At 46.2% G+C, this 144,179-nt stretch overlaps 1 non-coding gene across 1 annotated transcript; it reads right to left on the bottom strand.

The window, feature by feature from the left end:
* Positions 1-67,325: 67,325 nt before the first annotated feature.
* Positions 67,326-67,398, bottom strand: Trnat-agu (transfer RNA threonine (anticodon AGU)). The gene has a single exon. It is a non-coding gene; the product is annotated as a tRNA-Thr (tRNA).
* Positions 67,399-144,179: the final 76,781 nt, after the last annotated feature.

Here is a 144,179-nt window from a genome sequence, read left to right as displayed (position 1 = left end):
CTTTCGCTCCAGTTTGCGAAAGTGTTCGCAACGCAACGCAAACATGCGCACTCTCAAAGCAATAACGGCTCTTTTTCAAAAAATTTCGCTGCTCCATGGGACAGAAAAGTGATCGAGTCGGTGAATGTTACCACACGGCCAATACATTAAGTCTGGTCATGAGATTGAGGATTCTAATTAGAGAAGTGTACAATAGGAGCGACCTAAGTAGTTTAAAATGAGTTGCCCCGAAGCGACAACTCAGAAAACAAAGACGCCATAAAAGTTAGAATTTTGTTTATACGCAAGAAAGCACGCTCAAACACCATGACGGTTGCTTGCATTTTTCTACAAACGAAATAAATCTAATTTACTAAGTATGCACAAGGTAAATCATGCACTCACAAAAGTAAGCTCCAAATACTGCAGATATATTTGAGTATTATGAATAAATTTGCCCAATTGCTTCTACATCAAATACACTTACAATGAGGCAGCCACTGTAATTGAACACGGGAAGGAGCAACAAGCTGCTGTTGTTCGCATATAAAGTACACCTTTTTTGTTTCTTGCCCTATCCTTCATGAGGTAGCCCTGCCGTTCTACTAAAATTACATGAGTATCCATCCGTACATACCAAGTGAGATGGTGAAGGTCACTATAGTTTGGTTACAACTCTTGGCCATATCCTAAGTGAATAAAAATACCAGTTTGTGTTGTTTTATTATGTGACAAAAAGCATTCAAAGGAGTTGTTCAAAGCAAAATAATATTTTTTTGCGGCGATAATACTTAAATTGTGAACAATAATTTGCACGAGTCCTGCAACGTTTAAGTGAAACGAATTGTTATAATATACAGAAAGCAAGGTTTGTGTCTCATCAAAAAAGTTTCTCAAAGAAGAATATCCGGATAAACATTGCTCTGCACCACATTCGTTCGGTTCAAATATTTTCAGGCGACGATGATAGCCTTTGAAATCAATGTTATTAAGATACAAATACAGCATGAATTTTAGTAGAGCAGTTTCTGCTCTAAATATAGTCTGTTAATTTTAGAGATCTGTTAATTTTATACTCCTAAATGGGGGTATAAAATTAACAGCGAGGTATTTGGAGAAATCACGTAGTGGGGTGCTAATTGCCAAACACTGGTAGTTCTATTCAGAGTATATATATGTAACATGTTTAGTTATAAATACAATGTGGTTCTTAAAATACTCGGGCGCCGATGAGAAACAGAACAAAACAATCGTATTTTTTTAAATTTTTTGCCCCAAATTGGTACAAGTAGATTGTCGCAAATGAATTGTCACCCGTTTTTCGTTTATTATGCATGCACTAAAAAGATAAATGACAGATACTTGCCTAAAATTGAAGTGGCAAACACTACTTGAAGGAGAATAAAGGGCATAAAGTAGCAAAGGGGGGAACCTCGTTCCAATTCCGTCACACAAAAAAGTAACAATGCAGTTCTCTAAAAAAAATTTCTCAGCTTTGCAGAACGCCCTCTCACAGCTAATAAAAGAACAGTCGTACTTTATCACAATAGCAGTAGAGTAATCCGAGACAAAACGCTGTTTCCAGGGTATCAGATATAGAGAACAAGTGGAGTATTTTGCTTCGTGCCAGCGATGCGCAGATATTTGTTTTCGCGGGAGCAAAAATGTAGCGTTGGCTCTAAAAGAATTCTTAAGTTCAAAAAATATTACTTGTGTTCACTCATCTTTAAAAATAAGCCGCATACTTTTTTATCTGAATATATTAACTTCAATTTCGTTACGGTATTTGCTGAGTAAGCAAAGAAGCGTATATGTAGTGACCCGTGTATTTTATCTTGCAAATGTTATTGTGTGCATAGCTAAGCCGTTTAGCGAGCATACACCACCTGCCAGCTGTGCGGTAGTGCTATAGAATCGGGGATTAAACGCCTGCAGGCGTCGATTCCGACTGATGGAAAAAACAGTACCCCACTGGAAGCGAAAACGCCCTACTCAGGTGATGACTACAAAAGCTGCGCCGTAATTTTATGATGTTGTACATTGTATCAAAGAAAAAACAAAACCGAATAAAGTTTGAACCTACAGAAATGAGAACCAATGGGGAACATTATTTTTGTGATATGTTATGAAAAATTCCGAAACCATTTCCAGAAGGATTCACTAAAATTCATACAGGGTTTCAAGGAGCACTGTTTACACATTATGATATGTCACTAACAGCGAAACTTCTAGACATTTCTGCATTTCTTTAAGTTCCAAATACGCAGTTGTACAAGGTTCATTCAAGGCTGAATAATTCCTCAAAACTGGCTTGAATTTTGGCTAGCGCAGGTGGTAGATGTTCAACGTAAGGTGCGAGCACCCTTAAGAATCCTTTTGTATCGCAAACGTGTTACAAGAAATCAGGAAATTTTAGCAAAAGCAAGGTGCCTTAAGTCATAGCTGGATATATTGGTGTCGTGCGAATACGAAGAGCTAGACAAAAGTATTTGCGCCACTTGTTCTGCCAGATAATGGCGTAGTCAAGCTGTAAGCACCTAAACCTTGGCTTCTCGCTCAAAAAACAGTGAATGAGCACGCCAAACTAAAAAAAGAACCTGATATATATCCGTAAAAGATGATTCACTATTGCTTTTGAGCCAACCAAGCCCCACAAAGTAATAGACGGCATTGGTTGCATGGTAAGTAAGCAAAGTAAGCATAGGTTGACTGAAACTGTCAGTAGGAAGGTAGGAAAGGTATAACAGTACGTGCTCCATCCCTCATGGAAATAAAATATCCTAGTCAATTTGTTTCAAATGAGCCCTGGGCGTTTATTTTTGATGTCCTGTTGCCTGGTCAGGAAATATCTGACGCTTTCAATAGTATCTTGGTCAATACTAAAGGAACGTATGTGTACAACTTTCTGGAGGCTGTTGTTTATCCATGAAGATGAGTGCATTGAATAAATGCGATACCTTCGGTGCTCTAAAATGTTTGTTGTTGTTGTTATTATTACAAGAATATGCTCGCCTGTGGTCATGAATGCTTTGGCAGAAAACGTGAGTATTAAGAGTGCGGTTGTAGTGGTCTAGGTGGTGGGTAGTCAGATGCATTTCTTTTGCTTGGCAGAGGCGTGCCCAAGCACGAAATTCTGTAAGGAAATGGTGTAACGATCTGTTTAGCTAATGAGTGATCGCATGGGGGATGCTCTTTCGCTAGGTATGTAGTAATGTTTTTGCATATTTAACAATGCGCGATGACGCGGTGTTGCCGGACATTGGGATATACAAGGTTACAATCCTAGCAAATATAATTTACGTTTATGAGTACATTGCCAAACTTACACCTGAGCCCATAATGCAGGTTGTGATATTGGAGGGTATAATTTGTTTTGCCTGCATGCACGGAAATGCTTATAAAGCGCCCTAAAAAGGTATGTCGTGCGAAAAAAAAAATTGAACCACCATGTAAATTGTCCTAACTAATAAGAGAAAAAAGCGCCGCCTGATAAAAAAAGATGACGATGGAAATGATTCATAAATGGCATTACCAACGATGCTTCTACACGTAACCACTGTCATGTTATAGCTTTCTCAGCACATTTAAATGGTACCTGTGATGCATGGTTGTCACGAAAATACAACTGAAATAACTTCCAAGAGAAAAATAAACGCTTCCCGTCGAGCAAGGATCGATCGCTTTATCTCAAAGATTTGCCAGCTCGCGCCACCACAACTTCCGAAGCGTAATGATTTTGCGCCAGCGATCAGTTGCTCATGCAACGATGACATTTTCGTTACAGAAGACCACTTAGTCACTTGAGACATGCCAGAACAGCTAAGGAAATTTACAAATTTAACTAAATAATTGGTATTGCACTTACGAATCAAACAGTATAGGCATTCGCAATTTTGTTGTTGTTTTTCTATTTTTGTAATAAATGCACGCGAACTAGTGGTCTTTATTGCTATTTGCAACTTACAGGTTGAGAAATTTATATACAGCTAACTGGTCTGCAGTAAAACCTTCTTGCATACACGAATTAAACAGTTTAAAAATATTTGTGGAAGTGGCTTGAAAAAATAAAGAGCAGCTTCAACGGGCATGCTCATAAGGCTGAAACATATAATGACGTTTGTTTGCTCTTGACGCTTTTCTTTTGGCGCTTTGTCTCGCTGAAGTTTAGATTTACAGCGTAGCAAGCACATGTCTTTGCTATTTTCACGAATATATTCATTCTTCTGATTTTGGACATTTTCGACATCGAAAAAGCTCGGAAGTTTTATAAATTATGTTAGTCTAATAAGCTCTCGTGAACAACAGCCAGATAGAATTTACAAATTGTAAAGTGTTTAAGTGCCTCCACGGCACAGTTTTTTGGTTCCCTGCTCTTTAACCCATCTTTGACAAACGTAACTTGATTTCTTGTTGTCTCAAATTGCCACAAGTATTCTCAGCAAATAAAGACCTTGCAATTGATGGTTGAACGCCCGTAAAAGTTTACATATCCCCACAAGTTAAATATATTCCCGAATTGCCGTTCACCTAAAAGAATTAAAGACATTGACCTTGCATAAATATAAAGATATTTACTTTGTATAAAGCTTAACACCTTCTTTGCATAAAGACATTGACTTTGCATTCAGGCACCGCAGCTCTGAAATCTGCAATTTATGAATAGTGTTCGTCAAATGGAGCATTTGAGTCTAAGGGGGAATACTTACACTGCTTTCAGAGTTTCCATTTTTTGTTGTTCGACATTTCTTGTTTGAAATATACAAAGTGTTTTTTTCGAAAAACCACCGCAGGTTTTGCTTCCAAGCAGGAATTGATGTATTCGGAAATGGCTCAAATTCTTTCCAATTACCACAGTGTGGGTTTATTTAAAAAGTGGTGCGCATAATATATTGGCTGATATAAAACTCTATGTGCAGAAATCGTTGTGTTGGCTAATGGAAGCATAAAAGACGAAGAATACAGAAGTTTCTCATTCTTGCGCCACCCTTTCTAAAAAGACAGAGTTTCAGATTTGATTATTTTTTGTACATGTGTAATTGGGAACTTCAGTTTTCGACGCAATGTTTTCGGAGAAAATGCTGTTTTTATTTCCAGACCTTTTGTTTTTGTTCTGACTTCAAGACTGGTATATGTACTTTATTTTACGTTTCGTGAATATAACCGCGAACAGTGTGTTGAACTCCGTTATCTTATCACAGATTTGACGGGGTTTTACCAAAAGAAAACGTCTTTACAGCTGCACAGTATTTTAAGCTGTTCCTTTGCATCCCAGATGATAAAAAGGAGCCACACCATTAGGTACATTCATGACAAAAGTGTAGGGTTATTGTTAAAACATTTTATTACGTTCTGTTTTTTTGGCTACACAATTTTGTGTCGTCATTGCCTCCTAATTTCAGCGAGTTTTGATTGATAACACTTTTTTGTATACAGCCATTGCCTAATGGTCCATAAATAAAAATGTGGTATACTTCATTGTCCTCTACACTGAATATATGTCGATAACTTTACCCCTAATGTGGCGTGCGGCGAATCTTTTGAAAAGCGATACTTTTTCTCTTAGCCCACTGGAGCTAGATCTCCTCTGTTGTAGTTTTAACAAAATAGTCTAAGGCAATGCTTCCGAAAGAAATCGGTTACTTTCTGGTATATATTTTTCTCTTTATTGTGTTTTCTTCATTTGGTATGTAACCTTTCTTTTGGGTGTTTTCGAATGAAAACCTTAACGATCCGTGTTTGTTTAAATTAAAAAAATTGTTTTTTGCCACTCACAGGTTTGAACTACACCCATCATGATTGCTTTAAATGCTGTTCAGCGTACAGCGGCTCGTACAGCGGCGACGTTTAAACAACGCCGTGAGGCTAAATCGAGTAAACACGCTACTGTAGCGTCCAGTTTCGCTTCCGTAACGTCTTACGCGTCATAGTGAAGTTTCATTTTTTTATGTTTTGGGGGCTCTAAATTGCATTGCTTGCGTTCTAAAAACATAGGTTGCTAATACACGCAGAGGAAAACCTAATGGCGATTCCTTGGTTTTTGAATGTCAAATTTTCTTCGGTAGAATTCGGTAGAAATTTTTAATAAGGATCGCAGTGTACAAAAAAATCCAGCTCTGTGCTCACAGGACATTCACCAGGGCACATTCAAATGAACAATGTTTGATTGTTTGACTAGAAATTGTCTTAATAAATTAAGAAAGGCGTAAAACTATCGGCTAGGCAAGGTATGTTTGTTTTCTTTTAGGTGATATTTTGCACTAATTAATGGCCTCTTTAAGAATTCAAACAAAAGTTTGGGACTAAAATCGCGTAGTGTTAGGTGTAGCAGAATAAGAATTGTTCTACATTCATGGTGTATGTACATCAATCTAAGTGCGAAAAAAATAATACTGTGTTTCGAAACATAACGGTAGAATTTCAGGTTTCAAAAACAAGACCCGCGCCTGCATTTATTCATGCTTGAATATAGGGGGATCGCCGACAAGAAGTTACGTATAATGAAAAGCAACAAAAGTGCACGGGGCCAGAAGAAAACCGCACTAAAGAAGTTAGCAAGCACTTTATAGTGGCCATGGTAGCGGGGAATTCGTTGCAGTGACTGAAAATTTTTTGCTTTTTCTCTTCAATCAGACCGTGCTTCCGCTTTCAGTTTTTACGTGAACGGTTTCAACTTCAACGTGTGTGGCCCGCATACATCATGGTAAGCCTCTCCGGGAACCGAGCTTGTGTGACTCACTGCACACTGCAGCTAACACCAGCCACCCACGTTCTCTTTGTTTGCAGAGTTTCTCAAAATGGTTAGTTAATAAAGAAAAGATAACCAATATTGAATGAACAACAATCGAAGTTTAAAAAAAACAGCCTTTCGGGGATCCTCTAGCGCACACGCTTAAAGCGAATGTTGGCAGTGATTCCAAAGCCACTTTTATTTTGCGTGGTGCTGAACAGCAGATCACTCAAGTAAAATAGCGAAAAATGCTGTCTACCCGCCGCGGTGGCTCAGTGGCTAAGGCGTTGCGCTGCTGAGTACGAGGTCGCGGGTTCGATTCCCGGCCGCGGCGGCCGCTTTTCTGATGGAGGCGAAAAGCAAAAACGCCCGTGTATACGAGATTTCGGCGCACGTTAAAGATCCCCAGGTGGTCAAAATTATCCGAAGCCCTCCACTACGGCGCGCCTGATCGCCTGCGTTGCGTCGGCGCGTTGAACCTTACAATCAATCAAATCAATCAGTCAGGAAAATGCTGTCTCTTCTTGCTTCATGTTCGCGGTGTTTCTTAGACGTTTTTCCCTCTGTATTGCCACTGGTGGTATTGTGTGTTCGCTGGTTATATCGTTATGAGAGCCCGTCAGAAATACAGGTCCTAAATAAATAGAATACCACGTAATACTTCAATAGAGGGACAGGTGAACTCAGTAAGAAAGGACCAAAAAACTTTGCAGATTTAAAGGAACTTTGGTCAATATAAAATGCAATACTAATTAAAAACGGAAATTGTAAATGTTGCCTGGGAGGCTTCTCCTATAGCCAGAAAACATTGATTTACGTCTGCCTAGTTTTGATGCCACGCTTATCTGGTGCTGAAAAAAAGATTCAAAATATCAATGAACTTAACAGACAGAGAGTTCAGCAGATGAAAATCATAAAAACCTTCAGGAAGATATTGTGGGACTATAAATTAGTGTTCATGTGCTAGAAAGCAGATATAGACATAAAACACTGAATTCTATGCAAGAACTGATGATAGGAAAGCTTGTCAAAAGAACAAAAATGGGCTCAGCTTGCACTCGTTTCGCACTGCTGGAGAAACACAGACCTCTATGGGCCCTCTGCCTTCGCTGGAAACCCTGGTGTTGCGCCTCACATTTCTTTCATGACTAGCAGGTCCGGGTTCTTTGGCCCGCAGTCTTTCACGTCTCACTTGATGAGGACCGATTCAGCACACGCCAGGAGCCATGCCACAAAAGCAAACCCCGCGCAGCCAACCAAAAAGAATTTGCGGTGCGCCAGGTTTGCGATGATACCTAAATAAGACAGAAGCTGGTTTCATAACGGGAGAGACCCAGGTTTGATTCCGAGCTCCAGAAGGCATTCTTTGTTGTCCAATTTGCAGCACGTTATTGTTTTCGTCGCTGTTCACTCCGTATTCCTAGCAACTTTCATTTGAACTTGCGGTTAGGTTGCCCGTTTAATGGGGTGTAGGTCCCAAATTCGGCTCACGCGACCTTCCTAACCATACTTCTTTTTTGAGGCTTTACCCTTTTTTGGTGTGATGGATGGACAAAGCTCGGCCTAAACAGTTCTTCTGTAAAAATTAGCTGGACTCAAATAACGTGCTCTGACACCCACCATGATGATGTCGTCAAGAATGAGTCAATAGACTTGGACGGGCTTACGACGCGTAGCGCAGTCACTGTTTGGCAAAAGTACTTGTTTTTTTCTAGAAATGTAGAAATATTTTAAAGATTGGATAAACATTTACAAGGTAAAAATGGTACCTGCTGCAAGCAGGTTCCTTCCGCCATAAATCTTTCTACCTTAAAACGGAATTATCGCAACTGTAAAACGGACGGCCTTCTGAAATACTCCTTCTGCTAAACGAAGAGGCATAAACTACTGCAGAACAAAAATGATATTAGTTTGTCCAGCTTCAGGACAAAGTCATAAAATCCGGGATGTCGTTATGACCGTTCACACACAAACTGACCCGTAACCACACTGCTACCCCCCATCCAAAAGCCTCCCACTGTGCGCATTGTAACGAAAACAAGGAAAGCCTATAACTAAATAAAATTAACCAAATCAGAATTGTCGACGGGTTGGGGTATGCAGCTCTCAGATTAGGTTTTGTGTGTTGGTTTTATGAGCCATCGAAGAGTAAAAATAGCACACATTATTTTAGAAACAATGCGAGCGAGTTCTCATAATATGTTTTTTTCACGAAACATGGCTTCTCAGAAATATAGCGGAATCTAATACCTTCAAAATACATAATACATTTCACATTCATCGCTGGTATGGTTTGGAAATACAAGGAAGGGGCATTGTTGTGGTCACAAAAATGCTTTGAAACCCTGCGCGCAATATTAATTTTGGTAGAAAACAAAAGCGCTCAAAAAACAGGGACGAAGCAAGACGTAGACAGCACGGCGTAGACAGCAAAGCGCCGTGCTGTCTACGTGTTCCTTCGTCCCTATTTTGCGAGTGCTTTTGTTTTCCACCAAGATGAACATATACCGACTAGCCAAACTTTCCGTTCTCCTTGCGCAATAATAATTCACTTCCTAAGCCTGCATCTTCTTAAAGCACTCTTATCGTCACATTGTTCTGTTCTGGTGTTGTTCGTAACCAGATGCCTCATCTGGGTTTTAAGTAGATGTTAAACGTCAAAAACCTCAATTAACTCGTTTGCCGTTTCTACCACTTTTGTGTGGCGTTTTATACTTCCTGAATTACGTTAATAGAGCAGAGAATACAATAAAACATTTTGCCTACAATTTGCGAGGAATGTTTGACCCTTGAATATTACTTTTTTTTAAATTAGGCCATAACCTTGCTTGAGCCACAACTAAGCCACAAAGGTCCGATTAGCGCTTTTCTTATTATCCTACTCCTTTAAATATTGTTGTATACCGTCTTTTATTGTTCTATGGGCGCCCGCTTAACTGCGTGTTTTTTCCCTTCCCCCGAGAGGCCCCAGAAATTTGTTAAACCAGACATCAATAATTATCACTCGGCCGCCGCGTGACCAGGATACGCCGATGATACAAGCGCAAAAGCGCGAAAAGTTAATCACCACAGAAATGATGACCGCCTTGTAGCCACTAGATTTTCCCCCCATCCGGGAAGTCGTGCACCAATACCAATGTAAATCCGCGGCGATCCTTTCAGAAGAGGAAAAGAAGGAAAAGAGGCGCCGACTGTGGCGGGTGCTACAGGTGTTCGGTTTATCCTCCGGGTTAGAGGAGTTATAACAGAAGCGCCCACGTAACAAAAAAATCAGTGTCATTGCAATGTCGCCATGTTGCCGTGGATTTTGGCCGAGGCTGGATAATGATTGGGATAGCCATGTCTTTAAAGACTCCAACGTGCTGCCGAGTTCTTGAATCACCTGTTCGTCATCGGACGGCCTCGCCTCGCCCAAAGTAACGCGTCGTAAGTAGAACTCGCCTCCGGGCAGTAGTTTATCATTTACCGGGTCGGTGAATGTCAGGTCACTTTTATGTATTGTTTGTATTTATGTTTATGTTTTTATCTGAAGTTTTTTCCTCCACTTTGTAATACTCCTTGTGAACACTCATTGTTTGTATCATTCTATACAGTTTAACTCACGCAATTTGTACTGTTCTTTAGTAGCATCTCGTCAATGTTTGTTTTATACTCTTGTGCCTGGACCATAATTTGCCTGTTCGAATAAAAGGATCTTTTTGGTTTATTTTGCAACTTAGTGCTCTGCCTCTTTCTATCTGCCCTTGTCGAAGGAAGAAGCGCATCAGACGGCCACGTCCTCGTCACTAATGTCCTGCAAAGTACATGGTGTTCCTTGCCAGAGTTGACTGCCGCATCCTTTATATAGAGCCCACTCAGAAAGAAGCGAGGCGTTGACAAAAGACGGAAATTTTACTTCTATACCTCCAGCAGTATGAAGCAAATTTCAAAACGAATTTACACTTTTGGTGTTGACACAGCTGTGTAAGGGCTACTTTTTGGTGAATTCAGGGATGATTTGTTCCGATACATCGTTGGTCTCTCCTGTTTTCTGGAGCTTTACAGTGGGAAAAAGGATTGTCTGTTGCGTGGCGTGCTCAGGGCTGCGCGAGAGACACCTAGTGATTACGCCTCGTTTGAGATAGGTAGAATGTGAGCATGCGGGGCTCGTATCAGCTCGATGGCTGTTTCTGTTCTCGCTGTGCCCGCCGCCTTATCTTCCACACCTTTTTTTACCGTAATAAGCCCTACATGCCTGCCCTGCCAGGCCAGTAAACGGAATCGAAGATTACCCGCGCTAGCGCGCGCTGCTGCCTTAGATTTAGCGCACAGCTGTTTATTGAGTAATTGTTCTGCAAATGCGCTGCATGATTGTTCGTTCTGACAATACGCTGTCAATACACAACTATCCGGCTTGTTCACTTGGTTTTGCACATTACCGCAAACGGGCTAATGCCACAACACAATGATAATGCCACAATAATGCAACAAAACTGTGCAAGCGATCACGGACCGATATCTAGTTGCTCAAGAAGAACGGCAGCGGTGCGTTTTTTGGCGATTGTTGTTCGCTTTTTCGCATACACAAAAACAACTGTGGTCCTAATTCTGTAGGGAGCTGCGAAAATTAAACGGCGTTGAAGTAATTAAACACAGCCAACGCTGTACTAAGGATCGCTAACCTCCACTCTTTTTTTCCGGCATGGCGGCGCAGGCAGCGCTTCTCAAGGCGAAAGAAGGTATGGAAGCCAAAGCGATGGGCACAGCGACAAGGCAAACGTCCATCGCACTGATGCATGGCACGCATGCTCATAAGCGACCAGTCTCAATCCAGGCGTTATCCCTACATGTCTCCCGCGCAACATGTAGCCGCCGCTAGCGCGTTATATACATAGGCTTTGCCGACTGACTGCCCCCTATAAATGGCCATATATCCGCAAAAGACAAAAAGTTACGGAATTTTTTGTCACCAGAAACTTTACCCGGAACTCATCCATCGTTCTTGCAAATGCAACTTGCGTTTTTTGATGGTCTGCCTAATGACCGGTTATCACGCTAATTTTACGGGGTGCATTAACATCAAGCAGGGCGGTATACGAATAGTGACGAGGTAGGACAAGAAAATAATTGTTCAAAAGCATTTTTGTTGAGTGTTTTCCTGCCAAGCACAAACACTTAACACTTTCTTTAAAATTTATTCTTACAGATTCTGCCGTATAAAACTTCTTTGTCAAAGTTTGTACTGCAAAAAGAAACAACGCATAAATTAGGCGACTTCTGCTATGGTACAGTGAACATTTTTTTTCAACGTCACTTGTCTGGCTTGTACGTTTTCTTATATGAACGGTATTACGTGCCGATGATGAACGTTCCCAAAGCTGTAAGCAGCGTATTGCACCCGATAATCGCGATCCTGCATGAAACAGTAGGACGAGCACGGGAGCATTATTGGAGGACCCAGATAGATGCGCTGAGACATACGGAACTCAACCAACCCTGTATAAATGAGTAGCACGGAACACTACTTTTGAAATTATTGTCAGGTAACCTCCCGACCCGAACAAATCGTTAAGGTTTCTTCTGACGGAAACGTATCAATACATACGCGTGTAACAAGGTGGTTCCGGGAAAAGCATATTATTCGCAACTTTTCAGGACACAGGTCTCAATGGCCTAAGATAAAAACACACTCAGAGAAATGGATTGCCTAATAAAAGGGACAGGCTCCTTTTTGCGCGCTCAATTTCTCACAAATTGCAATTGCACTGGGAGCCCACCATTCCCACCAGTTATCTTTACACACCCACTCAAATGAAGATGACAGCTGTAGCTTGCGTATGGCCAAATACACATAACCGTAGTCATGACGCTTTTGAATTTGTTTTATTGGCGTTCTGAAATTCCACGAACACTCTTCGTTACCAAAAAAAATGAAGATGTGTGTCATACTGATGCTTCTCTCCAAGCAGCACCGCCGTTTATCACACTGGGGTGCTATCACGAGAAATTTAGTGTGAACCGCTTGCAAAAAGCTTGTTCCCAATCGTATATTTGGTAAAACTGGTAAAGAACTCGTAAGAAATGCTCAAATACTTAAGGCGCTAGCGAGAAAACGAAGCAGGGGAATAGAAAACGTGGTGTGAAATCTCACCTCTACAGTTTATAGTTCCGATAAACAAATTTCTGCTATTCTTAGTTGTTAAGGCGAACCTTACCTCTTCAAGAGCACTATTTGATAATGCAACCGGAGTATTCATAAGCGCTGCTTCTTGGGGGAAGTTACACGATCGTGTTCCACAGCTGAAAATCACAAATATCCCCTTCGTGAGCATCCTCTTGCTCAACGAAAATTGATGCGGGCTAGTTTGTACGGGACGACAGTGCAGAGTAAAAAAAACACCCTTAAATGGGATTTTGTACTAATGGGTCGAAGTAAAATTACACCTGCTGCCCAAAGGTGGCATACCACCCAGCAAATTTAAGCGAGAATGCCTGAGCGGCGGCCGCAAGTGGTTTCGTGATAGATACAAGAATAATGTCTGGGCACATGAGATATGGATGTCACCATAATTACCTCTTAGCAAGTGAGCAAGGTTTCAATACTTTGCTCACCTCTATACAGAATAATTATCTAGAAGCAGCTTCTGTTGTAACACAGCAACAAAAAGGAACAAATGGTTGTCCTACCCCTATTTTTTCATTGTAAAAACGAATTCAGTAGCCTTTGAATAGGCACAAAAAAGCAATTACACTTTGCGCTTAAGAGAGTAAACGAAATACAGAAAATCCCTTAATATTTCCTACAGACACCGTGTTTATACGAGGTAACGGAAAAAGCACGTAATCTGCCTTTGCCCAGAACTACCTGAATAGGCATAATTGCTTTGAACTTTAGAAGTACCCTGTAAATAACGGCAATTGTCAGTTTTAAAATTGCGCCAATACGATCGGCTTTTCAAACAACAAGTAACAAAAATGTTGGCGCTGACAAAAGCGGAACAATATTGCTGGACTTACTATTTGGTGTGGATCGTGCAAAGATTTAGGGAAAGAATGCTGCTACTGTGAGTAGAAGGAAGTGAGAAAGGAGTTTACTGCTCCAAAAATTATCCCAAGTGATCCTCGACTTCAGCCCTTTCTGTGGTACATAATCGAGGAGCTACAAGTGGTGCCGGAGTTGTGTCATTGTTTAAGACTTAAGTCTCTCGAGGTGTTGCTCACGTTTGGCAAGTGAGTTGTGCATTATATTCGCTTATCGAACCCAGGCACCCCACTATCACACCAGCGCAAGATGGTACCCATTCCGTCCCGCTCAAGCGGAACATACCCGGCTTTTGACAACCATAAACTTCGACTGCTGCACGCAAGAAAGAGAAACCTACGAGAAGCACCGGTGACCACCGGCTCATCGGAATAAGTGTGGACGAAGTGACGTGGTTTTTAATGCTCATGTAAGGCCAATGACAACCGCATAGTAGTAACGTTGCGGAAGCATGGCCCTCTGAGTGTCTACGTCACTACGCGGCCAAGCCGGTAGCGAATTATCGGCAGGCCGAGACTAAAAAGACGAGAGGATGGCGAGCGAAGGCCTAGAAGGTAGGGCGCGGTCGCAAAGTACAAGCAAAAAAGGAGGGCCTCCGAAAACTGCTTCGGGCGTCAGTCGGGGTGGCGTCAGGGTTTCTCCTAAGTTTTTGTTTCATAAATAAGGCTGGTATTTCGCATTCACTTTTTTTTGAAGGGAAAGCGCCTAATTCTGCCTACAAACGCCAGGTTTCCAAACATCACTCCCGAACACGTCGTCACTGCAATGGTGCCTCGCTCGTACAGTCACTATATGATTACGCCTGGTCTCACTGCGTGCGCCATCAATATTTTTCAGACATCCCTGTCGTCGACGTGTCCTGCTCTCACCCACAAGTGGACTAATGCGAAGGGTGAACTACCAGTTGTACTTCGATTGAACAGCAGTTTAATTTGTACAGCAGAAAACAACGGGGACATAAACTAAATGTCTACTCTGAATACAACCCGAATTCCCCATTTATTAAAAATTCTTAAGCAAACGACCTGTACCCAATAAGTGTGTTTGAATGCATTTATTTGTATACCGCTTTTGCATATTCCATGCTTGTTCTCAATAACAAAATAATTGGGAGAAGTGGACAAGGTATTTGCGACAATCCATCGGCTCCCTCAATAGAACCTGTTTGGCGGCGGAGAAACTTCGGCATTTGGACACAAGGTCGCACAGGCACTCCTTTCCTTTAACCTTTCCTGAGGCCTAAACAAGAAAACCACGGAACCAAGTTCAAATAGCGCGCTAGCAGTTTTACCAACACGAAACCAGGTGAGCCCAAAGGACAATATTTCTAAATAAGAGGACAAGACTCCCTGAGAGCGGCTGCATGCAACGACCGAACGGGCTCAGCACTGTCAAAGACGAGGCATAACCACTTTGTCAAGAATAATTTGATACTAGGACACGATTCCAGTTGAACACCTTGATTGCTCGCAAATACGTGTCTGCAGCCTGCTATGAAAAACAGAGGCTTGAGGTTCTGAGTGCCTTGCAGTTCCGAGTAGACGACATTGATGTGTGCCGCACGTGCGGGAAACCACCACGACGGTAATATTACGTCTCTTTCCCTATGGCGACTGGGCCCAATATCTGTGCATCAAGACAATTTATGGTAATGTCCGTCAATGAAGTCAGTCTGGTAGTGGTTGAACGGGGCAGTCCATACTAACCGCCTCCTCCTCACAACTGACAATTTTCATTACCTTCGTGACTACCTGGTAGGTGCAGCAGCACATGTGGTTACCAGATTCCAAACAACACAAAAGTGCTATGACAGTGGCATGCAGGTGCTCAAGGAGAGGTTCGGGTACAGGATCCGCATTTTAGAGCTGAAACGCTAAATTACCGCATGGTGCAGACGTACCGTCTCTTTTGGAAACAAAGAAGCTCAGCAGGCTTTTCAACTACGTCCAGATGAACATGCGGTGCCTCAAAGTTCTGGATGTCAAAGAAGAAGGATCTCGGCAATGTTATACGAAGAATTGTAGGAAGCCTTGCACGAGAAGCTGGTTGCAGTGTTTCATCCACAGTTTAGCATTCCAGAGAACGCCCCATGCAAGGCCTTTTTCAATCCTGAGTACCAAAATAAAAGCAGCATGCCGTCAACTGGATTAACTCTTGCTGTAAACGCAGATCGACCTCAGTGGAAGAGATAAATTAGGTCTCGTTTACTGTTAAGGGATTCAAAATATAATCTGAAATTTCGCATTTTTTATGCCTTGAGGGTGGTTAATCTTTCAGCATTAAAAAATACATGATAATCCTATTCTTCACCGCATGCCACTACCATTTGCCACTTCAACCAAGGAAAGAATCTATATTGTGTGACTGACGAGGCATCTTCATTAGGACGCAGACGGGCAATAGGCACATATAAATTCGGCCAGGTACGTCACAACCCAACGTTGGCCGAACTCACAGGTGTGTGTTTCTGACGTTTTTCTCTATTATTCTCAGAGCCATCAAAACTCCCCAAGGGTGCATTTTCTATCTTTTACCATTGCCAAATTCGATTTGTATAAGTGCAGATATAAACACAATGTGAGAAAGCTATCGATGAGTCCAGACTAATCTCTACTCGCTTAAAACAGCCCCAGGTTTTTGTCTTTCTGACAAATCTCAGAACTTAGTCAGAGCAGCATATTCTAACAACAGCTCATTACCACACAGATGTATTTGTCTCGCTTTCACAAACCCATTTGTAATCGATAGCTGTCCCATTATACTGAAGCCAGAATCGAAGAGGCGCGATTAAATAAAGAGCACAAAAGTACCACGAAACCGTGCCTCTCTTACAGTAACTAAACAGAAAGCTCATTTCTCTCCCGTAAGATATTTTGTATTGCATATTACAAAAGCCGTGCACATTTGCCCCAGAAGTTTCAAGTAATTTGTTCCTAAATGAAAGCACGAATCTCACGCCTCCCAGTTTGATTAATGCAAAAGAAATAAGGATGAGCGAAAGGCAATTGGAGCATTTTCCTAAGGTAACTACGGAGAATACACAGCACGTACGTCTGAAGGCATTAGGTTGGGGTGTGATTACAAAATCCTAATTGAAAATTTTAGGCATAGGTAGCTTTTTTCTTCTAGCTGGAGGGAAATGCAGGCATCAAGACCTAAATTTCTTGGTTAATTTATTACATCATGGTAGAAATTGTGCTACCAGTTATGGCGTATTTTTATTCTCCTCACATATTGTTTTTTGAGAAAAAGAAATGGCTACCGCCGGAAACCTGATGAGGAACCCTTCTTCCGAGTGACTCTGCTCGCGCTTGCGCTTGTGGTGCTTCCGCTTGTCCTTCAGGTACCCGTGGTTAGGGCTTGGTGGTTGCCCGGGTTGCCATGATTGTTGATTATTTTCTAACGGCTAATCGTGCCTTATAATAACTCTGAGGATTTCTAGGAGGCCGCATGTAAAATCAGGTTGTCGCTTCGGTGACTGGACATAAAATATTGTGGCACCTACTAGCGCAGAAGAGTCGCGAAGAAGCATCTTGCGAAGATCAGCTTGTCGCCTAACTAAGAAGACGCAAAATATAAAAGGCAGTGTTAACAGTAAAAGAGAAATCGCTCTCTAGCAAAGCAGCCTTAACACGGCCAAATAAAGGCGTGTGCTGGGACTCTTTTGCTGTCTTTCCTGGAGTGGGTTGTGGAAAGGTGATGATGATGACGGTTGGAGTTATTTGGCGCAAGGCCAGATGGGGCAAAAAGCGCCAAACAAAAGTATCTTAAAAAAATAGTGGGTAATAAAGCCAGAACAACAATAAAATCAATTAACGGCAATGGTGATGGCTTGTGTATAGGGCTAGATTTGATTATGCGTGATAGGAAATGAGGTTTAAAAACTTTACGTCTGATAAATACTCAAACACACGTTTCACGGAAACTATGGCATCGTCACCTATAAACAGCGATGGATGTAGTGGGATATGTTGTCTGTAAAGTTCTCTGAAGTGTTGGTGTCGTGTTGTGTGAAGTGCCTTGCGTGTGATTATTTTGTGCACCACGGATAGGGCCTCTCTGCACCTGCTGCACTGGGGTCTAGAAGATCCCGTCAGCAGATACGAGTGCGTTGCATGTGTGTGCCCCATCTGCAGCCTACCCAAGGCGACTTCCGTGTGTCTGTTGTGTGAGTGAGCTGTGTACCGTGCCTAGTGTGGCTTTATTACATGTAGTTTGTTGTCTGTCTGTCATCTCAGTGGGTTTGCCATGTTCTGCGCAGTGTTGTCCTATGTGTGGCTTGAGGTCTGTGTAGGGTATCGTTGTAATGTCTACAGTGTTCTGAGGGCAGCAGCAGCGGCCCTCTCGTCTGCCAACTCGTTCCCAGCTATCTCTGCGTGTCCTGGGACCCAGCAGAGGAGCAGCTCATGCTTTTGTGCATACACGTACATGATAGTGTTGAATACAAGATTAACTATGTGGTTTTTAGGGGGCTTGTGCGATGACATTGCGCGAACAACACTCAAAGAATCTGTATAGATGATGGAATTGGGAATCTGGTTCTCAAGAATGTGTCTTACAATAAGTAAAATTCGATACGCTTCTGCTGAAAAAATTGTTGCGTGCATGCTCATGGTTTCTGGGTGCACTGAAATTTGGACCATGAGCAGCGCACGACATCATAGTGGAGGTTTTAGAAGCGTCACTGTAAAATTCTGCACGTGGGTATTTAAATTGCAAAGAAAGAAAGTGCTGCAGTATTGCAGCTCACGGTACCCGATTTTTGTCAACTTTCATAAAAGAAAATCGGAGGACACAGGACCAACTTTCCAAGAAGGTAAAATGTCTGAAAAGGATGATCTGTACACATCTAAAAACGAAGCGCTCAGATCCGAGGCTCGCTCTCTCACTCTAAGTGAAAAGGGCAGCGGAACGAATGCGCGATTTACAAAAAGCACAGACGTTGATGTGTCGTTAAAGGCAGGATAAAAAGGATGATTATTCAGCGATAAAAGTTTAAAAGCATAAAGAAATCCATGTACTTCCGTTGGTTCTCAAGGCTTCACGTATTACACTCGGCATTCAGACTCTCGACGGGGCTATTGCGAAAAGCACCGTGCGCAAGCCGTAGCCCCCAGTGTACCACAGGGTCAAGCATTCGCAACGCTGTTTTAGTCGCCGACACATATACCACACTGCCATAGTCTAAACGAGACCCAACCAAAGCTGTATAGAGCCGTAGTAGGAGTTCTTTGTCGAACCATACGATTGGTGGGAGAGAACCTTAAGTACATTCATGGTTTTTAGACATTTATGTTTATGTTCCTTGATGTATGGAATGAATGTGTGTTTCTGGTCAAACACAACACCTAAGAACTTGTGCTCCTTGCTGACAGGACGCGACACGCCATTCAGAGTAATGTCTGGGTCCGGATGGACCCCGCGCTTCCTGGAGAACACAACTCAGGAGCTTTTTGCAGGATTCAATTTAAACCCATTCTTTTGACGTTCGCATATTGACATATTACATAATTTAAAAGATATTTGCACGTCCTCTACATACATAGAATAAGAGATTGTTGGTGGCAGTGCCTTTCCAAGAGAGTTCATCTTTACTATAAAGAGATTGCAACTCAACACGCTACCTTGCGGCACCCCATTTTCTTGGACGTGAACCTTTAAAAGTGCACAACCAACTCTTACTCTGAACGTTCTCTCCGACAAATAACTTACAAGGGTGTTCAACATATTATCTGAAACACCGAATGACCTGAGGTCACTAAGGATCCCACAACGCCAAGCGGTGTCGTAGGCCTTCTCGAGATCGAAAAAGACAGGTAAACAATACTGCTTATGCACGAAGGCATCCTTGATGTATGAGTCAAATGCAACCAGTTCATTGTTTGTCGATCGCCCCACCCTAAAGCCTGCCTGGCAGCTCTCGAGAAGACCATTGTACTCGAGGAAGTACACGAGCCTGCGATTGATCATCTTCTCGAAGAGCTCGCACGGGCAGCTCGTCAGGGCTATTGGACGGTAACATGAGGGGGACGACGGGTCCTTTTCCTCCTTCAAGAAACCCACTACAATGGTCTCCCTCCAAGAGTGTGGAATGTGCCCCGAAAGCCATATTTTATTATATAGATGTAGAAGTGCTTGCAGTGTGTCTGCGTGTAGGTGTTGTATCATTGTGTATGTAATGTTGTCTGGGCATGGAGCTGGGGGTTTACACATGCTCAGAGCAGCCCTCAGCTCATGTAGTGAAAACAGGGAGTTGTAAGAAGTCTGTGATCTGTTTTTGTCGTGTAGGGACTTCTTTTCACAAGAGGCTTTATGTTTCAGGAAAGTGTTAGTGTAGTGTGCTTAACTGGACACGTGTTGGAAGTGTGCGAGTGTGTCAGCCTGGTCTTCCAGTGTGTCCCATGTTTTCTACTGACCAGGGGCAGGCTGTGTGTGTGTTGTCCTTTGAGTTTGCGTGTACGTGTCCATACCTTGCGTCTGTCTGTGTACGAGTTTATAGATGTTATGAATACGCGCCAACTATCTTTTTTTGCCTCACGGCGCACACGTTTTCCGAATGCCTTGGCCCGTTTGAACAAGAGGAAGTTTCCCGACGTGGGGTACCGACGGAGGATACACCCACGCCTTGTTCTGGGCCTCTCGCGCCCGCCTACAGTCCTCATTCCACCACTGCCTCCTCTGGTTGCGCTGGGCACCAGAGGTGTGGGGAATGGACTTTTCGGCGGCGTCAAGGATGTGCGCCGTGAGGAGTTGTGCGGCTTCATCAACGTGTAGGTGTATTATAGTTGTGTTGTGTAGTTTCGATGTCTCTGTAAATGTGTTCCAGTTAGCTCGTGCTTCATTGAACCTATTATGGAAAGATGAACTACTTAGGCCTTTACCTATATATGTAAGTGAGGTGGGGAAGTGGTCACTGATATATGGGTCAGTTCCCACACCCCACTCGAGAAGAGGAAAGGGAACTGTGGAGCCAATAGCCAAGTCAAGACATGAGTATGCGTTGTGTCCTATGTTATGACATGTAGGCTGTTTATTGTTGAAAAGGCATGCTCCAGAGGATGTAAGAAACCTCTCTGTCAGGTGACCCCGGGCATCCGTACGAGAAGAGCCCCAAAGAGAATAGTGAGCATTAGGGTCGCCTGTTAGAATGTATGGTTTGGGCAGCTGGTAAACCAGCGCCTGGATGTCAGAGCTCAAAAGTGTAACCAGAGGAGAAATGTATATGCAGCATACCGTTATCAACCTATTTAATATTATTAAGCGTATTGCTACAGCCTCAAGGATAGTGTTTAAAGTGACAGGGTGGCATGCTAAGAATTTCCGGACGATTATGGCCACGCCGCCATTAGAGTGTGTGCAGCCATCCCTGTCTTTCCTGTATACGAGGTAACTACTCAAGAAATTTGTGTGTTTAGAATTCAAATGTTTTTCCTGAACACACCTTACACTTGGCTGATTGGTATGAAGAGTCTCATACACGTCGTGAAGATTATTCAAAAGGCCTCTGCAGTTCTATTGAACAATATTTTCTCTTCCCATTATGATGTATTAGAGCTACTGTACTGTGAGTATTTATGTAAGGTCTTTCGGGGCTTGGACTCGTGGACGGGGTTTCTTTTCCTCCTCTGGAGGTTTAGATGGAGGGACCAGCTCCTTCGGCTCCAAAGCAGACAGGAAGGGTCCCACATCCACCTCATCATCTGAATTGGAAGGGGTACCCGGCGTACCGGACCCCCCGGACCTGGCACTCTTTGCGGTGCCCTTCGTTGTGGCCGCGACTGCCGAGGGCCTCAGGAGCGCCCCGGTTGGCAGAGGCGGTGAGGTGGAGGTGGGAACTGCTGCGGTTTCCTCCGTCTCCGTCTCCTCCGGGCCCTCGCGTGTGCTTTGGGCAGGTGGAGAGGAGGAAAAAGAGGGTGCAGCATCCCCCGCGGATGTGGATGCCACCACAGCCGCTGCTGCCAGAACAAGCGGCGCAGTGGTGGGTAGAGCTGCCGGAGGGAACCCAGGGGTGGGGGCGCCGGCGGGACCAAGTCCGACTCACGGTACTGGGTTCCCGCCGAAACAAGACGCCACTCCGCCCCCCGGCGAGTTGCGTCGGCGTACCTCCCCAGGTGGAAAGAGGCGAAAATTTTTCGCGCCTCTGGGAAGGTGATGTTTTCGGTCACCTTAACGTTAATGATTTTCTTCACAAGATGAAACTTTTCACAACTGCGAGAGTATGCTGCGTGTGGACCCTGGCAATTCGGGCAGATGAAGTTGGTTGCAGTGCAGTTGTCGGAGAGATGATCGTGCTGGGCGCATTTGGCACATGTTGTTCTGCCACGACAGGATTTGGTACCATGCCCGAACGTCTGGCACTTGAAACAGCACCGCGGGTTCGGGATGTACGGCCGGACAGAACAACGGATGAAACCTGCGTTGACATGCTCGGGCAGTGTGCAGCGGTCGAAAGTCAGAATCAGATGTTTGGTGGCTATTCCTTTGTTGTCTCTCCTAATGAGGATTCGCCTTACTGCTGTCACGCCTTGGTCTTTTAGGCCTTCGAGCAGATCAGTCTCTGTCTCGGTTAGGAGATCTGACTCAGATATCACACCCTGGGAGCTGTTGAGGCTGCGGTGGGGTGTGACTCTCATATCAAGGTCTGCCATGCGGGTTTGGCTGATGAGAGTTGTGGCTTGCTGCTGTGCATTGACCTCAACTAAAACTTCACCGTTTCTTAGTCTTTTAGCATTTTATCTCTTGCCAAGGATGGCTTCAAGAAACTTCGATACAAGGAATACGGATTGTGAAGAAAGAGGCTTGGATTTGTCAACAGATTCAACTATCAAAAAGCGTGGGTAGTTTTCGGGTTTTGTGGAGTTGATGGCAGGAAGAGGTGGAACAGGTTCTTCGGTGGGGACCCTTTTCAGAGTCCGATCAGTTTTGGGGGGTTTGTCGATTTACCATATGGCATAGGGAAAAGCAGGGGACGGGAGTACTTCCTTCGCTCGGGTTACCCTGAAACAGACAGGGAGCCTATCCGCCGGAGCTTGACCTGGGCTCCGACGGCCACCGTTTGAGGTTTCTACCCTTCACCTTAAAAACACATCACCACGGTAGGTCACAGCTTATGTTGGGGTGCTCGGGGTCCGCGGTACCGCCAGTACCGTCACCATGAATACTCAAGGTGCCCCGTGCGGGGGGTTGTGGGAAGGTAAGCGTGCCGCTATGAGTCGTCTACTTCTGTGGCTTCGAAAAATAGGTGGGATAAGGTAACAGCAAAGAGACGCTCCAAACACTACTGTGTAGTGGAAACAACCGGCGACACAAAGTGGGTATGTGACGCAGGGGGAAGATTGAAGTGTGACGGGTACTAATAACAGTCGGGTGTAGTAAGGTCTCCCAACGTAACACTGTGGTATTTGGCATAATGTGTTGCCTACATAACGCGGCGGTTCCCTCTGTCAGGTGCGCTACCATGGATACCTAGAGCTACTATACAGGGCGGCTAAGAAGCCCAAAGAAGCATGACCTTAAGACATTCCCGCCGAATCGTCATCGCGCCTGCACCACGTGTCTTCCCAACGGCCTTCCTCCTACGCGCCCTGCACGCTTCTTGTGCAACCTCCACTCAAACTGTGAAGCGTTTCGCCTAACAGATTTATTTTTAGAATTTTAGAATCACCATTGACTGGAACGTCCTGCGCACTTTCGTTGTTATATCCTCCCCATTTGTTTCCACTTACCTCCCTGACAAATTTACGCGTCCCCGAAATGTGCAATTTTTCTCGTTTTAAGCTCTCTTTTTATTTTAGAGTATTAGTGACTGCAATGAGCCTGCGTAATTCAATCATATAGTCAATTCACTCAGAAAACGTGTATTGTAATGCGGTTCAATATGAATTCAAGATGCGTGTTCACTACGTCAGGAACTGTGGGTGGTTCGAAGAAACGCTATCTAAAAAGCAAGATCGATATTCGTCCCGTCGCATGCAGGCGGGGTCGATAGCCCATCCTGTGCTCCTAAACTGGATGTACCCGGCCCACCACGAAACCTCGTGCCCGTTCTGAAAGGAGAAGAGAGGCACTCTGCGCACATCACAGGGGAGTGCACGAAACTCAAGACCCCCCACTGCGCTTCCCCCCACCCCTATCCGCAACCCCCTTGAGCGACGGGAGACCTTGCTGTCCAGCCCCGACCTGGCCACTCAGTACGGACTGGTGGCCAGGGGTAAGGAGCTGCTGGACACATATGGGTCTGGTGACCTGAGAACCACCCCATCTGGTGCCTGCGCGCACACCTTCTTTAAAGGGCGCACTAAACGTTTATTCTCTCTCTCTCTCCCGCAATCCCCCAACCAGTTAAGACGCTACTTGCAAGCTGTCAAGCTTTCAAGCAGTGTTGGGGATACGTGCCGCAATTTGGGGGTATCTGCTTAGTTTTATCGCTATCTATAGATTTTGATGACTCTGCCATAAAATTTTTCCAGAATCGCTATGACCACAACAGTACTAAATGGGAATAAAGATCTTCCCTCAATCAGACAAATCCATTACCTCAGGTGTGTATTTTGTGAAGTGCATAAGTGTTTCAAAAAAAATCAGTAACGCTATAGCCCGCAGACCGTGGCTTTGTTTGCATTATGTTTTACGAGCACGTGCATGTAGCTCAAACCCATGTCGCATACGAAATATTTCAAAAAATGTGCTCCATCTGGCATAAAAATCTATTCTTTACATTTGCACGTGATGCAGTGGGCCGGTTTCTTGTATAGGGGCCTGGCCACACAATTTGTCAATAATATAGCTGTTCGGGGAACAAAATATTAAAATGGCCATTTTCGCGCAACTGAAATTACGTTTACCCTATCAATTAAAGAGTGATTGAGAAGACAATTTCAGTACATTAGATGGTTTTTGGAGTATATATCGTCTGGTGAGAGGCTCCGTATTTGGTTTGTGTATCGGGCACACCGAAAAAGGAGTATTGTTTCTCGTGCACTGGAGAGGCGAAAAAGGCGCCTGATTTAACGAACCAGAACACAAGTAGAAAACATTAAGTTGCATCGACTTTTCTCCTCAGGAAGTGCGGTGACGTGATTAACCAGATACAACCCAAAGTCATTATCACGTATTACTGATAATGAATCTTTTCGTTCCAAGATGTTTTATTGCGGGTTTTAAACATGAAAATAAAATTTTCAGAATAAATGCCTTGCACAGATTGTGTTTTTTTCTTCGTAGTTATTGTTGTAATGGCCAAAAAAATGTGATATCACCATGATGTCTCACTTTCTCAGATTTGATGACGTCTTAAGTTATCCAATATGCCTTATGTAAACGTTTCAACAGGCGTTTTGCAGATAACATCATATGTTTGCTTTGCTGAGCTTGTTCAAATAAATGCAGAAGATTGCAGAATATATTTACAGAAATATTTGAGTTGCAAACGCTGTTGAATAACCAACCGCTTAAATGTTCTAATGCTAAAAAAACCGGTAATTTATTCGCCACAGATACGCATTGTTTCCAGTTATTTCTAGCCATGAAATTGAAATGGAGGGTATTGTAGGTTCCGTCCCGTTATTGACAAGTGTCCTTCAATTCGTCCCCGATATCCTGCGGAATTACCATGAGCTTCAAGAAGACAAACGAACGTAGCAATATTTTCCTGCTGTATCATTGTAGGTTGTGGGTATGGCAAAGGTTATGGCCTAAGGCGGGATCGGGAGGGAGGGGGCAATTCTCAAGCTTCCTTTGACAGAGATGACCGCCACTTACCTCAGAACCCCAAAGATTACATGAAGTGAACAGTGTTCGCGGGCTGGTTTTAGCAAGGGTAGAACATTTATTTCAATGAAAATTCCACTCTCTCCGTGGATTAAAATGCAGCGCGGGAAAACGTTTTTCTCAGCAAATATGCAACATAGTGGGCATGAATAAATTAGGTTTGTATGTTCTTACTACGGTGGAGAAAAAAGTTAGGCGCATAAACTTTCACCGGAAATGGTGATTACGATTCTGATCTTTTACTTATTATGAAGCACATCTCCAAACCTTGCAACCCGTTTTATTTCATGGTTGTATTCAGATGCCTCCATAATTGGTTTTGGAGTGAACACCACTGTTTTGAAAACCACCATTTTATATTCTTCAAGGTCCGTATGAAACATCTCTCTTTGTATCGTTGGAACTGCCATGCTACGTACAAACTCTGTTCCTGCAAACCTGTAAAATATAAAAAAACAGGGCAATCAAGAGAAAATGTTTTTTAGCAAATGCGTGAGAAAGCTGTGCCACAGAAAAAACACAAATTTGCGTTTCATTACTGCGCTGTTTTTATGTATCAAGAAATTTGGAATGAATATATGGTCCTAATCTTATCGCATGATCGAGGAAGTGTTGTTTCAGAAAGCATCCTGCAGTTCCCCTTTCCCCAGTTCCTTCTTTTGCAATTCAGTGCAACAGATTCAGAAAAAAAAAGTTTCACCAAATGTCAGCTCTACGTAATACGCTGGTTTAAAGAGTGAATACGTGTTTTTCTAATTAAACCATTATTGTTAATTCTGAATTCATATTGAGTAAAATAAATTGTAAGCCTCCGCTATTCATTTCGTGAAATCGCCGCTCCGACTACGACATTTTTATGCAGATACCGTGAAGATTCTGGTCATTCTGGTCTGGTCTGATCCCGCCAAGATTCTGGTCATTATTTATGTTTTACAGAAACTGGATTTAGAGGACGAGTTAGTAAAAAAACTGATTTTGTTAACCCAACTATAAGAGTCAACATCAAATACTGAGACTTGTTCTTTCCGATTCAGCTAGAAAATCAGTAACGTCGGCCAAAATTCGTCATCGCAACTGTTACACTTAGGGAAGGATCAGTAATAAAACTGATACAGCGGATGACCGGGCGGCAAATTTGGGGGGGGAAGCTTTCCAGACAAAAAATCAGTGGAAATACACGAGTTTTTTACAATTATTGCGATATTCAGGTTAAGTGTAAGATTGGGGACAATGATTACTGCAAGCGATCATTTCTCTGCTCTTGTCTCCCGTCTAACCCTATTTGAGGTGAGAATTGGCTGGCGGGTCAGCCATCAGATAGGAAGTAACACGAGTACGTGGGGATCTGACCATCCTCATGCGGGCAAATAATATTGCCCGCGGGCTGCACGTTACCCACCGCTGATTTCGGGTATCCTGCACAAAAGGTGTTTTAGTTTCGTCTTTATCAAATTATACCCTTTTGAGTTGCACAAACGTATAGGGAGGTGTGCCTTCACCCTGCACTCTATTAGTGCAAAGCTCACACTATCTCAACTGGAGAACGTTCACAAATAGGTGAACTATTTTTCGCGCCATTTTTTATCCGAGGGTGGCAATTGCAATATTTGTTATGTTCTCAGAATGGTTTTTATAGGCGTGCCTTTAATCTTAACTGCAGTATATTTTATTGCGTTCGTTGCATTCATTTAAACAGTTTCCATTTACGAGTTGCGCACAATTTAGGAAAGTTACAAAAGACCCTCTACAAAAGACCCTTGTAAGTTCAAACCAACAGCGGGGCTACGTACCTGCATTAGTTTAGCCGCTATAGTGCGCTTGTTGAAATATATATATCTCGAATTTCGATAAACATATACAAAACCTATATTTACTAAAACGCAGGTGCACCCCGGAAATGAGCTAGTGTCGTTTTTTTGCCCATACATCAATCAATCGCAAAGCATATGCAAGGCCCAAGAAGTCAACACACGGGGAAGTTTCCTCAAAACGCACAAAAATCCCGATAATAAAATTTACCCAAGGTACCCACCTGCACAAATCACTTTTCAACTATGAAATCGCGGTACATATGAACAAAGCCGAACAGTAAATATTACCGGTACATTTTGCTAAGGTATTAATTGCAACTGTCCCCTCATCTTATTACAAGAATTGTTGGTGGAGTTACCCGGGAGGAGTTTTCTGCATCACACGGTGATCCGTCAGGTGCAACTTTGACAACATACTTCCCATTTTTCTTTAAGGTTCCTTCCACGTAACAGCGGAATATGCAGTTCCGAAAATCTATAGCATTCTGTAAAGATTGAACATTTACACATATATACGTCTTGTTTTAAAAAAACACTTAAGATAGTTTTACGCTGGTCTCGGAGAATAACTGAATCAACGTTTACCCCTAGTTTCGGCAATTATTTGTTATTGCAGTAGAATATAACCAAACGGTTCTGAAAGGCATACTGTTAAAGTTTTCTAAAATTTTCAGATATTACGCCACATCAGAACAAGTTGTTCAGAATGTTCACAACTCTGTAAACATAGCGCCTTTTTGTTCTATCGACAACAAAACATTATGCTTGATTCAGTTTCACTACGATAAGAAGGGCAGTGGTGGCTTCCTGGAACCCTTGACAGGTTAAAATAGTGGATCACGCTTAGTATAATAAAGACGCGGCAAATATATTAGGAACATAAAAACAATGAATAATTAAACAGTACAAATTATACAAGCCTTAGATTGGGAGACTGAAAAAAAGTTGTGGAAGTTAAGCCGCGGTGATGGTAAAGATGGCCTAATCATGCGTAAAGCACACTTTACAGTTATAAAATTGGTTAATTTATTTATATAGAGGGATTTAAAAGGCACGAGCACTATATTTCAATTTAAATGGTACATTGTAATGTCATCTAACCCTAGTCATTTTGTCAGAAGGTACATGGTCTGGCAATAAATCTCAAAATTGCTGCTATGTGAAAGACCCTAAAGAAATGTGTCTGTAATCGAGCGCAGGATATATTAGAGCCAAAGAAGGGAAGCAAGTTCAGTGGGTAACCACATAGCAATGAAGACAACCTGACATATTATTGCCATGTACCGATCGGTTGCAGAGACGGGAGGAAAGAAAGAATTTCAAGGAGAGAGGAAACATTTGTTGGTAGTGTATTTTCCTCGAAATCCAAACACACGGTTGGTGCTTCACTGGTCTACGAGCCGTTAATTGTCGAGTGAGTATCTAAATGCTTGACGGCTGTTGTACGACGCCCAAGCACCACGTCACTTTGGGCAAGAACTTGCTGAATCCCGTGGCCCAGGTGGTCTCCACTGGTTATCAGTGCGCCCTGAGGTCATTTTCTAACCGACAACTCCATCAAGTTGCATCACATCTACACAACTACAATGTAGAGGTATTAGCTCGGCGGCTGTCCACGTTCCTCTAGCGGCAAAGTGGTCTACAACATCTATGCTGAACTTCCCAACACGCAAAGATTGCGGCAATATCACTAGAATCAGCCACATTGGTACTATCAAATAGAATCAGCCATAGTCGTGTGTTGTGAAATTTGTTTCCGTATTGCCCTATTAATTCTCTTCTACTCATGGTTCGAATAACTGCTCATATACTGAACTCTGGTAATATCAGATACATTATATTTATTTCCGTCTTTTAATTTTTTTTGTAAGAAAGCCGTTTCGCTATTTCGGAGACGTGCAACCTAGGTACACAGTCTTGATGTCCCCCGTGTGGTAGTGTGTAATTGTGAGAGTTGACAACGGATGACCAGGATTGAAAGAGATGAAATTGGTGGTTGCGGGATGAAGGGGAATCAGGTAACGGAAGCGGCTGATCCCAGTTTATAACAAGCCGTAGATGTGTTACGAGGGAAGTACGACTGAAGACAAAGAGCTTTCAGACTCCGCAAGCGACCGTTAGCAGTCCTTTCAAGCGGCATCATGCTCATAAAACCCTCGAAAGCCGGAGCTCACCTTCACCCTCCAGTCAGAAGGTAGTGCTGCTACAAAGAAGCACCTTCAGAACAGCTGTAGCTGAATAGCTGACGCAGCAAAAGTGAAACACATGAAGACATCGTGACCCAACAACAGTCCTCATTCCTTCTCAGCGAGGTGAGACTAACAAGTTAACACTGTGAGAACATCTTTGTTTCTGTCATTGCTCTAACCAGTGTCATTCAATGCTTTCCTGGTAACGAAACGCCAACGTAGCGCTACGGGAGGAGCTTGCAATGTCGAAGAAGACACCACGGGGTAGTGCTGGGAGCACGGAGGGGACCGACGATACTAGGCTCCAACAAAATCCGGTTGCGCTGGGAGGTTGTTTTTGCTGTTTGAAATAGTTAGTCGATGTGACGCCTTTGGTCATATTGTAGAGACTGCTTTTGGCATGCCGCTACGATAGCAAGCTCTTAAACCCAGAGTACATCAATGCTGTAAATATAAATATTGAAGGACATTGAAGGACTCTGGTACAGTGATGAAGTCCGAAACGGCTTTGAGGTGCTGGGGTTAACTATTTTCAGTCTACAGACGATGACATTTGGTGGCAATTTAGGAGACAACAATTGGCGAATGTACACAATGGACACGAAAACACAACTTCCTAAAGGAATTTAGCTAAACCTCTTTAGGTCGCGAGGGTATTCCCACATCTCCACTTGATTGCTCTTCTTCGGTTAACTGATCGTCATCTTAAACTTCTGCAGATCCACCCCATAAAACTACACACTCCAGTTTTATTACATTAAAACCACGCCCTCAGGGTAATGTCCTAAAAGAGTCTTAGGAGTAATTACTAACACACATTAGGCCACAGGCTGACCATTTCAAACAAAGTTTATACGCAAACACCCACTTGACCCACACTCCCACTCTAACTCAATCTCCAAGGTATTCTTTTAAGCACAAGCACAACCCTAATAAAAACGAACCGATTCATAGCAACTCTGAGCGCTGGCCATCGACCCTCGGGCGTCCTCATTAAAGTAGCGTTCCTACGATGCGCGCCGCCATTATTCTCGGCGGCGACAAAATTGCTGCCTTTGTAAACACGGCGTCGGCATTTTAAAATGAGCCATCCGTACCTTGTCACTTGTATTTTTTATTGTGGTGGCACTTAGCAGCGAAGAGAGTCGTGGTGGTATAAAGATTTTTTGCAATAAATTTTTTCAAATCTCTTGCTCTATATCCCGCAATACGGGTTACAATTCACCTTTGCATTTTCCTAACTGGTGCTTTAAAAAGCAGGTACGAAAAACGAATAACGATTTATCTGATCAGCTTTATTTTCGGTATCGCTTGCCCTCGATACCTGAATGCGCCGGTTCTTGTGGACACACACTCAGACAAATGTTACAAAAGGTCGTGTCGTATGGTTTCCGAAACCGCCATTTTTAGAAGCAGAAATCCTAGGCTTTTGTGCTTCTGATACAGTACTATGCGTGTCTACCAAAGAAGATGGCGTGCTTAGTGTAAATAATTTCCCCACCTGAATACAAAATTGTTTAACGGTGGTATTCTCCTTCCCCGAGAAACTTGTAGTTCCCACAAGATCGGAGATAGCGAGAAGTTGCACATCCGGTCACCCTTCACACTTTACATAATAGGGGGAAATGTCATTTTCAGGTTCACTCTTAGGTGCGTTTTTTTGCGCGGAGTGAGTGGCACATAGCAAGGACATGCACCATGACAAAATTATTTAATTCCGCCGTAGCCAGAACAACTGCTGTTTCGTATATTTGTGTTAACCTATGAGACTCTAGCAGGGCCCGCTTGTCTTATTCGATTACAAGTGGTGCTTTTGACCTTTTCTCCTTATGTCTGTAAGTGACACAACGTGAGCTTCCCGCCGTCACTACTATTATTTCAACTTAATCAACCCGTCCACCTGCTCCCACAGCTCACTTCATTTGTCCCACCCACTCAAATTGAAAAAAATTGCAATCTTGACATTTACGCCAATTAGCATTGTTTTCAAGTGTAAAGAAAAAATAACCGAATAATGTCGTCCCAAAATATACCGGCGTTTTGAACGACTCTGATTGGTTAAGATCAGGCATAAGACACTAAGCGTTCTTACCTTAACGTATGTTGCATTGCTGTAGTTGCTAAAGTAGTGCTTGCAAAATCTTGGTCCATCCAAAACTTCCCCAGGCAATTTGACACTTAATTCAGGCAGTGAAAGAGCCCTTGTGAATGTGCTCTGACGTAGGCAATCAGCCTGTGGTGTCCTGCATACAATTCGGTATTCACTTTGTTAACAAACACAAATCATTGTTTGATTTCTTGCTTGGTTTGTGCAGCTATTTCAGTTGTAGTGAACCAAGTAGTTCTATACTTTTTTAGTCTCAAGCGTTCAGATTTAAGCCTCAGGAAGAAAACCAGCCAACTACAGGAAGGACAAGCGCAATATGCTTCTCCAATGATGATAGACTATAGGACATGAGAAGTGGCGAAAATTCAAAAAGAACACCTTAAGAAAAGACCCGAGTTTCACTAGGTTTGGAATCAGATGGTAACTTTTCTTTGCCAGGAAGCCTTCATATCAGCGAAAATGCGTGAATTTATAATATCTTTGAAACCACAGTGAACACTACATATATGTATCAGCTAGTTATTATCTATTCTCTGCAGACAATGTTACATTGCAAGGCAATTGAGAGGAAAGCGCCAATGTAACTTTGCTTCCCTGTATTGCCTACACTCAAAAGTGTTGAAATGCACAACTAAAAATTATGCTTAGCTCACAGTGGTTTTTGCAGACATGGTGAAACTCAACGGTTTTACACATTGTTACCCAAAAGGTCAGTGTAGTTTTTGCAACACTTACTAGCAAAGACAGCTATCCACCCATACACACATCTAACTTGGTACCATTTGCAACAGGAATACGGTAGAGCGGCAAGCCTACAAGTGAACAAGAAAGTAACAGGCGAAGAAATATTTTGTCGTTATTCCAACCAATCCAGTTGATTTTGCAAACCACCTAAAAGGCGAAAAGTGTACAAAGTTATATCAAAACAAACTTTTGTGTTTGTGCCACCACTGGATTTATGTGTCACAGGCTACCTTTCCAAACACAATTGTGAGAGATTGAATAGTTTTTTGGCAAAGTTTACACAGTACTGTTGTACCAGAAACGTCTTTTGCCATCGGTATGAAAAACATACCCAGCCGCTGTGATGCACGCTCACTATGACCTTGCAGCTTTGCTCATTAGATGATATTACGTTGCACTGCAGGTGATTTTTGGCGACCCTTTTTATTGACTCCATCATTCAGACAACTTAATTTGAGGTGACCATTTATTTGTTGCACAGAGAAAATCTCCCCTGAGTTGTTCTATACAAACTCTAAATGTTTTTCTTGCCGCAAGCACTGTTTATCCTGTCTATGCTTTAAATATACGTATTTTGTATTGGCACTAGTTGTTTTAGTTCAGGAAAATGCATTTCAGTTGGTCCTCGTAAAGATGAGTCCGTGCTAACCGACCTACACAATGCGCGGCAGTAGAGTACGCTGGATCTACGCGCGCGTGGAGGCTCCTACGTGGTTGATCTCCATCTCGGTTATCGTTGTTTGGCCTAAAGGCAGCGGAGTATGTCACCGTAGGTGTATGGCGATGGCCGACTGGGTAGATCTTCATAGTTTATGCGTACGTGCGTTACCCATGTTGCGGCGCAATTGCCACGTGCCGTCACCAAACTGTTTCCACGTTCATTCTTTATCTTCCTTGCACATGACTCGAGCAATCCTTGTGCCAGCGTTTAGACTATCACCAACAATGTAAGTTTCAAGTCTGCAACCAAACATGCCTATCTGCAATCATCCTCCTTTTCTCGCTGTTGTTGCTAAGACTCTGTAGAATATATTCGCCCCTCAGGCAACACCCCTACGGAACCTTGCTGTTACTTTGAGGTAAAAATAAACCCATTTCCTAATAAATGTTTCGGAAGTGTATCCTCGACCATTTGAACGCACTCCCCAGCTTGATGTTAGAAGGTGACATTCCCGAATCGCAAAAAAAATGATTCGGGTGTATTGTTGTTTGCTGTTTATTCTTAGAATTTACATCTTTAGGCCCTACAGATTCTGAAAAGTTGGAGTTTGGTGTTTGCGTAAAGTATTTTAAACTATTTGTCATACAAAATTTTCATGGTTTAGTGCAGCAAGTTCCTCAAATTTCTGCAACAATCTTGCAGGAGGAAGAGTTGGAATTTTTGCGGCAACTTTTATTTCCAAGAAGCATGCATTAGTAGCAGACACTAGCGCTGACACTGGACACTAGACACTAGACACTCTCGCTGTCCTCGTTTAAAGCTCTGTTTCACAGTTTAATTATAAACCAACTAGCCCAAACCCCAACTTTATTAAGTAGCAGCCTTACTTGAGAAAAGACGCAACTTGTTCTATGGTGCACAGCGAGAACACCTCTTTTGTTCGAGGAATGGAAGTCATTATATAGCCGTCTCCTTTTGAGCATTTGGTCGCCTTGCCTTCACCGTCATGTATTGCTCCTAAACTAGAGAAGTTTAGAAAACAAGTTGACTTTTGAGAAAACATGAAACTGCAAGATGATAAAAAATGAAGCCTTTTGCAAGCACAACCCATACCATAAAGTCAAAATGCTCAAGCAATTTGCTAGAATAATCAAACACTAGACATAAACTGAGCCTAGCTTTGGTAAATAATAAATTTGGGCGTATAAAAGTACCCGTGGCTTCTTGAGTTGTCCTGAACAGCAAACTGTTGAGAACTTCCACATCGCGTTTAATTATGATCATATAGAATTCTGAGCAGTGCTCTGTGTGTAGGCATTCTGATCACTTAACATGTTATCTCACCGCTTACGAAAATTCCACCGGAACCTAAAGGACGATGATTATCTCTCCTTTCATTATTGGCTCCACGTCTCATATACATGAGTAAATTCCGCCAAAGCTTCCTAAGTCACGTTGGTTATAAAATATCATTTTTAAGAAAAGGCTAAGATAAATAAATTGCATAAATTCCAACTTGGGCAGTGTGTAGTTGATCAGGCAAGGGCCTTTTATTTCTGTAGGAAAAACTTTATTGGGTATTGCTATAAAGTCAAAGCTGAGAATGCTGCACCCATTCTATGCAATAGTATGTGTCTCTTGCGTCCCATATAGCTACAGCAGACGGCCTTGCGAACAGCAGCTTTCGTTTGAGGTTGCTATAGGCGCGCGTAATATGATTAGCGAGAATCACAACTTTCATTCGCTAATACATACAAATAATTCTGCGTATTTTTAGTTTTATATATTTTAAGCCACTTTCTTGGTACGCGATTTAGCCAAAGCGGGCATTTTTATTGTACTGTAGAGAAATTTGACAGCAAATAAAGGTAATGAACGCAATTTTGTATGTGCTTAGACTAAACCCAATTAACCATGTTTTTCTTTCCGTTTCCAGCAGAACTAGAGGTACCCTGACGCACCCGACGCTTAGATCAAGACAGGTGATGCGGGAACACCGTGCCACTGAAGAAAAACAGGAGCTTATCAGCATATTGAACACCAGTTTTCTAGTAGCAGCCCTTATAGTTGTCGAAAGCGGGCTATCGAGTGAAATGTGCGAAAAAGGCCAAGGAAGAAACAGAAAACACAGATATAAATACGGTGTAGCCGACGAAAAAGAAGGCCAGGCTTTCACCTTTAGTCTAAAGTGCAGTCCACAATACAGGGGTGTGGTGTATGTACGTGGGCAGAGATTGTGCAAACCTTCAGAAAGTTTGATTCACTATACTTCCTGATTAGCGCATGCAATCCCAGTATTTCTAAATTACTAAAAACCAGCGAACTGCAGAAAATGATCATTGGGTTTGGTTAGTGCTATCACCGGTTATAAATGAAAAAAATTACAGGCAAACAGATTCACAAATAACTAGAGGCACATATTGTATATTTAACAAAAAACGGCACAGAGGGACGGAACAGACGACAATAAAGTGACAAACACGGAGCCAACTACCAACTAAATAAATGGATCAGCCGTGTTACAAGCACATAGAGACCACGTAAGTGCTTTCTAGTGTCTGGCTGGATACCCTCAATGCCCTCATCGGTAGCAAGTCCAGCAAGGTACTGACTGTAGAGCGTATAGGAGCATATTCTAAACGACTCAGTGACTACGGGAGCATGATGGTAATCTGCTATATTAAAGGCATCTTGCACAAGGTAGAAAAGAATTGAAAACCATTCACGAGTCCGAGATGTATCTTCTCCACGAAAAAGTATGGCAGCCTTTGGAAGAAGGTGACCTCGGAAAAGCGAAGCCGCAATGCTTGTAGCATTAGTCATCAGGCTTTTAATCGAGTGCACTACAGAGACTGTGCACGAGAACCCATTGTCTTGCGGCAGCTAGTGTTTAGCACAAACTATTCGATGTGCCAATGAACGCTTGCTTGGGCATGCGATTGCGATCAAATTCGCCACTGGCAGCAGCCTTGCCGCGTGTGTTGCTTCATGTGTCCGAAGGGTCCTCGTGTGACAGCTTGGTTCAGCAGAGTCATGTGCCTAAGCACTACGGTGAAAAAAGAACACCCGAAATTTATGAGGCATATTATGAGCCCGACAGCGGCCACATGAACTAGTAAATCACCGGTTGAGTTACCACCCTAGGATATAGCACATCTGCGATCATAAATTTCTTTTTCTTGCATTTCTCTTATTTTCTGTGCCCAATAAATTTGTTCAGTTATTCACGAACACTTGTATCCCTTTTTGTAGTCATTTCCTCTATTTCTGTGGCTATTTTCGACATGATTGTGAACAAAGTACCCCGTCTTCACATCCTAGTATGGCATACTATTATGAAACAGCTTAGCGACTTGCACAAAACACTCAATGCTGCTAGTGTTAAAGCACTGCTTACTGAAAGTTATTGTTTTTTGCCGCTAAGAATTTCGCACACTTAAGGTTTATAACGCCGCTAAGATCAATAAGGAAAAAGGATAAAAAATTGGGAATTCAAGAAAGAACGAGTCTTTCATATATATTTTCAAAGCATAAAATTACATTTGAAATACACATGGGCTTGTTTTCGTTTGCAGGATATTTTTGTCACCCGAGTACGCATTACCAGCAGACACCTTTTGCATAAAGCGTCAGCTTACAGATGTGCTATTTCGTGTGCCGCTGTTCTCACTCCTAGAAATGTCCGGGGGTTGTCTTCTCCCAGAGCGACTTTGTTCCCTGTGCAAACGCCTTCTCGGAATGCGATACCTAAGAAAAGTTTGGAAAATAAGCAAAGTAAATATTATAAGAAAAGAAATTTTTATCAATGCCGAATGAAACGGCCTTAGCAATCCTGAAGCAGCGTAAATAGAGAAAATATTGATGGTTCTGTTATGAAGATAAATGCTGCCACATTAATTGTGAATACAAGATAGCATATATATATATATATATATATATATATATATATATATATATATATATATATGTTTGGAAATAAGGGGCTTGTTATGAAATACGGAAAGAAATGCTGGCAGTCAACAACGCCAAAATAGGCATAGGGGAATAGTTAGACAATTTTTTTATTATTATTACGTGAGAAAGAAAGAAAAAAAAAACACACGCCCAGAGTGGGGAGCGAACCCAGGCCTTGCGAGTAGATCTCGAATGCCTTACCAATTCGGCTATCTGGGCGACTGTGTTCTCCATCAATTTCTGGGATATTTTTATTTACTGCAACTCTGTCTGACGCTTGAGGGTGGTAGCCAGCGCCACTCAGACTACACGGGGAGAAAGGGACCTTTTTTTTAACCCCCGGGGCGTGACGCGAACGTCTACAGCCTTTCATAAGCGGGTAACTGGCGGGAAACCCTGTTATGCTACCTTTGCAACAAGGCTGCCAGATCCGACACCCTCGCTAAGCTTTGGCACGATAAACGGGTTCGGAAATGAGGGGATCGTTAGGAAATACAGAAAGAAATGCCGGGAGTCTACAACGCCAACGAAGGCATAGGGGAATGGTTAGACTATTTTTTCGTGTTAGTGACGTTACAATATTTTTTATTACCATCACGTGAGAAAGAAAGAAAAGCACGCACCCAGAGTGGGGACCGAACCCACGCCTTTCGATTAGATCTCGAATGCATTACCAATTCGGTTATCTGGCCGACTGTATTCTCCTTCACTTTCTGGGATATTTGAATTTACTACAACTGTATATAGCGCTTTAGGGTGGTAGCCAGCGCCACTCAGACTACACGGGGAGAAAGGGACCTTCTTTTTAACCCCCCGGGCGTGACGCGAACGTCTACAGCCTTTCATAGGCGGACACCCTCATATGCTACCTTGGCATCAAGGCTGCCATAACCGGGGCCCTCGTTAAGCTTTCGCACGATAAACGGGTTTGGAAATGAGGGGCTTGTTAGGAAATACAGAAAGAAATGCCGCCTGTCTACAACGCCAAAGAAGGCAAAGGGGAATGGTTAGACTATTTTTTACCGTTAGTGACGTTACATTATTTTTATTAATATTACGTGAGAAAGGAAGAAAGAAAAACACGCGCCCATAGTGGGGACCGAACCCACGCTTTTCGATTAGATCTCGAATTCCTTACCAATTCGGATATCTGGGGGACTGTGTTCTCCTTCACATTCTGTGGTATTTATATTTACTACAACTGTATCTGACGCTTGAGGGTGGTATCAAGCGCCACTCAGACTACATAGGGAGAAGGGACCTTCTTTTCAACCCCCGGGGCGTGACGCGAACGTCCACAGCCTGTCATCAGCGGGTAACTGGCGGGAAACCCTCTTATGCTACCTTGGCATCAAGGCTCCCAGAACCGACACTCTCGCTAAGCTTTCGCACGATAAACGGGTTTGGAAATGAGGGGCTCGTTAGGAAATACAAAGAGAAATGCCGGGAGTCTATAACGCCAAAGAAGGCATAGGGGAATGGTTACACTATTGTGTACCGTTAGTGACGTTCAATTATTTTTTAATATATTACGTGAGAAAGAAAGAAAGAAATACACGCGTCCAGGGTGGGGACCGAACCCACGCCTTTCGATCAGATCTCGAATGCCTTACGAATTCGGCCGTATGGGCGACTGTGTTCTGCTTCACTTTCGGGGGTATGTATATTTACTACAACTGTATCTGACGCTTGAGGGTGGTAGCCGGCGCCACTCAGACTACACGGGGATAAGGTAACCTTCTTTTCAACCCACTGGTCGTGACGGGAACGTCTACAGCCTGTCATCAGCGGGTAACTGGCGGGAAACCCTCTTATGCTACCTTGGCATCAAGGCTGCCAAAACCGAGGCCCTCGCTTAGGTTTTGCACAATAAACGGGTTTGCAAATGAGGGGCCCGTTAGGAAATACAGAAAGAAATGCCGGCCGTCTACAACGCCAAAGAAGGCATAGGGGAATGGTTAGACTATTTTTTACCGTTTGTGACGTTAAATTACGTTTCTTAGAGGAATTGGTAAGGCATTCGAGATCTAATCGAAAGGCGTGGGTTCGGTCCCCACTCTGGGTGCGTGTTTTTCTTTCTTTTTTCTTACGTAATAATAATGAAAAAAATGTAACGTCACTAATGGTGAAAAATAGTCTAACCATTCCCTCATGCCTTCTTTGGTGTTGTAGACTGCCGGCATTTCTGTCTGTATTTCCTAACGAGCTGCTCATTTCCAAACCTGTTTAATGTTGAATGCTTAGCGAGGGCCTCGGTTCTGGCAGCCTTGATGTCATGTTAGCAAAAGAGGGTTTCTCTCCAGTTACCCGCTTATGACAGGCTGTAGACGTTCGCATCACGCCCAGGGGGTTGAAAAGAAGGTCCCCTTATCCCCGTGTAGTCTGAGTGGCGCTGGCTACCACCCTGAAGCGTCAGATACAGTTGTAGTAAATATAAATACCCCAGAAAGTGAAGGAGAACACAGTGCCCAGATAGCCGAATTGGTAAGGCATTCGAGATCTAATCAAAACGCGTGGGTTCAGTCGCCACTCTGGGCGCGTGTATTTTTTCTTTCTTTCTCACGGAATAATAATAAAAAATAATGTAACATCACTAACAGTAAAAGATAGTCTAACCATTCCCCTATGCCTTCTTTGGCATTGTAGACTACCGGCATTACTTCCCGTATATATAAATATATATATATATATATATATATATATATATATATATATATATATATATATTGTATGTATATTTATATATATATATACACACAAACATAGGTCAGCAGTCTACAACGCCAAAGGAGGCATAGGGGTGTGGTTAGGCTCTTTTCTTTTTCACTACGGTTAATGCAGTAAACATTTTTTAATATACAGAAGAAAGAAAGAAAGAAAAACACGCGCCCAGAGTGGGGACCGAACCCACCCCTTTCGATTACATGTCGAATGCCTTACCAATTCGGCTATCTGGGCGACTGTGTTCTCCTTCACTTTCTGGGCTATTTTTTATATTTACTAGTAGTGTATCTGACGCTTGAGGGTGGTGGCCATCGCCACTCTTACTACACTGGGAGAAGGGGACCTTCTTTTCAACCCCCGGGGCGTGACTAGAACGTCTACAGCCTGTCATGAGCGGGTAACTGGCGGGAAGCCCTCTTATGCTACCTAGGCATAAAGGCTGCCAGAACCGAGACCCTCGCTAGGCTTTCGCAGAATAATATAGTAAGGAAATGAGGGGCTCGTTGAAAAAATACAGAAACATAGGTCAGCAGTCTACAACGCCAAAGGAGGCATAGAGGTGTGGTTAGGCTCTTTTCTTTGTTCACTAAAGTTAATGAAGTAAAGATTTTTAATATACAGAAGAAAGAAAGAAAGAAAAACATGCGCCCAGAGTGGGCACCGAGCCCACGCCTTTCGATTACATATCGAATGCCTTACCAATTCGCCTATCTGGGCGACTGTGTTCTCCTTCACTTTCTGGGCTATTTTTTATATTTACTTGAAGTGTATCTGACGCTTGAGGGTGGTGGCCAGCGCCACTCTGACTACACGGGGAGAAGGGACCCTTCTTTTCAATCCCCGGGGCGTGACTAGAACGTCTACAGCCTGTCATGAGCGGGTAACTGGCGGGAAGCCCTCTTATGCTACCCAGGCATCAAGGCTGCCAGAACCGAGACCCTCGCTAGGCTTTCGCAGAATATTATAGTAAGGAAATGAGGGGCTCTTTGAAGAAATACAGAAACATAGGTCAGCAGTCTACAACGGCAAAAGAGGCATAGGGGTGTGGTTAGGCTCTTTTCTTTTTTCACTACGGTTAATGAAGTAAACATTTTTTTTAAATATACAGAAGAAAGAAAGAAAAAAAAAACAGGCATGGTAAGGCCTTCGACATGTAATCGAAAGGCGTGGGTTCGGGCCCCACTCTGGGCGTGTGTTTTTCTTTCTTCTGTATATTAAAAAAAGTGTTTACTTCATTAGCCGTAGTGAAAAAAGAAAAGAGCCTAACCACACCCCTATGCCTCCTTTGGCGTTGTAGACTGCTGACCTATGTTTCTGTATTTGTTCAACGAGCCCCTCATTTCCTTACTATATTATTCTGCGAAAGCCTAGCGAGGGTCTCGGTTCTGGCAGCCTTGATGCCTAGGTAGCATAAGAGGGCTTCCCGCCAGTTACCCGCTCATTACAGGCTGTAGACGTTCTAGTCACGCCCCGGGGGTTGAAAAGAAGGTCCCATTCTCCCCGTGTAGTCAGAGTGGCGCTGGCCACCACCCTCAAGCGTCAGATACACTTCTAGTAAATATAAAAAATAGCCTAGAAAGTGAAGGAGAACACAGTCGCCCAGATAGCCGAATTGGTAAGGCATTCGACATGTAATCGAAAGGTGTGGGTCCGGTCCCCACTCTGGGCGCGTGTTTTTCTTTTTTTCTTTCTTCTGTATATTGAAAAAAATATTTACTTCATTTACCCTAGTGAAAAAAGATAAGAGCCTAACCACACCCCTATGCCTCCTTTGGCGTTGTAGACTGCTGACCTAAGTTACTGTATTTCTTCAACGAGCCCCTCATTTACTTACTATATATATATATATATATATATAAATATATATATATATATATATATATATATATATATATATATATACATATATATATATTTTAGTGGGGTTTATTTAGACAGCCAAGGAACCGAGGGAATCAAGCGACGGAGGCTGAAGGAGCTCGAGCAGCCGAAGAAGCAGGGGCAGCGAGAACTGAACTCGATCACGCTGCGCATGCTGCGCGCTTGATGCGTGGGGATTGTCCGGGGGGATTGCCCTGCTTCAGCTTGAATTTCGGCCTGAGCTTTAGTCCCTTGACCCGGACCTCTCTTCTTCGTTACAATTGCCCCCGGGTGACAAGGAGCCATCCTGGCGACTGCATGGCGAGGGCGAGACGATGGGCTCGTGGTAGGGCTTCAAACGGTTGGCGTGAACAGTCTCGCGGCCACGGCGACGAAGGTCGTCAGATGGTGTGAGCGGCTCGACGACGTAGTTTACCGGTGATGCGCGCTCTATGATGCGATACAGGCCATGATATTTGGCGAGGATCTTCGAAGACAGGCCAGGCGTTGTGAGCGGTATCCATAACCAAACAAGAGATCCAGGGGGCAAAGAGGGCGGAGATGACCCACCAGGGTCATGTTGGTACTTGTGGCGACGTTGTTCACGGGACGTGAAGGCACGAGCTCACTGGCGACATTCTTCAGCGTGTCGCGCTATCTCAGAGACGGGCTTGCTTTCCGAGGCATCGGGGCTGTATGGGAATATGGCATCCATTGTTCATGAGGGCTCGCGTCCGTAAAGAAGGAAAAAGGGAGAAAACCCGGTGGTGGTCTGCGTTGCGGTATTATACGCGAAAGTCACGAATGGAAGCACCACGTGCCAGTTAGAGTGGTCGGAAGCTATGTACATAGCAAGCATGTCACCAAGCGTGCGATTGAATCGTTCCGTCAAACCATTTGTCTGCGGGTGGTAGGCAGTACATGTCCGGTGAACGATCTTGCATTCACTGAGGAGAGCTTCCAGAACTTCGGATAGAAATACTCGTCCTCTGTCGCTGAGAATCCCCTTGGGGAAACCATGACGTAGGATGAAGTGACGAAGAAGGAACAGGGCGACGTCGCGTGCCGTAGCGCTGGGAAGCGCGGACGTTTCCGCGTAGCGCGTAAGATGGTCTACGGCGACGATAATCCACCTGTTCCCAGAAAGCGTGAATGGTAAAGGTCCGTAAAGGTCAATTCCAACCCGGTCAAAGGGGCGTGAAGGGCACGGTAGCGGTTGCAAGTCTGCTTCAGGCTTTGGATGGGGTTGCTTGCGTTAATGGCAGGCCTCACAGCCACGGATGTACTTGCGCACAAAACTATACATTCCCTTTCAGTAATACCGCTGACGAAGCCTAGCGTAAGTTTTCAAGACTCGAGCATGGGCGGATTGGGGGTCAGCGTGGAAAGCTGCACATATTTCGGCTCGTAGATGGCGTGGTATTACGAGCAGCCATTTCCTTCCGTCGGTCATATAGTTGCGACGGTATAGAAGTCCCTCCCGCACAGCGAAAAGAGCTGCTTGCCGTCGTAGTGCTCGAGGTTAGGAGGTGGCCGTCGGGGCCGTAAGGTACTTTATAATAGAAGAGACCCAAGGGTCTTGTTGCTGGTGAAGGGTCAGGTCAGTAAGCGTGAGCGCAGACACGATGGACTCCGGTGAATAGGGGCACGTCGTCGAATCTGGCAGAGGCGAGCGAGAGAGGGCATCGGCGTCAGAGTTTTTGCGCCCTGATCTGTAAACGACGCGAATGTCGTACTCTTGAATACGTAGGGCCCAACGTGCAAGCCATCCCGTGGGGTCTTTGAGAGACGACAACCAACATAGGGCGTGGTGGTCGGTAACAACGTCGAATGCGCGGCCGTATCAGTAAGGGCGGAATTTTGCCAAGGCCCAAACAATGGCCGAACACTCTCTTTCCGTTACGGAATAATTGGACTCCGCTTTCGTGAGGGTCCGGCTGGCATATGCAACGACGTATTCCGGGTAGCCAGACTTCCGCTGTGCGAGAACAGCCCCGAAGCCGACACCACTGGCGTCTGTGTGCACTTCGGTTGGGGCGCTGGGCTCGTAGTGGCGCAAAATGGGCGGTGATGTCAGCAAGAGCCGTAAAGTAGAAAAAGCCTCGTCACAGTCTGGCGACCACGAAGTTATTCCACTGTCGCTGCCGAGTGGTCTTGTTAGGGGCGCTATGATGGAAGCGAAATTTCGGACAAACCGGCGGAAATAAGAGCTGAGGCCAATGAAGCTGCGGAGGGCCTTGAGTTACGTCAGCTTGGGAAACTCCGCGACTGCTTGTAGCTTGTTCGGGTCAGGTAGAACACCCTCCTTGGACACCACATGGCCTAAGATTGTCAATTTTCCTGCCCCGAAACGACACTTTTTCAAGTTTAGCTGTAGTCCAGCGGCCGTCAGGCAGGTCAGAATTTGTTTGAGCCGGATGAGGTGTGTCTCAAAATCTGGAGAAAACACGACAACATCGTCTAAATAACAGAGACACGTGTTCCACTTGAGACCTCTTAAGATGTTGTCCATCATCCGTTCAAACGTTGCGGGCGCGTTGCAAAGGCCAAATGGCATTACATTAAACTCATATAAGCCGTCGGGAGTAACAAAGGCTGTTTTCGGTCGGTCAGATTCGGCCATCGAAACCTGCCAATAGCCGGATCGCAAATCTAATGAAGAGAAAAATTCCGCACCGTGAAAGCAGTCAAGGGCATCGTCAATGCGGGGAAAAGGGTGGACATCTTTGTGGGTCACCTTGTTAAGCCTCCGATAGTCAACGCAAAAACGTATGGAGCCGTCTTTTTTAGTGACGAGCACTACCGGCGATGACCACGGGCTTTGCGACGTTCGGATGACACCTCGCCGAAACATGTCTTCCACTTGCTCACCAATGACGCGGCGTTCAGATGGTGATACTCGATATGGACGCTGGCGCAAAGGTGGCTGTGCGCCAGTGTCGATGTGATGGGCGACTGTTGACGTACGGCCCAGGGCAGTTTGGTTCGAGTCAAAGGAAGAATGGAAGGCGCTTAGCAGTGCGAGCACTTGTGTGCGCTGCGTTAAGGTCAAGCTGCTGTGTTATGAAGAGGCGAAAGCGTCGGCCGGTAGCAGATGGGCATGGGAGGACGGAGTGGTGAGAGCGTTGATGTCCAGGGCAGATGTACTCAATTCGGCACCGTCGAAGTAGAGAATGGAGGCTATGGGTTCAATATTGCCGAGGGATTCGCCGAACAGCAAACTTAAAGGGCAGGGGGTCGGATTCGTAATCCACACTGACGTGCCGCCAGACTGGAGCTCCAAAACAGCGAAAGGAAGGGGTAGGTTTTTCCGGCGGAGGAATACTTCGGAAGGAGTAAACAGAACCGTGTCATCGGAGGTAGAGTAGCAAGACAGAGGTACAAGACTAGAGCTGTACGGCGGAATATGAGCGTCTTCGGAGATGATGATTTTGTCGCTGGAAGCGGACCAACCGGAAACATTGAACAAAGTCTCATCATATTGAGCAGATAACTCGACCTCGCACGGGCACAATCGACGATCGCGTGATGGCGAGACAGGAAATCCCAGCCCAGGATAATGTCGTGGGAACACGAGGCCAGGACGATTAGCTCAATGGGGTAAATGGCGTCCTGAATAACTACACGGGCTGTACACGTCGCATAATGTTCGATTTTTTGAGCACTTGCGGTACGAAGCAAAAGTCCTGTGAGGGGTGTGGTAACTTTTTTCAATAAGCGACAAAGTTTTTCACTTATGACAGAAATAGTGGCTCCTGTATCTACGAGGGCGACTGTGCGTATACCGTCAATTGTTACGTCGATGACATTTCTTGGGGGCTATCGAGGTCTTGTGCATTTCGATGAGTGCGCAGTTCGTGCCTCGTGAACTGCGCACGTTAGTTTCTCTCTTGGACATCTTCGGAGCGGCGACGCATGGGCGACAGTGAGCGGCGGCATGGTGACTGTGAACGGCGGCTGGCGTCAACGGCACGATTGGGCGGAAACTGATCAGGAGTTGGACCAGGATGTGCGCCACGACGAAGCGGCGGCGGCTCATACATCGACATGGGATAGGGTGAGTAGGCAGCTGCACGAAGTGCGTCGGGACGAGATAGTGGCATACGGCGGCAATAACGTGCGACATGGCCCGGTATGCGGCAGGCGAAGCAGATAGGCCGGTTGTCAGGTGTTCGCCAAGGAGTGGTGACTGGCGGCGTCATGTGAGATGGGGGCGGAGAAAACGTTGGCCCCAGACGACGAAATGCGGGGAACTGGCGTGGAGCTCGGGCCGCTAATTGAGCGTACGTGAGCGGTGCGGCGTCTTCAGCAGAAAGTTCAGACGTCGGAAGCGCTTCGGCGATTTGCTCCTTAATAACAGTTTGAAGAGCAGGAGCTAGAGATGATGACGTCTCCTGAACGTGGGGCACGCAAGATATTTGGCGCGCCACGTCTTCGCGCACAAAATCTTGTATTTTTGCCCAAAGGGACGGGCTTTCCGAAGGGAGAGCGAGGCCCGACACGGTATTCACTGGTCCCAAAGAGTGACGAGCCCCGACCCGGCGCTGCGCAGTTCGTCATAGCTTTGGCATAAACTTATAACTTGACTCACCGTGGTCGGATCTTTCGCAATGAGCATCTGAAAAGCACCGTCGTCGATGCCTTTCAAGATGTGCCGGATCTTCTCGGCGTCAGTCATTGCAGGGTCGACCCACCTACACAAAACCACGACGTCTTCGATGTAGCTGGTGAAAGTTTCTCCCAGCTGCTGGGCTCGTCCGCGAAGGTGCTGTTCGGCGAGAATTTTCCGCACGGCAGGGCGATCAAAAGCTTCCATAAAGCGCGTTTTGAAGTCCGTCCAGGTATGAATGTCGGTCTTGTTATTGTTGTACAACAGCTCTGCGACCTTCTCGAGGGAAAAACTCACGTTGTTGAGTTTCATCGGGTCGTCCCATCTGTTGTAGTTGCTGATGCGCTCGTATGACGAAAGCCAATCGTCAGCGTCCTAGTCGCCAGTGCCGGTGAACTTGGCAGGATCCCGCTCCCGGAGCGCGCCAGAGCAGATCACAGGCGAGGGCGTCGGCTGCGGTTGAGTGGCGTTGTCGTTACCGGGCATGGTTGGGGTTGGAAGCCGCCCATTTCGAAGTTCCAGGGTGATGGGAGGTGAGCTCGAACCCGCACACTCCACCAAAATGTAGTGGGGTTTATTTAGACAGCCAAGGAACCGAGTGGATCAAGCGACGGAGGCTGAAGGAGCTCGAGCAGCCGAAGAAGCAGGGGCAGCCAGAACTGAAATCGATCACGCTGGGCATGCTGCGCGCTTGATGCGTGGCGATTGTCCGTGGGGATTGCCCTGCTTCAGCTTGAATTTCGGCATGAGCTTTAGTCCCTTGACCCGGACCTCTCTTCTTCGTTACAATATATATATATATAGATGTATATTTATTTACAGGAAATGAGGGGCTTGTTGAAAATAAGACAGAAAAGGAGTTGGCAGTCAAGAATACCTTGGAAAGCAGAGGGGAGGATGTGGTAGGCCATTCAAACAGCTAAAAAATTTGGAAAGAAAGAAAGTGGAGAAAAGATTCCAACCAGTTGGGATCCGAACCCACGAACTCCAGAGTACTGGTGTGGTGCGATAACTACTACGATACTGGCGGGGTGATTTCCTCCTCTACTTTCTTGGGTATTTATGCAAAAGTATTTTTGTTTCCTGTGCTTGGGGGTGGTAGCCAGTGCCACCCGCACTACTCGGGGTGAAGGGGACCTTCTTTTTAACCACCTGGCCGTGACACGATTGTCTATGACATGGCGAGACTAGACAACCATCTTTGAACAATCTTAAGCTCCCTCTTCCCCCAAGACTGCCCGAGCAGAGGCCCTCGGTATGCATGTAGCGAATAAGAATAGGAAATGAGCGTCTCATGGAAATAAGACAGAAAGAAGGGTTCGCAGTCAAGAAAACCTCGAAAAAAAAGAAAGGATGTGCTACGTCATTGAAACAAATAAACTATTTGGAAAGAAAGAAAACAGAGAAAAAAATGCCCGCCATTTGGGATGCTAACCCATGACCTCCTAAACACCGGCTTTGTGCAATGACAACTACGCTACCTGCGAGGCTATTTTTCCTCCCCTTTCTGGGGTATTTACGTTAAGGTATTTTTGTTTCCTGCACTTGGGGGTGGTAGCCAACGCCACGCGGACTATTCGGGGTGGAGGGGACTTTCTTTGAACCCCTGGACCTAGCCTGGAGCGTCTACGACACGTCCAGAGTGGACGACTAGTGTTGAAACCTCTTAAGCTCCCTCTTGCACCAAAAATGTCAGAACAAAGGTCCTTCCAGAGCATGTAGCGAATAAGAATAGGAAACGAGGGGCTCGTGGAAATGAGACAGAAATTAGGCTTGGCAGTCAAGAAAACCTCGCAAAGCAAGGGGGAGGATGTGGTAGGTCATTGAAACAGCTACACGATTTGGAAGGAAAGAAAGAAAGTGGAGAAAACATACCCGCCGGGTGGGATCCGAACCCACGACCTGCATAATACTTTTATTTTGCGATGACCACTAGGCTACAGGCGGGGCCTTTTTTCCCTGCGCTTTCTGGGGTATTTACGTTATGGTATTTTTGTTTCCTACACTTCGGGGAGGTAGCTATTGCCACTTGTACTACTTGGGGTGCAGAGGACTTCTTTTACAACCCCGGGAAATGGCTCGAGTGCGTATGACATGTCGAGAGTGGACGACCAGCGTTGAACGCTCTTAACCTCTCTTGTGCACCAAGACTGCCAGAGCAGAGGCCCAAGCTAAGCATGAAGTGAATCAGGATTGGAAATGAGGGGCTCGTTGAAATAAAACAAAAATAACGATTGGGAGTCATGAAAACCTCGGTAAGCAAAGGGGAGGATCTGGTAGGTCACTGAAACAGATAACGAATTTGAAAAGAAAGTGGAGAAAAGGTGGCGGCTGGGTCGGATGCGAACCCGCGACCTCCAGAATACCAGTCTTGTGCAATGACCACTACGCTGCCAGAACGACTATTTTACCATCCACATTCTGGGAAATTTATTCTAAGGTATTTTTGTTCCGTGCGCTTGGGCGTAGCAGCCAACCCCACTCGGACTAATCGGAGCGAAGGGGACCTTCTTTTTAACCTCCGAGCAGTGACTCGAGTGTCTACGACATGTCGAGTGTGGACGACCAGCGTCGAACCCTCTTAAGCTCCCTCATGGACCAAACTGCCAGAACAGTGACCCACGCTATGCATGTAGAGAATCAGAAGAGGAAATATGGGGCTCACTGAAATAAGGCAGAAGCAAGGGTCGGCAGTCAATAAAACCTCAGAAAGCAAACCCGAGGATTTGATAGGTCACTGAAATCGATAAACAATTCGGAAAGAAAGAAAGGTGAGAAAAATGTGCGCCGGGTGAGATGCGAACCCGCGACCTCCCGATTAGAGGCCTTGGGCAGTGACCACTACGCTAGCAGCGGGGCTATTTTCCCCTCCACTTTCTGGGGTATTTACGTTAAGGTATTCTTGTTTCCTTCAACTGGGGGTGGTAGCCAGCGAAAGTCGGGCTACTCAGGGTAAAGAGCACTTCTTTTTAACCCCCGGGCCGTGACTCGAGTGTCTACGACAAAAATTTACGACCAGCGTTGAACCCTCTGAAGCTTCCTCTTGCACTAATACTGCAAGAGCACAGGCCCTCGTTATGCATGTAACGAATCAGAATAGGGAATGAGGGGCTCCTTAAAATAGGACAGAAATAAGGGTTCCCAGTCAAGAAAACGTCGGTAAGTAAAGGGGAGGATGTGGTAGATCACTGAAACAGAAAAAAAATTGCAAAGAAAGTGCAGAAAAATTTTCCGCTGGGTGGGTTCTAAACCCACGACCTCCAGAATACCGGTCTTGCGTGATGACCAGTACGCTATCAGCGGAGCTATTTTCCCCTCAACTTTCTGGGGTATTTATGTGAAGGTAGGTTTGTTTCCTGTACTTGGGCGTGGTAGCTTGCTCTACTCGGACTAGTCCGGGTGAAGGGGCCCCGATTTTTAACACCCGGGCGGTGACTGGACTGTCCACAACATGACGAGCGCGCACGACCAGCGTTGAACCCTCTAAACCTCCCTCTTGCAACAAAACTGCCAGAGCAGAGGCCCTTCCTATACATGTACCGAATAAGAATAGGAAATGAGGGGCTCGTTGATACACGGCAGAAATAAGGGTTGACAATGAAGAAAACGTCGGAAAGCAAAAGGGAGGATGTAGTAGGGCATTGAAACAAATAAGGAAGGTGGAAAAAAACAAAGTGCCGAAAAATCCCCTCTGGGTGGGTTGCGAACCCACGACCTCTAGAATGCCTGTCTTGAGCAATGACCACCACGCTGTTAGACCGGCTGTTTTCCCCTCCACTTTCTGGGGTATTTATGTTAAGGTATTTGTGTTTTCTGCGCTTGGGGGTTGTAAAAGCGGCGTTCGAACTACTCGGTGTGAAGGGGACCTTTTTTTTAACTGCCCCCCCCCCCCGCCATGGCTCGAGTGTTTACGACAAGTTCAGAGTGGTCGACCATCGCCGAACCCTCATAAGTTCCCTATGGCACCAAGAATGTTAGAACAGAAGTCCTTGATACGCATTTAGCAAATAAGAATAGGAAATGAGGGGCTGGTTTTAATAGGACAAAAAAAGGTGTTGGCAAGCAAGAAAATCTCGGAAAACAAAGGGGAGGATATGCCAGGTGATTGAAAGAGATAAAGCATTTGGAAAGAAAAGGGCCCATCTCCCCGCGAGGGGCACTTCAGTAAATGCGTCGCATAGGGGGTGTGTGTATTGCGTTAACGTTTGGTGTTTGGGGAGTTGGTGGCAGTAAATGCGTTGTATCAGGAGCTTCTTGAAGTAGTTTTAATGACTCAATGATATAAGGCGCGTTCGTAGCATTTCATTCTCTGTCCGTTTTGTGGCGCAGTGGGAAGAGCACCATGTACCTGGCGTTCCGCCCACAGGTAGTGAATGCGTTGTATCAGCAGCTCGTTGACGTAGTTTAAATGAGTCAAGGATATAGGGCGCGTTCGTAGCCTTTCATACTGTGTCCGTTTTGTGGCGCAGTGGGTAGAGCACCATGTACCTTACGTTCCACCCACAGGGTCGTGGGATCGAAACCAGGCGCCGGTAAGTATTATTTTTATATATGTAGGGGGAGGGGTGCGGACCTGTTGTTGAGAGCGAGGAGGGTAGCGTGATGCGGGAGAGGAGGAGTGGGGGAGAGGGCGCACCTGGAACAGCTGTTGCGGACGCCGAGGCACGCCGACAACGCCGGGTGACACCTTGAGTTAAAGAAATGCTCTGCATTTAAAAAGTGGAGAGAAAATGCCCGCCGTATTTGATGCAAACCCACGACCTCCAGAATACCGGTCTTTTTGATGACCACTGTGCTACCAGCGGGGGGACTTTCCCCTCCACTTTCTATGGTATTTATGTTGAGGTATTTTTCTTTCCTGTGCTTGGGGGTGGTATCCACCATCACTCGGACTACTCGGGCTGAAGGGAAACTTTTTAAACCACAGGTCTTGACTGGAGCAGTCCGCGGCATCTTAGCCTTCAAACCAGCGTCCCGCCTAATTGTGGTCGTAGCGCCAAATCCTCCCCTGGCGAGCCTGGGCGGGCAAAAGTGAGTTGTAATTGCCATAGCAACGTCACCGCCATCTTGAGCTTGGAGGCGTACTAATTGTCATGGCAACACAGCGAGGAGGCGCGAAATGGGGTAGAGGGGGGGGCTGATGCTTTCCTCCCCCCGCTTCTTCCCGCCGCTCCGCTGCCGGCCCCGCTAGCCCCGCGCCGCCCGCTAGGCCTCGCCGAGACCGGCGCGCCTTCATGCAGGCGTAGGTACGCCGCTGGGAGAGTAAGACGGCAGCAGAAATCGCACTTCAACACTTTATTCATGTTACGAAAATAGGACCGAGCACAAACGCAACGTGCCGTGATAAGCACTCATGTTCGACACGGCATAGCAAATGTTGACATCGAACACGGTACACTTAGTTGTACAGCTCACGACACCGGCGCTATCGTTCAGATTAAATTCACGCTTTACGAACGAGTGTCTCACCTTTTGCTAACACGAAGCAAAATCACTTCTTGCTGCGCTTCATTCCTGTGCGCGGGGCATATAACCGCTCTTGTGTGGTCTTCAGAACGCTGTCACGATATTTCCGCTATGCTACGACTCGCACGCGAGCCCTGCGGCTTCTCTCGCGCACCGGCGCCGCTGTTCCTCCGGCAGCTGCGGCGACCGTTACCCCTCTGTCGCGCATGCGCGCCTAAAGTCGCACCGGGAAGAGGTAGAGTGGGAAAAACAGTGAGAGAAGGAGGAGTGTTTTGCTTGCCCCGCGCCGCTGCGACTTGGAGCGCGTAAATCAAAGAGGAACTAGAAAAAAGTCACCTCGGACTGACTCGAGTGTCTACGTCACGTCCAGAGCGGTCGACCAGCGTTGAAGCCTCCTAAGCTCCCTATGGCACCCAGACCTCCACAAAAGAGGAACCTCGCTATGCATGTAGGAAATTCCGAATAGAAAATGAGAGGCTTGTTGGAAGAAGGTAAAAATAAGGGCTGGCAGTCAAGAAAACCTCGGAAAGCAAAGGAGAGGATGTGGCAGCTCATTGAAACAAAGAATTTGGAAAAAAAGAAAGTGTTAAGGACTAGCGTTCATCTCGGGCACCCAGGTTTACACTGTGCCAGAGATGAACCCTGATGCCTTGAAAAACACAAGTCTCCTTGCTAGAACGTTGGCAGTGGTCTGAGGCCAGTCCCTCATCCAAAGTTATATTTCTATCTTCTATCTTTCTTTCCCTATATATATATATATAAATAAATATATATATATATATATATATATATATATATATATATATATATATATATATATATATATATATATATATATATATATATATTGTAGCAAGGATAACGAGCAGCTCTTAACGCCATCAGCTTATCCGGGTTATGCGCGCAAGCTGGTAGCGGTGGAAGAAGTAGTACGGCTGAAGGTGCTTGGCGCGTGTGTTCGGCCATCGTCGGTACGCTTGTACCTGCGCTCGCCTTGCTTCTGCTCCTGCCAATAAACAACGTTCGGTCTACTACCGGAGGGTCAACTATATCCCTTACAAGTGGTGGAGGTCAGGTGTTTCGGTCCCATCCTGGAGCTACGCAACCGAACGCTATCCACGATGAACCACGAATCCGTCCAGCAGCCTTCGTCGGCGGCACCAACCGTCATCTGCTCGGGCGCACTGCGCGAGCGGGATCCACCCAAGTTCAAAAGAACCGACGGAAATGATTCTGCGGACTGGCTTTCCATGTTCGAACGTGTGAGTAACCACAACCGATGGGATGACAAGAACAAATTGATCAATGTCGTTTTCTCTCTCACCGGCCTCGCGGAGACGTGGTGGAATAATAACGAATCCCGCAACAAGACCTGGTCCTCCTTCCGCTGTAACTTCATGGAAGTCTTCGGGCGCCCTTCGTTGAGGAAGCTTCAAGCCGAGCAGCGCTTACGTGTGCGAGGAGAGCAGGCTGGGGAGACGTTCACTAGCTATATAGAGGATGTCATCGACCTGTGCAAACGCGTCGAATCCCTCCATGGCAGAAACAGAGAAGGTCCGACACATCTTAAAGGGAGTCGATGACGACGCCTTCCAGATGTTACTATCCAAGGACCCCCGAACTGTCGTTGACGTCGTCCGCCTTTGCCAGAGTTTCGACGACCTGCGCAAGCAGCGAGCCCTCGCACGGCAGGCTTGTGCTCGGGAGCAGCCCGTATCAAGTGTGGAGGCAGTATATGGAGGGGACCCTGCGCTGTTTGCGCGAATCAAAGATTTCATTCGGGAAGAGGTGGCCCGCCAAGTCTCTCTCCTGCCCTACATCTCAGACCCGCCTTCCACCCTGGCGCCTTCGCTTCAGAATGTCATCAAGGAAGAGGTCGCTGAGGCACTACCATCGGCTCAGCATAACCTGCCCGTAGCTGCGCCCCTGACTTACGCCTCGGTAGCAGGACGGCTATCGCACCAGCCTGCTTCGTTCTCCCGCCGACCTGTTGTATGCCCACCTGCCGCTTCCTTTCCTGCCGCTTCCTTTCCATCAGCGCCCCGTGATCCAGCTTCATTACCAGCACGACCGCCGATAAGCCCGGTGAGCAGTCCCCAGCTAACGGGTGCGTGGCGCACGCAGGACAATCGTCGGATTTGTTTTGCATGTGGCACGCTAGGGCATGTCGCTCGCTACTGTCGCCGCCGCATATTGCCGCCCGTCGCCAGCTATCCCCAGGCGCCTTTTTACGCCACCCCTTACTTTTCGCCGTATGCCGCTCAACCAGCGCCGTACAATTTGCCCCCTGAGCCGACTGACCGTCCAACTTTCGCTGGCCGCCGTTCAGCTTCTCCACGTCGCCGTTCGGTGTCTCCCATGCGTCGCCGCCCTACTAATGCCGAAGAGGAAAACTGAAAGCCGCAGTTCCGGAGGCAAGAACTGCGTCGCCATCGAATCCTAGAAGTCCTTATTTCTCGCCTAAAAATGTTATCGACGTAATTGTGGAAGGTGTCTCTACCATTGCTCTCATCGACACTGGAGCCGCTGTTTCGGTCATCCACGCCGAACCTCTGCGCTCTATTCGAAAAGTCATGACGCCCCTTTCAGGACTCTCGTTACGCACCGCCAGTTCACAGCCCATTAAGCCGCTAGCCGCTTGAACAGTTCGTGTCGTCATCCAGAACAATTCCTACACCATTGAATTCATCGTGCTGCCAGCTTGCTCTCACGACATCATCCTCGGGTGGGACTTTCTTGCCCACAATAACGCTATCATTAATTGTTCCGGTGCTGAAGTGGAGCTTTCTTCTGTTCTTTTCGACGGTTCCTGTAATGCCGCTACAAAATTACTCGTCGCTGAAGACACCGACGTCCCGCCTAGCTCCTCCGTCATCGTGCCCCTGTGCTGTACCTCTGTCCCCGACGCCATTGTTTTGTTTACGCCTTCTGTCATTTTCTTTCGCCGCAAATGCCTCCCACTACCTTCCGCCGTTTTGGCTGTGCGTGATGCCACCACCACTATGTTGGTGACCAATCTGTCAGCGACCCCGTGCGCTCTTCTACAGGGAAAAACACTTGGCTTCGCAGAGCTTGTAGATGCTCGTCTAGTTGTTGACGTACCAGGTGATCTTTCTCATGTTGAGATCAGTGAACTGAGTGCTTCTCCATGTTCGCCCGGGCTATTGCCATCCGATGCATTTGCCCACTGCATCAACGCCAATCTGGATGCAACCCAGCGAGAACGTATTACTTCATTGCTTTCGAAGTTTCGTTCTTCCTTTGATTGCACGCAAACCTCGCTGGGCCGCACGTCTACTGTTACTCACTCAGTCGACACAGGATCACATGCTCCACTTCGACAGCGCCCATATCGTGTGTCTCCGACAGAGCGGCGAACCATTGAAGACCACGTCACAGATATGCTTCAACGAGGTGTTATTCGCCCCTCGAAGAGTCCGTGGGCTTCACCAGTGGTTCTGGTTAAGAAGAAAGACGGCTCTATTTGGTTTTGCGTTGATTATTGCCGCTTGAATACCATCACAAGAAAAGACGTGTACCCTCTTCCGCGTATCGACGATCCGCTGGACTGTCTGCAGGGAGCGGAATTTTTCTCGTCACTCGACTGACGCTCCGGGTACTGGCAAGTTCCCGTGGCCGAGGCTGATCGCGCAAAGACGGCATTTGTAACCCCAGACGGCCTTTACGAATTTAACGTTATGCCGTTTGGGCTTTGCAACGCCCCCGCCACGTTCGAAAGAATGATGGACAGTCTCCTCCGTGGCCTCAAGTGGAAGACGTGCCTCTGTTACCTGGACGACGTAGTCGTTTTCTCCCCCGATTTCGAGACACACCTGATTCGCCTAGAACAAGTCCTTACTTGCCCCTCGAACGCTGGGCTGCAGCTAAACCTAAAAAAATGCCGCTTCGCCGCACGCAAGCTTACCATCCTGGGTCATGTCGTTTCCAAAGACGGCATCAGCCCCGACGCAACAAAGCTTCGAGCCGTTGCAGAGTTCCCGAAGCCGACCACACTGAAGGCACTTCGGAGCTTCATTGGCCTCTGTTCGTATTTTCGACGGTTTGTTCGCAACTTCGCGACCATCATTTCACCTCTTACCAAGCTACTCGGTAACGACAGCGGCATTTCTGCTTGGTCACCATCCTGCGACGAGGCGTTTGTGACACTGCGTCGTTTGTTGACATCCCCGCCTATATTACGGCATTTCGACCCTTCGGCCCCCACGGAAGTGCACACTGATGCGAGTGGGATTGGCCTCGGTGACGTGCTCGCTCAGCGGAAATCCGGCTGTGAGGAGTATGCTGTTGCGTACGCAAGTCGGGCACTGACGAAAGCAGAAACAAATTACTCCGTCACAGAGAAGGAATGTTTGGCCATAATATGGGCGCTTGGGAAGTCCCGCTTGTACTTGTATGGGCGCCCATTTGACGTGGTGACCGATCACCACGCGCTTTGTTGGCTCGCCTCCCTGAAGGATCCTTCAGGTCGTCTTGGGCGGTGGGCTCTTCACCTGCAAGAATATGATATCCGCGTGGTTTACTGTACCGGCCGTAAGCATTCGGATGCTGACGCACTCTCCCGCTTTCCAATCCCGGCTGACGTATCTCACCTTGCCACAGCGGACTGTAACTTGTCGTCGCTCAGTGTCACCAACATGACTGCCGAGCAGCGTAAGGACCCATGGATAGCTTCCATCATCGGCGTCCTGTCTGGTCCTTCGGCTACCGGCGCACCCAGAGCACTGCGGTGACAAGCCTCTCACTACCAACTGCGTGAAGAGCTCCTTTATAGTCGGAATTACAACTCGGACGGACGGAAGTGGCTTTTGGTTATCCCACGCCATCTGCGTGCCGACATCTGCTCTGCCTTTCATGCCGACCCGAGTTGCGCGCACGCTGGCGTCCTCAAAACGTACGAGCGACTACGCCTACGTTACTATTGGAGGGTCATGTATACCTACGTGCGGAAGTACGTGCGCTCATGTCCGGAGTGTCAGCATCGCAAATCACCGCCTATTCGCTCTACAGCCACGTTGCAACCACTACCGTGCCCCTCGAAACCCTTTGATCGCGTTGGAATTGATCTGTACGGGCCCCTGCCTTTAACGGCTGCCGGTAACCGGTGGATAATTGTAGCGGTCGACCACCTCACAAGGTACGCCGAAACAGCTGCCTTGCCGGCATCCACGGCTCGTGACGTCGCCAGTTTTCTTTTGCGTCACTTTGTACTTCGTCACGGAGCGCCTCGGGCACTTCTGAGTGATCGTGGCCGCGTTTTCCTATCGGACGTTGTGAAAGCCCTACTCGCCGAATGTCACGTGGTTCACCGCACGAGCTCCTCGTACCACCCGCAAACCAATGGGCTCACAGAGCGCTTCAACCGCACCCTGGGAGATATGCTATCAATGTACGTGTCGTCGGATCACTCCAATTGGGACCTCGTACTTCCGTTCATAACGTATGCATACAACACGGCTACGCAGACAACGACAGGATTCTCTCCGTTTTTCCTACTTTATGGACGCGAGCCGACCTGTACACTGGATACCATTCTGCCTTACAACCCTGACGCCACAGAATTTAAACCGGTTTCGCAACTAGCGCAGCAAGCCGAAGAGTGTCGCCAACTCGCACATTCCTTTACAACTGCAGACCAACAGCGCCAGAAGCATCGCCGTGACGATTTTACCACCCCTCCGACATTTGAACCCGGCTCACATGTCTGGCTTTGGGTGCCCTGCCCGACACCGGGTCTCTCCTCTAAACTTGTCGCCAAATATCATGGCCCTTACAAAGTCATCGCCCGCACTTCGCCCGTGAACTACATTGTGGAACCAGTCACCCCCTCCTCTGATCTTCGCCGCCGGGGGCGTGAAACAGTCCTCGTTCAACGACTGAAGCCCTACTACGACCCCCTGGTGTCGTCCTCACCCTAAGTCACCAGGATGGCTCCTTTTCACCGGGGGCGATTGTAGCAAGGATAACGAGCAGCTCTTAACGCCATCAGCTTATCCGGGTATGCGCCACATCAAGAAAGAGTGCCATGCGATCGTGGCCAATCTATGCACGACGGTATGCGCGCACGCTGGTAGCGGTGGAAGCAGAAGTACGGCTGAAGGTGCTTGGCGCGTGTGTTCGGCCATCGTCGGTACGCTTGTACCTGCGCTCGCCTTGCTTCTGCTCCTGCCAATAAACAACGTTCGGTCTACTACTGCAGGGTCAACTATATCCCTTACAATATAAATATATACGCCCACTGCACGGCAAAAGCCTCGCCCATTATTTTCCAAATACCCCGGTCTTGTGCCAACTGTGACTAATTTATTCCTACAAACGTCTTGATCTCATCCGCCCATCTAACATTCTGCCGCCCCCTGCTCCGGTGGCCTTCTCTAGGGATCCGGTCTGTTTCCCTTAATGACCTACGGTTATCTTGCCTGCGCATTCCATGCCCTGCCCACGTCTATTCCTTCTTCCTAATTTCTACTAGTATGTCCTTAACACGCGTTTGTTCCCTGACCCACTCCGCTCTCTTCTTGTCCCTTAAAGGGACACTGAAGTGATATGTAAACATTGCGGGGTAACTTGCAGAAATTGTAGTGTGGAGTCCCCAGGCCATGTTTCGACCACCCTGGGCGCGTTTACGCGATTTTATTTAGTAGAAAAATAATTCGAAAATGCTGTCCTCCTCTCTTTACACTCGCCCAATTTCTGCGGCGTTTTCGTGTGACGTCGAGAGGAGCCGAGCTCGCAATTGGCTGCGCTACTGCACGGCTCCCCGGCTTCAGACAGAGTCAGTCGGCCCAGCGTTTCGTCCGCCGGCCGCCGACGGGTCGTCGCAATTCGTTCGCTCAGTTGAAACGAAGCCAGGACACGTTTGTGAATGGAAGAATCTGCCTTTCCTTACTTGGTTAGTTTGTACACTGTATCTAGCTCCAAGTCAAGGTCGCTTCACACAAGCGCTGCACAAGCGCACATGCGACGCTTCGCCGACTGGTACGCCAGTAGGAAAATATAAGGCCTCTTGAAGGCGAGAGAGGAGTCAGCGAAGTCAATATAGGTACTAAGGAAATAAAATCAACTGATATTTTTAGCGTAAAGCGTAAAACTAGGGTGCGGGAAGCACTTTTTTGCGCTGAGCGAACAAGCACAGCGGTCAGCAGCACGACTACGCATCTGCGAACGCTTTTCCGTCTACGAAGTGCAATTTCTAGACGTGAGCTATTGTGGAAACTCGGGCGACGCTTACTGCACGAGCGCAATACCACAAATAGTCACCTAAGCTGCTTGAAATGCCAAAACTAAATAAAAGTGTAAACTGGCTGTACAATATATACCCTATATTACCAAGGCCAGCACAGCCCGGCCCGTGGCCGAGTGGCTTGGGGTTCTAGGTATGTCACCGCAAGTATTTTGCAAGTCACGAGTTCGAATCCCCGCGGGTACGTGCTTGTTTTTTATAAGTAAACTTGTTTGTTTTCCGCCGATGTTTTCTACTTTGAGTTCACCTATTTTTGGGCCGCAACGTTCATGGCTCCACGAACTAGTTCAAAGAACGCGCGCAGTCTGGCACTGGCGCGCTAGCGAGTTCTCGTTGGCGTGCTGTTGCCATAAGCACCGCCTGCTTGCAGGCAGTGGGCACAGGCCAGAATGAACAGACCCTTGGCCTGGTGCAAACACGCTTTTTACGATACAGGCATGTGGGAGGCAAGCTCGAAATATGGGGGAAAAGCGCATGACATTTGGGCGTCTGCGGGTACGCGGAAAGCGTTCATGTACTGCGTAGGACTCGGCTAGTGAATGCTACGATTCCAAGCCGTCCTGGGAGGCTTATCTTTATGCATTTTTACAGCTGACAACATGGCCCAAGCGCGGTACGATGATTGCTGAGGTATTGAGAATGCCCATCCAACAACGCCACCGGTTGTGTTTTACAGAACCGAAACCTAAACTTGTTTGGTTGCTCAACTTGGGCATCGTCCAATCACGGTGCCCGCTCCTTCTAACGTCACAGCTTTAGTTGGTGTGGCCGCCGCAAACCGCGCATGGTTGTTTTTCTTCTTTCGCGCTTTGTAAAATAATTACCGATTTGTCAACCGGATAAACGATGAAAAGTGTGCTAATTTGAGCCAGTCTACGCAGTGCAAGAAAAAACGAGAGCTTGACAAATTCACTTCAGTGTCCCTTTAATGTTACACCTATTATTTTCCGCCCCATTTCCCTCTGAGTCATTTTCAATTTAAGTTGAACCCTCTTTGTGAGCCTCCACGTATCTGCCTCGTAGGTGAATACCGGTAAGTTGCAGCTGTCATACACTTTTTTCTTCAGGGACAATTGTAGGCTGCTATTATTATCTGAGAATGTCTGCCATATCCACTCAACCTCATTATCATCCTTCGAATTAACTCTGCCTCATGGTTAGGATCCGGGGTCACAACTTGACCTAGTAGATATATTCTTTTACCACTTCCACTACCTCGCCCCCTATCCCAAACTGTTGTGTTGTCTGGAGAATATTGATCATTACTTTAGTTTTCTGCATAATATTCTAAGTTCTAGTCCGATCTTCAAGTGCGAGAATCATGCTTTCCAATTTGTCCCCGGAGTTACTTAGAAGGCGACGTCATCAGCAAATCTGCGGTTACTGAGGTATTCTCCATTAACCCTTACTCCCACCTGTTCCCAATCCAACGTTCTGAATACTTCTTGTAAGCATGATGTGAATAACATTGGAGAGATTGTGTCTCCTTGTCTGACACCCTTCCTGATACGCATTTTACTGCTCTCCCTATGGAGGATGATGGTAGCTGTAGACCCATTGTAGATATCCTCTAGTGTTCTTAGAAAATGCTCATCTACCCCCTCGTTCCGTAATGCATGAATGACTGCTAGGGTTTCGACCGAGTCAAATGCTTTCTCATATTCTATGAAGGCTATATATAGGGGTTCAGTATACTCAGCGCACTTCTCTATCACCTTATTGATCATGGGAATATGGTCCATTGTCGAATAACCTTTACGGAACCCTGCTTGTTCTTTAGGTTGACTGAAATCTAAGGTTGCAGAGATTCGGTTAGCGATTACCTTGGTAAATACCTTGTAGACGACTGACAGTAAGCTTATCGGCCTGTAATTTTTTCAGCTCCTTCATTTCACTTTTCATATGGATTAGGATAATGTTCGCGTTCTTCCAAGACTCCGGTACGCCTGCTAAATTCAGGCATTGCGTATACAGGTTTTCCAATTTTTCAAGTACAATTTTTTCTTCATCCTGCTGTTATCTGATCCTTATCAGATGCTTTGTCTTCTTAATTTCTTTCAAAGCATTCCTTACTTCATCGGTCGTTACTGGTGGGATGTTTATCTCCTCTAAACTACTTTCTCGTTCGGCATTATCCTGGATGTCCTGGCTACTGTACAGATCCTTATAGAACTCATCGGCCACTGTGACTATGTTAGCCCTGTTTGTGATGACATTGCCTTGCTTACCTTTGGGTGCATACATCTGATTTTTCCCACGCCAAGACGCCTGTTTACTGCTTTACGGCTACCTCAGTTCTTTAGAGCGTATTCGATCCTCTCACTAATATACTTCCTTATGGCTGCTGTCTTACAATTATTGATTATCTTCAAAAGCTCGGCAAGTTCTATTCGCTCAGCTGGGGTGGAGATTGTCATTGTTGGCCGTTTCCTAATTAGATCTTTTGTCTCCTGGGAAACTTTACCAGTATCCTTTCTAGCCATCGCGCCCCCGACTTCTACTGCACATTCCGTGATAATGCGTGAAATGTTGTCGCTGGCCTAATGTGTTGTAAGCTCGGCTTCCTTGGTCAGAGCAGAATATCGGTTCTGCAGTGCGATCCTGAATACTTCTACTTTACGCCTTACTGTTACCTCATTATTCGGCTTCTTTCGTACTTGCTTGTTGCGGTCCCTCCTCAACCGTAGCTTTATTCGTTATCTTACCATACGATGGTCACAACACCTTACCCTTCAGAGCACTTCCACATCCTTCACGACGTAAGGGTTATCGCAAAATAGGAAGTCTATTTCATTTTCATGGTCCCCATTTGGGCTCCTCCACGTCCACTTCCGGCTTTCCCTTTTACAGAAGAAGCTATTCATTATCCGTAGAATATTTCGTTCTGCAAACTCAACTAGTAGGTCCCCCCTGCTATTTTTACACCCCAGACCATAGTTCCCAACTGCCTTGTTTCCAGCCTGATTCTTGCCTACTTTAGCATTGAAATCTCCCATAACTACGGTATAGTGTGTTTTTAATTTAGCCATTGCCAATTCCACATCTTCATTGAAGTGTTCATCTACCCGGTTGTCATGGCTGGATGTGGGGGCATAGCCCTGTACCGCCTTGAGCTTGTACCTCTCATTTAGCCTACATAAAAGACCTGCTGCCCTTTCGTTAATGCTTCTATGTTGCCAGCTATGCTTTTATTAACTAGAAATCCCACGCCCAGTTCTCTTCTGTCCTCTAGAACACGGAAAAGAGGGTGACCATTTTTCACCACCGTAAAGGCTTCACCTGTTCTCCTAACCTCACTAAACCCTATGACATCCTATTTGATGCCGTTTAATTTCTTGAACAACACCTCTAGACTCGCTTCCCTAGATAAGGTTCTCGTGTTAAACGTTGCCAGGTTCTGATTCCAATGGCACCCTCTCCTGGTCCAGAGATTCTTAGCACCCAGTGCTGCGTCACAGGTCTGAACACTGCCGTAGTCAGTAGCTTCGACGTCACTGGAGACTGAGGGCCGTGGGTTAAATGGCGTATGCATGGGAGGTTGTGGCCGGTACTACACCGGGGTGGGCAATCCTTCTCTGGTGAGGGAGTGCGTTACCAGCAATGGTCACCGGTGTCAGGCCGCACCCCAATCTCCAAGTAAATTCCATATTTGCGCGGTTTTTTTTCCGGCACCGGGATTCGAGCAGCGGTCGTTTTACACGCGATGCGGATACTATACCTCTACTCTCTATTTCTACGCCAAAGCTGCACCGCACGGCGGTGCAGCGGAACATCAAAAGTTGCCCATGGGTACATATCGTAACAAAACATCCAGCTTATTTTCTTCCCGCCGCGGAGACTGAGCTGGCTCACGGAAGTCCATGCGAAGCGAATACGCTCGTGCTTTCTGAGTAGGCTTTTAAATGCACGTCAGGGGAAGAACGCGCTTTAGTAGTTTACGGATTAGAATTCCTTCGCGGAGAAGCCAGTTACCTACTAAGAAAGAGAAAAAAAAAAAGTTGCCCGGGAGCTCATGCCATAACGTTTTTCTCTAGACAGGCAGCGTATTTACTTCCCGCGGCGGAGACTTAGCTTGGTCCTGGGCGTTTGTGCGAATGCGAATGCGCTCGTGCTTTTTGAGTTGGCTTTTAAATACACGTCAGGGGATTAACTTGCTCTAGAAATTTCGGAATTAGAATTTCTTCGCGGAGGGGCCTGTTGGATAGTAGCGGGCGACGAAGAAGACAGAGCGGTCGAGCGGAGCGTGCACTACCATCGTCATCATTGTACATAACTGATTCATCGCTATTAAAGAGACCTTCGAACATGTCTCCCACGGCTTTGTTTCCTGGCGGTGCACCCGCAACAGGGTGGTCTTTTCCGCAACATTTGGTGCCGAATTCTAAGGGAAAACGAGCGGCTCCCACCGACGTGGGCAACGAGCGATGGCGACGAGGAGATTCTTCTAGAAACGTTCGCCCAAGCAACTTCGTTCTTCTCGGAACCGCACCCAGGGGGACAACGTGCGGACAGGGCTGTCTGCCAAGCGAGTAAGGAGGACTTTTTTGCTTAACTATGGACCGGCTGAAGGCGAAACGCGCTGCAAGGTGAGCCAAGCGAAAAAAAATCGACGGAGGCGACAGCGCTCATCGAGAGCGGCTGCTCTGGCCGGCTCGCACTCCGAAAGGTAGTGGACAAGCTCATGGCTAGCCGCGAGGAGCTAACCAAGAATGACGCCGAGGTCGAGGCCGCGGTTCCTATTGAGGAGCTGGAAAGGGAGCACGATTCGGCTGCGCGTTACAACGGCAAGACGCTTGAGGCTCTGACTCGGCTTACGTACTGGCTCGAGGAGCTCAGCGTGAGCGGCACGGCGCAACCTGCCCCCTCGGCTGCGATTAGCACGACACCGGCCCCAACGACGGTTCCATCCCAAATCTCTGGACCCCGTCTGCCCATGCTCACCATCTAGCTCTTTCATGGAGACGTGTTTGTAGCTGGACGTAGTTTTGGGAGCAATTCAACGGTGCAGTCCACACCAACCGGGCTCTCATCGCTACCGACAAGTTTTATTACCTCCGAAACTACCGGTCGGGTGAAGCAGCAGCTGCTTTCGCGGGGCTGCCAACAACGGAGGCCTGTTATGAAAGTGCCGTCCAGCTGCTGAAGGACTAGTTCGGCGCAAAGAGCCGTATTTTACAGCGGCATTTTCGAAACCTCCGCGAGCTATAAACCTGTGACGTCTCTCTCGGAGGACAAGGAGCTGCGCAGGCTTTATGACTGTGTTCAGCTGGATGTCCGCTGCCTGAACGTACTGGACGTTCCCACGAGCACCTTCTCGGCAATATAGTAACACGTTTTTCTGGATGCGCTGCCGAACGAAATTGTCTTGGCATTCTACCGCCATGGACGTCTTCAAGGTGATACGCATGGAGTGGTGCCTTCTGCTTCAGTAGATGCGACCAGCGCCACAACGTCTTGCCAGAAGCTAGAGCAGCTCTTGAGATACGTACGGATAGAGCTCGAAGCAAGGAAGCACGGTGTTCCAGTGACGTCCTACCGCGACGGCCGCGGTTACCACAAGAAGCGCGTGCCCTCGTCATCACTCCTGCACGCATCCCAAGGAACGAAGAAAAACCCCACTGCGTGTCTCTTCTGCCTCTCTAACAAACATGCGATTGAGGCATGCAGCGCTACAATAACCGTCGCAGAGAAGAAAAAACGACTATGTAGCGCTAGGCTCTGCTACCGATGCACTGTGACGGGCCATAGTGCGAACGAGGGCCGGCGGAAGGTTGTATGCGAGACATTTAAAGCAGGAATGCTTCGACGATGTGCGATCCCAATTTCCAAGCGAGGCGGAGCGACAAGCTGGACACGAAAATCTCTGCTGCACAAGGCCAGTGAAAGAAAAAGGTGCGTCTTCGACTGCCCTCACAAGCTGTCAACTTGACGAGGACGTGCACTGACACATTTTCCATTGCTAGATCATCGTCGGGGCCAACGAAGCGTCCTGTGTCAGAGGCATTTTCAATGGAGGAATTTAACGTACGTTCATGAGAGAAGATCTCGTAGCGAGGTTGGGATTGAAATTATTCAGAGAGACATGCCTCGCTGTAAACACTTTTGCGTCCGATGCACCTTTTCTTGCTAGGGTTTGCAAGGTCGTCCAGCTTTGCGTACGTAGCCAGTTTGATGCAAGCGAACACACCATCGAGGCAATAGCCATGCCGACAATCTGCCACGACATCTCTTCTACTACCATGGAATGCGTTTTCGCAGATCAGTTGCGGCGGCAAAGCTACGGCCTGGCAGACCAACTGACTATGCCTCGAGGATGTGGCTAGAAAGGCATCAGTCTACTGGCAGAATCGGACCAACTATGGAAATTTGTGAGCGGCGATATAATTCGCAGCACGGAGGTGCAAGGATTGGTTGCGGTCAAGACCAATCTTGGATGGACATTACAAGGTCCTGCTAAGAAAACAAGCTTCTTAGATGGAACATCTGAGGTCATGCTTTGTGTTATGCGCGTGCAAGCAGAAGCTACAGGAGGGGAGCACGACGTTCTGAAGTCCTTTTGGTCGCTCGACGCAATGGGTATAGCGCCAGATAAAGACGCTTGTGGCAGGGTAGACACATAGTCTGTTTTCAATGAAAAAATCACCAAGATTTGGACTCGGTGTAAAGTAGCCGTGCCTTGTAAAGAACCGGATAGCGAGCTGCTGCAAGGTAACTACGGCATAACACTAAACCGTTTACAAAATCTCATGCGACGCATCTTAAAGATCGTAGGTCTTCTCGGGAGATATGATTTTGCAATTCGTCAGTACATTGTATCCGGTCATGCTGAAGATGTACCTGACAAAGACTCGGTAGACAGGCATACCTACTACATGCCGCATAAAGCAGTAATCTGCGAGGACTGACTCACAACGAAGCTATCGATAGTCTTCGATGCGTCTTCGCACGCCAAAGGAGAAAGGTTGTTGAACGGCTTTCTGGAAAGCGGCCCAAACCTGAACCCGGACCTAATTCAAGTTATCGTTTGCTTCTGATAGTAGTTATTACTGATGACAGCAGACATCGAGAAGGCGTTCCTGCAGGTAGGGATCCTCAAAGATTGCCTGGACCTGTTCAGATTTTTGTGGTTTAAGGAAACACCTGCTGTTCCTTTCGACGAAGATGCCGTAGAGGTTTGGTGGATGACGAGAGTTCCTTTTGGATATACAGCAAGTTCATTCATTCTCACGGCTACTATAAAACATCACTTGAAGGCGCAAGTTGATCCTGACAAATGGAACGTAGGACAACTGCTTCTGAAGTAATTCAACGTAAACGACCTCCTCTTCAGCGCCGATGACTTGGAAACAGCGGCTACTGTTTACATATGCACAAGAGAGCTGATGGACGACGCTGGAATGTCTTTACGGTAATGGAGTACAAGCTGCAGGCAACTAGAGATGGTATTAGATTCCAACGAAGCTCATGCTTCTTTAAGAATTGCAGAGCTGGATCCCAGTAGAAATTTCTGGGAGAGGGTTGGTCAACGGAAACAGACACCTTCATCTATAACCCGGAAAACATTTTTAAGTTTCTTGGAAAACGCAAGGGACACCAAGCCTTTGTGCTTCACACCGTATCGCGGGTCTACGATCCGTTAGGGATTCTCGCACCGTATGTAGTCCGAGGAAAACTTCTCTTTCAGCAGTTATGGCTTATGAAGGTAGAGTGAGACGAAGAGCTTCCTGTTGATATTGCAGATAAGTGGCGTGACTGGAGAAACGATTGGATACGTAGGCCAAAGATCGAAGTTAACGAAGCATCAAGCACACAGTTACCGAACCACGTGACATGCCGCTACATGTTTTCGTCGATTCGAGCCTGAAAGCTTACCAACCTTGTGCGTATCTGCGGGTAGAAGATGCAAGTGGCAAAGTAACTAGCCCTCTAATAGCCAAGGACGCTTCAATCGCGTTCCTCGAAGAAACGTAACAAACAAGTGACGTGATCGCAGTCACCGATTTTGAACGCGCACCCAACGATACCTTCTAGCTTCCGCATCCTTTCGACGTCAATCCAGTGCTACCGCAAGAATAAAGGAACAAGTTATTGCCTTGGCTGCGTCGCTACAGCGAGTTTTTTCGTCGAACGCATAATTACGTCAGACACCTCTAACGAAGCACCGGGTAATAACCGAGGATAGAGCCTGACCTACCCGACAGTTACCGTATCGCCTCTCTTCAAACGAGTGCGAAGCCATCCGGACTCAAGTCGGGATGTATATATATATATATGTATATAAATATATCGCGAATCAGAAAATGGAAAAAGAGGGGCTCCGTGAAATAAGCCAGAAAATAAGGGTTGGCAGTCAAGAAAACCTCGGAAAGCAAAGGGAGGTTGTGGTGGGTCAAAGAAAGAGGTGAAGAATTTTTTGAGTCGAAAAGAAAGTGGTGAAAAAATGCCCGCCTGGTGGGATCCGAACCCACCACCTCCAGAATACTGGTCTGGTGCGATAACCACTACGCTACCGGCGGGGCTGTTTCCCCAGCACTTTCTCGGGTATTTATGTTAAGTAATTTTTGTTTCCTGCACTTGGGGGTGGTAGCCAGCGCCACTGGGACTACTGGGGGTGAAGGGGACCTTCTTTTTAACCCCGGGGCCGTGACTCGAGTGTCTACGACATGTCGAGAGTGGTCGACCAGCGTTGAACCCTCTTAAGCTCCCTTTGTCACCAAGACTGCCATAACAGAGGCCCTCGCTAAGCATGTAGCGAATCAGAAAATGGGAAATGAGGGGCTCCGTGAAATAAGACAGAAAAAAAGGGTTGGCAGTCAATAAAACCTCGGAAAGCAAAGGGAAGGTTTTCGACTAAAAAATTCTTCTCTTTCTATGACCCATCACAACCTCCCCTTTGCTTTCCGAGGTTTTCTTGACTGCCAACCCTTATTTTCTGTCTTATATAGATGTGTATATATATATATATATATATATATATATATATATATATATATATATATATATATATATATATATTTATATATATATATATATATATATATATATATATATATATATATATATATATATATACATCTATATATATACTGTATAAACATATAAAAAATCCACGGTGTCTGTTTGCGCGAGTCGAACCCATATATTCGGCACAGCTCGCGCAATTTTCTGCCTTCTTTTATATAGCTAGGCACATTCCCAAAAATCTTGATACAATGAAGCGACGAATATTTGCGCTTTTTTCGTAAATAACTCCTACATCTTTACTATATGGTAATATGAATGGTAGGTTGAATATGTTTAATATGGTGTGAAATACACCACCGCAGATTAAATACCTCCCGTATAAAAGTTTCTGTCGAGTTTATTGCCTCTAACCCCATCAAACTCATTTCTTTTACTTTGTTTTTCATATTTGAAACCTTTCAATTCAGGGTATTCGGATTTTTTTTCAGGTATTTAGCTATATGCAATTGCAGATGTATGCGCAAACATCATTCGGTAAATGTTTCTATAGTGAGTAAAAACACTTACCTGCTACTCCCGAGGTGAAGCCTTCTTTGTAACGCTTAACCATATCTCGCCTGCAGAAATCATAAACCAATGAAATAAATAATATAAACTACCAATCTACTCGCAACAGTTGTTTTAACTATTTTTCGGGGGATCCTTTCTTATTCAGTTTTTATAATTGCTGTTCCTCCTTTATGATGCGTAAAAACAACCTTCGCAAAGTGCTACGCAGTTTTAAATATTACTAGTGAGTAAGCAGCAAAGCATAGCAGCAGATATTTTTCTTGAGAACTTCGGATTTTTTGGCCATGTCAGTTTTCTAAATAGGTTCCTGTTTTATTGTGAATAAAGTTACCTGAGATGGCTATTACTACTTCTTAATTACAAGCGTTCCCAGATTTGTGCGATAAAAGCGTTCTGGAGAAAAAAAGATCTATAAATCTTCATAAAACGTTTCATCATCATCATCATCACTAGCCTATCTACGCCCACTGCAGGGCAAAGGCCTCTCCCATTATTCTCCAATTAGCTCGGTCCTTTGCCAACTGTGACCAATTTATCCCCGCCAACTTCTTGATCTCATCGGCCCATCTAACTTTCTGCCGTGCCCTGCAACGCTTGCCTTCTCTAGGGATGCACTCTGTTACCCTTAATGACCACTGGTTATTTTGCCTTCGCATTACATGCCCTGCACACGTCCATTTCTTCTTTTAATTTCTACTAATATGTCTTTAACACCAGTTTGCTCCCTGACCCACTCCGCTCTCTGCTTCTCCCTTAATGTTACACCTATCAATTTCCGCTCCATTGCCCGCTGAGTCGCTCTCAATTTAAGTTGAACTCTCTTAGTGAGCCTCCAAGTTTCTGCCCCGTAGGTGAGTACCGGTAAGATTCAGCTGTCATACACTTTCTTCTTCAGCGACAATGGCAGGCTGCTATTCATTATCTGAGAATGTCGGCCATATGCACCTCACCCCATTCTGATCCTTCTAATTATCTCTGCCTCATGGTTGGGATCTGGGGTCACAACTTGGCCTAAGTAGATATATTCGCTTACCACTTCTACTGCCTCGCCACCTATCTCACACTGCTGCGCTGTCCCGAGGTTATTGATCATTACTTTAGTTTTCTGTATATTAATTTTCAGGCCCACGGTTCTACTCTGTTCGCCCAGTGCGGAAAGCATGCTTTGCAATTCGTCCCCCGAGTTATTAAGCAAGGCAACGTCATCAGCAAACCTGAGGTTCCTGAGGTATTCTCCATTAACCCTTACTCCCACCTGTTCCCAATCCAACTTTCTGAATACTTCTTGTAAGCATGCTGTTAATAACATTGGAGAGATTGTGTCTCCTTGGCTGACACATTTCCTTATAGGTATTTTACTGCTCTCCGTATGGAGGATGATAGTAGCTGTAGACCCATTGTAGATATCGTCTAGTATTCTTACATAATGCTCATCTACCCCCTGGTTCCGTAATGCCTGAATGACTGCTAGGGTTTTGACGGAGTCAAATGCTTTCTCATAATCTCTGAAGGCTATAAATAGGGGTTCAGTACACTCAGCGCACTTCTCTGTCACCTGATTGATCGTGTGGATATGGTTCATTGTTGAATAACCTTTACGAAACCCTGCTTGTTCTTTAGGTTGACTGAATTCTAAGGTTGCAGAGATTCGGTTGGCGATTACCTTAGTAAATACCTTGTAGACGACTGACAGTAAGCTGATCGGCCTGTACTTTTCAAGTCCTTCATGCCGCCTTTCGTTATGGATTAAGATAATGTAAGCGTTCTTCCAAGATTCTGGTACCATTGCGTTTATTAGGCATTGCATATACAGGTTGTGGGGATCCTGACGCCCAAGCCATTGCGCGATCACTGGGTTTGTGGCGTTGCGTGGCGCTTTTCCCCTCTCTCCCCGAAATGCCGGCTCGTCTCGGCGCCACTGTGCACAGCCGAGCCGTCCTAAACTCCTGCCTGAGGTGAAGGCTGCAGTGGCGTTTCCGGCTATAAAACACTGTTACGCAGCGGGCGCTCCGCCCTGGTAGCGGAGCTAACCTCACCTCATTGGTCCGTTTGAACGATGCCCGAACCCGACTCTCGCCGGGACGCGAACGCGCGCCCTGCGCGGGGGTCCGTTCGGGGAGACGCTTCCAGGACGCCAAAGGCGTTGGCCGAAGGTATGTGACGCTTTCCTTACCAGCCGGCTGCAACTCTGTTGCGCCGGCGAAAGCCCACCAGCCCTTCCGGCTGCGGCCCGTGCCTAAGGCTGCCCCTGTTGCCCCTACGCTTGCATATAGTAAGGCCGTACCTATCACTCGACGATCACGCCGTGCGGTACGCGCCTGTGAGCGAATGGGCCCCCTCTTCCTCGCTGCTGCGAGCCGATCTGGCCAGCACGGCGATGCGCGCGCGCACAACGTGCACGCACCCCGGAATTTGCCCTGACCGAAAAGCCCACTGTCTTTGCGCCGACGAAGCGCGCACACTTGCGCGTGGCACCCCATCGCCCCTATCACCTAAAGGGAAGTGCGTACCGCTACTGTAAATTGTGTAATTAGGACTGTAAAATATGTGACTAGTACGTTAGTATAAAATAAACGTCTTCCCTCCGTACCCTGGGCATATTCCTTTGTCGCTCCCTTCTCCACCTGCCCAACAGAGGCGGTGTTAAGTTGGCGCGACGGCGTTTCAGTATCGTGAGCGTGCTCGAATAGCTCTAACCCGCGGTGGTTCCTCGCAGTGTGCATGAATGCCTGCCTTGTGCAATGCTAGGGTTATGAATATTGTGATTTAGAGAGACCGCAAACTGGCGCCCAACGTGGGGCCATTGGTTCATTAGCCTTTGGCCGCTAATTAGGCTGAGTACGCAACCGGAATCAGTCTTAACGCTTATCCGGTAGTGGTAGCTGCTACGGGGACGAGGCGACTGCCCCTCCGTACGCGAGTGTGCTTGCACCCCTCGTTAACAAAGACCCACGGGGGAGTGCGACGGTGCAACCGCGCCCCACTAGAGCGGCGGTATACCCATTCCGGTAGAAAGACCACAGCCGCCTCTCGGAGTAGTGAACGCGAGATTTATGCTCTTTGCCGTCCCCTGAGAGCAGAGCACGAACGTGGTAGTTGACGCGCTATCTCGTGCTTCGTATTTCATCGAGATTTATTGTCCAAGTGTGACTTTAGCTGGCGGCGCAAAAGCGTGTGCCCGTAAAGGAGGCAAAATTGACAGCCGTTGAGAGGAGGAAGAGGCCCAGAGTTGAGAAAGGGCGCGCGGACACCCTGCAGAGAGGGGCAGGCGCTTTTCGCGAACTCCATGCCGCCGGAAAACGGACGGGCCTCGGCTGTAAAATCCGGGGCAAGAAATGCCCGTTGCACGGAGGTCGTATTCAGCCGGAAAGAGCTTGTAGCCGGCCAGCAGAATGTCCCGTTTTGTCGCGGGATTTGCGACGGTCTCTGGGAGACAATTTTTTTTAGTTTGATTTTTTTTAGATGCCGAGACGCAGCTTGTCCTGCTGCGGGCGTGCGCCGGGATGCTACGTGTTTTGTAGCAGGCGCGGGATGGGGGCGGAAGTCAGCGTGTGTCGCCGACGCCCCGGGGGACTCATTTGTGCTGGTCGGTGAAAGACTCGTGCTGAAGTACGTAGCCACCGATAATGAGGCAATTGGCCCATTCAGTATCGGAACCCCCAGAGTTTGAGGTGCGCACTGCTGCGCTACGCTTATGACTAACCATTGGCCGATTATTTATGCCGCTCCAAAGTTTTCGATGAACTGAGACGCTCCGTGACCTGGCCCGGCACGAAGCGAGATAATTTCGCTGTTGCCGGTTATGCCATGTCTGTCCAACGGCGAGGGCGCAAGGTGGGAAGCCGCCTTGAATTGTGAAGCCATTTGACAGTATGCGTCCTTGGCAGGTAGTTGCTTGCGACTTGAAGGGACATTTGCCGAGAAGCAAGCAGAGCTATTACTTATACGGTGTCACGGGCTGACTATTTGGCGCTAGAGCATAGTGGCTCTGCGCGGTGATGACAAGGCACCCAGGCCTATTTAGGCTTCTCTCGGCCAGCTCATCAATATAACGTCACGAAGAGGTCACCTCAGTAATCATAGCACACTAAAGGGGCAGGTACTTTAGCCGCCCGTAGTGACCACTTCATTCAGTCTCAGTCAGCGCGGCCGCCCTGGCCGCCCCAGCCCATTCTGTGTGGTCAGTTTCCGCTACCCTCCAGCAAGTTGTAAGCAAACGTTTATCTTTTTGTTCGGTTTGTAAAAGTGTGCATGTTGCGGGGCGTTGTTTGTGCTATCGTGTTCCATTTTATGCCTGCTGAGGGCGAATGGTGTGTTTAGTACCCATTTGTTTGGGTGATTATTTTGTGTGCTCGCTTCAGCGCACTGCACTGCAGGATGGAGTTGTGTTGACCATTTGTACCATAGCGTGTAGCGGGAAGGCATTTTCTTTTGTTTTTTTACTTTTTGCATGGTTCTGTATGGTCCGAGTGTTTGGCTTGCTGAAGGCGTTAAGTGTTGCTTTTTTGCACGATGTAAAGTAGTGTCTCTTTTATACATTTTTTTTAGTTATTTGTTTCGGTACAGGAACTCTTCTTAGTCTGTGCATGTAGGACGAAGTATGTACTATGGTTCTTCTTATTTACTTCTACGTAGCGAAAAAAGCTAGTATTCTTTTCTTTTGGAGTTGCTTCTTTTGGAGGCGCGCGGTGTTGGCTGGAGAGAGCGTGGGGAAGTGGAAGCTCGGTCGGTCTTCGAGGACATCCCCCTGCTCCTCGCGCGCGGGGTTCGAGAAGTAATGGGCTTGTTTTGAAAGTGTCCGATTTCGGCCGGCCGCGGCCCCGGTGTTCGGGCTAGCAGCGCGTACTGGAGGCCGTTGCGTGAACTGTGTGAAGTTGGGAGAGCAGGCCAGACTTTGGGGGACCATATACTCAATGCCAACGGGAGGTTGTGTTTTCCTGGAAAACGCGGGCCGGTCGTATGCTACGAGTGGGGCGCACCGCGTTGTGGCAAAGGAACTTGGCCCCGGTGTCACGAACACTGTGACACGCACGTTGTGCGGGTATTCGTGAGTGCGTGTGGTGTGTGCTTCTGCCTGCATCAGCGAACCCAACGGTGCATTCCGCGAGTGGCTTCGGCTTCGTCCGGTGCGGGCCGCCGTCACGTGGTGTCTCGTGGGTGTGGTGGAGGGTCCGCAGGTGCCCGATTCTGGAACTTGACCGAGCCCGGAACAGTTACGCTGACTATGGGGGTTCAACGGCATGTAAGGCTGGCGAATGCAGCCGGGCTGCCCGGCACCGACGAGAGCGGGACTGGCGGCCAGTTGCGAGCTGCGGAAGAGGTGCCGTCTCTAGATGTGGACAATGTGGCACCATATCGGAACCGCACCATGCGTCATCGGCACCACGGCTGTCGTCCGGCAGCTGCCGCGCTCGCGCTGGGCGGCAGCCACCACCCGCGCCGCTCGTCGCTCTTTGGCGGGGTCCCCATCGAGTGCCACGCTGTGTCTACACCTGAGCAGCGCCATCGTGGTCATCATACCTGCCGGCTGGCTGCTCAAGCCGCATGTCCTTCTGGCTGGTACCCCCTTCGTGGAACTGTTATGTCGACGCAACGGTGAGGTCGTTCCGGCACTGGTGCCCACCATCTTCTGTTCTTGATTGACCACAACGGACGTTTCCCTAAAAAACTTTCGTCCTCCCAACCGCAGAACTTTGCACAAGCCCCGCGGAACCGCGTCTCCTGAATTTGTAAAAATATTTTCGTAGCTCAGCGTAGTTTCTAGCATGCCTGTGTCTTTTCTTTGGCCCTTTAGGACCGAACCCACGCCTTTCGTAGGCGTGGGTTCGGTTCCCACTCTGGGCGCGTGTTTTTCTTTCTTTCTTTCTCACGTAATTAATAAATAATAATAATATAATAATGTAACGTCACTAACGGTAAAAAAATAGTCTAACCATTCCCCTATGCCTTCTTTGGCGTTGTAGACTGCCGGCATTTCTTTCTGTATTTTCTAACGAGCCCCTCATTTCCAAACCCTATTATCGTGCGATATATATATATATATATATACAGGTGAGAAAATAAGGTAAGCAAAAAAAGAAGCACAATAAACGAAATTAAAAATAAAAAACTGAAGTGTACAGTAGTTTTGACTGGAGGACCAGTCTTCATCAGAGTAACCAGGCTGCATTCGATGTAACTCGCTGAACACTGGGCTACCAGCTGAGCGGCAGTAAACTTCAGCTTTAAAGGTTTACTCGTGTACATCTCAGCTTTCGAAATTCTATATATATAGAAAATATGTGTATATATATATATATATATATGTATATTTAATTTTGTGTCTGTGTATATAAGGCGTGCTTGCTGTTGGGAAACGTATCTATTCTTGAAAAACCACCGGAATTAAAATTATGGAAATACGCCAAGTTGGCTAACGTTCAGAGGGACTAAAAAAGCGAAGAATACTGATGGTAGCTAAAGCGAGGACAGACACGGCCATGTCAACACTGTAAAGTGTCTTCAAAGTGCAGTAGCGTTGAAGAATGAAGAAATATTGCGAACTAACAATTACATCAATTTTCCACATGTGTGCTTATTTACAGGTAGAATCAACAATTTATTTTATTCTGTCTTGGTGAAGCGGGTAATTGTTTTATTGCATTTCCCAATTACTTGCATTCAGCCCCGAAAAATCTTAGGTGCCGTTGAACGCACAGTATTCATAAATTTATTAGGCCATTTCGACAATGCATCAACCGGAAAAAATTGAAAGTAAAAGCTTACCAGCCGAGCCAGGGTGAAATTATTGGTATTGTAACGCTGGAGAAGCACTCTTCCTTTCAACTGTCTCTAAATACTTTCGTCTGCCTCTAAATCAATAAATGTTTGTGCAACAGAAAACTTTGGCGGGGCGTAAAACATTTTGCAAATACTGTAAAGGCAGTCTGCAGTCTTAAACATGGTTTATTCATTATTTTGCTGACCGAAGTGCAAAACAGTCCTTATTTGTATCTACACCGCGGACTCATTTTTGGAGATGCAGTAAATCCTTTATAGGATTACGTGCAAACAAACTCTCGGTATTGCATAAGCAAATTTGAGTTCGACAAATTTAAAGTATTTATTTGATGGTTAGAAGAAAACCACTGCCACCACCAACATCATCCCAAAAGAATTGAAAGCCGTAATTTCTGCAAGAAAGGGATGGATTTAGAGCAGTCAGGCTTGGAGGTACCTTGCTTGAACTTATACGAAAATTAGGAGACCTGATGTCAGAGACTCAACGTTATTCGGGGTTGTAACTACTTGTGGATGTCGCCATTGATTACAAAAAGAACCCAGCGGATGCAATGGCCGGCTTGGCAGTAAACTCACTCTTCGATTATTTCGAAAACAATCAACTATCTTTTACAACCTATTTGAGATTTCTGGGTCAGTACAAGAGGGAGTCGTATTTCCGAACACGCGCGTCTCTTGCGTCTCGTTATACAAAAAGAAGTTAAAAATGCAGTTTTTTCCATACCGACGAATTTATCTGGAATCGCAATGCAACTAAATATTATTCCTACGAACAGGTAACTGTGGTGCTAGTTTCGAACCCACCGAGTCCTAACACTGAAAATCAATGCAGGGTCACACAATTGAACACCCTATTTCCGTGGGCTCATGTTCTCGATTCCTTTACTTCACCTAATTTCTGTAGCATTCCTTAGGTGTACTATGGTACAATGCGTATCCTTTGTGAAAAGCAATTGTTTTGTATAAAAAGCAGCAGAAGCTCATCTTTATTTTTTTAAATGGTTAGACTCATCGGAAGGACTTGTGGCTTTGTTGACTGCGGCAGTTCAGTTGATTTTGTCGTAACGACCTACAAGGTAAAGCTTCCTCTTTCACAGGCTTGATCCTTTCTCCAATTTGTTCTTTACTGTCTTGGTAAAACAAAATAGCAAAATTGGAAGATGCGCACAAAAATGCCTCCTGCTTCTTGGGACAATGACGGTTGTTTTATGGTCATGGCAACAGTATTCGCCATGGCCAAACGGAGCCAGGCGCATTGCATTGATACGTGAGCACAAACATTTGTTCGAAGATTCACCCCTCAAATGCGCTATTTCTATGGACGGAGCATAAGGATTGCCAAAAGTGTTTCCTATGAACCATACATTCCTCTTTTGTAAATATGTCTAACGCAACAAGCACGACAGCAGACATATCCTTCTCCACGAACGTGGAAGACGCCACACTACTAAACGTCTATATACTCTATTACAGTCATCTTTACATCTTCGTAATTCCACAAAAAATAACCCGCAGATTTTTTTTCCGTTTGGATTTCAAACATAGTGCCTGGTGGCTTCCGAAAGACAACTCAAGCAGAGGCACATGCAAATACTACGCAGATTGGGGTTCACATGTCAGTGCTGTTAATTTCTGAGAGACTCGAAATGTTTTATGTCAGTGCAATATTGCTCCACATTTTGGAAGCCAAAACCCGCTTCCATGTTCGACCCAATCGGCGCATGCGAAGTTACGTAGCGCACCATCAACGACGTCCAATAGCTGTGACCAAGCTGACTTCACTTCACCCACCGAAATACCTCATATTGCTTAGAGACTCACCTTGGCTTTACTCGCGCTGAAACTGCCCACCACAGTGTCTGTGTTTCTGCAAACTCCCGCGCTGCCTCCTCGACGACGCTTCGACGAAGGGGTACCAGCAGCATGCGCAAATCGTACACTAAGCCGTCAAAGAGCTCGGACGAGACGAGACGGTACGACGCCTGAACGCCAAGTACCTCACTAGCACCCCCGGGGAACAACAAGACGGCTACGCCGGCGAAGCCAACCCCGAGCTCGATAGGGACATCGAGGAATGGGAGGTACGAGTGGTGCTGCAATCCATCAACTGCAAGTCGGCGGCCGGCCCCAACCGCGTCACAAACAAGGTGCTGCGAAACCTCGGAGACGCAGCTATCACGTCACTTACGAAATTCTACAACGAGCGCAGGTGGGCGGGCCGGCTACCGAAGCAGTGGAAGACAGCTCGGACCATCCTCATTCCGAAACCGGGCAAGCCCATGAACATCGACAACCTCCGACCAATATCGCTGACGTCGTGCGTCGGCAAGGTGTTGGAACACGTGCTCAACAACCGCTGGCAAAGGTACCTCGAGACACAGGGCCTGTATCCAACTCCATGATGGGCTTCAGGGTGCAATTGAGTACGCAACACGCCATGATCCAACTCTACCAAGCCATCAACGACAAGTCGGAACGCACCCCAGATGCAAAGGTAGTACTTGGCCTAGACCTTCAGGGCGCATTCGATAACGTTAAACACTTCGCCATCCTGGCCCAAGTGTAACGCCTCAACCTCGGGAAACGGTCCTATGACTACCATCACTACCATCACTAGCCTATCTACGCCCACTGCAGGGCAAAGGCCTCTCCCATTATTCTCCAATTACCTCGGTCATGTGCCAACTGTGACCAATTTATCCCCGCAAACTCCTTGATCTCATCTCCCCATCTAACTTTCTGCGCCCCCTGCAACGCTTGCCTTCTCTAGGGATCCACTCTGTTACCCTTAATGACCAGTGGTTATCTTGCCTTCGCACAACATGCCCTGCCCACGTCCATTTCTTCTTCTTAATTTCTACTAATATGTCTTTAACACCAGTTTGCTCCCTGACCCACTCCGCTTTCTTCTTGTCCCTTAATGTTACACCTATCATTTTCCGCTCCATTGCCCGCTGAGTCCTTCTCAATTTAAGTTGAACCCTCTTAGGGAGCCTCCAAGTTTCTGCCCCGTAGGTGAGTACCGGCAAGATGCAGCTGTCATACACTTTCTTCTTCAGCGACAATGGTAGGCTGCTTTTCTTCATCTGAGAATGTTTGCCGTATGCACCCCACCCCATTCTGATCCTTCTCATTATCTCTGCCTCATGGTTGGTATTGGGGGTCACAACTTGGCCTAAGTAGATATATTCGCTTACTACTTCCACTGACTCGCCACCTATCTCAAACTGTTGTGATGTCCCGATGTTATTGATCATTGCTTTAGTTTTCTGCATATTAATTTTCGGCCGGTGGTTCTACTCTGGTCGCCCAGTGCGGAAAGCATGCTTTGCAATTCGTCCCCCGAGTTACTTAGCAAGGCAACGTCATCAGCAAATCTGCAGTTACTGAGGTATTCTCCATTAACCCTTACTCCCACCTGTTCCCAATCCAACGTTCTGAATACTTCTTGTAAGCATGATGTGGATAACGTTGGAGAGATTGTGTCTCCTTGTCTGACACCCTTCCTTATCCGCATTTTACTGCTCTCCCTATGGAGGATTATGGTAGCTGTAGACCCATTGTAGATATCCTCTAGTATTCTTAGAAAATGCTCATCTACACCCTCGTTCCTGGGTATGTACCTGGAGCCGAGTGGCAGCAATAAGACCACGGTGGATCGACTCCTCAGCAATATCGGCACGGCGGCGCGTCTCATCCGGCGCGTGACCACCAAACACCAAGGTATGCGATGGGCCAGCTTGTAATGACTGCTACAATCGTTCGCTGTAAGCCACGTGGCGTACGTAGGAGCGTATCACAGTTGGCTCACTCAAAAGCGCGATCGCATCAACTCCGCTATCCGCAAAGCGTACAAGACAGCCGTCGGTCTCCTACAAAGCACCAGCACCGACCGGCTGCTCCCCTAAGGGGTGCACAACACACTCGAGGAGATCAGCGAAGCGCAATGAACGGCGCAGCTCGAGCGGCTGCAAGCGACGCGGACGAGCCGGGCCATCCTGGCCAGGCTCGGCCTGCAACGATCACCGAAGGAGACGGCGCAAGCGGGGGACGTCCCATCGCTCCCACAAGAGACGCTACAATGACTCCGGGTCCTACCGCTACCCCGGAACATGCACCCCGGCCAACACCAGGACCGGCGGACAGCACGGGCACGGGCAATCACGGGTGTCCGCGCCACCGACACGGGCGCCAGGTACGTCGACGCCACGGCGTACCCGGGAATGCCCGGGACCTGCGTGGCGGTGGCGGTTCGAGCGACGACGGGCGAGGTGGTCAACGCCTGTAGCGCTCAAGTCAGGTCGGCGCGACAGGCGGAGGAGGCGGCGATCGTCCTGGCGCTCCAAGATCCCGGATGTACAACCATCATCAGTGACTCAAAGACAGCCATCAAAGGTTTCGCGCGGAACGCGGTGTGTTAAAGTGCAATGAAAATAGCGAAGTGCAGTGCAGTGTGCAGTGAAACGACGCCGGCCACCTACCTTTGGTGGTTCCCGGCGCACGTCGACATCAGCAACACCGGCAGCGGCCACCCCAACCGCAATGAGACGCCGGACGCCGCCGCGCGCGCACTCACCGACCGCGCGGCGGCAGGCCAGGGAACCCTGAGCAGGGGTCCCGGGCGCCGACCGAACTCGACTGTGGGTGACCGGGATGACGACGGGGCACCGGACCCCATCGTAACAAACAGTGAAGTGCTAGGGTGGTACCGGTACAACCGGCGCACTATGCCGTCGCCCCAGAAGGACCTCACGAGACACCAGGCAGTGCTGCTCTGGCAGTTACAGACAAATTCATCATAAACACCGGCACTGGCGCGCCACGTGTGTCCAGAAGTATACGCCAGTGAAAAGTGCAGTATGTGCGGTGCGGTGACAGCAACCCTAGCCCACATCATGTGGAATTGTGAAGTGCGACCGAGAGCGGCGGCGGACCCGTACGGGCCGCTGCCCGCTAGCATCACAAACGCCGTGAGGTCCGCAGACCTGGACACGCAGACAGCCGTCGTTCAGCAACTGGAGGCTGCTCTCTCACGGCAGAGGCGGGGGGAGACCCAGCGGGGGACCCCCGGGGGCAGGATGCCTCGGGGATCCGACGCGCGCCGAACCCGCGGACGCCGGCGCGGGGCTTTAGTCATCGGGACGCGATAACCGCGTGAGGCGGGGATACGCCCTGCGCGGCCCATATCTTACGCCTACCTCTGGGCCTCAATAAAGTGTTTCTCTCTCGCTGTTTCTGGAGACAGGCAAACCTAGTTATCCTACTACTCACACATTCGAAGGTACATCAAGATACATTGTGTACCTTTTAGAAGACCAGTGTGCAAACGTGCTTAAAAAATGGCGCTGCTTTTACTGGTGCTGCAAGTATGGAGAAACAGCAGTACTTGTGGCCCACCTCCCTGCGTCGGAGATGTGGTTGTTTCAGCTTACATAACTTTCCGATCTTGCCACTTAGTGTTGCTCATTTACTGGAATGCCTGGATAGCTTCCTCCACAGGACCTTACATCTCTCCCAATCCAAACCACCTTCGCGCGCGCTAGAAAGCGTGGCAACCGGGTTCGCGAAGGCTTCCTGTAGAGCCTAAACTCGACGCATCTGCTCCATACTTCAGGATTTAACGCACGTAAATTTAAGTGGAGAGCAACAAGAGAGATTTCACGCCCCCAACGCTTGTCAGAGAATTTTCGAAAGTCGAGACTGCGAGCCCAGGCGCTGCACTCGATGTGCAAGCTCGTACGCTCGGTACTTTGTCTTGGTAACTTTTAGCGAGCTTCTTACATGACGCAAGCACACCCGCTGGAATGGATGACACCAGGTGCTTTTCACGAGGTGCAAGCAACATGTACGCTCAGCCGTGCAGAGTTTTGTGATAACGCTCCATCGCCAAACTAAAAGCTTCAAGATATATGCTGTGTAAACAATTTGCAAACCCACATGGCCTGTTGAAATGAACACCCATGACGCGAGTGTGGCCATGGCCTAAATCTCAGCGGCTGTACAAAATCTCACAGTGCAGTCTACGGCACACCGTTTTTAATAAGGTAATTGGGTATCTCTAAAGCACTACTTCGTCTTAATCCCCCATTTGCTAACTAGAGAAATCGGGGCACAATTTGTAATCCTCAAGGCATTTAAAACTAGTCTTCATAACTATATTGACAAGTACAGAAAATATTGGTTTTAGGTACTATTGCACAACTGTATTCTTGCACATTGAGCTGCGCTGGCGTTTAAAACATGAGATTTTCACCCGCTGTGTGGGCAGTGCGGATGGTGAATTGGTCGCTCTGTGTGTATAATGACAGCGACAAACTCTTTTCTTTCATCCAGTGAGAGCTAAGAATGTTATGCTTCATCTTCAGCTGCCAAAAAACACTAAAAAAACCACCGCAGGCCTAATCACAAGACCTGTTCTACGGTTGCTAGTGTTCAATAAATTTTATCACGTTCTTCGCAATGAACCCCCGCTAATTTTTCTCAGCGGATGTGGCCAGCAGAATGTAAACATACCATCAAAAAATTTATTGGAGGGGCTGTGTACGCGGTACGCTGATGGGACAAAATTGGGCACCTTCAACATGGCTCCATTATACCCACAAATTCTTTCGCCTTAGGGAATTCCACATGTAAAAAACAGAATCTCAATGATTGTTTTAGATACTCCCATTCTGGGAGGCCCTTCATTTAACTGTTTTCGGAGGCACTGGGTAAAACAAAGTGGGTGTGTTCTTTCTTGTTCCGCGAAGCCCTCCAGGTGATTGATCCTTTTCAGATAACCGTGAAAGAAAACTGGCCTGGAAGTTCTTGTGTTTTTGATTTAAATAAACAGGCCGGGACGGGGGTAAAGGTTTTAATGTATGCACACGGTGTTACCAATTTGTAGTAGTTATTATACCTTAGCGATACGATAGTCTAGCCTTGTGTATTTTAGGGGGCTAGGAAAAAAGCTAACGTAGTTTAAAACGAAGACAGGCCTTATATGTTTTGTTTGCTTATCACAAAAAAAATTTAGTTGGTTGCTTTCTACAAGGTGGGTATTAAACGGCAAGCAAGTGTTCGTACACAAATTATGTTTTGGTGGTACATAATAATTGTATTTCCTCTATTAGTTACTACACTGAGGAAATGCAAATTTGCAACCCCTTGTATCTACAATTAGTAAATTTTCGGGTTTGTCCTACTGGAATGTGTGAAAGGGTTCTTCGACGCAGTATGAAAATATAATGCCTTTTGGATATCTGCATACTTTAGATATATTATATATAAGGTACTTTTAAGCTCTTACCCTAAACGGTAGTAACAAAAAACCAAAGAGGAAAACTTTGCATAGGGAACAAAATGTCTAAACACACAAAGATCATTGTAAAATATCATCTTACAAAGCCTACATTTATAACAAAATCAAAATTACTTTTATTTTATTTCGACGATTTCATTTATACAAGGTTTTCTTTGTCAAAATATATCAAAATCTCCGCTGAGCGCATTCTGTATCTGGGTGTACTGTTATGTTCTTCCCCGACACGCATTGATTTGCACTTTTTCTCGCAGAAGGCAAGTCTGTTACACCCACCAATATATCCACAAAAATTGCGCTAGGGGACATTTAGAGGGCAGGAGATTGAGTGTTTGTGTGTGCGTAAATCTTTCAAACCAAAAAATTTGTTTCCACTGTCACCCTAAATATTTTCCTAAATACAATAAAGTTCTCTGTCGGTGGAAGTTTTATTGGAAAAAATGGCCTATGGGCGGAGATAAAAAATTATAAAGAGCTCTCGCCGCCAATCGGTCTTTATGGCCACACATTAAAAGTCATAAAATATCATACAGCCAGCTAATAAATACTCGTTTAGGAGGGCTAAATATATAAATCATAAAATATTTTACGCGACTGTAGGAAGTTTTACGCTGTTTCAGATACACAATTACATATATTTAGCGTACTTCACTCATCCGAAGAAATATATATGTCTTCAGCTCTATACCACCCTCGCGTAAATCTCTTTTGGTCAGCTAGAGCCCTTTTTTGAGCTCAAGGGCTATAGAAGTATAACAATTCAGCTGTATTTCGTAGATTTTAGATAGAGTTTGCCTAATGTTAAAAAGAGGTAACCACAAAAGCTTCTGCGGCTGGTAATACAGCAATATATTGCGGACAACTTTAACACTTGTGGCCAGTTAGCAATATTTACCGAGATCATAAACTGTTGCACAGCGACTTTACAGAAACGAAGCCATAAATGCTTCCTCAGGTAGTTACATAGATATGTAAGGGTCCCAACGTCTAGCCGCTTTTTGAAATGTGTTAGGCCGTAAAGGTATAAAACGAGCAACCATCAAAACTCATTCCGCTAGTTTCCAAACAACCTATGACACCAGGCACATATACTCATGGCTTATCTACATCTTTTTTAGAAAAGATGGCGATGCCGAAGGTGACCAGACGGTTATATAAAACAGTTGTTCGATAACCTTATCACAGTGTATAACAACAATATTTAAAGTAAAATTGAATCAGGTACTTATTAGCGCTGAAATTGAGGTTGGAAATTTGGATAATGTGCGTCGTTAAATCTTGCAAATGACCGATGATCGAGGCTGGTACTTTCGGAACGACATTCTGCCAATCTTCGCTGCTGGGGGATTTAAAAATGGGGCTTCACAAAAAACTGCTCTCTCGAGAGCTAGCCAGATTTAAGGTGTGTTTCGCTGTGGACGCTACCTGCGTACCAGGCCAGGGATATGGTTGCGGTGACAGCTGGAACCATCCGCATTGCCACCCCCTGGAAGCCCAGGTAGAGATCATTCATGGAGTATTTGGGAACAACACGACAAACGCTGTCTAACATCAGACCAAAAAAGTTCATTTTGGACATTCGCCGAATTGGTAAAAAGGGTAGTTGACGCCCTGCTTCGGATACTGTTTTTGGGTATGTTCGTTTGAGAGTCCAATTTCTTGGTGATCTCGAATACGGAGAGAGAGAGAGCATAGTATTTCTTGATACTGGTGAGGTTAGCCTAGACGAGGCGACAAGCTTGCTACAGCAGTTGTATGAAAAAATAAATTGATCAAGAGATGATGATGATGACCGGAATGACGATGATGTTCTCGCTATTAGATTCCTGTTTAAAGAGTGTGATCGATTGCTGTGCTTTGCAGTAAAGACAATAAAACTTTTTCTCGCTCGAGATGCTCGCTTAGAGTGAGACGAAGGGCCTAACACGTCACTTAGAGTAGACCTCTAGACAGCTGAACACCCAAGGACGCTAAAAGATATGTCCTATCTTCTCTATATCTCGCACATTCACAAAATACGTGGTTCAATTCCTCCCGCAGGTCCTAAGGTTTGCAGAATTGGGAAGCGGCCTGCTTCAACTGAAAGAAAAAAGAACTTGTGTAGGCGACTTTTAGCAGCACCCTGGGAATAACCGCTTCTTGATTCCTGGACAGTCCATCAGGCATCCTAAATGTCCCGTGCGGGTCTATGGAATGAAGCTGCTCGTAATTTTCTGGCGCAACAACCCACATAGATCAGTGAAAATTTCGGGCACCTTCGTACGCAAGGGAAGAAGCAATTTGTCTGGAGAACGATAGCGGCATAACTGGCCCGTGCAGGTCAAGCACGATGGACACGGAGTGTCCGCCTTGACGTTCCCATTTATACCGCAGTGGGGAGGAATCCACTGAAGCTCTTGATGATGGTGTGCGTTTAGAGCTTGTAAGTGCAACACATTTATGTCAAGAACAAGCTGGTATTTCGGGAACAATTTTCAGCACTGAAATGCCGCCCCAGAATATATGAAGATTACCCACCGATGAGCTGGTTTCCCTAAGATATAGGCGAAATCAGCGCGCAGAGCGGCAAGTTTGGTGACCGTGGACGTCGTGTTGTGGATAGGCGTTGCGCTGAAGGCGGTACGGGAAGATGGAAACCAGATACCTATTGCCGACGAGGAGCTATCACAGATCCATCCGTGGATAGATGGCTGTGGGCGCTGTATATTTGGAAGATGAGTTTCAAAGCGAAGAACTTAAGTGCAGGGGTGGCGATATCCTCTTTGTGGTTAATGCCAGGCACTGCAGTTGTTTTTTCCATACGCGGGTGTATCCAAGGTGGCTGTAGCGACGTAGAATGGTGCTGGTAATGCAGACGCAGAAGGTCTCGCACTTCAGTCGACGAGCTGAGTGCTAATGGGTGACGTCTCTGCCGTGCTACAAATCGCACTTGACCACGAAGCAGCTCCTGCGCAACAAGAGCAATGGGTGCCAGTCGTCAACACTGCACCAATGTTCCTACCATGATTGTGGCCTTCGGAACTCCAAATACACACCCCCAGGCTTGCGCTTGCATGCTTTCTAGGAATCTCGCATGGCTTTAAGTACCGGAAGGCTGTAGCATAACAAGCCCACGCACATGACAACACACAGCCGAAGAAGAGATGGGACGTTAACTCCACCGGTGTTACTAGCTACCATGTGAAAGATGTTGGAGAAGAACGCAAGCATGTCTATTATATAGCGGACGTGTTTTGGAAGAAATATATAAAAAAGCTCTCATATAACCCAAGGGGGCTGATGTCTTTGCCACTGTAATATTCCTGCTCACCGCTGCAATATTTACAAATAATTTTCCCCTTAGTAGTAAGAACAGATATAGTTGTTCCGACAACTAAAACAAAATGTTGAAAGTCGATGTATTTTTAAGTATAACTAAAATCCAGTGAACAAGATAGAGGGTCCAGATATGTGTACGTTTTTCTGCAGTATTTGCTAGGATGCTGGACCCCACCAAAACAAGCATCTGCTCAATCAACCACATTTTGTCTCCTCGCTCCTTTCCGTGGACATGGCATGTGGCGTTGCTGTGTGCTGGAAAATCTGTCGTGTTGTGTGGCTCTGGAGCAGGTGACGTAACCGTGAGCCTTGGAATGCATGTTCCAATCGTTTTTATTGGGGTATATTAGCAAGCGTAGGCTGGCGGCAAAGGGGTGGTGATTGTTTTTTTTTTTATGTAAAGACGTGGTGAATAAAATTTCTTTTGGCAGCACCGGCAGCACCGTGCGCACGTCGTGACCGCTCCTCTGCAACTTTGCAGTGCACTTGGGCCCCGGATCCTGCTTCTGGCTAACGTCTACAATCACCGAATTCTACTGTGCTGCTCCGGAGTTTCTGCCTATTCCACCGTTCGTCGGTCGACATGCGGGGGCCTGGACTGCGCAAGCGCCAGGACAAGACGAGCTGCAGGTAAACCCCGGCCTTCAGCTAGGCAGTTATTTGGCAGCAGAGGCAGCACCATGCGCACATCGTGACCGCTCCTCTGCAACTTTGCAGGTAAATGCACTTGCTTATTTCGTGGACAATTTACTTTTTCCCACGTTTTTTTGCTGCTGCTGCCACTTCCACTGCTATATCTGTCGGTGTATGTTCTCTGCGACTTTGAAGTATGACACAAAACACTCCAATTCAATGGCAGACACATGCCCTTCGTGTGAAGCGGCTATTGCACTGAAAAAAGAATATGTACAGTGCGGTGGATGCGGCCAAAAATACCATTTTGGCAAATGCGCCGGACTCACCAAAAAATCATATAAAGGTAAAAAAGAGGCTGCCAAGAAAGCCTCGCGTTGTCAGACATGCCGCGATGATCTGTGTTCCGGTACTGGTGAAGAAAGTAGCTCCGGCGCTGATGTCAAAGTTATTTTTGCTTCTATCCAACAAAGCCTTGAGTGCTTACCCGCCCTAAAAGCAGCGGTTGAGAAAATTAAAAAAGCCATGGGCTTCTTGTCGGATACGTTTGAAGAATTTGAAAAGAAAATAAACCGACAGGTTAAGGAGATAAAGGCACTCAAGACGAGGGTGACAGAGATGGAGCAGGCGGGTGATAACAGCGACGTTGTGCAAACGCAACTCATACAGGAGTGGCGTTAACTCGAATTTCGTAGTCACCGCCAAAACTTGGAAGTACATGGGATTGCAGTGGTGCCGAATGAGGACCAAATGGCCAAATTAAACAACGTTGCAGATAAACTTGAGGTTCCACATATCACGTCCTGTGATGTTGTTTCCATTCACAGGCTGCCTTCCAAAGGAAATAATATTCCTGGCATAATTGCGAGATTTGCAAGCCAAGCGACGAAGGACGCATGTCTGAAAAATAAAAGTAAGCTCAACGGCAATCAACCACGAGTGTATATTCCAGAAAACATGACTCGTCATGATAGGGAACTGCTTCGATCGATAAAAGATGCGGCCAAAGACACGGGCTACCGCTATGTTTGGCATGTTAATGCGAAGATTCTCGTGCGAAAAACTGACGGTGCTAAAGCCATACGCGTGAGGAGCACCGAGGATTTCTCCCTACTGTAATGCAAACGCACCTCTACTTGCCTTACGAACTAAACGCAGTCGCGTCCCGGTGATGTCCTACTTCTGTAAACTGTATACACCTGAACGCGAGGTCGGTGAAAAATAAGGTGGTTTCCCTAGAAGAATTGTTTGCCGAATTTGATTTCTTGTTTTCTCCAATAATGTTGACCGAAACCTGGTCCTGAAATTACCGGAATGTTTTTAGGCTGGAGCGTTACAAAACATTCTACTTAAATCAAACCAACCCCCAAGGGGGCGGTGTTTCTTTACTGGTTGTAGATAAGGTTGAATGTCTTCATTGATCGTTATTGTTTGATAATGCCCGACTTTGAAGTGTCCACACTGTATGCGGATAAAACAGTACTTTCTGTCTGTTACCGTCCACCGAACGGAAATGTTGCTGAGTTCCTAGAATATAATGACTCCTTTCTAACGTTTATTACAGAAAACAAACTCTAATTGCTGGTGGAGATTTTAAGAATGATATGGGCTCCAGTAACCAATACACAAAAGATTTTATTATGTCATCATTTCCAATGGCTTCGATAATGTAATCACTCAACCTACAAGAATCACTGCTGAATCTAGTTCGGTGTTATACCTTCTCACGACAAACTCTCAACTCTGTACAGGAATAGCTGGCGTGATATCGTACGATCTGAGTGACCATCTGCCTGTATTTCTCTGTGTGAACGGTAGTAGCCAACAGACAAATAAAAACAAGGGCGTATACTATCAGCTAATAACAGATACTACGCTTCAAATATTCTGCAATGATGTACTACAGATTGACTGGGCAAATCAGAGGCAGCTAAATGACGCAAACGAAGGGAATAATATGTTTATTGACCAATTTAGGAAGTTGTATTTCTCTAATTTTCGTTTGAAGTCTCGCCGAACAAAACGCAAAATACGAAAGCCTTGGGTTACAACGGAACTAAGGCGGGAAATGAAAATCACGGACAGGCTTTATCAACGGTTTCTTAGTACACGATCACTTCATGACTTAGTAAGTTTTAAAAAGCAGAGAAACAAACTGACCAAAAAACTGAGATGCGCGCGCAGACACTACCACGTTTATTTGCTGAACGTGTAACCCGGTAGACATGACTTCCTATGGTCTCGACTGAACACTCTACTGCACCGCGGCAGTCCTTACGCCGCACCCACAAAATTACAAGTTAATGGCCAAGAACTATCCGGAAAGAACTTAGCAGATGCATTTACTCCTTTTTTGTAGGACTTACACGGGGAGTGGAATGTCAGACGCCTTAGAATACATGAGTACTCCCAACAGCGATTCTATATTTTTGCGACCTACAACAGCTCACAAAATATTGTCTGTAATCCAAAATCTCAAGAACACTACATACCGTGATATTGAACATCTCCAGGTGCGGCCTCTGAAATAGGTTTCTAATATCGTTGCGCCAACTCGCACCAACATATTCAACACATGTATTAAAACAGCAGTCTTTCCGGAAAGAATGCAGGTGGGAAAGGTAAATGTTATATATACAAAAGGCGATCGAAATGATTTGGGCAACTATAGGCCAGTTTCCATATTACCAGTATTCTCAAAAGTCTTTAAAAGCTTTTGCACATGCGGTTATCCGAATTCATTGAGAAATATGAACTCCCTACGTCAGATCAATTTGGCTTCACTAAAAACCAATTCACTGAACTGGCCCTTCGTACACAGAAAGACTTTATTCTCGAACAATTTGAAAAAACGTTTATAACACTCGGTGTATTTGTCGATTTTTTAAAGGCTTTCCACTTGGTAGATCACAGTATCTTGTTAAAAATTTGGAACAATATGGCATTCGCGGTACAGCCTTGCAAATATTACAGTCATATTTATCCCATAGAAAGCAAGTTGTTAAGCTTTCTAGTGCTTGTTCTGCAGTTAAACCTATTCTCGCTGCTGTGCCCCAAGGCAGCATACTGGGACCCCTCCTTTTCAATCTATATCTTAACAATATTGTAAACTTTAACCGGGAAGCGAAATTTATTATTTATGCAGATGTTGCTGGCATCTTCTTTTCAGGAAAAAATATCTCGAATATTTTACCCGCATGTAACTACACCATGACAGTGCTAGAAAAATGGTCAGTATCAAACTCCATGTGCATAAACCAACAGAAGACTAAAGCCGTTATTTTTCGTCCAAAAAACAAGGTCATCACAGCACATCAAGCCATAGTACTGAACTCCTATAATGTAGATATTGTCGAGAGCTTCACGCGTCTTCGCGTAATATTTTCTTCTCATACGTCTGGGGACGAACATATAAGCTTTCTCACGGGGAAGTTAGCTTCAATAGCTGGTATGGTAGGCCGATTCATCCAATTGCTGTCAACGCGGAATATATTGCTTCTTTAAAACTCGCTTTTTTTCTCTCATCTTAACTATTGTCAGCTGGTATGGGGAACTTCAGCGCCCTCTAGTTTTCAGTGCATTTATTTACCCCAGAAAAAATTTCTTCGTCATGTCTATAACGCATCGTACCGATCCAACATTTCTCAGCTATTCCACAATGCCAGAATAATCAGTATTCACAACTTGTATATTTACCGACTGAGCCCGAAGTTTAAAACAGAGATAAGACAGAACCTGACTGCCTTACAAGACCTAGCAAATTTGCAAAAAAAAAGTTCACACTACCCAACTAGCTATACAGAAAACTGGTTAGTGCATACTGCTAGTCCAAATAGCGGTCAACAGCGTTTATCTTACACTTTACCGTCTCTTTTGAACGACTACAAAGTAGATGGTTTTGATTTGTTTTCTTGTTCTTACTGGAATCTCCGGCTCATTTATAGTGCCCAAGGTTGATGCCTTCCTGTGGTTTCTTAGCTATGCCGTGTTTTTATTGTCACTGGAACTTGTTTTTATTTCTTTCTGTTTCTTCTTCTTGTCCCAACAAATGGAGAACGGTACGGTACGGTACGACAACTTTATTGATAGTGCCTGCAGACGGCTTGTCGCCCTGGTCTTGTTAGGGTACTTCGCCGCGACGCGGCCTTGACGTCGTCTCGGTTGGTGTCGCCTCTACTTTGGCCGCGGCCCCGCTACTTCCTCGGGTCGACCACGCCTGCCCCTGGTCTGGAGCGGCAGTCTTCCCTCGGGTTCGCTGGGTCGCTGCCTTTCGAGTGCGGCCGAGACCTGCTGGACGGCCTGGATCTGGGTCTCCCTGTCGTAGCTCCTCGTCGCTGCTTCTAGCAGCGGCGGGATCGTCTTCCTCGTTGCCGCTTCGTGTGGATTTTTGCTGCAGTCCCATAGGACGTGAGCCGCTGTGGCTCTCTCCTTCTGGCATGTGCGGCATAGGTCACTCGTGTACACGTCCGGGCACACGTGCTTCATTAGGGCTGGGGTGGGTAGCGTCCCCGTCTGGAGTTGCCGATATAGTACCGCTTCCTCCCTGGTCAGGCCCGGGTGGGGCGGTGGCATCGTTCTCCTCTTGTGTCTGTACCACTTCGTTATCTCGTTGTATGTGGTCATGTTGTCTTTGGTCTCCCACCACCACGTTGGATCGACGGCGGCAGTTGCCGCAGCGCGGTTAGTGAGGCCTCGCGCCACGGCGTTCGCGGTCTCGTTGTGGTTTGCGTACCCTCTTTCCGATAAGTCTTCGCCCATGTGTGCAGGGAACCATTTGATCGCCACGCGGCGGCTCTCGATTTTTGTCGCTCTCAGTATTCGCGCGGCTTCGCTGCTCACTCTTCCCCTGGCGTAGTTGCGTACTGCCGTTCTGGAGTCACTGAGTATGGTCGTGCACTCGGTGTCGGCGATGGCCAGGGCGATGGCCACCTCCTCTGCCCGATGCGCCTTCCGTGTGCGCACGCTTGCTGCTGCCTTAGTTGTCCCTGTCGTGGTTTGGACTACGACTGCTGCGTAGGCTTTCTCGTCTCCCGGGTATTCGGCCGCGTCCACGTATACGGCTCCCTCGTCCCTGGCGTGGAGGTCGATGAGTGCCCTGGCTCTCGCCTCTCGCCTTTCCCTGTTGTATTCTGGATTCATGTTTCTCGGTATTGGGTGTACTCGTAGCCTTCTGCTGATGTCTTCTGGGATTGTCTCTTCTGTTCTATTTTGTTCCCTCAGGCTTATGCCCAGGTTCCTTAGTACTTGTCTTCCTGTTCTTGTTTCTGTAAGGCGCGCGAGCTGCGCCGTTCTTTGCGCCTCTGCTATTTCTTCCAGCGTGTTGTGCACGCCGAGGGCCAGGAGTTTCTCAGTGCTCGTGCCGTCGATGAGCCCGAGTGCCGCCTTGTACGCCTTGCGTATCAGCACGTTGATTTTGTTCCGCTCGCATTGCCTCCAGTTGTGGAATGCTGCCACGTAGGTTACGTGGCTTATTGCGAAGGACTGTACGAGTCTCATGAGGCTCTCCTCTTTCATTCCTTTTTTCTTGTTTGATACTCTCTTTATGAGTCGTATGGCCGCGTACACTTTGGCCGTCACTCGTTTGACCGTCTCGCCGTTCACCCACTTCCGTTCGATTAGCATGCCGAGTACCCGAATCTTCTCGACCTCAGGGATCGTGAGGCCGCTTCTCGTCTTGATCCTGATCTTGTCTCTTTCTCTCTCGGATTTGTCTCCCTTTGTCCTTCCGGTTGACCTCTTTGGTGGAATCACCAGTAGCTCGGACTTGCGTGGGGAGCAGATGAGGCCGGACCCGTCTAGTTGCTCTTCGATGGCCTCGACTGCTTCTTGCAGCGTGCTCTCGATGTACCCGTCACTCCCCCCCGGTACCCACAGCGTCACGTCGTCGGCGTATATGGTGTGTCGAACCCCCGCGACTCGCGAGAGTCTCTCGGCCACCCCGATCATTACCAGATTGAAGAGTAATGGTGAGATGACCGAGCCTTGAGGGGTTCCGACGCTGCCCAGCAGCTTCTCGGGTAGCCGCAGGTCACCGGCGTTGATCTCAGTGGTTCTGTTCGTCAGGAAATCTTTGATGTACGCATACGTCCTGCGGCCCATGTTTAGCTTCGCCACTTGCGCCAGGATCGCGGAGTGCCTCACTTGGTCGAAGGCGCTCTGGAGGTCCAGGCCCAGTATGGCCTTGTTGTCTCTTGTTCCCGTTGTGTCGTCGAGAATATCGTGCTTTAATTGAATCATGGCGTCTTGGGTGCCGAGCTTATTCCTGAACCCAATGATGGTGTTGGGGTAGAGCCCTCCGTCTTCTAGGTACCTCTGCCATCTGTTCAGGAGGACGTGTTCTAGCACCTTGCCTACGCAGGACGTCAACGAGATTGGTCTGAGGTTCTCGATGCCGGGAGGTTTGCCTGGCTTTGGGATTAAGATGGTCTTGGCCGTCTTCCATTGTCGGGGCAGCGACCCTGCGCGCCAGCACTTGTTGAAGTAGGCCGTGAGGTTCTCGATGGCCGTTTCGTTTAGATTTTTGAGTGCTCTATTTGTGACGCGGTCGGGTCCCGCCGCCGACTTTGTGTTCAAATCTTGTAGGGTGGCCCTGACCTCCCACACCTCAATGTCCCGGTCCAGCCACTCGTTCTGTTCCCCCTGGTATTCCGGGTGCGCCTCGGTGGGTGCGGTCGGTAGGTACTTGTTGTTGATTCTCCTCTTCGTCTCGTCTTCCCCGTGCTCTTTTCTGGCTTTGTGGATGATTCGGGCCAGGTTGTCGTGCTGGTAGGATTTGGTTGCGCTATCGTCTAAGAGGCTTTTCAGCATGCTCCACGTCTTGCCGCAGTGCATCTGGCTGTCCGCCTCGTTGCACACTTCGTTCCATTGTTGGGTGCACAGCACCCTGCTGTGGGCTTCTATCTCCCTGTTTAGTTCGGCCACTTTCTTGCGCAGTTTCCTGTTGGTTCGCTGCGTCTTCCACCTTGCCTGTATCGATTGTTTGGCTTCGATGAGGTGGGCCAGTCGGCTGTCGATTCTACCGACGTTGTCTTCTGTCTCGATGGTTCTGGTGGCTTCCTTTTCCTTCTCCATGATTTCGTTTGTCCACTCCTCTATGTCCGTGATGTCCGTCTGCTCGGTGGGTAGCAGCTTTCGGAAGGCGTCCCAATCCGTGTGTCGGTGCTTTCGGTGGCCTCTGTATGTCCCTCCGTTGCACCCGATCGGGATCGTGACTTCCACGATGTAGTGGTCGCTACCCAGGTTGTTTCCCGTGTTGCGCCACTCGAAGTCCGCCCTGTCGTTTTTGCCCTTTCTGACGAAAGTGAGGTCCGGCGTTGTGTCTCTGGTGACCGAGTTGCCGGTTCTTGTGGGCTGGGTCGGGTCCGTGATTAGATTTAGTCCCAGGTCCGTGGAATCTTGCAGCAAGTCTCTGCCCTTTGCTAATGTCCTTTGGTACCCCCACGCTTGATTCTGTGCGTTGAAGTCTCCACATATTATCAATCTGTTGTCCGGTCCCGCGATCTTGCTCGCCTTGTACAGTAGAGCTTTGAATTTCTGCTTCCCGTGCGACGGACTACTGTATACGTTTGCTATGTACGTGCTTTCCTTCTTCTTCTTTCCCGTTACCACTTCCACCATTGTGTGCTCTATCATGCTATTGTTGAGACGCTCGTGCTCGACAAACGTGATGCCCTTCTTCACCATGGTGCAGACTCCCCTGCCACCCCTCCTGGCCGTTCCCCGGTCTTTGGGTCGACTGGTAACGGATCGGTAGCCCGGAAGTCGGACGTTTTCGGCACGGGTTTCCTGCAGCATGATGATGTCCGGCCTCCTTGTTACTTGTCTCAGGTGTTGTTGCAGTGTCGCTTTCTTTGGGTCGTATCCGTTGCAGTTCCAGTGCCAGGCCAGGAGGCCTCTCACTGCTGTTGCTGGTGCTGCGGTTGTTGTCCTGTCCATGCTTGCTGGAGGTTCGCTATTTGCACTGTTAGTCCTTGTACTGTCGTCATTAGTTGTTGGCACATTTGCTCTAGTGTCGCTAGTCGATCATTGAACGCCTGGAAGGACGCACGGCTGTATTCTTCAAATCGGTTGAATCTGTCTTCCAGGTTGTCGATTCTGTCGCTGAGCTTGCGCTCCTTGAGATTTTCGAATGCTCTTCTCTTTGGTGCCGGCCCAACCGCTGCTGTCGCTCTCGGGTCCATTTCCATTTCTGTTTCCTCCTTCGTTGTTATTGCTGCTGTCGGTTCCTGTTGCTGTGGTTGCTGTTGCTGCGTTTGCTGTTGCTGTTGCTGTAATTGGGCTTCCATCTTTCTCCGGTTCTCTTCTATGTCCCTGTTGATCTTGTTGATCTTTGCCTCGAGCTCCGCGTATCTCTTTCTCCACGCGTCGTTTTCTTCTTTGAGGGCTCGCAACATTTCGCTCTCTCCTTGGTTTCTCGTGCAGCTATCCGGGCGGCGACTTTGCTGCTGCGACCTTTTGGGTGCCTCCGTTTTTGCCGCCCAGCTGACTCGGTCCTGGGATTGGTATTGGCGCTGGCGACTCGCACTGCGGTCTCGTTTTCGGTCCGCACTTTTATTCGCTATCGGCCGCGATTCTCGGCTGCCCGCTGCGCTGCTTTCTCTTGATGTCATCAACGGCGGGAACTCGCTCGGGGCCAGCTGCTGTCTCTCCTGTTGTTCCGCCATCTTGCGTTCCCATTGTCTCCTCGTCACTACGTAGGGGGTCTTGTACTTGTTTTTACACTCCCTGCCACCCGTTGGGTGCTTCCCTCCGCACAGCTTGCAGTTCGGGTTGCATTCGCTTTCGTGATTTTCCGTCGGGTTGACCGTTCCGCAGTTGAAGCACACCTTCGCATCCGGGTTGGGGCAGACGTCCCTTCTATGGCCTACCTTGCCGCACTGCTTGCAGACATCGAAGTGCTTGCGGTATAGGCTGCATCTCGTGAGTACCGGGCCGTAGCGTACGTAGTTTGGGACCTTTTGGCCTTCAAAGACCACAATGACCGTCGTAGAGTTGCCGATTCTCTGCGCTCCTCTCGCCAGCGGGTTCCTTGGGTTGACGATGCTCCGGTCGATTTCTGCGGGGGTGTCTTCGACGGGAATGCCGCGTATGACTCCCTTAACCGTGCCGTCTGGCGTGGTTTGATAAGCGCCTACTTCGTGCGTCTTGTCTCCGATTCGTATGGCTTGGATCTTGGCGTAGGACAGAGCTCTCCCCTCGTCGGGGGTACTCACCAACATGATGTTTTGGTGGAAGTTGGGGCAAAAGGTGTCCGCCGCGCCGTCTTCTCTCGCAACCCTTGCCGCCGCCATGACTGCCGAGGCGACGGTGACCGTTCGCGCCTTTGCGATGTTCAGCCCTCCTCGTGGCCTTACGATTATCTTGATTTCCTCTCTCGGTAGCGTGTTCGGCATCCTCGCTGCCCTCGTCGTCGTCGCGATCGTCTTCCTTCCGGCATTCTCTCTTGTTTTAGGTCGAGGCTGGCGAGTGTTACCGTTTGCGCTTTCACTGCTCGCCGCGGTTCTTACTCTCCTGCCCACGTGTGACCACCCGTGGCTTTCGTTGAACTCTTCTGGGGTGATTTCCTCACCCTGGACTGCGATGCGCACTTGCCCGTCACTGTTGCTGGGGCCTGGGGTCGCGGGCATTTCCGGTGATGACGTCGTCGTCTCCATCTCCACGCTGTCGCCTTGTTCCATCGCAACGCCGGCGTTAGGCCTAGCCCGCCTAGGCAGGCTTAGCGGCCGTACCCCTCGGCCACTCGGTTAGGCCTGGCGGCGGGTTGCCGCTGCCGCGGGAATAAAGTCCTCTTATTCCTTAAAATGGACGTACCGCTTGGTCGAATCTGGTACCGGGCGATGCCCCGCACCTTCACGGACACATTGGTACTGAATATACAGCGGTAACTGTTAATTAGCGTTGCGAAAATTAGCATAAAAGCCGGAGCCGCTGTGAGCACGTCCTCTTCCTTCGGCGATCGCAGCGCCACCTCCACAAATGGAGAGGATTTTTTTCTCTCCAGTGTGTTCAGTTCATTTATATTGCCACGTACATGCACTGTACTGATGTGCAACTGTGAAGCTGCGCTGAACCAAATAAATCAGAGGCTGTGGGCTGGTCAAGCTGCCAGTGAGCAGCTTTTTTTCTCGCCGCCCTCCCATCTACTGTGTATGTTAAGAAATAAATGATTTGATTTTATTTGATTTTTAAAAGTCCTCATTATATTTGCGTCGAATTCCCAGATCCAATCTTCTTAAAAATAAAAATACCTGAACTGTTTTTCTCTGTTTATCCTCGTACCTTTATGAATTGTTAACGAAGCATTTATTACAAACTGCAGCTAGATAAAAAATCAATGAGCCACAGTCAAAGATTTAAACCCTAATATTATATTGTCTTTGCTATGGCATGCTTTTTGAGGAAGACAACATGACATGCCGAAAAAATGTCTTCAGTTATCTACATAAACAGTTAAAAATTCTTATAGGATACACTGTTAGGATCCTTGAAGATGCTAAATACATCCATTAAAATGTCAATAAGAAGAGCTAAATGCAGCCTTAGACTCCGCTATCGGAGAAGCTAAAGGCACCCATAAATATGTCGACATAAGTAGCTAAGCAAAACATTGAAACGGCCATACCTTAATTGACCAAAGAGGTAAAGCCTACCGTAAGAAGGGTTTTATTTAACCGATCCTACAATGTTTTTCTATGAGGGGGTATTGGAATAATGACCTTGCTGTATGCCTTTTTAATACATGCTCTGCGCAAATTTTTAAAATCTTACCCGGTAAGACAATAAACTACATCTGCAGCGTTGGCGATGGGATTTTGCTGGACGTATTCCCTCATTTTTCGTAGTGTCTCCAAACCAAGTAGTCCTCCCGTCGGCCACAAAACCGCGAAGCTTTCTGCCTATAAAAGGCAAACAATTAGTAACACAATATTGCCAATTATTTTTAAATAATATTTACCATTCTCGTACTTTCCCAGCTAGCTTACTACTATGAAGCACATATCCCTGTTCTTAGCTCCGTGCGATCCGGTCATTGCGATTCTCCTACAAACCCTGACCCTGCAATTAGCTTTGTCCTTTCATTCATGTCGCGATAGCACTCCTCTCATCACCAAATAAATAGGACAGTGACACTCCTCTGAATGCTAATACCGTAATTCACACAATCATACATATATAATGGCGTCGTGATACTTTCCTAAAGCCCTGCAATGGGTCAAAGCCCCAACTGAGTCTTGGGGTTCACTGATGCGCCTTTCAACGTCATTATCAACACTCATTATCAACACTCCTGCGCCTTTCAACGTCATTATCGTCATTATTTTGCCTCCAACATTTCTGCGCTATTATTGCCATACAAAAAAATTTACAGAAAAGCACTTTGGTTCTTGCCACAACTTTACGGGTGCTTCTATGTTGAAATTACTCATGCTGGCTTTACGCCATATCAAAGACGAAAGTCTTTCTTCAGCTACTCAAACCTAGAAATTTTGGCCTGCCTCTCTGTTTGTTTGTCTGTCTGTCTCTCTCTCTCTGTGTGTGTCTGTCTGTCCCTTCTGTATGTCTGTCCCTTCTGTCTGTCTGTCTGTCTGTCTGTCTGTCTGTCTGTCTGTCTGTCTGTCTGTCTGTCTGTCTGTGACTTGATACCGCCACCCGGCCAAAGTAAAACAAGGCCTGCGCAATAGTATTCTATAGCCACAGATAAATCTACCCACCTAAGCCCGTTGTGATGTTCACACTGGAAAACAGTGTTGAAGAACAAGAAATTGCGCCAATATAAGACAACAACCTAATAGAGAAGTGATATTAGCAGTGTTCTTTTTTAAAAGATCATACATACTTGATTTTTCCGAAATCACATATTCATCAACTGCAGAAAATAAATTTCCTCCGGCGTAACTTGCTCTAGCTTCTCGTGCCATTTTAAGAAATCAAGCGGCACAGTTAGGAAAGGTTCCACCAGATAAGCACCCCGTGGTGATTGGAACGCACGTGGAGTAGGGCAACGTGGTTCTATCAACGCTGCAGTAGGGCGCCTCGATTCACGCACGTCTGTCCAATACGGCAGCACTGGCATCGATAAACACGGCCTGGAGCAGTGTGACGCGGTAAATTCAAAAGTGATTTAGGCAAACCTTTGTCGTCTTCATCTTGGGAGGAGCGCGACGCAAGGTGAAAAACATGAGAGGTGAGCGGAAAAGCGAAGGGAGGCATTTACTCGGCAAATGTCGATTACGTCTATCGTCTTTTGTCAACATTTAGAACAAAAGGAGCAGTAACGCGGACAATTTTTAATTCAGTGACACTGCATTTTTTGTCCAGATTTTCTGAACAAGGGTGTTTCAGAGATCTGTGCTCATCCTAAATCACTGAGCACTAGTTCTAATACGGAGACTAGTATAAAAAGTCTTTTTTTCTACTCAGAGTCAATGTGTTTTCTTAGCGAGCCCACGGACATTTGGTATGTCTTAAGTAGGCAGTGTTTGATAGCTCGGGCACCACTCTTTTATCAAAGCTATGTTCTTATTTTCTAAAGCAAATTGCACAAAACACCTTCATCAAAATTACTTACTTGATGAACGATGTCTAAAGATTTTAGACACAGTGAGAGTGGAGGCCGTAAAAGTTGTAGTCGTAGGCTTACCTGCAACGAATAATGAATGGAAAAATCTTCATGATACATATTGCATCCACTAAATTTATATATTCACAAAAAGTAACACTGATGTTTTCCAAGCGTCTACTTTTAATATTACTACGGCAGGACAAGTGCCTCAAAACTATCTTCAACTGCTTTTATTGTTGAATATTCACACATTTTACTTCAAAACATTTTCTCCTATTTTATACCTATATTACGTTTCCGGTCTTACACCAACAGTATGGTGCCCATCGGTACCGCTTTTTTCGTTCTACACTAAGCTTCTGTGGTGTTCAGACTTCACTCACTGGTCACCTACATCTTTTCTATATGACTTTAAATATGCCCTCAGCAAAACTCATCAATTGACCAGGGCTGCTATCAATATTATGTGACCGTTACACAAGTTATACCCAATTCGTAGCATGTGATTAGGACCGAGTATGTATATATTTTTTGCTTGCTGTTTAAAAAGCCCCTGCCTCTTAAGACATACGTTAATTATGGTAATGGTTTGACTTATAGCGCAAATGTTGCTACAGCCAGCAGCTATTGCATTTTTTAGTAGAGTTTCTATCCAAAAGTTTATTACATGCAAGTGCTAAGAAATGCTACACAGCCCATTAATATTTTACAATTTTGTGTTCCTGTTCTCGACAATACTGTTCCAAAAATTATACATATTCTTTTCTTTCTTATCCAGTATTGGAACCGGTTTACATCGCAACCTGCATGATGTCCGTCCGCAGAGTAATTGATGCCGTTGTATTTTTCTCAAAACCTTTGTGTAACATTAGAGTTCCCGAGCCACTCCTACTATATACTTCAACGGCGATTACCTACAATTGATTCTAGTTTTGCAAATTTGTTTGTTCCAGCTGTGACAAATTATTTTAATTGAATTTTTGCTAGCATTGCATCAGTACCAGCTGAAAAATATTTCATTCGGTAGGGTTTCCCTGATCTGACGCGTTTGAATTGTGTCAATATACATTTTTACACAAACGGCTCATTTATTCCCACAATGCTTGGTATGTGTTCTGAAATACCAAAACAAAATAATTGGAAAGCCTGCTTTAAAATTGTCCTGAGAGTAATTGGTGTATTTTGCATAAAAATGTATTTTGCGAAGCTGTGCTCACAGAAAATGTTCCTATCCTAAGTCGTGCTTCTAACGGCAGAGTGGCAATTGCTCAGTGCCTTCTTAGGACGACATCTGGTAACTCTGTTACTGTGATGTGTAGTGGTTCATAACCTTTCAAAGAGGCGATTAAACGCCAAGCTCGTATGCAACAAAAATAAAAGGATGCCGAAATTAGACGTTTACAGAGAAAAGGTTTTTCTATACGAGTAAATAAGGTGGCACTGTTTATTCCTTGTCAAACTGGTGTGCGAAGACACAAGGCACAGCAGGGAGCAAAAGTCAATGCAGAAGTGTTCTTTTTTAAAACAGCAAACATAGAGTTTACACAGCTACATAACCTCTGAGATAAAAGAAACACACACATCGTACAGAAAGAAAAAGTGCTCTCAGGGCTCCTCGCGGCAGGGTTGGAAGTTGAAAGTAACAAAATGTTTTAGCAGGAGATTTACCTGTAAAATGTACAAAAATGAATTAGCGCTGACGGGAATCTACATGCTGGTTTTATGAAGCTCAATGAAGCTAAGCCTTGCGGTTACAGAACGCGACGTAGCAGTACTCTAAAGTCAGTGTTCTCGACCTTAAATGAGTGAAGCGAGCTGATTTCATTATAAGGTAAGAAAAATGCGTTTGTTTACACAGTGCCATGCTTGGTTGAATATATGTTATCCGGCATCAACACTTGTTGGAAGAGCCGAAATATCAGGGATTTATGTACCTAATTAAAATTTTAATGTGAAGATGCATTTTTATAACAATTTCGTTTAAATCTTCGGCAATATAGGTTCGAAAGCGTTTAGGATATAAACTTTGTAGCATTGCTTCTTACCCAGACTGCGCGCGCGTTGTGCGCATTGCACATCAAGATGCGCCTTACGTGAATTATTTCAAATTTCAATGAAACATCTGCTACAAACAAGCTTTTTTGTCCTCTTTCCTTGATAACCATTTTATGAGGACGAATAAACCTAAATGTTGTGGAACTTTTTCAACATGATTTATCATTTTTACGATGTTATGCGATGTTCCGTACCATTCTTCGCGTAAAAAACCAGAAGGTAGCTTGAGGCGCCAATTTGTTTTTGTTTACTTTGGTTTTTTTAATCTTAACATCAAAGCGGCGAAAATCAATATCCTCGTAACCGTTAATTTACTTTAAAGGTATCGCACTTCCATTCTTCCCTACTGTTCAAGCTGTAAGACAGCCGTGTCTGTGATTGAGATTATAATGTACGCTTATAGCTTAAAAGAATACCTCCAGGCACTACTTCAGAAACTGCTTCTTGTTCTGACACTCTCATAGATATACTGAGAAGCATTACTCAAATGCTATTTCCGGTAACATGTGCCAAGCGTGAATTTTCAAACAGTTTTATTGCAAAAGTTTTAGTCCAGTCCCTGATTGCTAGAATGGCGATCGTCTTCTTTTCCTTTTCTAACTTTCATTTGAACAGCTTTACCAAATTTGCTTGGTTATTTATGGGATACCTGTTGGTGACATCTGTGGGTGCCTTAACATATATAAAATGCCTAGGTTCACACTTCGAAGAAAGTTGATTTCACAGTACGCATTTGTTCTGGAAATTGCCAGCCAATCATCCTCTTCTTGAATTGGGAGCGAAGGCATTCTTGTTCATCAAACTTTTTAAATTCCCAAATAAAGCGAATCACCTAAGCCTATCTGATTAGTCAAGATGATTTTAAATATAGATATATAAGACCACATACTATGTAACAACTGATTGTAAAATGTAAGGTCACATTGCCTATTTTTCCGTTTTCTAGACTCTTTCGGGATTTTTCCATTCAAATAAGACATTCTTTAGAACCCAGCATTTTCGTCGTTTTTCTAGACAACGCTGCAGAGCAGATAATGTAATAAGTGCTCGTATAACGCCTATTTATTCTTGGAACTTACACAGCTGTTATTAACTGGCTTAGAAAATTCCACACAGTGACCATGTGCACCACTCTAGTGAAGGTAATGAGAAAGTCAACAAAAACAAGGGCAAAAATTACCCAGTGGCATGCGAATGGAGACTTATTTATGATACGCTACACCAGACTCGCATCCGACCATGAAAACTGCTTTTTCATAAAGGTGTTTAATCGAAATAAACTGATGTTGTTCTTGCGAACTGGGTGACAGGTCACCTATACCACACCAGTGTTGCAAATCATGCAAAAAACGTCCTGCGTAAAACAGTTGCAGTAAAAAATTAACTCATTTCCTCCAATTAGGCCCTGCCTAAATAACGGGCACCAAAATATCCGCTCTACTTTGCGTAATGTATGGTGAAAGTGTAACCATGGATGACATGCTCTTTGTCAATATTCCCTTGTGTACCTTCTTTTACGGAAAGAAAGTGCATATGGGCTCCGGTCGCATTATAAAATCAACGTCCTGCCATAAATATAAGCGTAAAAAGTCTGAACTGTCCAGACCACGGCTAAGTACTCTCGCTGCATGATTGAATTCTAGGGTTTTCTTGCGAGAAACTTTCGGCCTGCAAATGCGACTGGATAAAACATTCTCTTCGCCTGCTTTTTGAATTACGGCTTTAACACCGCTGCTTTCGTGACCTGTTTGGCGCTGGATTTTGGCGTGTTCAGGTTCTTGTGTAATAGAAGCCTAGGCAGTGTTTTGAGACAAAAGGTTGCACGTTTACCTCGCTGTTACACTAAATGACTATTCTTCTCACCTTCACGTGTAAGGTGTGCCAAGGGCTTACTTAAGTATGATGTATTGGCTACAAAATTCGTGAAACGGAAGGCTGACACAAGAAATGAATGCACGATATTCTTGATCACAGGTCTTGGGGTGTCCTTTGATTTTGTCAAGTGTTTTCGCAAATGCTGTATGCGGATTCGCTGATTCAGTGGCTGAGGAACAACAGACGATGCTTGCGATGCGAGGACGTGCATGGTTTGATCTTGAAAGTTCCCATTTTACTGGGTAGAAGACCTGGTGTTGGCGTACAAACATTGTTCCTACATGCCAGTACCAATAACCTCATGATTAAAATTGTAATACACATCGATCATGTTCCATCTAAAGCACTGAAAAGATGTGGTACTACGGCTACCGCGCTTTTTTTCTGAAGGGCATACATTTAAAGACGTATAAACCAGGCCGTCTACAAATTTCCGTCGTTTCGCTGCTTTCAGTGGTGTAAGGTGAAGCGCTTAGTCGGCGGGGATGACGACGACAACGACGTCGCGGACACATGCCCGTGAAGGGATTGTCCTCGTTTTGGCAGGGCCGAAAAAGAAGTGGCAGGCTACAGGAGCCGATGACGGTGAACGCGAGTGGCCTATGATAGCCGGCCACAACGGAGGGGTGACGAGGCCAGAGGGGAACTAGGAACGACGGTCATTCCAGTGGAGGAGTTCCGAGAGGATGGTTCGAGGAGAGCGGCGTCCAGGCGCAGATCAAGAGCTCATCGTGTCTCGGGGACCCAAGCTCAAAGGCATCTACCTGACGCCAAGGCCTCCCCTGACCAGTGTCCTATTCCCCAGTGTCCTGGCCCGTGGCAGGCACACGCGCTGCGTCGTGCCCCGGTCCTGAACGACCACGGCCTGGAGATCGTCTACCGGCGGCTACCGGGTGCCGGCTGCCCGCGGCCTTCCCTGACGTGGCGCCTGGTGGTACCAGGTTCCGGCCATGACCGCTCCTGCAAGTGCCGTTCGTGGAAGAGCTGCGACGGAGTTGCATCGGCAACGGGCAAGCACGCGAGACTTCCGACGCGACCCTCAGCGCAACGCAACGCGACGCCCCGACGCCCGAGTACTACGCCACATCACGGTGAACTGTTTATGAGCTTTTCTGTTGCTCTTTTCTGGTGTTTAGATTTCTAGGCTTTTCTGTACATTAGTTAGCGTTTTGGATTTCGTGATGTCGCATTTGTAGACTAGTTATTCCTTTTGGGTTTTTGTTAGCTCTCTGGTAGTCTCTCTCCATCGTGCTTTGTTCTAAAATACATGTTGTCTTCGTAACCGCACAAAGCGCCCTTGTCTGATTAACTGGCGACTGTGGCTAGCCCCACTCGCCACCGAACACACCCTACTCAAGAACCTGCAGAGGGGGTTTTCCTTCCCCTCCTCACAGTGGCCGCTGCGACTTCCGATTGCGGTTTGTAAATCAACCGTAAAGAAAACTTCTCCTTTGTCACCAGTGCCAGACGAACGTCTATTTGGTAATCTGTATTACTTGAACAGAAACGGTGTTTATTCCCTTCCAAGAAATGAATACAACCCCTGATGATTCTTTTCGGTGTTGTACAACAAATACAAGAACATGACAGGAGGACTTTAACCTCTCAACACTCTCAAGCATTAATATGATCTGCACTTAACAACGGAGATATCAGGAAGTTGGTTAGTGCGTAACTGGAGAATTAAAAAAAAAAACCTGCCGGCCCGTCGACGTCAATAATTGCCATAAAGAGCACTTCGTTCTAGGTTGGCCAATGCAGCAGCCTGTAGTTGTCCCTGAAGTGGCGTTCGGTTTATGCCAGGGTCGTCGCAACGGCTGATGGATAGTGGTGGAAGGCATCCGGCCTTCGCCACAACGAGGCCTTGGGGGCAACCCTGTACTGGTAAGTAGTTAGCCGACACCATGCTAAATCGGTAGACCATTCGTTTGTTCGACATCGGGTGGAGGCTCCGCCGGTAGCATCACAAATTGTCATCGGCGTAACGCCGTGAGGACTAGGCGTTTTTTCGCCTCCATGACGAAAACCGCGCCTCTCCGGCTCTTTTTAGTCAAAACGTCCGTTGCCGTAGCCCCTACGCAGTAACTTTGTAGATTGGCCGGGAATCTTGACTGGATCCTTCAACCACGTATCACCGAAGGTTAAAAGAGGCGTTCACTCTCGAGGAAACTGCAGTGTGTATTCCCAATATAGCTTGGTTGCAATATATTCGAGGTGAAATATAACATGTAGTCTGCTAATTGGCTGGTAATGTAATGGGCATAGTGGAAAGCAGATGGAACCTTTTTTTGAAGAATGATTACTGGGGGCCCCCAAAAAAGAAAGGAGAATGCGGCAACCTTAATGGAGGGTAAATGAATAAAGTCTGAGGAAAAAAAGGTTTACACCAACAACTAAAAACCAGTGTCGAACATTTTAGTAGGGGATTTTGTCCTTCAGTGGAAATTAAAAGAATGATTTGAATTGTGATGATGATTCTCATGGTGATAATACTCCTTACCTTCCACGATTGTAAAGACGCCTGCGTAAACCAGGTGGCAGAAATTAGACCCGCAATTCGGGGTAGCTGTAGATCTACAAATTGGCAATAGCACTCCTCAAAGATTGCTTGAACAAGATTTTTGTTCTAGATAAGAACAATCTTTTTCAAGAGATTCACGCTGAAACAACACAGGGTAAAAAAACAAGCTCCGAAATCTTAAGAGCTATAGAGGAGGTGTTTTGCAATTTTCCCAGAAAAAAAAGCCCCGATGTGCTCAAAAATGAACCTTTTGCGTCACCGTGGCGATCTGGCGATCGAACATCCGCTCAGCATTTTAGCAATCCATTACAGTACAGCTACTAGCAGAGATGCACTGTCATATTTGTGCATAAAATACATCAATTTACCTTTTTTTATTTATTCTAATATTACGAAAATAACTTTTTCTTTGCAGAATTTTCATCTCCTCAATAAAATAGCCTTTACTGACTCTGGGAACACAAAAGAAACACCATTTTGCTTTTCACAATTGTTGCCCTGTCAAAAACCGGCACTGGTTGCAGCATACCCCACACATTAGAATGGTGTGGTTTATTACCTATGATTTGAGAAACCTCACGTTATTTATTTCACTTTTTGAAATATCTGCGCCTCCTGTGATATCTAATATATGTGTTTGTTGGTGCGAGGTAGTTCTAGCATGGCTCTAACTGATATATTCTACACGCATGAGGGAACCTTCAGCTATTGTTCCTGAAATGTGAATTGCCTTTGAAATCTATATAATGATATAACATTGCTTTAATTCCTTTTTGGGTTTAGGTGCGAGTGACTGCATTCTTTATAAGATACCTACTATTGATGATGTCAATATTCTAGAGAATGATGTCCAAAATTTTGGAAATGTGCAATTGATGGCAAATACGGATCAACCTATCAAAACCAAACAAGTGATATTTTTTAACCTCTCAGATACTCATTCCACTTTTCACTAAGTAATTTGAACGAACTGGGCGAATTTAAGCAGTTATCTTATTTATATTACTTCTAATCTGAGCTAGAGCACACATATTGAACACATCAAGAACAAGTCTCTCAAAAGACTTGTATTTCTTGAACGCCGCCTTTTTCAAGCGAACAGCTATACCAAACCGCATACGTATATTTCCTTTATTTAACAAATATTAGAACATGTTTCGAATGTTTGAAATCCACACCATGCGAACTTTATAACTCCGTTGAAGCCATGCAGAAGAATGCCGCCAAGATTCATCTTGCGTTTCTACTCTCCTAGTATAAGCGTATCTGCTCTGAAACGTTCTTTTGATCTGCCTAATCCTGATGCCCGCAGAAAATTTTCGCGCTTCGTGCTTCTTCACTCCATTTACTGCTTCGAACCAGTTTTCAGGTCACCAAATATTTTGCTGGCTTATCAAGTTTTCTCTCTAACTGATCATGCGCACAATGTACGACCGTTTATTCGTGCAAGGACCAAAAAGTATCAGAAATCCCCCCTTGCTTTTTTATTTGAGGAATGAAACTTGCTCCTGGTGTGTGTCGTTTATTTAACAGAACGGTCTTTCTTTCAGACCGCATTGCACTTATTTAGCCCACAAAATATTGGCCAGTAAGCCTTACCAAGTGCTTTCTTGAAAAAAGTATACAGTGTGTGCATTTTTGGTTTAGAGTTTAAACCGTCCTGTATAGTCTGGTAATAATCACAAAGTTTGGAACTGTCCGATTTTTAGTATTTAGGCTTTCCAATGTGCCTAGAGACAATGTTGATGTGACGCGTTGCTTTATTAGCATTTTATTCGTACCCCTGTTTCAGTACTAACTGATGTTCGTGGATACATGCTCTGTTAAACAAAAATGACACCAGGAAGAGAGATGAATGATCGATATACTCTGTGTGTCGCTCCTGGTTCAACTGTAAAATAGTGTTGTTTTGTTTGTTTTTAACCTTCTCTCATCACGGCCCCATAACGAACTGAAAATAATAAAAAAATAACTTAAAGTTTATATAAATTAAGTAAATAAAAAATAAAAAATAAATAAATAAACTAAAAAAACAATATCTAATGAAGGAACGCAACAAACCACCTCAGATACGCAACAAACCACCTGAGATTTATGTGCGGAGCACGAGTAGTAGTCCCCTTTTTGTAAAGTGTTCGTGCAATCATAAAGAAACTTAAGTTTTCAGCTGCAAATAATTAACAGCACCTACCTTTTCCAGTAACCCCGACGACAGCAAATGGGTGCAAAGATAATGTGTAAAGTGTTCGATGTACTTACCGCGTTAAGGAAAATTGCTAAATAGGCGAAATGTTCCGATTCAGTTCCAAACTCTGCTGTGTGCATGAGATCTGCTATGAGGTGCAATTCGATTGTGTATATATTCGGCGGCTCGCTCTGTTCTAAATGAAAAGAGTAATATCGTTAAGTAGAGCGCTCCTTTTTGTGACACACATTTGAGAAGTTTACTTCTTACTTTGTTTATCCGTACGTTCTTCCAAATCAATATCTCTTTCTGTGAGGACAAAAAAGTAATATTAAAAATTTATTCTTTATTTTAAAATTCTCTATTTCACAAACTATTACTGGTTTCTATAAAATTGTCGCCGCACTATTGCGTAAATTTGTGGGTGTGTTTTTTGCAGTATATTGTGAATAAAGTGTTCAGGTTTCTGCGTTATGAAGTAGAATAAGCTTATTTCTTTTGATACCGTCACAAAGCATGCATCTGGATTTTGCTTCTACATTGAAAATGATACTGGCGAAGTGGTTTCAAACAGCTTTGCAGATCTGGCCATCTATAGTATCGTGTTTTTAAGCATAACTATTTTTCCACTGCTCATCGTGAAATTAGACCAATTTTAGGACGACGTTGTTCTCTGCCTGAACCACTCAAGCAGTTAATTTTCCCGATCCCCGGGTCTTGCACAAGAATACTGGCGAGACTTCCATCAATATATTTTGAATTTATCGATAGGGTTACGTTTCGTAGTTTATTTGGGTACAGCATTTTTTTTTCTGCACGTGCGATTTGTTATGCGAAATGGTAAGAATCAGGAAAGAAAACTATTCATGGTGAGTTTGAGTAATCCCCTTCTTCACGAGCACATGAACTTCGAATTGGTTTTAGTACCTTAAAGGCCAACTGCACGGAAAATTTTCTTTGTCCAAATTTGATCCCGATAAGCAGTCTAAGCGCTTAAAATCACATTGGCGAAATCCTAAGCTTGGTAAGCACACAGCTCACTGGGTACCGTTGTTCAAAGTAGTTCCGTACGGGCGACGTTTGCACCTAACGGGGAGTCTCCCGAAACAAGTTCTGAGCGGCCTTTGACGGAGGTTGGGGAACCTGTCTAGGGGAGCACGCGCTTGTACGACGACTTGCACAGCGCTCCGCCGGGCGCAGGCACGTGTTTTTACAAGGTTTTTCTCCTACACCACCGCACTCTGCTGCCGTCGCCATCACATATTTTAACATTAACGCATAGGTAGCAATTTTCGACTTTTTTTCTTCAACGCAATAAAAAAGATTAAAACGTTCTGGAGATATAAATACTATTTTTACTTGAAAATAATATTTGTATTAAAAATAACGGCTTCACGCACATTTGCCTTACATTTGTCATTCCTATTGCATCTGTCACACAAAAAAATATATTTTATAAATTCTTGACCACTTGCACTTCCACTTCCAATATTTCTAATATTTCGGCTGCGCCAACGCCACCTCCTTTCCTTGGACTTGTCCAACTTTTTGCAACCTAAATAGAGCTGTTGCACACGCGGGTACGAACATTTGTGTGGCTTTGCTTTACTCGCTAAGTGTACAAAAATTAACCTTGCTCGTGGTAACACATACATCCGAACAAATGCCGGCCGTCGTCTTCGCGAAGTGCGAAAGGTAAGAAAACTGCAGCTCCCATCAACAATCAACTCGATTTCTTTCAATGCCCCAAAGAAGTATTTACTTTTGTAGAGCGCTATATGTAGCTTACTTGAGGGTAAATAATTTTCAACAGCAGCTGCCTGTGCTGAAAGTAGAAAACAGCGGTTGATAGGTAACAGTTTTAGTGTTTTAGTACATCATTTAGCGATGGGAGCTGGTTTATAGTTTTAGGTCCCTTTTATATTTAAGGCTAAAAATACTCAGGTGATATTCACAAAGCTGTTTGCGCGTAAGGTATGGAAAATTGGGATTGATCTCCGCCGCTGTGCGGTTTATTCCCTTCAAAAAGAGCGATGTGAGAGGTGAGGCGCCGACTAACCAAAGCTGATTTTTGATATCGTGCAAGCAACTAGCTTTGAATAAAAGGGTCTTCGTTTTTTCCTCGCAATGCCAAGGATTGCTACAAGTGCAGTTACTCTCATGGAAAAATACCTGCCGTATGGTGTACTTAATTTCGATTGATAGCAGCTCGATGTTGGAATTGCGCCTAACTCCATCATCCTGGCCCAACGTTAGTTGGAGTTCCTGTGAAGAAAGAGCATTGAGAAACGCGATGCTACCGGCCGCATTCAAAGGCCGCTCTGGACGGCCGCGAGTTCTAACATGGTCGTTTCCGTTCCGTGATGTACGTTCCACCCTGTAGCCGGTAATGGCCTAATTTTCTATTCAGTTTCGGTTACGAAAACGCCAATGTCGTGAGCCGTTTGTGTCGCTCGCGTTCATGTTTGAAACACCGTATTTTGCATTTCCAGTATTTTTGTCAACACTATTATGTGACGTTATTTTTACGTTGTCGAAAATTTGAGTGCAGTTGGCCTTTACGTGCCTTTTATTCACTTAGCACTGGCAACAGCTAGTGTTGCGCATATGCTGATTATATTTCGTATTCAAGTGAATAGTACACTGAGACTTTTGCCTTCTCCTATAATCATGGATACCTGGAGAAGATTTTTGGAATACTCAACACGATGATTGCAATGCGCCAACGCATATATACAGGCCACAAAGCAACTTAGGCTTTTGATATATCGGATAAAGATTTTTTTTATTTAGTCAAACTGCTGTCCAGGGATAATATGACACAATAATAAAATAAATCGATTTCTTCAGGGCAATTGTGAACGAGTTTTCTGGACGCATGCCATAAAAAGAGGCACGGCAACTGCTATAAATATATGTGGGCAGTTTTATACATGAAACAGTGGTCTGGGCACAAAGCCCTCCTCCCTGGGTCTACTGTTGAAACACTGACTGGAACAACACCCTTGAAAGAAATGCAACAATATCCACCGCTTCAGCTGCAACCCATACGCAAATTATTGCGATTACTTATTGCCTTCACAAAATGTTGTTACGGTGACGTGAAAGAAGACGTGAAGCCAAGCGGTACAAGCGGTATCGACACAGTGCATTCACAATCCTGAGAGAACCGCGCAGGCAAGGCGCGAGATCCTGTTCTACTTCTACGTCAAGCTCGTTTCCCGAGTCCGAGAGTGCTACCGTCATATTCTTTCAGATAGCGCCTGGCACATGTCCCAATGTGGTACATAGGGTATGCACGAGCTCTTTCTTTGCTTAGCCTTTTTAGCTAAGACACCGTAGCGTGGAATATTATAGCATAGCATAATATAGCGACGCCGGTCGCTGACCGTGGTACGTTTTCAGGCAGCCTACGTGAAAACTTCTGTTATAGAACGGTGGAAGTTGGCGATGGCATGGGCGGTGTTATTTTGTACATGACATCGGTGACTTGTCGGATGACGCGGTAAGGACCAGAAAAGGGAAAGAAGAATTTTTCAGAAAGTCCACACGCGGCGCGGCCGCGACCACACCAGGACAAGTGATCCCAACGGAAATTAAAGGAATCGGTGTTGGGTGTCGTAACTTGCCTTTTGGGAGACTTGTGATGAGAGGAGGTTGGAATAGGCAACTGGGCGAGCGTGGTGAGCACGAGAAATGGCGGCTTCGGCATATTCAGTTTTGGGCTGAGACGGCAGTACAAGGGTGTTAAGCGGCAAAGATGGTTCGCGGACGTAGAGCAAGTAGAAGGGGGACTGTCCTGCAGTGTCGTAACGGCACGAATTGTAAGCGAATGTGACGTAAGGCAACGCCACGTCCCAGTCGCAATGGTCGGTGGAGATGTACATAGACAACCTGCCTGTAAGCGTCCGGCTGAGCATCTCCGTGAGGCCGTTGGTCTGCAGATGGTAACCAATTGTGAACTTGCGTTTGTTGCGCACGCACGAAGAAGGTCCTCAACAACTCGGGACAAGAAAAAGCGACCTAGATCAGTAAGAAGCTGGCGAGTTGCTCCATGATGGAAAATTACATCGTGTAAAAGGACACCGGCCACCTCGGATACGCAACTGTTTTGAAGAGCACGGGTAATGGCGTAGCACGTAGCGTAATCGGTGGCGACTGCTTTCCACTTGTTGCCCGAGGTAGACACCGGGAAGGGACCAAGGAGATCGACACGAATATTATAAAAGGGCTCAGTGGGGATGTCTAACGGTTGTAGGAGACCGGGCGGTGACGCGGTGGGCTCCATGCGGCGTTGCCATAGGTCGCACGTGGCCAGATAACGTTTGACACAACGGTAAAAGACGGGCAAAAAAAACCAACGATGCACGCAGTCTTAAGGGCGGGAAACCCCCCGGTGACCAGCCGAAGGTAAGTCGTGAAATTGTTTGAGAACGTCAAAACGAAGGTGGTTAGCGAAAAATAGGAGCTCAGAGCCACCTGGATGGAGATTCTGTCGGTAAAAAAAATCATACTGTAGTCGAAACAGGTGTGTGTTAGGTGCAGGGGAGCCGATGGTGAGACTGTCGAAGATGAATTTCAGAGAGGGGTCGCGACGCTGCTCATCACCGATGTGGAGTAATCCCGAAATGAACAGGAAGCAGGATTAGGACATCGTTCGGGAGGGTCAATCGGACAACGTGATAGGCAGTGAGCGTCATGATGAAGGCGACCACACTTGTAGACGTCGGGAAAGGATAGTCTTGAAGGCGAAGTGTCCAGCGACCCAAGCGTCCGGTGGGATCGTTCAAAGAAGATAGTGAACATAATGTATGATGATCTGTGACGACAGTGAAGGGCCATCTGTACAGGTCGGGGCGAAACTTTCCAACGGCCCACACAAGTGCGAGGCATTCCCGCTCGGTGATAGATTAGTTGCGTTCGGCAGGGGAGAGGATGTGGCTGGCGTACGCGATAACCCGGTCGTGGGCATCCTGCCGCTGAACAAGTACGGCGCCGATCCCATGACCGCTGGCATCGGTTTGCACTTCGGTAGGAGCAGCCGCCTTGAAGTGGGCTAAAATTGGAGAGGACAAAGGAGGAAAATTATGATGTGAAAAGCCTCATTTTGGTCGATACCCCAAAAGAACTTGACGTCTTTCTTGAGAATGTCAGTGAGAGCACCGGCGATATCCACGAAGCTTTCGATGACCAGAGGAGAATAAACATATTGTGACGTGGCAACGAAGGAGATGTATTGAGATAGTGTAATTACAAAAATAGACGGGATAGCGAAGGCAGACAAGGCAGCCGCGATGTCCCAGGAACTGAACGCGCACCACCATCAGCGAGCGTCGTCTTCTTCTCATCCCAGAGGGCGCATACCCGCAGAGCGGGGTTGGACACTGGTTCCGTTTATAGTAAGGGGCCAAGGAACGGAGCCCTTGACATGATCCCCGGCGCTAAAAGCAACGTCCCGGTGCTGAAGACGGTAGAAGGTGTGGGCTGAACTTAATCACGGACGAAGTAGGGCTTCAGGCGGGACACATGCACAATTTGAGACGCTGGGTGCACAGTTGACGGCGGGGGCGTGACTGGAATGATTTCATACGTCACAGGAGTAACCAAGCGAATGACGCGGTAGGGGCCCGTGAAGCGGGACAGTAGTTTTTCAGATAGCCCAACATGACGTGAAGGCGTCCAAAGGAGGACCAGGGAGTCAGGTGGGAAGCACACGTCACGGTGTGTCTCGTCGTAGCGGCGCTTCTGACTTGCCTGTGACACTGTAATCTTGGCGCGGGCGATCTGGCGGGCCACATCAGCCTGGGCAATGAGATCACGTGCATACTCAGTTCGTGGCGTGGTCGAGTCAGGCAATATGGTGTCCAATGGCAGGGCAGGGTCGCGGCCGTAAAGGAGGAAGAAAGGAGAGAAGCCGGCAGTGTCGAGGCGTGACGAATTGTAGGCGAAAGTAACGTAAGGGAGAGGAACATCCCAGTCACGGTGGTCAGTGGACACGTACATAGCGAGCATATCCGTGAGCGTCTTGTTAAATCGTTCAGCGAGCCCATCGGTCTGCGGATGATAGGCCGTGGTGAGGTTGTGCTTAGTGCGGCAGGACCGAAGAAGGTCGTCGACGACCTGAGATAGGAAGCACCGGCCACGGTCCGTGATCAACTGGCGAGGAGCACCGTGTTGCAGAATGACGGCGTGTAGTAGAAAATCGGCGACGTCCGTGGCACAGCTGGTAGGAATGGCACGTGTGATGGCGTAAGAATGGTGTAATCGGTGGCAACGGCTATCCACCTGTTACCAGAGCGGGATAAGGGGAAAGAACCGAGAAGGTCCAATCCAACCCGGCAAAATGGTTCAGGAGGAACATCAATTGGTTGAAGAGTGCCTGCTGGAAGTGACCGAGGCGTCTTGCGGCGTTGGCAAACATCACAAGCCGTGACGTACCTTCGCACGGACCGGTAAAGGCCGGGCCAGTAAAAGCGTCGCCGCACCCGGTCGTACGTCCGAGTGACGCCCAGATGGCCAGCAGTCGGCACGTCGTGAAGCTGGTGGAGTATGCCGGGACGGAGATGCTGAGGTACTGCGAGAAGGGCGTCAGGGCCATCCGCCCGGAAGTTGCGGCGAAACAGGACGCCATTACGCAGTGTAAAGGCGTGCAGAGATGGGTCGGACGGCTCTGAGCTAAGACGGTCTATAACCTGCCGAAGCGATGGGTCGCGTCGTTGGTGGGCGGCTATGTCGTGCAAGTCGGAGAGGGCAAATACGCAGGGGTCATTATCGTTATTAACAGATGTATAGCGCAAAAAAGACGAAGGACAAAGAATGCACGAGTGCACGTCTTTTTTGCGCACGTCTTTTTTGCGAATGCACGAATGCACGTCTTTTTTGCGCTATACATCTGTTAATAATGATCGACCAACTAGCCCAACAACGTACTTTACTAGTCATCATCGTTCCACGTTTGATCAGGCGGATCAACAGGATGACGAGACAAGCAGTCGGCGTCCTGGTGCATGCGACCAGACCTGTAGACCACCGAATAGTCATACTCCTGGAGTCTTAACGCCCAGCGGCCGAGTCGTCGGGACGGATCTTTGAGCGAAGAAAGCCAACATAGGGCATGATGGTCGGTTATGACCGCGAAAGATTTGCCGTACAAATATGGGCGAAACTTGCTGACTGCCCAGACGAGTGCGAGGCATTCACGTTCCGTAATGGAATAGCTACGTTCAGTGGGGGACAGAAGTCGGCTGGCGTAGGCTATCACCCGGTCGTGACCAGTCTGTTTCTGAACCAATACTGCCCCTATCCCGTGGCCACTCGCGTCCGTGCGTACTTCTGTGGGAGCCAACGGATCGAAATGGGCTAAAACGGGGCAACGAGTCAGGCGGTCAACGAGAGTGGCAAACATTGCGCTTTGCGCGGTGCCCCAGGAGAATGAGGTATCGGCCTTAAGGAGATCCGTCAATGGCCGGCCGATCTCAGCAAAATTCTCGATAAAGCGCCGAAAGTAGGAGCATAGTCCTACAAAGCTGCGAACATCCTTTGCCGAACGCGGGATGGGAAATTCTTGGACGGCGCCTACCTTATCGGGATCAGGTCGGACACCAGCAGCATCGCCTACGTGGCCGAGGGTCTTGAGTTGCCGGCCACCGAAACGGCATTTTAATGAATTGAGCTGGAGACCGGCGCGACGGAAATCCTCTAGGATGTCTGCAAGACGATGGAGATGACTTTCAAATGTTGGGGAAAAAACGATGACGTCGTCCAAGTAGCAGATGCAGGTCAACCACTTGAAGCCACGTAAGAAGAAGTCGATCATTCTTTCGAAGGTAGCCGGCGCGTTGCACAGACCAAAGGGCATTACCTTGAATTGGTACAACCCGTCGGGCGTCACAAAGGCGGTCTTTTTGCGGTCCTGAGCATCAACAGATATTTTCCAATACCCACACCGAAGGTCAATAGAAGAAAAGTATGATGCACCATGGAGGCAATCAAGTGCGTCATCAATCCGAGAAAGCGGATAAACGTCCTTTTTGGTGACTTTGTTCAAGTGCCGGTAATCAATGCAGAAGCGCCAGGACCCATCCTTGTTTTTCACTAAGACGACTGGTGACGCCCATGGACTGGAAGATGGCTCAATTACATTCTTTTTCAACATCTTATCGACTTCATCTTGAATGATTTTGCGTTCGCCGTGAGAGACCCCATATGGTCACCGATGAATGGGGGTCGCATCCGCGGTGTTGATGCGGTGGGTTATCGTCGATGTCTATCCCAAAGGGCGATCGTCCAAATCAAAAATGTCTCTGTACGATGAAAGCAGGCGATGTAACGCGCGAGCTTGCTACGAAGGAAGGTCCGACGCTATCATTTTTGCGATGTCACCAGAGGTAGAGCAACAATCCTTGGAATCACTCGGCGCAACCATGAAGGCGTCAGTGGACACGGCAGAAATTTGGCATTCCTCGAGAGGAAAAAGCGTGGCCAGCGACATCCCCTCGGGGAGAACTTGGGGCAAAGAACCAAAATTAAGGAAAGGCAGGCTGATTTGGTTGTTGGCGAGGGTGACGACAGTGTAAGGAAGAGCCACGTGGTGTCGGAGGAGGACGTCGGTTATAGGGGACACGACGTAGTCGCCGTCCGGAAGTGGCGGGCATGGTGACAAAGGGACGTAGGGCATTGTGTCAGGAAGCAAGCGGACATGTCCTGTGGAGCAGAGGCGGTTGGGGAGCTTAGTGTCGGTGACAGGACCGGTCGGCACGTCCAGACGAAGAATACCCGTGGCACCGTCAATAAGCGCGGCGTTGTCGGTTAGAAAGTCAAGGCCGAGAATGATTTCATGGGGGCATGCGTCGAATACGGTGAACACTACAGGAATGTGATGGTCACCAACACCAACCCGAGCTGTGCACAGTCCTTCGACGGTGGGCGTACGGCCGTCGGCCACTCTGACAACAGTAGATGGGGCAGGCGTCAGGACCTTACGAAGGCGGCGGCGAAGGTTGGAGCTCATTACGGAGATACTGGCACCGGTGTCTATTAGAGCGCTCACATGAACACCATCAACATCAACGTCAAGCAAATTGCGTCTCGTCGTCTTTGTAAACAGAGGATTTTCAGGCCGGGTCGGACATGCAGCATCACCTCCGGGAGCTGCATTGGCTAGTTTCCCGGAGAGGTGCGTGCGTAAGAAGTCGGCGGCGAAGGGCGGCGAGGCTGCGGCGAACGAGATTGGCGACGTTGTGGGGACGGGGAGTGGCCAAGGCGGTTGCTGGGGGAGCTGCTGGGAACATACTGGGGTTGAGTACAAGGGGGGTAGTGGATAGGCCGATCGTCCGAAGAGTAGGTGGTGGGCGAAAACCGGGAGCGTGCAGGGGACGTCCAACGTTGTCGGCAATAACGGGCGACGTGACCAACGCGAGAGCACTCGAAGCAGATAGGCTGGTCGTCAGGAGTTCTCCATTCTGCAGGGTTCCGGCGGCGGTAACGAGGTGGTGCGTCATAACGCCGTTGGAAGCTATTCCTGGCAAATGAAGGAGGAAGGTTCTGGCGGACGTCCGGACAAGCCATAGCGCACACAGGATGGATACCGAGGTTGGCTAGTTCCTCACGGACAACGGCCTGTATAAGTGATATAGTGGGCAGGGTATGGTCGTGCCCATGGCGGTGTACAGGAGCCGGGGTCAAGGCCTCGATTTCGCGGCGCACGATCTTGGTCAAAGTGTCCGAATGTGGCATCGGACCTGGTGCCGTCGGTAAACTGGGAGGCGCTGTCAGATCCGCACACGATGAGGTTGCTGCGGTGTGAGGCAGCCGGGTGAACTGCTGCGCTATGCGGCGGCATTTTGCCTGCTCAAATCGGCGACATTCCTTCAGTACAGAGTCAACTGTGGCACACTCTTTACACATGAGCAGATTGAAGGCATCATCTGCTATGCCTTTAAGGACATGAACAATCTTATCGGAATCCGGCATCTTGGGATCCACCTTGGCGGAAAGAGCCAACACGTCCTGGATGTAGGCGACATAGGACTCCGTACAGGACTGCGTGCGTGAAGAAAGATCGTTCTTTGCGGCTAGCTGACGTGCAGCGGAGTCACTGAACGAATCCAGGAACTCCTTTTTGAAGGCGTCCCAGCTTGTGAGCCTCGCTTCGTTGTTTAGGAACCAAGTCCCAGCCGTCTTCTTGAGATGGTAGGCAACATTCGCCAGCATGATTGTGTCGTCCCACCGGTTGTGAACACTGACGCGTTCATACATGCGGAGAAGCTCCGTATTTTCTCAAATTAGCCCGGCGAGCGGTACGGAGACGAGAAGTAGCACCTCCACCACAACATGTGACGTGGCAACGAAGGAGATGTATTCAGATAGTGAAATTACAAAAGTAAACGGGATAACGAAGCAGACAAGGCAGCCGCGATGTCCCAGGAACTGAACGCGCACCACCATCAGCGAGCGTCGTCTTCTTCTCATCCCAGAGGGCGCATACCCGCAGAGCGGGGTTGGACACTGGTTCCGTTTATAGTAAGGAGCCAAGGAACGGAGCCCGTGACAATATATTTAGCGTCAGTGCTGATGGCAGGGCAGTCGCCCGGTCGAGGGCATTCTTATTCCGGGATACCCAGGCTTCGACTTGCCGTCCAGGCCATCTTAACAAGTTCTTGCTGGTGTAACGTCGGAAATAAAAACAAAGTCCGACAACGCAGTGCACGGCGTCTGTAGAACACGGAAACGGGAAGTTCTGCACGGCGTTAACTTTCTCTGGGTTTTTCTGAACTCTATCAGCGCCGACGAGATGGCCGAGGATGGTAATGCGGTGGGGAGAAATTCGACATTTACAAGATTTTAGTTTTAGGCCAGCACATCAGAAAAGGGGAAATGATGTCCGAAAGGTGAGATAGGGGAGTTTCGAATGTTGGTGAAAACACAATCATGTAATCCACGTCACACCAGCCCATCTACCATTTGAATCAAATAAGTAGCGAATCTATCTTTCTTTCGGAGGTCTATGGCGCATTTCACAACCCAAACAGTATTATTTTGAATTAGTAAAGTCCATCGGGTGTGACAAAGGCGGTCTTTTCCCTTGTCCATCTCGTCGACAGAGATCTGCCAAAACCGCGAGTGTGGGTCAATTGAGGAAAAGCACTTAGACTCATAAAGGAAGTCGGGGGCGTCGTCTATTCTTCCAAGTGGGTATACGTCCTTCTTGGTTATTTTATTTAGGTGGCGGTAATCGACGCAGAAGCGCCAGGTGCCGTCTTCCTTTTTTACCAGAACTACTGGGGACGCCCACTGGCTGCAGGAAGGCTCGATAGTGTCTTTATCGAGCATTTTTATTACTTCTCGGATTACTTCGCGTTCCGCATGAGACACACGATAAGGTCGTCTGTAGATTAGCCTGGCACCTTCTGGGTCACTCCGGTGCTTCACTTCATGTGTTTGACACATGGGGCGGGTCTGGAAGTAAAAAATATCACAATACAATAGATGAAGCTCGCGTAGTTCTTGGGCTTGTGGGTCTGAAAGGACAGGGCTGATCAATGTGCCAAATGTCTCCCATAACTTTGGGGTAGATATGAGGTCACGAGAGGAAGCCGGTAGAGAAGTGACGACGGGTAGTGCATAAATCAATGCCGTGCAGCGGAGAAACTAAGGCGAGTGAAATTCTTTGGGGAAGTAAATGAAATCCAAAATTCAGAATTGAAAGAATCCTCAGGCTGTTTTTGATGGTTACGACATAGTTCGGAAGGATCACGTTTCGCGTTAGGAGAACGTTGGTGGTAGTGGAATCGAGGTACGCGCCGTCAGAGAGTGGGTGGTGGCAGGGCAAGAGGACATCGGTGACGGTTTCTGGGTGCAGATGGTTGAACTCAGCTGAACATAAAGGCCGAATGTTGAGGCGTCTTGAGCATCGGGTGAAAGCGGTAACTCGAGGCGTAGTAAGCCCGTCGCCCAACCTATTAGTTCAGAATGTTGAGACTAATAGTCAAGGCCAGGGAACAAATCATGCGTGACATTTCTAAAAGAAATCATTGCTGTCGTTGTGTGGCGCCCAATAGCTACACGGGCCGTGCACATTCCGGTAACAGGTGGTGTCCCCCCATTAGCGACACGAACATGCGAAAAAGTTGCCGTCAAAACTTTACGGAGGTGACGACGAAGGGGAACAAACTTTTCTTGAAATCCTAAATGTTAGCAGGACGCAGTCACCGACAACACCCAGTACATAAATCAAGGGGGCGCAAGGTACCTCAACCAAAACTTACTTATCTATGCCCATCAGAAAACTCGCAAATTTGCTCAAAAGGTTTTTCTCTCTCTCCTGGTCTTGACGTTCTTCGACCACTCCAATTACGTTATTAAGGCCATGTAGCGGCTGTTCACCGGTTTTCCTTCAGTTGCATCAATGAACGCTTCTGGATAGCAACTTTAAAAATGAAGGCAATCGAGATATGTGCGCGAATGTCAGCAAGAGCGGTGATAGGAACGTGGTCTCCTTCAACGTCGATTAAATTGTCTGTAGTCGGACACGTCAAAAGAGCTTTTTCGGGTTGTGTTCATGATGCAGCGTCACCTCGGCGTGCTCCATCTGTCAGTTTTGCAGTGAGAAGGGTCGAGGGGGTGCTGGCGGTGAAAGGTGTCCGCTCTGCGGTGAACGTGTCTGTTGGGGCGGCGGCGGTGGGAGGGGTGCCGAGCTTCCCAATCGGATGGCATAGCCAGCAGCACTAGCGACGGATTCTGGCGACATACGAGGGGAAAAACGGCGGGGCCCGTCAGTCGAATAACGGTCTGCACAGCAGTTGTTCCTGGAAACTCGGAGCCAATGGTTCTGACAGTACTGAGCGACATGGCCAATACGGCGACACGTGAAACAGATGGGCTTATCTTCGGCGGTTCTCGAGTCAGCGGGATTTCAGTATCATCGAGGTCCAGACACACAGCGAGGTCCAGGTGGATGGATGATAACTGTGGCGGGTGGCAGGAATACCCAGTGAGCATACTTTCTGGAGACCCATGTTGCTAAATTCGTCTCGAACGACAGCTTGAATCAGCGATATGGCTGGAACAGAGCTGTCGACCGCATAAGGCAGAGTAACGGCAGGAGCAGTGGCTTCTAGTTCGCGGCGAACTATCCTTTGTACGGTTTGTTCAAGGGGGTCGGGGTGAGGAGTCGCGGGAGAAAACGGCTAGGGGATGGTGGCTTGCAGGACGAAGTCGCAGCGGCGTTGCGTATGCGATGGAACTACTGCGTGAGGCGGCTGCTCTTCACTTACTCGAACTGTCAGAATTCGTTTAAGATAGCCTCGACTGTAGTGCAGCCCTTACACATGAGCAACTGAAAAGCGTCGTCAACTATTTCCCTAAGCACATACCCAGCCTCATCCTGTTCAGCCATCTTCTCATCGACCTTACGGCAGAGGGCCAGGACGTCGTGACTATAGGAAACATACGCTTCGGTACATGTCTGGGCACGGGATGCATGTTCCGATTGTGCGCCTAGCTTACGTTGGATGGGATTGCCGAATATTTTCAATAGTTCTGCTTTACAGAAGTCCCAGCTAGTTACGTGGCTTCATTGGTTTGATACCACGTGAGTTCCGCACCTCTAAAGCAGCAGAGAAGATTGGCAAGCATGAACGTAGGGTCAAAACGGTTGTGGGCACTCACCGGCTCGTAATGCTTCATCCAATCTTCAGTGTCAACATTGTCAGTGCCAGTGAGAAAACCGGGCTCCCGGGGCTGCGAAACTACGACCAGTGGAGGCGACGACTCACTCGGCGGAGCCATACTAGCAGGAGGAATATGACTCCCGCTTCGGAGATGGTGATATAGGATCACGACGCATTTATCATCGGATAGCTGAGACGAGAGGGAGGGGATGTTGGGCAACCTAACCAAACTGTCACGGCGACGTGAAGCAAGAGGGGACACCAAGCGGTACAATGGGTATCAACACAGCTTATTTACAATCCTGAGGGCATCACGCCGGCAAGCCGCAAGATACACTTCTACTTTTAGCTCTTTTTCCGATTCCGAGCGTGCTACCGCCATGTTCCTCCGGCTAGTACCTGGTACATGTCCCAATGTGGTACATAGGCTATGCACCAAGTCTTCCTCGGCTTAGCCTCTTCAGCTAATACACCATGGCAATACGTTTGGGAATGTGTTTCCGTTATGCGAATTAGAAGCTGGCTAGCCCAATTTTTAACGCAAGCACAACGTAAAACGTTGGGTAAGCACACAAGCGTAGATTGAAATGGAACTTTAGTGGCTGCTCTTAAGATCCGGTGACATTCATATGCTTATAAGATGAACGAATCGATGTGGTGTCAGTTAGGGTAGCATCCGATATACAACTGATGCTCAATTTTCGGTATAAACTATAAGAAACTCTTTTGAAAAGACGACCTTATTTAGAAAAATTACAGCTTCCTCTTTTAAACCGGCATGGGTAAAAGTTTAATCTATCTCTCACGCAACAATATTTCAAGTCATAGTCCAATAAGTAGAGTGCATCGATCATGCCATGATGGGGGAATCACGTAGATGTCACCTTCAAAGACTTGGTACGCACGTTTCATTCCAACCAGGAAAAATGTTTTTCTCGAAAAGATTCGTTTCCGTTAGTGGAAACCAAATATGTGTTGGTTGTCCGGCAGTGCGTCTTGCGCGGAACGAATTAGATTTCGGACTTCGCCGTTTGATTTTGTAGCATTACTTTTAAACTACAGAAACATTCTATCTTCAATATTCTGTGACTAACAAAAGCATCAACAGCATACTCATAAAAAGTTGGGTTTTCTGCAGTTAATGGTCCGGCAACATTCCATCACTGAGGCATATAATGATCACGTTAAAAAAACACTACGCCATTTCAAAGCGGTTTAAACCACTTTCTAAAACATTAAACTAGTTTAATCTGTTTCCGTCTGTTTTCAATTCAAGATTCACAATTTTATAATATCACTAAAATGTATTTTGCGCCGTGCACCGGGATTCCCCTGTAAAAGTAGCAATTCCTGTGCCTGGGTTTCTGGAAAGTGTCCAGATAAAAATATTCCTACTAGCTTTTATACTTCGCGCCAACTGCCGCTACGGAAGTTTCTGCTGAATATATATAAACGCCTTTCTTAGAGCAGTACCAGCAAGAGGTAATTCAACATTGATATTCATCTTTTTAAGAGATAAAAGTGCAGCACTATTTGTTATATTGGGGGCAAGTCGAATCGCAGTCACATTCGGGTCAACGTAACGCGTTTTCACACTAAGGCAATAATATACCCGAAATACTTTGTACAAAAAAAAATCTGGACAAACTCATGCTTTTTGCTTAGTTTTCGTTTTCAATCAAAAGAACAAACAAAGATCATTTTCTTACCTAGTGTTTGACAAAATGCTTCAGTGCTTTGAGTTGTATCTATTAGATAAATTTTGTGCTCCAATCTTCCAAAGTAGTATTTCTTCTTCGTTCTCGAGGGCTCAATTCTGTGAGTAGAATTTAGGTGCCCACTCTGTGTATGACAAGAACACTGTTAAGTTTTGACTGCCCGCAACGGGATAGATCCTAATCACACCATTTCAAGAACAAATAAATGATTGAGAACCTATAAACACGAGTCTGCAGAACACTAATATCTTCCCCCTTTACAAACACCTCTTCTTCGCGGCTACAACGTTTTATTTTAGCACAGTTATTGTTATCTGCACAGTGGAAAAAAGGTGCGCTCACTTAGGTGCCTCCCTTCGAAATGAATAAAACGCCCATACACAACACTGTAGAGTGTGCGGGGAAATATGAACAGTCCTGACTGCCAAAGCGTTTATATAATATGTAAATTCCGAGAAGGCAAACGGTTACTAGTTCGGCTATTCCACCATTTATTCTAAGATAATATCACCCGCTGAACATATCACCCCCATAAGGAATGAATTTTTTTAAAGGGTTGTGAAATACCTTTCCTTGTCACGTATTTGTTTCTAACAATATTACTCACTCGACATAGATGAGGGCTGAATAGAGGAAGGAAGTAATTTAGTTGCACGCATAAAAATACAAAACAACACAATTTACCATATGCTAAGTTTTGCATTCTGCCCGTATAAAAATAGGAGCTATACAACTTCCGGGATGCTTGCACTCATGCGAAAGGCTTCAAACGCGAAGCTCTTGTGGCCGAGAATTGCTTGGCACAAATTTCGGTTTCGGTATTGTATTTCATTTCTAAGTTTAGGGGGCTATTAAACCTCGTATGCATAGAAGGTGTCGTTTTTTTTTGGTTCCAAATGGTGGATTCAGAGTCATCCTCGCTTTGTAGAATTCCAGCAGCGCTTCGTCATCGGATTGAGGAAGCTTTGCGAGATCTGCAAATCGCCCCGAGAAGAATTGGCACAATCGTGGCGATGTCTACATTTATTCATAATCGCTTCTAGGGAATCTGACGGTCGCTGTTGCCTCTCCAATCAGTGTGTCCTTTCAACTTAAGCATTAGCGCTAGAGCTGTTTTACATGAGTGGAAGCGATTGCCATTACCGCTGAAGTTTTTTTCTCCTGAACCGAATGCCCTTGCGCGGACTCGGCTATCGCCATGAGGGTCGCGCTGAGAAGCAGATGCATTTTCTTGTTCGTCGTGGTTTTTTAACATTCTTGAGAGACATGGTCTTAATATACCTACAGTCTTAGAGCGGAAATTCTTCATTACACTAGCTACTCACACTCACATCAGAGCTTGGCCATTTTTTTTGCATTATGATTCCAACAAAGAACGCGGGTCAAATACCACAGAGGCCACAAGCACTTGGGATGCGTCCTCCAATCCGCCCAGATATAAACAACTTGGACGCAGCGACATACCGCCACCATGACGCATATAGAATAGCCGTCAACCATACGACCGAGCCCATGCCATAAGCTCACTCATGGTGAACGCCCCTTAACTCTGAGGAGGAAGAGGCATTAGCGCAGGCGTTGTCAAAAAGGCCGAATCCGCGATTGTACTCTAAAGTGCTAAAACTGCCATTCGGCATTTTCCTCGTGTCCTTATCACGCCTCTTGCAGTCGAAATGGTTGCTCACAATTTTACAACCTCCCGGGTAGAGCTAATTTGCTCCCCCGCTTGGCTAGTCAAACGCTCTCCATCGATGGCTTACAATCTGATCGGTTCCCAGCGTCGTTACCGACCATTGGGCCAACTCAACATGACCGGGTAATTCATTACTGCCTCGCCCAAACCCAACATTTGCCTGCTCATTCTTCACTCACAAAGCATAGAAACACACAGAGACTCCTCCAAACTCACGCTATCATATGCCAAGATGTAATTCCCTACACACACCTCGCTTTAACCAATTCTCCCAATTTTTCTGCTCGTGGTAAGCTCTCCACTGCACCACCCTCCACTTGGTGTGGCCCTAGTTACCTTTTTCTTCTAATTCCCTCTGACGAGCACCGCTTGTGGGTGATGAGTAGCTGACATGGGAATACAACTTTCCCTCTTTGGCAGAGCTACGATAGTTGCCGCCAGGCTTAAACCTGTGGCCACCCTGATCACCTAAACCTACTGCAACCAATAAAGTTTCTTTCTCTCTCTCCCCCTATCTCCCACTTCCGATACGGCGCTTCCGGAACGCTCTGTCGTTCTGGATTTTTCTCTCTTGCACAAACAGAACAGCGGCTCTACTTTTCGCTTTGGATGACGACACATGGGAGTCAGTCAACGCCATCGCACGGGGATCAGCGGCTTCCAGAGTGACGGCTGTCCGAAGGAATACTTGTCTTCGGCGAATAAACGGCGCCGTCCTAACTGATCTGCAAAGGTAAGTACGGATAGGCCAAAGTAGGTTTGCGTCCAGCCTTCATGGTGCGGCGCCAGTAGCGCGGCCCGTGCTCTGAAACCCCACAGGAAAAAACAATTTCTGCGTTTGCCAGCGTCCGCCAAGAATTTGTGAGCTGCTGTCGGGTGCTGCGGAAGAATGATGGGGCTTCAATACGTACATCTCGCAGCCAATTAAAAGTTGTGTCGTTATGGAACAGCTTCAAAAATTGCCGCTGGGGCGTGTGTGAAGTTGCCACTAGCCAGGGATGCGGTGGCTGAGCTTGTGGCAAAATTTTAGCATAGGGCGCGGGAGCAACAACAGGGCTCGGCTGGAGTGGAGCTTGAGAGGCGTTGCCGCTGGGGCTGCTGCAGGTGTGCGGTTTGAAAACTTGCTGCTGGAGAACTCTCCTCTTTTAAGGGCTGATAGATGATTTATGCTCAGAGTCGTAGAGTACTAAGGACAGCTGACGAGCACCTTCCTGAAGAACAAATTCCTGGATCCGCCGAACAAGGTACCGTTGGAATTATCAGCGGCCAAACTGGACAGAAACTAATCTTGTGTGACGAGTTGCTCAATGAGAGCCTGCTGCTTGCGCAAATCGTCGAAGTTCTGCCAGATGCTAATGACCTCTGCAAGAGTTTGGGTTTTTTGCCAGACGCATCTCAAAGGAATACCCCCTTGTGCTCGAATGTTGTGTTTGATCTTGTCTAGTTCAGGCTTGACACTGTGAATACCTCCGCAGAGATAAACGATGTCCTCTATGTAAAAAGTGAAGTTCTCTCTCCATCACTGTGCACGCTAACGCAAACACTGGTCTAATTGGAGCTTTGGTACAACAGGAGAGCCGAAAACTTTGAAGTTATCTTCAAAATTTACCCACGTTGTTATTCCTGCTTGGTGGTTATGGAACCAGAGCTATGCTACACCACTCAATAAAATTGTGATTTTATGGAGCTTCAGGTGATCATTTTAGTTGTTATCTGGGCTCGCCAATACAAAGCAACAAGCCTGTGCATTACTTCTAGCTTTTCGGTGCCGTTGATTGGGGAGGGGTCCCGCTAACGATTCCCACCTAAGCGGATGATGGAGTTTGTGTAGGGTGGGGGTCATCGGTATGGCCGGATTTCTGCAGCGGCCAGCGTCCGAGTCGGGAGCTCCAGGGTAACGGGACAAGGACCGCTGCACGTTCACCAAAACCTGTAAGGAGGATTTATTCCCACACTGGAACAATAGAAAGCGAAAAGCACCAAGGTCGCGTGGTCTTGTTGACCGGGAGAAAAGCAGAGAAGGGGCTTCTTATAAGCCATTGGTCACGGTTCTGCTCCCGTTGATTGCTGCTTCTTGACTGTGATGATGATGTAGCTATGGTGCATGTTGTGCATGTAGGGGATGTCCAGTGCGGACTGACTAAACCCTCCACTTGATCACACGTGAACAGTGCTGCCGAAGAATTGTTTAAAACACACTCCCGCCTCTATTTGTATATATATATATATATATATATATATATATATATATATATATATATATATATATATATATATATATATATAAAGAGAGAGAGAGAGAGAGAGAAATAAGGAGTTGAATACACAGCAAGAAAAATAACAAAGAAGGTTTACTTACGTAGCGGCTACAGGACTTTCATCAGAGTACGGTTACATAATTTTGCAGCAAAAATTATGTAACTGTACTCTGATGAAGGCAAGTTGCTTTGCCGCTAAGTAAACCTTCTTTGTAATTTTTTTTGCCGTGTATCCGACTGTTTACTTATAGAATTTCTGCAGGTTTTGTGAGTTTTATCTTTTTTATGATTATTTAAATTGTAAGCGGTGGATATGGCCACGACACCAGAGAAATACGCCCCCTGGCAATCTCTCGGTAGTTGTACACAAACGCTATGGGCCAAGTACAAGCACAAGGGTATGCGCCAGTGGACTGGAACTCCATCATCCATCATCGTCATTAGTTGTCTATCATCATCAACACCCGTCTTGGTTGTTCTTTGGGGTTCGCTCCCAGTCACGTAGGACAAGGTTCGTCTAATCAAGACGGCCCCCAAGTCTTCTGCTGCGTGCCTTACAATATATATATATATACATATATATAAACATATATATATATATATATATATATATATATATATATATATATATATATATATATATATATATATATATATATATATATATATATATATATATATATATATATATATATATATATATATATATATATATATATATATATTTTGCAATATATATATTCTGCAATATATATATATCTCCATTTCTGCAAATTCTAGCGGCCCCTCGGAGCACCAGCATGCCCCCTGTCTTCTCTGTCGCTAAGCCCTGGGACGCATCCACAATGCGTGTGCTATGCACTTTCTTTCATTCTTCGGAGCCTGACACATGGTGCAACAATGCATATATAAAAAAGTGAAACTTAGACAGGCATGTAACAAAATTTGTAAATCATGCATTCTTACAATATAAAAATTGTTTCCGTGCGCTGGCTCTACCATTAGAGAAGACCCATTCTTGAGGTTGTGGTACAAGTGTTGCTGAATATAGGTTCCATTTTCCTGCAATATTTCCACAAAGACGATAACGGGTCACGCGCCACTTTTCGGTGAAAATTTGAAAAACGGCGGTACTCACATCAACGTATTCGCTCACACGGTGGATCAATACTCGGGGAGACATTATGGTGCTTTTTTGTAAAGTTAGCTGGGCATTTTTCTCGATGTATAAAATTTTGTTCCCTTGGTATTCGCGATCTTCGTAAACAAGTGGGTACACCACGTGGCCGTCACTTCTAGGGTTCTGTGACGTGGCAGAATCTGTAACGCGGCAGAAGTAATTCTCTCATACAGATGTGTTTTATCGTGAATATATATTTTATATTCTTCTGATGAATAAAGAATCGGGTTAGTTTGAAACACTTTTCTGTCGTGAGTGCTGCTTACGAAACAGACAAAAAAGTTTCGAGACAGTAAACCTGAGTATAAGGTCTGTGGAACTAAGTTCTTTTTTGTGGATTGTTGCCAGCTTCGGGTTCTATTAGGTTAAATTTCGATGAAGATTAATTTGAGCATCCGCTTGTTTTTTCAGCGCCAAGCCTCAAAAAGCTGCCCAATATAAAGGAGAACGAGCGAAAGTGTCCGGCCAATCTAGATTGTTACATTTCTTGAATACGTTTGTCTCGTAGATGCCGGGACATCTCCGTCAGCCATTTACCACACGTTGGTGAAGTCTCAATCGGAGGATCTCTCTATTGGAGGTACGCCCTTTGTCAAGATTTTCTAGGCTGATCCAAAGCCTTCTGGACTACAAAATTTGAAAGAATAAGCTTTACCTTTGGCTGTGTCAAAATTATTTTATAAAACTAAAAGAGTTAAGTGTTTTATCTAGCCTCCTCCTCGGATAAAATGTTTTCGCCAAAGTACACTCTCCCCTGGGCATACAAAATTTCGATGAAATCCGTAAGTCCCTTGCACGGAGAATGCTGGTGAGGTGAAAACATCATCGTAACGCGGAAGCATCATACGCTAAGGCTTTTTCCTGTCTGCCGTCTCAGGGATGCGAGCCTCGCGAAGCCGCATTCGGGGGAATGATCCCAACTTTTATTATTGTCATCATCATCATCGTCTTCTGGATTTGCTTAATAAACGGCTAGGTTGACTCTGCTTGGGGGACGACAGTAGCAAAGACGTTTTAATCGGCTTCGGCCACAAAGTACATTTTTCTCCGGAATATCGCTTTGGACGACACATGTTTGGGGGAAAACATCAACCTGATGTCAAGCGGAAGGGGCGGATAGTATTCCTTCGTCTGTGGGTATATTTCTTATCAACTTATAAGCCATTGAAGATCTCTGCCGTGACACGCTGTGCAAAGCCTAACTTCCAAGAAACGCGAAAACCAAGGTGTCTGCCAAGCCGCAATGAGCCAAACCCGGTCGCCATGGTCAGGCAACTTGAGACACCACAGGAGCTGAGCATGGCGGGACGTAGTTCTATCCAATCAACATTGTAACAACCCGCGGTCAGTGACGACAAATCCCACATAAAACTTCCTGACGTAAGCGAGGAAGATACAGAACTTCACAGCCATTACTCCGATACGCGTGTGGAGAGACACCACCACGACGACGACGCGGGATGGAAACATGCCCTCAGCCGAAGAGGGAAGGGAAAACTGCGCTCAGAACAAAAGTTCTATCCTATGTCGAAGCTACACCTGTGCAGTAGAAAAATGATACAAGACACGCAGCAAGCCCGTGTCAAATTGTTCTAGCCGCACGCACAACACGTCCCGCAAACGTGTGCCCCCTCCACTAACAAAAGGGGACATCAAAATCATCATGCCACAAACTAGAGGGCTCCGATTGGGAGCGCAGTATTGTAGAAACAACACAGGCGATCGCCGAAGGCGGCAAGGGAGGCAAACAACTACCGCACAAGTACGTGGTCAGACCTAGATACAGTTGGAATATTTTGATCGTCAGCACGCCCGACACAGAGGCTACCGATGAGTTGAGAAACATTACGAAAATCACCCTTCCAGGGGTCAGCCAAGAAATAACCACCTACGTGGATTTCTCCGAAGAGGAAGTGAGGGGTGTTGTACATGGGGTTCCGGCCAGCACCACACTACAAATTTAATGGACGGACTAAGATTGCCGGCAGAAAATATGATTATCCAAGCAAGGAGAGTTGGTATAACCAAAACCAGCTTGATTGCTTTCCAGGGCAATACAGTCCAGACTTTCGTCTACTACTATGAAGGGGAGATGCTTTGCTTCTTCTACCAGCGCGACACACAAGTATTCGAAGTGTGCATGAAGCCCGGGCACCGTTCTGATGTCTGCCCGACTCCTAAAGTCAAGACATACAATCAGTGTTCGACGGACAGCCTAGGGAAGGGAGAGAAGTGTCAAGTAAAGGGATCATTGTGTGGGGCAGGCAGCCTTACGGGAGCTCGTCAGTGGGTGATGAAACAGGCGTGCAGTGATCCCACGGGGAAACTCGAATAAAAAAATAGAAAAGAGACCTCGAAGCTGCCGAACCGAAAAGACCGCGATCTTTGAGCTAAGAATGACCACGGTGGGAAAAACAAAGAAAAAGCCTATCTCCATCAAAGACTATGGTGAAGAACCAAACACCAGAGCCAACCCAAGGCCCATAATATGAAACAACCAGAAGAAGGACAAGAAGAAGAAACTCACAGTGGGAAGACCATCGAAAGGGGATCATGTGAGCTGGCCCAATGTAGCTGCCTTCCTAGCTGATACCAATACCAAAGACTATATTAACATTCCGAAGAATGTGGACGGCTTATGAATACGTGTTTTTACTGATTAAGTACGAACAAATAACCACGTGTGTGTATAAACAGAGAATGCTACAGGAATATTCTAACGTAGATAACGTAGATTTGACCATCCTCTAAATCAATAATTTCTTTGAACATAAATACATGCCCTGATATGCTAATTAGCTGAGAAGAAAGAATATACAAGTATTTCGTGACAATGCCAACGCCCCCGTTTACACATGTGCGACAGCAGCGTACAAACATATGGCAAATAAACAGGATACATTAAATCTACAACCACTATAGTATTGAATACACAGGCATACAATACATTGCATGCATGGTACATGAACCATTTTGATAATCTGGAGAAAATTGTGAAGAAATAAGTCACACCATCCCTAGAAACAATCTCCTGAGTAGGTTGACTGAACGGCGTTTAAGTGTTGTACCTGAGCCGTGTCCAACATCTTCGGTAAATGAAGCACCGTTTTTTGGCATAGTCAATCAGCGTGATCAGTGTAATACAATACTGTTTGATTTTGTGTTGCCGTAATGCCATATATTCTTCTGAATCTTTTTCCAGTTCAGGTTATATTATCCGAATTGTAGGTCAGCTCTCCGCCTAAATATTTGTGGGTATATAGCGCGAAGTCAAAGTTATTGTCACGGCAGATGAAATCTGGCAACGAAAAATTGAAATGTTGAGATTAAGCTAATACATCACAAAGAACATGGGGCCTGCTACAATGATCGCGTCATTATTTCGTTTGAAGATATCCAATCATTTGGACGTTGCTGGAACAAATTTTTCTACCAAGCCACAACAACGCGCAATCTGTCAAGCATACTTTTGAAAACCAGGACATTTCACGATGCTTCGATATATGCATTCGTATATTTACACTCAAAATCAAGCACCTACTGCTCAAAATACTTTGTTTAGTACTCAAGACTGCTATAAAAGTAATGGCTTCCTTAAGGTGTGTGCTTATCGATGAATATCAGGCTACACCTAGTGCTAGAAGGACAGAGATGAAACGTTCTCGCAAGCCAGTGTTTAAAAAAGACAAGCAATTTATATTACGAGTCATAACGCTTGTTTAGTGAGTTATCGGAATCATTTTTCATGTATGATTGTCCAGTCAAAAATAAAAATGCTTAACACATTTTTGTTTTAGCTAGTAACTGTAAGAGGTAACTTTGGAGCACTGACCTAAACACTATTAAAATACAGCCTGAGCATTTCTGACAGTGTTCTGATTGTTGGTGGCAATAAATATATACCATTTGAAATAAAACTGACATCTCCCCACTTTCCTTTAGGGGGAAGCACCAATAAAATCCCGCAATAATGTCGGACAGAAAGAATAACGGCTTAACTTAAAAAAAACTGTTGGGGAGGCAGGGATTTTTAGCCCACCGTAAAACAGCGCGTTGTATGGTTCTCTTCCAAATGATTGAAAAAGTATTTGCATATATTCATTTCGGCGTATTAAATATAATATCTCGTAAAACTGAGCCCTCCTACATGCTCTAAAAAAGTGTAGGGATTACCTATAAATTTGTACTGCTACATCATGGTCCATAGGTTATTTTTCTCTATTTACATTGTGTTTCAAAGCAAATAAATCACGTGTAACCATTGAAAGCGTAAGACATCCATTCCATATTCAATGGTTCTGAATAAATGCTCTCAGGCTTATTCACCGCGCTTCCGACACCAGGACTATTATTCGTCGTCTGGCAGGGTCTGAAATTGCTCAGAGGCAACCACCATGACTGCTGCTCTGGGCAGAAGGTGCCAAATGGCACGCAAACCGAAATGTGTTTTGTTTTGAAAGGCGAAAACAGTTCATCACCCCTTCAGCGAAAGAGATGCTTGTACAGTAAGAAAAAAATGCGCTAATTCGGAGGCCTTTCTTTGCACAAGGTGCTCTGCATCACTATGCGCTCTGAAGCACCACCATGAGAAAAAATTTTTTGTCCGGCACCACCGTCGCCTAATGAATAAGAGTGCTTCTTCCAACCTTTCCAACACCACAGTAAAAAAGGCAGTCTCCCACAGTCCTCTCGCTCAAATAAACGGAGTAGAATATTGAACACCGAATCCCAGCTCTGTGGTCCGCCCCGCCCATTCACGGTGGAAATACAAACGAGCGGCTGAACGCCTACTGATCAGATCGAAGCGAATCGCCACAGCGGGTTACAAAGCAAACCGGCCCCAAAGAAAACATTCCAAAGCCTTTTAAAAAGAATGAGGTGACACATTTTATTCTAGATGTTCGGCCTGTAATTCTTGCTTTTGGTTGCATGAGAGGGGCTTATGCATCATGTGATCTTCTATTTTGGTTTTCAGCGGTGGACAGTTCAATGTCATTTCTCTTAACGGCGAGTTTAACGACAGTACTTTCGCTTTTGATAATATATTTGGTAGGCTGCCTTGATCACGGCCCAAATGGGCTGTATTTTTTCGAACAATGACCGTACTCGCGTATATTCGCTACCTTAAAGTTTGTCTTCGAAATTATTTTTTTCCCGCGCAATGGACGCCCCTCGAACTTGTCACAGGAATACGTCGTACTGGTGCCACGTCTACCTGATGATGGTCGTGCTTGCCGCTGTTTCCTTCCCTTTCAAAGCGGAGATGACTACGTTACCGCCGCAATGTTTCTGAAGTTCGCGATATCGCCAAGCATGCGTTCAATATTGATCCGGAAGAAACTCTGACTAAATTCACATAACGTACTCACAAGACAAAAAAAAAAGAAAAACGCGCTAAGCTTTCTGTGTCGCAGGCATATGTCTGTTACTCGTAATTCACGGAAACACTGCAGTTTGCGTAACTTTCAAAGCGGCTGACGGTGGTGTGCGAAGGTTTTGTTGTTTTCTTTATTATTTTTTTGTGTGCGTGAGCCTTATTGTAAAAATTTTGACCGGTAACTTGCTTGCGTTTTTGTGCTAAAAATCGTTTCGCAAAAAGAATTTATCGAACGTAGTGAACGCGCCTCTCAAATGGCATCAATTGTTTTGAAAAAAAAAGTGCGACTTTTAGGCGAGTAAATACGGTACATGTATCAGCACAAAAATTCTTTTTCAGTTTTTATCACCTGCGCAGATAAGACTCACGAAAGATAATTTTTATTACTGAGAAAATATTTCTGCGCCTAAGTTAGGCGTTTTAACGGTTGGTAGAACAACCGATAATGAAACAATAAAAATACTACGTAAATTACGATACCAAGCACATTCATATAATGTAAAAGGCGGCATAGGAGAAATGCGTTAACCAATGAAGACGTTAGCTGCTATTTCAAAGATTTCCCGAAATTATGTTGATACAGATATCTGTTCTATAAAACAACGTGAGACGTAAAAGTGGTGTAGCGTTGTACGCAAACAAATAAGAGTACTTACGTGCAAGGGAGGTTCTAAGAAAGCTGTGAAAAAGAAGCGACGTTATTAAAAAAGAGATACGACCAACTTCCTTCATCTGCTGCTGCTTGAACACGTAACGAAGATGTTGTGTTAACTAAACCTTTTAGAAAAGCGGGGAACTAAGGTGGAGTACAGCTTGAATTGGCTCACGCTTCGGCACTTGTTAAATTGAAAATGTTTAAAAAAATCGACCCAGAATTTACACAGGATAACAAAAGCACTGAATTATTTCCAGCGACATTCGGAAAAAAGTCAGCGGCTTGCAAGAATAAAAGGCGCTCCTTCACCGTGGAGCATTTTAGAAGGTTGTATTATATTTTAGTCGTGCGGAAAGACAAATGTAATCAGACGATAAGCCAACCGCCTTGTCCTAAATTTTGTCGTGTAAACTATTTATTCAAAGAAGATTTCTGTGTAGTATAAAATTTATCTTTAGAGAATTCTGAATTCGTGTTTGCTGAAGTGTAAAAATGGGTAATAGTCGTTCGCTTAGATGGTGTTTGAGTAAAGTGGGCTTATGTCAGACGAAAAGAACGAAGTCCCATACAGAATATGGTAGGTGCTGGTTGTTTTGGAAAAATATGCAAGTTATTCTGTTTTGTCGTTATTGATAAGGGTACATAGATTATCGAATCGGTGATTGAAAAAGCATCTTTGTAATTGAGGAAACGATCCAAAAAACGCAGTGTAAGGCAGGAATAGGCGTAGTGGTAAATTAATTACTACTGAACACAGAGTGAACAAAAGGGCTTCGAAAATTCTTCTTTCGGGAATTTGGGATGGTCCTAATAAATTCACGCGGACCTCAGTGCCAGCGCTTCACAACAAACTGTGGCCACCTCTATGTGTAACTGAGGCACTGCTGGCGCCTAGCTGTTCGGGCTGACTGCGTAAAGACAATCTGCTGGTCCTGCCACAACTTCAATTGCGTGGACTGCCGGCACTTGGTATTCGAATTGCAATGATGCTAGGAATGCAGCGTTCACATTTTTCCCGCTCGCGGAACTTTTTCTTGCTAATTTTTTTGTTTGTCGCCCCCTTTGATATATGAAATAGGCATTGAGTGTGGTTTCGTGAATTAGACACAAGTGTTTACGTTCTCAGAGCAGGTATATGTTAGCCGCGTTGCGATTCTTTCTGCGATAACGGGAGCCGTACTGCAATCTCTTTATTCTGCCAATCCCTTTATTTTTCTCTCAAATTACTTTTGTACTTTTGTCCTTTGGTGTGAAGTAAGTACTTCATAGTCACTGCCACCGGTTTTTTATGGATCGGGAGAAGTAATCATGCAATTGCTTTTTTGTTAGGGTTAGAACCGAGAATCCTGGAAATGGCAATCTTTGGTGGGGTGAAGATTGCAGGTTTCTTTCTTTCAATTGTTTTAATATACACATAAAGGAGCAGATGAATTACATAAGGGGGAGGGTAAGGAAACGACATTTACAGAAATACAATACAACCTAAGTGAGGTTAACAAAACACAAAACACGCAAAAACTGGAAAGCATCACAGTTAGTAAAAATTACTAATGTAAGGGCCCCGCAAAATAGGTCTTACAAAATTTGAACAGGGTAATATTAGATCGAAGGAGCACCGTAAAAACTTGAACCAATACATCTTGCTAAAAATATCTTCGGTTAACACCAATAAAACTTCAATTAGAACCTTGTGTAGCAATATTTGTTTGTAATTTATGTATAAAACGTTTATTTTCAGTGCATGTGGTGATGCGATCGGGCAACACGTTCCTTAGAATTACAGCGTAAGGAAACACAGATAAGCTTAATCCTAACGTACTGCCGGTACGTCGCAAAAGCACTGATTGGCGATTTTTGAAAAAGCCATCTATTATAACTTCACTGAAGTGCCACACTTATATAAGAGCACATTTCTTATAACATTTGCACTTATATAACCCAAGATAGAGTAATACATCAGAAAACAATAAAGTCACGTGTTGTGCCTTCCGTTTTGAACCGACACCTGTAACGATGACGAATGTGAGAGCTGCGCGTGTAATGACCCAGGCCGACTCTTGGGAGCCGTGAACATTCTGTAAAAACATGATTTACACCGCCCATGAGTCGTTTTATTTTGTCTGCTACCCCGTTGCATTTATGGCAGAGTGTGCTGGTTCACCCCAATTTTGTTCCCAGCATTGTACGCCTCCGCATCAGGGCTGTGGTAGAGGGCAGGTGGGAACTTTCTCGCAAAAACACTCCCAACGTAACCCTAACTAGTACGCGTCCCCTTCCCTGTGCCCAAACTCCAAAACACCAGTAGCCCCCCCACTGGAGCGAAGCACTGTCACACAAGGTTATTATGGGCCTCCAACCGTCTCATGTAAACACTCAGAGTACCATTCAGGACCTCGTTATTGCTGGATAAGGTATGAATAACATCGTCATCTTCATTTGAGAAAAGTGATTCTTTACGTACATCTAAATCGCATAACTCATACATACAGGTATCCTCTAATTGCCTCGATTCGACTCAGATAGTCTTTCTCCATCATGGTTATATCGCAGGACGCCGGGCAAGTTATCCCCCTCTGCCATGACCCAGTACCTATGACGGCAAAGAAGTGACTACCACAAAAATCGAACCTGCTGTCTTATGGTCTGCTTGTAGATATTGCTAATATATCGCGCAAATCTCTCAACCAGGGTTTGTTTCGTCTGTTCTGGTGGAACTTAAATATATTATACTTCGAGACCGATGATGAAAACGGCAAATGAAGGTATTTCTTGAGGTTTTTTTACAACATTCTAAGAACAATCATTGAAGATGTTTATACATTTAGGAATAAAAGCGCTGTCGAAAGAAAACATGTTTTCCGACAGCTAATGTGCTTTTAAAGAGACCCACAAAATTTTTATTGACTCTATGCCTTTAATACCAATGCAAGACTGTTTTTGGGCGTGTTTAGTTAGAAACACGAGATTTCTCCACAGCTTTTCCTAAGAAGGAAGGCTCGTAAAGTCACATACATGTACATTGAAAGTTCGTTTTAACCTTAATAAAAACTGGTCTGCTGGCGGACTGATATTTTCCCGTCTCTTAAGGTATTCGTAATTTGCATACTTTATTCTTTTAAGAATTCACGCATCAGCATTAAAATACGCATTCATGGAGTGGCGGTTCGTTTTTTTCCACTATAATAAGTGCGGTGTAATAAACAACCAAATTTAACGGAAAGTAACATGTACGAATAGCTCTAAACGCATTAACGGGCCATGTTATGTAGTCTCTTGGTAACTCTTTTTTCTCATAATTTATAAAACAACTTTACACCGTAGGACTCCAAACTGTATCGGGACGATTGCTGACACTAGATGGGATATATGCGTTAGAAATTAATTAAAAATAATTACAAACTACAATTCGACTACAAGCCTGACGGGATGAATAGTCGCTTTAATATTCGTATTGAAACGGCACGTCTCCCTTATTATTACATATTTTTCAGCTGTTTGAAAGTAGACGGGTAGCAGAGATGATAAAATGATTGTTTACATGTTGTTTGGATAATACAATATATAACTCGCCCTTTCCGACATATGTAGCAGGCTGCCTAAAACGTAATTGAGGTAACTCGTTTTTAGGTTTATTCGGCCTTACTCGTGAGCGAGAGCTGTTGTCATAGACCTTTGGCGGTTGCTGTTTCCGTAGCACAAACAGACAAGCGCCACCGACGAACGCACTTGGTGTTCTCCCCTTTTTGTTCCTGCCTCTTGGCACCCGAGCAGAGATCGTGGATCGAGCTGCCGTCGAGGAGGCTGCGCCATTTGTCAGCCCAACAGGGAACCTTGCGCTGCCTGACTGGAAACGCCTTCCCCTGGCGTGACGGAAACCGCCGCACAGTCTGATCCCCTAAGCAGGTCCGCGATTCAAACGCTTCGTGGGGAGACGGTACTATCTAAAGGCTGTGCTGAAAAGTTTTTCTATCTCATCACGCGAATGGAGCGCACCAGCGTCTTGTATGGAGTCGACCTGCGTTCGTCCTTGAGTTAAGAAACGTCACCAGTAGCCTTTTAAAATATTCATACCATTTCTTGTTCGTTCCAAGTGCCCTTGTGGGTGCGTGGTTTTTTATGCATAGGATAACTTTGTGTATCTTTTTTCAGCCAGTTCACTTGGCCTTGGTTTTAGTGGAGCATTTGCTATAATGACAGTTTCTAAATTTTGTAGTACACTGTTTTAAATACAAACTCAAAACTTTCGGTCGTCTTATAAAAAATAAATTTACTGCATAGTGTTAGGGCCTCCATTATGCTTGTTATGAGGTGTAACGCGTGATTCCTGAGGATCAATTGACGCCCGCGCACAAAGGTTCTTTCAACCGATTACAAGAAAACGAAAACTGCCAGTTTTTTAGGAGAATTCAAGGATGCGTATCGTGAGAGACATCATCATTGTTGCGTGGTAGTGGAGCTGTGGGCTATTAGGAGGAGCTCCAATACAGACAAGGAGGAGGACAAAAAACTGAGGTCGCAGCTTTATTCCCATGCTTCTATATAAATAAATACGTGCAAAACCTGGTGCATTTTGTTGGAATGCTGATGTGTTCATAGAATTTGTAAATACACAGAAGAAAAACGGTTTGCCTAAATTTTTTTTTATTTGCGGACCCCTACTTAGTTGCCATAATATCAACTAAAATTTTAATTGCCGTACGAGCTCTTTTTTAGTGGGGCGATGAAGTTTTAAAGTTCACGAAAACAAAGTACAAACTTTTTTTTTCTTGTAAGAAAACCACAATCCCGTCGGGAAGGATAATAGCCATGCGGTCTCTGTTTCCACAAAATAGCTATCGCTGAAGTGCGCAGCATTTTGTCGGAGTTCAGAGAACAGCTACCCTTTGTCAGGGCAAGTATGTGCCGGAGACCCGGCATATACAAGTCAATGGCACATCAGCGACTCAAAATGTTTTTCACATTCCAAAAAGTTTGACACGTGTTGGTAGGTTAAATATTGTCCTTTGTTTTTAAGTACATTGGTTTTCGGTTCCAGAACTTGCCCATCTTAATACAAAAATTACCTCCAGAAAAATTGCAGCAGCTAAATGTCATAGACAACATAAAATATATCGTTACTGTTCTGCTTTTGATCCTGCTTATTCCGTAATCCATGTGAAGCAGAAGGTTGACGGGCTTCAAGGATTCCAAAGTCAGTGTTCTCATCCCTCGTAAAAACTTTTACTACACCATTGCATCCCGATGCTATTACAGAAACCTGGTACCCTTCCTTTTATATCTGATAAGTTCTTTCGGTGGTGGTACATAAAGATGTCTTGCCAGCAAAGACAAAACACCATTGTGCGAGTTTTAGCACAGGTATGGTGGGCACCAGGGTATGCTAAACCCTATGTTAGCAAAAGCTGTATTAGATTCACTACGTAAAATCATACTAATACTATATAATTGTGATTCGGATAACCTCAAAGGCTTTCGTAGTGCCAATATTGTACTTCACACGAGTTCACACGGTTTTCTGCATCAAGAGTAAGAAAAAACCACCTCGAGTTCCCGGTCTGAATTATTGCCATGAGTGTTTTATTTGCTAATACATGCGAGCACCCCTACGAAGAGAAGGCTCTTAGAGGAAATATTTGAGAACCCCAATTCTTGTATCCGCCACATTACTCTACTGTACGAAGAGGATGGAAGAAAGCTCCTGCCAGAACTAATGAACCAGAAACTAAAAAAGGAAGAAATAAAAGACCACAAAAAAGCAAAAAAAAAGATGGTAATTATAATGCATCACAAGTATTTTTAGCTTCACAAAGGAGCGATATTAGTCTTTTTTTGTCTGAACGACACAGATTCCATGAATACCGACATATAATGTAGCCAGTACTTTATTATGGGGCAACGAGAGAGAGAGAAAGAGAGAGACACCTTTTTTTGGACTTGTTTTAGGGTGCGGGAGTGGTGGTGTCCGAGAGGGCCGCGGCGAAGTCGAGGGGACGGCTGGTGATGTGTCCTTCGCGGTCGTGGTCCGAGCACCCCCACAGGCTGTTCTCAGAAGGTAAGGGAGAAATGGTCGGGCAGACATTCGCGGAAAGAGTGATAAGCGTGTCCGATGCGTCCAACAACGCCCAGCTGGGAGGGTAAAAACTGTGCGGGTATGTATGCACTAGTGAAGTTCGGTGAGGGAAGGTGTGCGTCTGAAGAAGGCGCCACATGTGGCCAGCCTCAGCTGTGAGAGAGAATTGTGGTTGGGTATGTTGTCTACGAAGAAGGCGGTAATTTTGGTTGATGTCCGGTATGTCAGAAGTGTTTTTTTTATTTCCTCAGTAGTACGAGCAGGTAGGTTCGGACTAAAAGCTACAAAGCCTGACAGAGGTCCCAGCCCGCTTTGGTACAGTGCAATAAAGAATAAAAATAAAACAATCTGGAAATTTTATTGTTTCAGTTGTAAAACTCCAAGCAACCTGTAGAGCTCACGACAATAAAGAACAATATGGCAGAAGTACAGTAAATTAAATTACAGTACTAAAGAATAAATAAGGGCAGAATTATGGTTGCGTTTCAAACATAGACACAACTAGAAACCCTGCGCAATAAACAAAAACAGAACATCTCGGGAACGCCGTGTTTAGATGTAAAAAAACGGTTGGTCGAGGTGTCAACGCTCGGGTTGGGCCTGGCAAACCCATTTAGCACCTATGCGCTTTGGGCCCAGGTACACAGCAGCATCAGCGGTTCGGAATGGGTTCGAGGGCGAAGAATTCGGAGGAAAAGATATTAAATGCTACCCTTGCAGTAATTTGGGATTTGGTGTTGCGAGTCTCAGAATATAATGAGGGGAGGTGGTGCTTAGGTGAGGGCAAGGGTTATTGCCGCTTGCTCCGTGATCAGTGTAGTCGATGTAAGTACGGCGGCAGAGGCTTTCGGGTCGGCGCTAGATGCCCCTATGACGAACGAGCGTAGGCGGGCTTTCTCGGGTGCTGAGCAGTCTCTACTTATAGGGAGTCCTGCGAAAGGGGCCGCGTCTCTGATGATCGCAGGAACGGGCTCAATGGTGACCAGTGTGGAAGGTGGGATGCCCATTGCCAAGAATGGGTTTGACGTGGATGCCGGAGTAGGTTCAGAGACAGCTGGCACCATTGGGAGGAGTAGGTTGGGTGGCTTTAGTTCCGCTCGTTCAAGAATGCAGCGTCGGGTGGGCGGTTTGGAGGCGAGTGATTTTGGCAGAGCGGTGGGCTTCGAGTAGCTGTGTCACCATGTTGTGCAGGCCCAGGGGTAGGCGTCTTTCGGGTAGGGCGCATGTGGACAAGAACAGCGCTGCACGATGGGCACATATTAAAACAATAGTTCAGGAATTGCCGTTTACGGGTGGTGTGTGTGGCGTACGGATGTGATTGAAGAAGCAATACATGTGGAAGTTATGAAGGTGGCAAAGGCGCTCTGATTTAAACAGGCCATTTTGAATCCTACAGAAAGCGCAACACTGACAAAACGCGACACGAACAAAGTGAACATTCTGTGGCAGTTGATTATGTAGGTGTTTGGTTTGGTTTTGGGGTTTTTTTTATTGTTTTTTGTGGTTTTTGTGCTGTTCCCATCTGATTGTAGGAGACGCATGCCTGGTCTGATGTCTGGGAAGATATTGGTGCTTCGTCTTTTTTTAATAAACTTTAGTTATGAGTAAAAAAACACTCGTCCTGGGTTTCCTTTGTTCGTGTCACGTTTTGTGAGTGTTGCTCTTTCTGTATGTTTCAAAATGCAATTTCACCAACTAAACAAACTCGCCATTCTGCTGCAGCGTAAAGAGGCTAGTTTCCCGCTCCGTTATGCGTCCAATGAGGCCAACAATGTATGTGGTGTAATTTCGAAGTTTGGGATAGTGTGTGTGCTCCTCGGAGTTGAGTGTGCGTTAAATGAGAGGATGAGGACTTCTGATACATAGGGCATAATTGGTGAGTAACTGACACATAGATGCCTTGAGTGGAACCGTGTATAGAGGTGTGGTGGTGTTTACGAGGAGGTAATGTTTGTCATTCTAATTTGGGGACAGAGAATGTGAGCTAGTGAGAAGGGAGGAAAGCGTGTGTTCGATCATGATATCACTACCGCTGTACACCAATAATGTTTTGTTGTCAGCAAGATGAACAATCGATAGTTGGGGGTGTGTTCAAAGGATCAAGCGAGAGATAGCCTAGCCAGATAAAGAAGACACGGAATTAGGACGGCACCCTGGGTCGTGCCGCGTAAAGGCATATGAAAAGTTGTGGATAGAAGTGAGCCGATGCACAGTGTGCCGGTGCATTTAGAACGAATTTTAATATGCAGGTGTGTGCGGCTGCCTAGATTGCTGTGGCTGGCGCAGACAAGAATGGCTGTTTAGGAGAATTGACCAAAAGCTATGTCCATCAAGTGCGAGGATGGCAGCGTTGTCGGTTTTAGGTGAATGGGTAAGGCCGCCGGCTTGAATGTGGAGGTTAGCAAGGTTAGCATAGTAAGTCGGAAGGCCAGGAATAACGCTCATCATTTTGGGTCAGGGTAGCTGGTGCTCACAGAGGAACCAGTAGGGTGGTGGTAATTTTATGCTCTAAGAGACTGACTAGAGAGAGAGCGAGCGATATAGGACGGAAGTGTTCAAGTGCAAAAGCTATTTTGAGTATCTGCAATTAAACATGTTTTGATCTGGTAAACAAAGTCGTGCGGCTATCAATATAAGCATCGTTAAGATTTGTAAGTAGGTTGGCAGAAGTGGAGTCGGCGCCTAGTGCGGCTTCACGGTGCAGGGAATGAATGGCCTATATGACTTTATTTTTGAAATTTCAACGTTGAGTGTGAGTTCGGAAGCTCCGGCTTAGCATTCAATTGTTTGTTCAGTACTGTTAAAGATGGATATGCAGGGCTCTAAGTCTGGATACAGGATCTTCCTTGGTTCCATTTTGCTTCGTCAAGAGCTGTGTCATACGTAAATAATAGTTGGATTTAGATTTATTTTAGTTATTTATGTCATTGTACCCTCATGGCACAAGGGCACTGGAGAGGGGAGTGGTACAGCGTACATTTTTAGCAGAGAAAAATGTTCAACAAGTTTCTTTACAGACAAACTAAACGCAAAAAAAGATTTGAAAAGGGTCCAGCAGGTGTCGTAACAGAACCCAAATGCGACACAATTTGCCATTTTAAGGTGTGCGGCGTGTCGCGTTAATTTAGTGAATTCGTGGCGCAGGGGACGGCGTTGCTTGTGCTTGCGCCACAGTCACTCAAGGCTACTGTAAGCCACACCTGGTATATCATTTTTGAGTCCACGTAAAGGGAGAAGATCATCGAGTCTACAAGTTTCTCGTGTTGCTGTTTAACTTGCAGCAGGTTGGTGATACACTGTTAAGGCCAGCGTCTTTGTCTGGGGTCGGGAAAGGATAAGCTATCTGTGTTCTGGAAACACATCCCGGTCCGTTATATGCGTGTGGCATGGGTTCTCGTATTAACAGATGTGTAGCGCGGCCTGCAACTCAGAAATGAAGTGGTCGCTTCCCAGGTATGTCACAGGGCTTCTATGTGGCACGATCGAGGCGACACGAGCAAGTAATATCGCGGGCCGAGTCGCGTTGTACACTATCCCCTATGCATGTGGCGAGATTTCAGTCGTTGCGGAAAGTCACCTGCCGATTGCCTCCCAAATCAGGCGCCCTTAACAGGTTGCGTGGGAGTATCCCTACATCATAAGCATGGCATTAAACTTACCCGTAATGACAAGGCGATGATTGCCGACAAGCTGAAACCCCAAATTGAAGATGTAATGGAAGATGTGGTGCGTCTTGCTGGTGAGCTGTAAAAGTTTAGTATATTTCTTCGTTGCGGCAGGACACCGGTGCGACAAACAATTGCAGACGATGAATTATCTATTGATATTATGTACAAGCAACGATCTCAGAGCCCACGTAGGCTGCACACAAACCACTCTTTCGTAGTCGTCATCGTCATTGTTGCAGAGGGTC

Source organism: Haemaphysalis longicornis, unplaced genomic scaffold, assembly GCF_048455015.1.
Source record: "Haemaphysalis longicornis isolate Haplotype H1 unplaced genomic scaffold, Haemaphysalis longicornis Haplotype H1 scaffold_6, whole genome shotgun sequence".
NCBI classification, from domain to species: domain Eukaryota; kingdom Metazoa; phylum Arthropoda; class Arachnida; order Ixodida; family Ixodidae; genus Haemaphysalis; species Haemaphysalis longicornis.
The sequence above is the reverse complement of the archived record's forward strand: the minus strand, read 5'-3'. Positions and strand labels throughout refer to the sequence as shown.